The sequence below is a fragment of the Episyrphus balteatus genome, chromosome 2 (genome assembly GCF_945859705.1).
Source record: "Episyrphus balteatus chromosome 2, idEpiBalt1.1, whole genome shotgun sequence".
NCBI lineage: Eukaryota > Metazoa > Arthropoda > Insecta > Diptera > Syrphidae > Episyrphus > Episyrphus balteatus.
In genome coordinates, this window is record NC_079135.1 from 100,213,130 (window position 1) to 100,357,308 (window position 144,179).

Below are 144,179 nucleotides of genomic sequence, written 5' to 3' on the forward strand. Positions count from 1 at the left end.
GCTTCTTTAAAACGGTTCAAACAGGTCTTATGAAGGTCTTCTTTAACTTATATTTACAAGGCTTCTTCTAAACACTTCCAGATAGCCTTAAGGAGACCTCCTTTGTTTCCAAAATGGATGATTTGCGTAAGTAAAGGCTTAACTACATTCAACTTCAAAAAGTACAAAAGTGAAAAAATGTTTTGTCTTTCACCAACACACTGCAAAATTCTATCTTTCATCTTAGAAAAACAAAAGTGAAATTTAAAACATTTTTAACTTTTACTTTTTCACTTTTTGAAAACACCAACACATGCAAACCAACAACTTAAGAAAATGATTGCTAGATGGCGTTGCAAAGGATAATTTTCAATGAACATGCCTTTTTTTGACAGATGATTTGTTGTAGGTATACAAAAAAAAATTTCAACAAAAATTTATAAATTCGAAACAAATTCCAATCCAACATAATCTTTTAAAAGGTTTGTTGTATGTAATTTCAAAAGGTTTTCCTTTATGATTTGATGTAAAAATATATCATTTCTATAGCCTTGGAATCTGTAGCCCTCCTGCCACATATCTTGATACAATCGGTATAATAAAATAAATGAAACCCAAACACATGTTTTCAATTTAAAATTTTTCTTTGGCCCAAAAGATACATAATAATTGCTTATTTCACTTTAGTTTCTTTTTTGTTTCGTTGCTTTCCCACCGACTGAGGAGACGGTATTAGTTCGATGGTAACCTCCAAAAAGAAATTTCTATCGGCCACCGCAACACCACCACCAATCACAATCTCCTACTCCAATAATAAATCTATCCTTAAAGCTTATCATACTGGACCACACCATCACCCAGCAAGTGGTGTTTATTTTCAATATTTATATTTGCATGAATAGCGCAATAACAAAATCCAATTAAATTGGAAAACACCATGTCGTGATGCTTCTCGGAAAAGCGGGGACTCTTTGGTTTGGTTGTTGTTTTCTTTTCCAGCGGTGGCGATGAGCTAGATGAACAACGGAAATGAATGTATACAGTTCAATGATGAAGTTTCTTTATGCCCACATATTTAAAAGAAATTATAAAATAAAAATAATAAAATCTTAAGAAATAAAACAAAAATGTTAGTACTCACATCTTGACCGCAAGACAAAAACTAATAAGTCAGCTATTACATGAAGCCTCAAGAGGCGCGCCTCTTTTCAAAACCAATGAGTGCAAAAGAGAAAGAAGATAAAACAAAATATTATCCGACCGGAGAGTCGTGGGCCAAAATTCTGAGACTTTTTTGACGTTTCTTTTTCCACTCTTTCTTTTTTCAACATTCCCTTTCATTTCGTTTTGCTTCTTGAAGGAATACAACAACAACAATAATTAAATCAAAAGAGAAATGTCAAATTTGAGTCTTTCACTCAAGAGGCATCGTGTAATAGTACGCGCCTCACAGAATGATTATCAAAAGAAAATTCGAAAAAAGAGTCGCGCCTCTTGAGGCTTCATGTAATAGCTGACTAACTGCACAATTTTTTTTCACAAATGACAGATAATCTTAAAGTTTTAAACACAATTTTGATACTCATTTTCGTATGAAGATGTCGCTAGTAGTATGTGTGTATTTTTCACTTTTTCACTTTTTGAAATCAAAAAGTGAATGTAGTTAAGCCTTAAGCCTTAAACTAAACTTATACAAACTATAGCTTGCCGAATCGAAGAAAATGGACCTTATGCAAGTAAAATTGTTACTTGGGATGTTTTCTCACTTTATAATTTTGATATTTGTTATTGGTTGTCTTCCTTTGGGCTCAGAAAAGTACTTTTTAGTACTTCTGAATCCATTCAAAGACATTTTTTCTATAGAAGAAATGGAGTTGAACACAACTAGAAGTACTTAGCAGTAGATACTTAGGGCTTAACTACATACACCACTTTTTGAAAAAGTACAAAAGTGAAAATATTTTTTTTCAGGCTAGCGCAATTTTTTTGTGAAAAAGAGTATACAAATTGTCTTTTAGACCAAAAAATAAGCTTCCTGCATCATTTGTTTTAATTTTCCAGCCCGAAAAACTATACAAAAATGCGTTTGAAAATTTTCACTTTTGTACTTTTTCACTTTTTGAGCCAATGTAGTTAAGCCTTTAAGGCCAAAGGAATACAGCTATTAAAAAAAATCATGTTTTAAATAAAATTCGGCAATATTGGCAAATTAAAGTAGAACCAAAATTTGCATTAATTTAGTGTGTTCAACCCTTTATACTCTTATTCCCTGAACTCGATTTAAAAAAAAAAACTCTCATTTGTAAACCCATCTAATTTTGACGTAATTCCTGTACTGTTGGTAGAAAAAAGCCTAGATGATAGTTTTGTTCGACCGACTTGTGTGTGTTTTTTTCTTGAAGTCCAAAAAACTAAAATCGATTTGGATTTTAGTTTAAATTCCTCTGGAATAAATCTACCATCATCAGTCTATAAAAATTAATATTCAAATATACATTAAAGAAAGTTATTTGAATAATATAAAATTATTAAATACCAATTGAGTGCCAATTGAAATAAAAAACCAACGAAAAAAAAAAGGAACTAGGAAGGACTTTTTAATTTTTCTTCCGTGTTTCAACCACTTTTCATACCAGAGAAAAAATCAAAATATCGATTTTTGTGTAGATTTTGACTGCGTAAAAAAAAGTAAAGAAAAAATACTATAATCATGTCTTATGTGAGTATTATTGTCACATTTCGATAGATTTGTTATAAACAAATTTTTGGAAAACATTTTTTAGCGACTGAAAGCAACCAAATGTCCCACAGATGAATTATCGCTTACCAATAAAGCCATAGTAAATGTAAATGATTTTCCTGATGAAATCAAGTAAGTTAATGGTTTAACAGAAAAGTAAGTAACTAACCCATTTTTTTGAATAAAGATATGCCGATATATCAACCGGACCAGGACAACATTTCATTTTTGCATTGGAGAAGACCTCCGAAGTTCCTCGAGGACATGTTGGCTTCTCTTTGGTCCAGCGAAAATGGGCCACTCTGTCAATTAACCAAGATATCGACGTACGCCCATATCGATTTGATGTTAATGCAGATATTATCTGTACTGTTGTTTTAGAGACGGACTTTTTGCAAAAGAAAACGTAAGTTTTTCTATTTTTAATGCAATTCTTATCTAAATGTGTATTGATTTTTTCTTCTATTTTTATATAATCTTAATCCATTAAAAAATGTCAAGGGTATCTCAAGATCCGTATGATTCTGATTTAATGGCAAAAGAATTCTTATTGCAATTCGCTGGAATGGCCTTGACTGTGGGACAAACATTGGTTTTTAGTTTTCAAGATAAGAAATTGTTGGGGTTGGCTGTTAAGACGCTAGAAGGTTTGTATATAATCGCCGTGTTTTAACTCGGAAACAACAACAAATGATTATTAAGGATAAGCAAATGTTTTTTAATTGTTGGTTTAAAGAGAAATTTTTTTTCTAAACTTTACATTTTTGATGCTTTAAGCCTAATACGCAGCTGGAGCGAAACGAAATTTTCCATACAAATGCTATTTTTGTATGGAAATTTAACGAAATCTTGAAAGAAAATTAATTTTTGTTTTAAACCTTATTTTCTGATGTTTTTTTCTTGAATTTTTTTGTATTTATATTTTTATTATTTTGACTGTTGACTTTGGAAACTTATGGCGAAATTCATAGTCATCACTCAAGTTAAGATTTTTCTCAACTTAAGCATTCACTTGAGAAGGATAAAATCTTTACTTGACAAAATATTTTTCTCAATCAAACTCACAATGAAATTTGACTGATTTAATGAAACTCATCTAAAAATACTTTCTACTTGCTCTATAGGGCAAGTATTGGTTTAGTGTCGAAAAAAAAATTGAGGTTTTAATCAAAACCAATATTAAGATGATGGAGAACTCCGAAAAAGTGAGTCTCTCAATTCCGTCCGTGCGTCTGTGCGGTTGTGCGTCCATCTGTACACATTTCCACAGCCATATCTCACTTAGAAAGTTTTTCAATTTATTCCAAATAACTCGAAAACGGCTCTAACGATTTTGATAAAAAAAACTTGTGTATAATTTTACAAACAAGACCCAACTTTTGATTTAAAAAAAATATTTTTTGGAATTTTACTAACGATACCTGCCATAGAACCGTTTTTTTGATTTCAAAATATCTGTTACAAGACTACCCCGAGTTCAACGAAAATTTTTTTACAAAAGCGTTTAGTTAACCGTAATATTAAAATGTTAGAAAATTTACAAAAAACACATTTTTGGGTTTTTAAAAAACATTTCAAAATTTTTTTTTGAAAAATCAATTTTTTGAAAATGGATTTTTGAAATGTTTCGAAATTTTGTTTTTTAGTGTAAATTAATTATTTCTTCAAAATGGCATACCAACATTCCTCTTTTTTGATGTTAGAAATTTGTATGTATAAAAAATTAATTTAAAAAAAAAAAATGCTCTAACGATTTTCAAATTTTTTTTCTCAAAATAACTTTTCATACAAGAAATCAGATGGCATACTTTGTTTTGTAATCAAAACCTTTAAAAAAGGAGTTTTATTAATGATAAAAACAGATTTTAGGTACTTTTTTACATAATGGGAAATAGTTTAATTAAATCTAATTATAATTTTGCCTCATTTTTTTATAAAAAGCTTTAAGAAAAGATATACTTTTACCATAAGAGCAAGTATGTGCGACCACAGTCGTGCATTTTATTTTTAATAATACGCTATCGGTTTTTTTCTTTAATGTTAAATATCGTCTATCGCAACAAAAAGAAAATCAAATCAATGAATATATTTTTAGTTTACAGTTTACGTAAATTGGACAAATTTCATTTTCAGCTTGATTGAGAAAGAAATTTTCTAAAGTCTAGATTTTACTTTAATCAAGTTGATCGCTCTATTATTGCTACAAATAAAGACATCACTTGAGAAAATGCTTTAGTTGAGAAAAATATCAACTTCAGCTACGACGGCGGAATTCAGAGTCGTCATTCAAGTAAAAAATTTTTTCAAGCAAAGTCTGAGATGAAGTTTCTGAGTGTTTGCTAAAGCATTTACTTCAAAATTTCCTCAGTTGGTATTCTTAAGCTAAAATTAAGGAATCTCTTAGGTTTTCCTAACGTAAGGAGTTGAAGTGGGCCAAACGCAAGTGCAAAAAATGTTCACTTGAGTAAAATGTTTACTTGATTGACGACTCTGAATTCCGCTCTGAATTCCACCCTTAAATTTTTTTCGTTTCTCTTCAGCTAGGCTTTAAAATTAAAGGATTATAAATAACAAATAACAGTAATCGTTTGTTCTTGTTTAAAGGATAAAAAGTTTACTCAGTAAAATACTGAGTACCAATAAAACACGACTTTGATTTTTATTTTAACTCATTTTCACTTGATTCTATATCTTTCTTTTTTTTTTAAAGCTGTGGACTCGAGTGCATTAAAAGAAAATAAAGAAATGGCTACGAAGAATGTTCGTTTTGGACGTTTAACCGGCAATACTGTAGTACAGTTTGAGAAGGCAGAAAATTCTTCATTGAATTTAGTTGGAAAAGCTAAAGGGTAAATTAATTTCTCAGTATTTCTTTTTCTATACATAGAATTTTTTTTGCATGCAGACACAAAAAACAACTAAGACACTATTACCTATATTCTTTTTAGATTTTTCAATTGGCTATTAGGTGTATTTCTTTAGCCAACTTTATGACATGAGCACAATAAAAAAAATTAAAAATTGCCAAAATTTTATGATTCAAATGATTGATGATTCATAAATTCTTTTACAAAATATATTAAGATAACATAATTTAACAATAAGATCGTTATGAAGTTTAAAATTATAATTTCATCATTTTTTTACATCTACGTTTCGAAGCAAACTATTTAGGTTTATTGAGTCATCTTTCATTTATGCTTAAAAATGTTAGTGAGAAAATAGCTAAGCTGAATCGAAAAGTATATTTACACAAAGTTGAAAAGTATGAAAATAGTATAGCTGATGTATAGATGTACCTAGCCTATTCATAAATACTGATACAACGAAATACTTAAATCAACTGATTTGTTTCGTCTTTTGGTTTGAAACCCTTTGCCTTCGATGTCGTTGCTTCTGTTGTTTTTATAATTTTCAAAAAAAAAAAAAATATATTTTTAAAAATTTAATATTTAAGCATTTGAGACTTTCAATCAAATCAAAGAGGGTTGAAAATGGTCAGTTTTACTACTCATCGGGATTAGAAAAGCAGACGAGATTGATTGGCAGTTCTGAATTTTTAACTTCATAAATTTTCCATAAAAATGTATATAGAGTGAAGAATTGTGGCCGATGGAACAAATGTTAAAACAATATCTGCACTGAAAAATTCGCTTCATGATAGATAGTGGACAAATTTGTTGACATCTTCGATTTTCTTTATTTCAGATTCATTTAATGGTATTCAATTTGTAAAATAGTAAAACAAAAGGTTTGCTGATTTATGAGTTCTAACAAAAATAGTAATAACAGCGATTTCAAATTATTATTATAAAAGCTGAAAGTGCATGCTTCTATTAACATATTTAATTGCAATGCAAATAATTCAATAAATTTTATTTTTGCTTTGTTTATTTTTTTATTTTGTTTTATTTTATTAACATATTTGTAAAATAGGTGGGCATTTGTTTTCTATATGCAAATTAATTATATTTGTTGAGTAGTATGTACTTAAACTAAACAAGTGCGTGACTAATCACGGTATATTAAACAAGACAAAATGAACTAACATATGAACACGTGTATGTATACAACATATCGTCTTCCCCCATATTAAAATGATGCACACGCAATGTTATCACTTTCGATCGGCTTATCAAATCTGTTTTATCAAAATAAATTAATAGATATGAGTTTTCCAAGAAATGGAATGACTCAAAAAATCCCCTTTTAATTAGTTAATTTTGTACCCCATACATGACAACAAATTCCAACAAGATAAAAGGAAGGGACGTTTTTAATTTTTTGACAATAAGAGCAAAGAAAAAAATGTTATGATGTTTTACCCGTACTCGCGTCACTTTGCATATTTTTTATCAACTGGATTAGTCCATTTTCATTTTTCGGACCTATGTATGTAAAGATCTTCATAAGGATTTAAGCTGACCCATCATTCATTCTATGTACGAGGAAATTTAAGATAATTTTATTTTTCCTTTCCTCTCTTAAGGCTTATTTACGACCTCAACATTTCATCGTCGGGAAATGTTTTTCTTCATTCTTCTTTTTTAGTTTTGGGAATGAAATAAAATCAGAAGGGCCAAATAAGAAGTGGGTGATTTAATATATCAAATCCACATTCCTGTAAGAAAGTCGTCTCAAAATGGCTCTTGAAACTTAAGCCTTGTCTTGTAAAATCGAATCCCCTTTAGTTCACTTTCCTCTTCGTTTTTATTTGATGGCATATTTTCTTCTTATGCAGCAATGTTTGTATATAGTATACATCGGTTATATTGACACCCTATTCTTTACTGAAAACTTGTAGCCATGATTTTTCAAGAGAGAATCATCTTCAATTGACTCTGCTTTGTTTGAACCGACAATACCACTTATACACTATTGTTTTTTCCAAGTCAAGTGTCCTGGTAAGCACTTGATATGCCTTGTCTCTCAAGACCTTAATCACAGCTAGAAAATAAATTTTATCCATAAATTAGTTTTGTCTTTCCGATTCACTTGTTAACTCAACAAAAATACAATAACCAACGACCCGTTTTTTGAAAGAAATTTCTTTTAATAAAGAGAGTTTAAACAATCCCAATCAATTCACTCATTATCTATAAAAGTAAAACAGGAGTTGCCAGAGTTTTTGTGCATATTATATATATTAAATTAAGAACAATATTTTTTAAACAAATTTTATAGATCTAAATCTTCACAAAAGTAGATGTCATATAATGCTATTGCAAATATTCCAAATTGCTCCAAGACAATGACCTTAAACGCCATATGAAATCTAAAGAGCCACCGAAAGAATTGCAACATAATAAAGACAACAGAAGCTTAGAATAGGCTAATGCTCGCAATGCAAAAACAAAGGCCATATTTTTATAAGCTCAAAAGGTAGTCGACCCCAAGTTTTCGGCGAAGATCTAGGGTGCTTTCATAATTGCATGGTTGCTTTGTTTACATGCGGGCATTTGCGATCAGACTAATGTCAGAAAAACTATTTGCGCATGTATTTATGAACACTTTTTCTGATTTGGGTCTTTTGTCAAAAGTTTGAAGTTTCAATTCAGCCTCTTCTTCAAAATAAACCAATTCCATCCTTTAAGAAAAAAATCTTTTTTTTTAAACATTTCTCCAAATGTTTAAAAATGTAGGTATTATATGCAAGAAATTCGCGGCTATTTTTGTTATTTTGACTTGAATTTTGAATTTCCATTCAAAATTTTGATAGAATTGAGAAATAAAGGAAATCTGTATCATTTTTTACGTCATGTTCTTTCTTTCTTCAAGTTTGAATTCATTGCGCATGGGAATTTTTTAATTTGCACATTTGCGCTGCAAATATTTGCGTTTTACATTTATGAACACCTGACATTTGTTATTTGCATTAATGAAAGCTTTGCATTCGTCAGACTTGCGCAACCATGCATTTTTGAAAGCACCCCTATATGCACTTTCTAAATGCTTTATCGTCGAAAAGTCGAAAAAAAACCATTACCTTCACCGAAAGGCTATTTTTGGTTTTTTGATGGAACAAAAGGATTGCATCTCACAATGAAACAAAACTGTGCAGTGTTGAGACAGATAAATGAGTCGTTTCCGATGATGAGCTATATTGCCAAAAAATTTCACAAAATAAAGCATTCAAATAAAATAAATTTACTGGTACAAAATTTTTTTAATATCGTCTTTAATTGCACTGTAGCTCTAGGTCTGGTTCTTGGTTCAAATAAGAAGTTAGTTATCTGGTCTGTAAACAAGATTGCTCATGCAGCACATTTTCACAATTTTAATTCGTCCAGCGATTGTCAAACGATCCATATTCCATAAAATCAAACCTTTAACTAAACAAAGTACACAATTTTGGATGACAAATTGGTTCAATTTATTAAAAACACTTACGATATAAATCTAATGGTTCAACAGTGATTCATTTACATGATTCATGCCGTCAAATTATAACAAATAAACTACAAGATTTGGGTAATTGTTTAAATCTATTTTTGGTTTTATTGAAAGTATGGTTATTAACCATTAACCATGATAAATAAATATTATCTTAGTTTTATTTTTTTTTTTATTGCTTGCCAAATTTTAAGTTATCAGACAAATAGGCAGCACTAATATTTTTTATTAATTAAGTTAGGTATACTAAATAAATTGAAATAAAATGCACGACTGCGTCGTGAGTATTTGTTCATATTGTTATGAATCTTTAATTTTATAAGAACAAAATTTAAAAAAAAAATAACGTACAATTCGTATGTCATAGAGATATGACAAACAACTTCATAAATAGTTTTGCACTCCAAACGAAATAGGGCCTTAGATTTATTCTAATAAAATGATTATACCAACCTATTTAAAAAAAACATCAATTTTTAGTAAATAATATCACGGAACTGCAAAAAGACAACACTGAAGAGCTGGGGGGTCATTCCGTATCTCGATTATCGTCAGACGTTAACGTTTAGACGATAGGCTTGCTTCACGTAAAATTGAAAACGTCAATCGTTTGGACGATCACGTTTTCGCTATAATTTTTTTGCTTCACGGAAGACGAAAATCGTCTAAACGTACACGCAAAAACGTTGACGTTTGGACGATAGCTAAATAGCTCACGTTTTCCATACGTTTATATCCATTTAATGTTTTTTATATTTTTTCAAGACTCAACAACGTTTGGACGATAGCTAAATAGCTCACGTTTTCCATACGTTTATATCCATTTAATGTTTTTTATATTTTTTCAAGACTCAACAAATGTAATATGAGATTCGTGTTTGTTTATTATTAAATACAAAAACCATCAAATCATATGGTTAATTTTTGGGGTTACTCAAAAAAAAATTAAAATGATAAGTTTGTCCTAACAAACGTAAGTATTTGTTAATTTGCATGTGCATACACATATAAAAATTGTTTTTGCTAGAAAAATGCAAAGAAAAAAAAATTAACACAACATTTATTTTGCATTTTTCTTCAATTCATACCACCAACAAAAAAAAAATGACAGGACACAAACACAAAAAAAAACACATAAAATGCAACCACGCTTCTTCTTCTTCTTTTGCTTAGTGACAGACAGAGTCAGTATGACATTTAAAGCAGTTTGAGAATTTCTGAAACCTTTCAAACTGTGTCAAGAAATAAACGTAGACGAAACGAATTTCGCTGAGTTACGTGAAGCAAATTGTGGACGATCACGTCCTCGATTAACGTTTTGACGATTATCGTTTTGAAAATTACGGAATGACCCCCCTGATTTGATCTCTAAAGAACAACAACAACAATTATCATGCAATAAGCAACAAAATATATAAGATACATTAAATTATTTTTCAATGAGGCTCTTTTTGGTATATTTTAGCTTGTACGAAGCAATTGAAAGGTCTCGCTAAAGCGCTCAACAGAAGTCCGGCATCACTGATATGCTCGATTTGATATCTTGATATCTCTTTTCCATCTTATATCGCGCATTATGTTCCTCGCTTAAAACCCCCTAAAAAAATATTTGATTCTGACACCATAACTTATGTTGGCCTCTGCCATTTATAAATTTAACATTAAGAAAGATTGTTGAGTCTCATTCCTTTGAACAGAATAGTGTATTGTAAACAAAAAATATCAAACAATTCATTAAATTTAATGTACCTACAAAAATTTTAAATAATATTTAAGTTTTTATATCTTTTGTTTATTTTTTACAGAAAAGTTGTTCGCCAGTCCATTATCAATCCCGACTGGGACTTCGGCAAGATGGGAATTGGTGGTCTTGACAAAGAATTCAATGCCATCTTTCGTCGTGCATTTGCATCTCGAGTTTTCCCCCCAGAGCTTGTTGAGCAATTGGGTTGCAAGCACGTCAAAGGTATCTTGCTGTATGGTCCTCCCGGTACTGGCAAAACTCTGATGGCTCGACAAATTGGTAACATGCTTAATGCTCGTGAGCCTAAGATCGTCAATGGTCCACAGATTTTGGATAAGTATGTTGGTGAATCTGAAGCAAATATTCGTCGACTATTTGCTGATGCCGAAGAGGAAGAAAAACGAGTTAGTTTACATAAATTCTATTGTTTTCAAAAATATTCAACTTTCATTTGTATTCCAGCTCGGTCCAAACAGTGGTCTCCATATAATTATCTTTGATGAAATCGATGCCATATGCAAGGCTCGTGGTTCAGTTGCTGGCAACAGTGGAGTTCACGATACCGTAGTCAATCAATTGCTGGCCAAGATTGATGGTGTCGAACAATTAAATAATATTCTAGTCATTGGCATGACAAATCGTCGTGATATGATTGATGAGGCTCTAATGCGACCCGGTCGTTTGGAGGTTCAAATGGAAATTAGTTTGCCAAATGAAGAGGGTCGTGTACAAATTCTTAATATTCACACAAAGCGAATGAGGGAATTTAAGAAAATCGCCCCTGATGTAGATTCAAAGGTTTGTTGTATCTTTGAGGTCTTTATGCCATAACGTAAAAAAACGTTTTTCTTTAATAGGAAATAGCTGCTCTAACTAAAAATTTCAGTGGTGCTGAAATTGAAGGTTTAGTTCGTGCTGCACAGTCAACAGCAATGAATCGTCTAATTAAAGCAGCTTCCAAGGTTGAAGTTGATCCAGAAGCTATGGAAAAATTGATGGTTAATCGTGGTGATTTCCTCCATGCATTGGAGAATGATATTAAACCTGTAAGTTTGACAAATTTCAAACCAACCAAAGAAATGATTTAATCACATTGTTTATTTAAGGCATTTGGTACAGCTCAAGAGATTCTTGATAACATGCTTTCTCGTGGTATTATCAACTGGGGCACACCTGTGTCTAATCTTCTCGAAGATGGTATGTTGTATGTGCAACAAGCAAAGGCAACTGAAAGCTCAGGTCTAGTCTCAGTGCTGATTGAAGGGTCACCCAATTCGGGAAAAACTGCTCTTGCTGCCAAATTGGCAAAAATGTCCGATTTTCCATTTGTCAAAGTTTGTTCTCCTGAAGATATGGTTGGTTTTACCGAATCAGCTAAATGTCTTCATATTCGTAAGGTAATTTGGTTTTAAATTTTGTATTTTGTTGGGTTTCTGTATGAATAATAAAAATTTCTAGATTTTTGATGATGCTTACCGTTCAACACTGAGTTGTATTGTCGTTGATAATGTTGAACGACTCTTGGATTATGGTCCCATTGGACCAAGATATTCCAATTTGACACTGCAAGCTTTGTTAGTTTTATTGAAGAAACAACCACCTAAAGGTCGTAAATTACTTATTTTGTGCACCAGCAGTAGGCGGTAAGTAGTTTTATTAAATTTTGTCGATGGTTACATATTTTTCGCTTCAAAGGAATGGTTTTTCAAACTCATTAAAATACTTTAATAACAATAAGTGCAATGATAATGTATATAAGATTAGATTGATTCCACTTCTTGGTGGCTTATTCAGCTATTGATATGAAAGCCATATTGCCGATCCTTGAAAATCTTTCGTTCCCCGAGATATTCTTTTCGCTGAATACTTTTTCAGTGTTTGCGTAACTTTGGCAGGAAGAAAATTAAGTACAAGTTGAAGGATGTATATGTCAAATGTTTCGAAATGACAATCCATTTCGAAAAAGACCAACTGAATGAATAGGTCAAATGGAAAAACTTTCGCAATGTTTTTAACTGCAGTACTCAGCGGTAGAATGAAAATCGCCCTGGTATAGGTACCAGGGCATAGTGAAATTCAAGGCAACAAAGCGCCGCGCCGATGTACTAGCCAGGCAAAGCTCAGCTCTTCATGTCTCGAAATCCCCCTGGGAAGAAAATATGGCCCACCCACGACAAAAAAAGATAAATATAGGCCTTATATATACAGGATAATATCTATAATCACCGGGCCGATAGGTGAGCACGTGGGTAAAATCCGTATACCGTACAATGACCATTGCCGAAGTTTTAAGGCTACACAGAAGAAAGAGAAACTAGAACATTTCTCTGCAACTGCCCAGCCCTGTTCCAATCAAAACCTCAAGCTTTCGGTGCTTCGTTCCTAAAGAAGTAATCAATCATTTTCCTAAACCAAATTCAATTTGGTCCCAAGGGAGATTATGTGAGGAAGAAACTGGTTAATATAAACAAAATAACAAAGCAAAAAGTTGTAATGTTCACTCTAAGTTCCTATTTACCTTAGATCCTTATCTAAAGGACATGATTCACCAGAAACATAAGAAATACAAATTAGGGGCCTTTTCACGTACTGCTAACCACAAAATAGTTGAGTTCCGTAACTTAATTTTCAAATTCAATTCAAGACTGTGCAGGTGGTCTTTTGAGAACTTTTCTAAACAGGGGCTCCAAAACCAAAAATTATCAATTCATAGGTCACAAATTTATTATCTCCAACAGGCTTTTTTACCGTTCCTAACTTTGGCGTGCACATTGTGGCGGAATCAAAATAAAACTTACGAATAATTTTTATATTCAAACTTTAAATTTAAAAAGTGCACTGGAAATTTTCTCAAGCCAATAGAGACATTTTCAAAAACATACTTTTTTATGAATTTTTTTTGTCAGTAGTTGTAGCTTTTTAAAACATACTTTTAGCGCAAACCCAATTTTTTTAGCAACAACGTTTTAAATATTCAAGGTTTTGCTTAAAAAAAGTCAGCCCAAAGCTGCAATCGCTGTAAAAAAAAGTTTCGTCCTTAAAATTTAAACTTTTCTCCATCGGCACAACGAACAGGAAGTGCACTTTTCAAACCTCATATTAAAAAGAATTACTGACCTATAAGAGCTACAAAATTAACAAAAAAAATATAAAGAGAAAAAGGTTTGACGAGTTTAAAAAAGATGACCAGTTTTAGTATACGACCCCCATACAATATTGCGTTACTCCGCAAGAGCGCAATTAATTTTTAAAATAATGATTTATCCTTGCTTTTTGTTAAATTTAATAAAACAGTCAGAAATGAAAATTAATTTGCATATCATTTTGGGACAAACGACTAACCATCCTCTGAAAAACGTAATTCCATTGAAGCGAAGAAAAAAGTGTTTGACTAAAAACCAATACAATTTATATCTGAATTTATACTAACTTAAAATTGTATGTTTACAAATAATAGTCAAGTCCTAGAAGACATGGAAATGCTTTCTGCATTCACTTCAATTCTACATGTACCCAATTTGTCACATCCCGATCATGTATCAGCTGTTCTTGAAGATGTTGAGCTATTTAACAAGGGAGAACTTCAAGCCATTGGCAAAAAAATGAACGGAAAGAAGTCAGTTTATACAAAATATTTTTGTTTTCTCACTCATAAGCATTTTTGTATTACACAGAGTATTTATTGGCATCAAGAAGCTACTTGGTCTTGTCGATATGGCTCGCCAAACCGAACATCAATATCGTGCAATAAAATTCCTCTCGAAGATGGAAGAAGAAGGTGGTCTCGATATGAAGTAACTACTCAAGAAGGATCTCAATATGTCTGTTGTTGTGCTAAACGATGTTTTCTAAATAAAAAAAAACCACATACGAAAAAACAACAACAACAAGAATAACAAAAAAAAAAGTAACTCAAGTCAATATATATTTAAAATTTATTTAAAAAAAAAAAATCTATCATACTAATATTGTATACATAAAGTAATTAATTCAATTCTTAAACAATACAAAGTATTTATATAATATATTAATTAATCAATCACACTTATACATTACATACAATTTTTTTTGTATGGGTTTCGTTTTAGCTAAGCAACAATTTTCTTTGTTTTTTTTTTTTTTTAAGTGCAAATATTTTATAAGTTTTTTTTCTCTTGTCATTTTTCTTTAGTCTTGGTTACACGAACAATATCTTTAAATGGAGGAAAAAGAAAACAATTTTAAAAATGTTAAGGCTATAAAGATAGTAAAAGTTGTGACTTATGATTTATTAGCATTGAAAAGTTTTAAAATATTAGGTATCTCGAAACATCATCTTAAATAAATGATTAAATGACTGTAGAATATTTATTATGAATATTTAAAACTAATATTAGCCATGTTTTTTTGGTAACTCAGACTTAGCTCAGTTATAAAATTTTGCATGGAAAACAACAACAAATGATTGCTAGGGATAAACAAAAGTTTTTTTTTGTTGGTTTAGAGAAAAATTTTTTTTCTCAACCTATAAATTTTTGACCTTTCAACAATAACAAAATAATAATAAAAAATAAAAGCAATCATAAATGTTGGTTTTTAAAGCATAAAATGTTTACTCAGTGAATTACTCAGTACCAATGAAACACGGCTATTGTATTTTTCAAGTCATAGTTAGTTGGAAAAGTGAATTGGAGGCCAGTTTGGTTGACTGACTTTAATACTTGAATTCCATGGTTTACTACATTTAAGCATAAAAACTTTCATCTTTTGTTTCTCAGCGATTATGTCAAATAAAAATGGTGAACTTGTTCATATGCAAATAAACATTTATTTCTTTCACTCAAGTGAAGTCACCCTATAGAGTTTGAATTTTAAGTAAATCGTTAATCTCCAGGGATAATTTGTTTCCCTCGGAATATTTTTTTACCCCGAAATTTATTTTGCGAGCGTGAATCTCCCTCGAAATTTATTTCCAGACAAAAAAATTAAATAACAGCTAAATTCTCTGGAAAATCGATTACCAATACCAAAAGATTCGGAGAAAAATTTTTCACGGTCATTTTCGTTCACAAATAAGGGAAATTTTTCACTGGGAAATTTGTATTCTCGTTAGCCCTAATAACAATTATCGACCGTTGTTTCAAGAAAATATTTTCTTAACAAAAACAGGATTTGTATTATTTATGTCCAATTTATTCAGTCGCCATTAAAAAAGGGAAATTTTAAAATTTGTATGCGATTTGACGGATTTCTTCATTTTTAATGGAGATTTTAAATATAATGGAGAGTGAATAAATTGGGCCTTAATGGGATTGATCGGTTAAGAGCCATATAATAAATATCCCTTAACGTGTAATGGAACTAATCGGGAATCAACAAGGGTTTTTTTTTTGATTTTTGAGAAAAATCACAATTCAACACTCTATTTCTTGACTATACTCTACAAGTACCTACAATATTGATAAAGTCACCATTTGAGCTCCGATCCAAAACAAACAAAATTTACATATAGAAACAACTAACTATGAATTTGGTTTAAATTTTATGAGAATTGTTGATGTTGAGTTCTTTCTTATTGGCAGAGCAACTAAGTAAAAATCTAAAATAAACCGTCCCTTAAAATTAAAGCTTGAAGCTCTTCACAAAAAAAAAAAACACATTCCATATTTTGAATTACTAAATAGTTGAAAAGTTTGAACAACGACACATCCCAAAACGTTTAGCTAGTTTCCTTTTTTAAAAATCTCAGAGTTTTCGGGAATGTCGAAAACTTCTGTGCAGAATAAAAATTGGAATTGCTTCCTAAACTATTGTCATTATAAAATTATGTGAGATTTCAAAAAAAAAAAAAACTGAACTAGCAAATTTATCACGGAACTTTTATAGTAATAGATTCGCTGTTATGATAATATTATTTTGTGACATTAATTAAAATGTATTTAATAGAATATATTGTTTATATTAATTTTTGTATTTAAGTTGTTATTAAAATCAATTCTTCCAATAAACAGGCGATCGTTTTACTTATTTTTTTTTTTATTTTAAAACTTACAACAAATTATTATTTTTTTTAAATAGTTTTTATGAAAAAATGTATTAATAAAAAAAGAAAATGTGTTAAACTGCGTCAAGTAAGATTTAATTGTATGGTGTCAAAATATTGAACAAAAAAAAAAAGAAACAACCATATCACAAAATCCTTCTTAGTTGAATACGAGTACAATGTTTAGCACCCTAAACAAATACGTATTATTAAAACAATATAAAAGAGTACTATAATATTAATGAATCGAACGAAGAACATTTCAGTACTTTGACGAAAAAATATTCCATTTCATATACCCGACGAAAAATATTCCAATTGGATAATTTCCTACAAAGAATGTTCCATTTGGATAATTCCTGACGAAGAAAATTTCATATAGCTATTTTTCAACGAAAGAGAAAGGAACATTCTTCGTCCAAAACTTATCTTTCATTCTTAAATTTAATGAAAGGAACATTCTTCGTCCAAAATTTAAAGAAAAGAATATTCTTCGTTCGAATTTTAGCTAAAGGGATAAATTATACAGCCATATTCTGCTATTCGATTCACATAAATCGAAAGATTTCATTCCTTAATCACGTCAAACAGGCTTTGAAAAATCTCAACTTTTCGAAAGCAAAGCGATTTGCTCCGTTATTATAGAAATTCTAAGGAAAAAAAATGTTCTTAAATTAAATTTTAACCCCCTTTTAAGGGCTTGTTATTTTAGACTTTCACATGAATCGAATAGCAGAATAGGGCCGATATTCTTCGTCAGACATAAAATTGTAGAGGATGTCCTTCGGCTGGGGCGTTGGTATTTAGGAGTAACAGCTTTTGGTATCATGGCTAAAATATTGAAGAAGTTGAGATTTTAACTATGTAAAAACAATAAAAATTAATGAAAGTAAAGCCAGAGGAGGCCGATAGAGCGCCAATAAATAAGTTAGATTTCTAGACTGCTCCCAGAAACTGAATCCTAGTGACATAATATCACCATTAATTGCTCTCCTGTTTTTTTAATTTCAAGAAATATCTTGTACTCAAGTTTCGACTAAATTGGATTTTGTGATAGAAGTGTTTAATAAACTTAATTCAATTACTAATTTTTAAGGATTTTTTTTTTGTTTGCTTGATAAAAATATATAAAATTGATTGAAAAAATTGGGGATGAAATCTCCTCTTGCCATTTTTTTTGGTATACATAAGTACATTATATTAACTAGTAGCAAAATAGAAATTATCTTGGTTTCTTAATTTTAAAATTAGATGTGCATTGTGAAAGATATTTTAAATTTAATTAAATACAAAAAAAAAACAAAAAACAAACATTTTACCTGTTTAAAATAAAAAAATGAGAAAACGAAAAAAGATCACTATTGAAAATTGTTTGTGCATAAAATATAAGCTAGTGTAAAGCAAAATGTTGTTATTTATTCTAAAGCAAATTAAAGATTATATATTATATATTAATAAAAATACTAAACTACAAATTAAATAAATTACTGTTATCGTAATTAAACAAAAAAAAAATAAGATAAAAAAAAAATATTTGGTTTGTTGTTTTATCGATTACATTTTAACGTAGATTGAAGTTCTGTTTGCAGTTTAGACCATTATTCGTTTGAGCGCTCCTCCTAAATTTGTTAATTTTAAAATTCAATCGCGTTTAATCGTATCTTCATCTTGCATTAAAAACTTCTTTTGTTTTGTCGAATTACTTCAAATGTGAAATTGTTAGTCTATAGATTACAAATTGCCGATGTTGCCGTATTGTTTTTTAAAATTAATTTTTTTTTAAACAAAATCATTTTATTTTTGCTTAAATTTCATAAAACAAATGATAGCAAAAGATTTTTTGAATACAACGGCAACACCTACAATATAAACAGACACGTTTTTAAAAAGCCAGAATCCCGTTTCTATCTGTAAAATTTAAATCCACTAAATTTTATCAAGAGTTTTTGAAAGAATAGTCATCAACTCAAAATTTTGAAAAAAAACGTTATTAAAAAATTTTAAATGGGTTTTCTCAAACTTTTTCGTAGCAAAATATGAATTTATTTTAAAATGTTTGCCCATAAATATTACCAGTTGAATTCCGAAGAGGAAAAGCTAATATATATCACAGTTTTGAAAAAAAAAAAATATAAAAATTACTTCAATTTCATCGGATTTTCTTGATAAAAACTGAATTTTTGCATTGAAATAATTGGTAAATAAGAATTTGGTAAATAAGACTTTGGTAAATAAGAATTTTAAACTTTTGCTTTTTAACTTTCAACAATAAGGGCTATTGAATGAATACAAAATAACTTTATAATTAAATGTTGAACTTAAAAAAAAAATAAGTACTACTTCTATTAAAGAAAGTTCTTGGAAAATGAAATACTTTTTAATTTTTTTCGTTAACCGTAATACATATTGACATTTCCTTTTATAAATTCAAATCATAATAAATGTGGTCAAAAAAATTTGAAAATAAATGCATTTTATAGTACGAAACAGTTTTAAAAACGACATGTTAATTTTTTTTTTTCAAAAATCAGAGTTCAATTCCCATTCTTTCAAAAACCTTTATTCAATTAACTTAATTTTAATTTTACAAATGTGACTAAGCTTCTAGCTTTTCAAAAAATGTTTATTTAAATATTGTAGGTGTTGCCGTTGTGTTCAAATATTTTTTTTTGTGTTTGAAGTCAATTAATAAGAAAATTGCATCCTTGTATGTCCCTCACTCCCATATATGTCCTTGAATTTCCTACACAATCATTTGGCATTAATTATTTTATGAAATTTAAGAAAAAATTTTGAAAAAAAATTTTTTTGTTCACAAAAATCTTCAATTAAATTTAAAAATTCAAAACGGCAACACCGGCAATTTTTACTTTAAAGTATTTTTAATTACCGACGTTTGAAAAAAAAAAAATCATCAAAATCTAAGCTGTTCGACCGGGTTCCCTAATATTGCCAAATTTTTAGCTTTATTTAATCCACTAAAGGGTTTGCAACAAGACAGGCTCTTTTAAAGTTTTTGTATCTTTATTTCCTTTTGGAAGACTAATCTGTTTGTTTCTCGAATTCGTTTTTTTTTTTACGAATCATAACTTGCCCTAAATTACTATCTGTGCTGCAATTAAAAATGTAAGAAAACATCTTTTGGGTTATTTTTTAGGAAGTATTTTTTAAAAATTTTTCTTTCGATTTTTTATTCAATAAAATATTACAAAACTTAAAAAACAAAAATACATTATATTATGCAATTTTATGTATTCTCATAGTTCCCTTTTTTATTTTTGTGTTAAATTAAAATGCAACAAATAAAAACTAATTAGATGGTTTAAACCATTTGGGAACATCACTAGAATTTCGATTTGGGGATGCAGATTTTCGAACATTATCATTTCTTGGTCGCTTTGGTATAGCACCAGTTGATGGTCCAGGAGAGTTAGATACATTTTTTGTACTATTATTGCTCTCACTATCCTCTGCACCTCGAATTAATCTGGAATTAATTAAAAAAATACTTTTCAATGCAAAATATTTCAAAATGTAATTTCTTACCGTGACTTCGAAGCAATATAAAAAGCTCCTTCTGGTGAGGTTAATTGCATTAGGTAGTTTTTCTTTAAATAAGATAACAAAGATGGCAGAGCATCGCATTCATTTACACCAAAATGTAAAACAGCATTAGGAATACAATTCACTTCAAGAAGTGTCTTGTCATGAGGTAAAAGCTTCTTTGGTGGAACAGTAACTAAACGAGAAATAAAATATAATATAAAATAATTTTCAAATTGAATCGAACATTTAACTCACATAAATGAAAATCTAGATCTTCGTTGGTTAAAAATGGACGAACAAAACTTACAACATCTTCGACTTTATCAGTTGGCTTGAAGACACCTTGAAGAACATTTCTATCAGGAAACTGTACTCGAATAATGCATTGTTTGTATTGAGCAAGTTTCCGTAATAGTGAACTGTTTTCTTCGATTTCCCGCATTTTAGCTGTGAGCAGAGGAGCATCATCATTTCCTTCGGTAATTTTTTTCAAATCTCGCAAAACCAATTTTAAGTCATTAACTGTTAAGTCAAAGAATGAATCTGGTAGATCTTCCATTTGCTTCTGTGTGGAATCTAAAGAGTATATAACTGCATTTCGTTCTCCTATCTGAAATGAGATTTTAAAGCTTGACTGAACTGTTGAAATTTAAAAATTCACTTCACTATCATTAACCTTAGGTAGATGACCTAAAGAAGAAGAAAAAGCTGTAGAAGAAATGATAAATGCTGGAACAGAATGATCTGGAATATTTTTTTGGTGAGAATATTGATTCTTCTTCTGAATGTTAGGTCCTTGAATTCGATGAAAAGAATATCTAGCAGTTAAACAAAAGCTAAACTACCTTCGAGAGGTGTTAACGATTTTCAAGTCATAAAGCAGAAGCAGAAACAAACACTAATCCAACAAGTTTGTATGAGACTTTGGATGGCGATGAATAGCAGTAGGTACTAAATGGGTCTACAAATGAAAAACACCTAAAGGAGGGGAAAAATGCGTCTCCAAGGCTCGTTTTGTTGCGCAAGGTTTTGCTCTAAAATAATAATGAATTATAACCGATGCTTAAAAAATGGGGACATTGCGTCCCCCTTTTACATTTTCAGTTATGGGGGACAAATTAGTTCTTGAGATGTAATTGGATGATAGTCCCCCAATAGGGGGACAAATGGTGATCCTAAAATACATATTCAAGTCTGAAAATCGCTCTCTTGAATAATTTTGAAATTGTGGTTAAGGCTAGTTCTGAATTCATGCGACGAACTGTGTATGTAGCTCTTTCACCCACTAAGGTAGAAATCTGCAAAGACTAGCGGAGAAGCTGTTTGGTTAAAAAGATTACTCGAAGATATGAACGAAAGTATCGAGGAACCCTTCCTAATATTAATATTAAAAGACAATAAAAGCTGTTTGAAATTAATCTAAAGTGCAAATTCCCTGGTCGCAAACATATCGATACAAAGTATTATTTTATCAAGGACTTTTACTGTTTTACATAATGAACTGCCTGAAAAAAAATGTAAGCTGTAAAGGTAGACTACACAAAAATACCAACCACATTGACTTCTGGTTCAATTTCCATTTCATTTTGATTTGTATCATTATCTGCTTCAGAAGTTTCAGTAGACATCATACTTCTTCCAGCGCCAGTACCCCAATCATATACAACTTTTGGTGGTTCAGGTTTGCTTTCCGTAGACTCTGGCATATCGGTGGACTCTTCTTTTGGTTCTGGCACAACATCTTCCATTGTTTCTTGCTTCTTTAAAGATTGAACTAATTCTGACGTAATGGAGAAACCTCCTTTGCTCGGTTGCTTTCGTACGGGTTTGACCTCGTCGGTCTTAGGTTCTTCTTTCACTTCAGGTGGAACATACACTCCTGCTTGACTGTAAAATCAAATGAAAATGTGACAATTAAAAATTTTCATTTTTCTTTATAAATAGAAACAGACCGGAGTTCCAGAGCAAACATAGAACAAATTCGTTCAAGAGTTTTTATTTCTGAATATGATTTCTTGGCATTAAAGTATACTCCAGTCAAAAATGAGTGGTTACATAGATATTACAGTGTGAAGTTTTAATTAAGAATGCATTTTCCAGGAGAAGCATAAGACATTATGTATGTTTGATTAATTGGTATCAAATGAAAGGTTGGTATTTTCAAATAATGTACAAATCAAAGTTCAGCTTAAGAAAAATAACCAATTTATTAAGATGTAAACAACACTCGATTAATATAAGAAACAAAACTGTTATTTTTTAAATTATATTATTTCATTCTCCCAAGACTAATTCATAATTTGTGATCAGTGATCACTATACAAAAAGTAATGTGAAACCAAATGATTAAACATAAATTTAATGCTTCTTAAAAATGCATCCGTAATATGAACTTCACACTGTAATATCTCTATAACCACTCATACGATTTTCCAAAAAATTCATAATTTATATGCAGAAGCCTTCAGGTTTGATTTGACACCAGCCTCATAGCTGTACGCCTTTGGCTCAAGTCCCATATAATTTTGCTTAATCTACTTCGTGGGGAATAACTTTTATTTATTTATTTATTTCAAGAAGTTTTGGACCTACATAGCTGACTTACGCTCAGATTATACCAAGTTTTCTCATCTTTAACTGGTTGTTATAAACACTTTGCAAATATGTATGTATGCCCCATTCACATTTTGAAAGTTAAAAACAGAAAAAAGTCCGAAAATTTCGCGGTTTTAAACGCACCGAGGTATCAGCACTGGTCTTTTAAAGCTGTAAACTTGGTTTTAAACTACTGGTGACTATCCTAACAATATCTCAAAAAATCAGTACAGTACATTTATTACTCAAACTGACAAACAGTTTTGTTTAAAACTCATTTGGGGTTTTCAAGAGAAACTTTTCGTTGATTTGACAAGAACTTTATTATAAGTCATTGAAAATAGTTAATTAGGTCTTATTTGTTCTTCTTTGCAATAGAAAAAGTCTAATAGCTGTACCACTTGTTCGATCCGTATTTATTAAAATACACATACAGAAAATTGCACACAAGGCCATAAGGAAAAAAAATTGTTTGTCATAGGTACTAAGTTTATATTTAACCAATCCCTCGAGGTCTGTTTACTTTAATGGCCATATAATTCACTCTGGATTTAGCTTGGATTAAAGTCAATTTTAAATCCAATCACTTAAATCTGAATTTAATAAATCCAAGGATTTAATTTTTGTTCATATAATTCACTCAAAAAAAAAGTTATGTGATTGTTCAATACAGTTTGAATATATTGCATTTATCTTTATTTTTCCTTTTCAAAATGATTGAAAAAAAAAAAAACAATTGAACGCTGTGAAAATAAATTTTACATCTGGAATTATAAAGTTAAACAGACCTCCAGAGAGCAGTTTAAATTTATTTGGATTTAACGAGATTGGATTTAAAAAAATTGGATTTAAGATTGGATTTAAACAGTGAATATTATGGATTTGGATTTATTTGACATTCTTTGACATTTGACATTCTTTACATCCAGATGTGTTTTTTAACTAGTGAATAAAATGGCCATAAAAGTCTAACACCTAATTAATAGGTATTTATCGAATTTTAAAAACTTGCTTTTAACTAAAAAAGTCAAAAATAAAAAAAATGCTAATTTTTGAAAAGGTAAATTTCTGCTGTTGCTTTAACAGAACCCTACTTTTCTAAAGGATTTTTCATGTGGTGAGTCCAAATCCGAAGTCAAAATTTCACTGGAACGTCACGTTTTTGAAATACTTAAATATTAACAGGTCAAAAAAGCTTTTTTTTTGGGAATATTTGACGTTGAATTACATATACGTTAAAATTTTGTTGACAAAACTAATTAATTCGTCCTAAAGTATTTATTTTTTCTTAAGGATATTGGAAAAGGAAATTGATGATACATACATATCACAAAACCTTGATTGTTAAAAGTAATGAAAGTTTTTTTTAACTTAATTCTATTTTGCGTCTTCTGATTTGAACTTACAAAAAGGAATACATTACGGAAAAAAAAGTATCAAAAAGAACTTAGTTGAAAATAAGCTGAAAAACTAGACGTGATAGAATAAAGCCTTGGCCACACCGAAGTTTACATTCGGTAGCGGTACGGGTAATTCTATGAAAAAATTTACACAGCTGAATTTTGTTCTTCCAGTTTGGAATTTTTTTCATACAATTAACCGTATTGCTACCGCATTGTACCCTTCGGTGTGGCCAAGCCTTAAATCTGTAAACAGTTTTGAATTCAGCACACTAAAGTCAATTACAATCACCTAACAAAGTTCTTGCTCCTATCTTTTTTTGTTTTTGCTGACCAGTTTTATCAAAGGATTTTACCGCTACTTTATTTAATTGCTACAAAGTTTGGACGTACCCCTAAGTTAGTAAAAAACTAAAATCCTTAATTTTTAAATTTATTTTTCATTGATTCAGGGTTAGAATTTTAGTCAAAACTAATTTTTAAAATTTTTGAACTACCTTAACTTGATAGAAAATTCAATTTGCTATGAAAAGTGTCTGTGAACCATTTCAAAGTAAGGCTTGGTTCTCGAGTTAAATCAAATAAACTGGATTTAGTAGCATTTTTGGCTGGACTATACTTTTATGCCAAGGAATCATATTCAGCAATTAAAACTCTTGAGCGAGTCTGTTCGATTCAAAAGGGTCTATTAAATAGACTATTAGTTACGTTTTAATTTCATCTGGATTTTTATTAACCAAACGCATCATAGTCCTTCCACCGGTTACCCCCAAACTTTTAAGTGTAGTTTGTTTGAGTTCTTCACCAAATATTTCCTTTCTCATATAAATCACAACTGGACTCATATCCGAGCCAATATATTCTGGACATACTTTACTTAAAATATCCCACAAACATGTACTTGGACTAAATTGTCCCTGACACCGATTACCATTCTCCAATTGGACACAAATATCGGCGGTAGATTCAACTCTTTTTTTTGTACATTCAAACATTTCGAGGAGGCAATTATTTGGTAAGCCAGTGAAACGAAACATTTGCATGAGATCGAGTTCTTTGTTGTGGCTTTTTAAACCATATTCATCGCTAGGAAATCCATGTTTTTCACTTGCTTCTTCGAGAATCTTGAAAGAAGATGGGAAAGATGAGAAATTTTATTTATTGGACGAACAAGGAAATGGCAATTCTGATTTACCTGTAACAGTGTTGTACTTGGTGTAATTTTTATATTTTGTCTTCTTCCATTTGGAGTTAGAACAGTGACTTTTTTATTTAAATCCATTTTTATAAAATTTATGTGAGTTGAGAAGTTTTCATCCAAAATACGATAAAATTCAAGAATTTTTTATGAATTTTTGTTGTATTTCTTTTTGACAGTTTTGACTCGGCACAAAAACATGAACACGTTCAATTGGAAAAATTGAAAAAGTAGACGTCAAAATTATCCGAGAATTTTATCCCGTTTACATTGATCGATTTTGTTTCCAGGGGTGGCAAACTTAATACAAATTTTCAAGTTTTTCACTCGCGATATTACGGAACATGTTTGTTAGGTATAAATGCAAGGTAAATAAAGCGATAACGACATTTAAACCATGGTTCATTAATTTGTATCTTCTGAAATCGGTGTTTTAGCGACCAAGTTCCACCAAATGAGATTTATATAGGTGCTCTCACACACAAAAAAAGCGGTACAGGAACAATGGTACGTATTCTTTAAGCGGTAATGGAATGACCATACCGGAAGGGTATGCGCATGCTGTGCGGTACCGTTAATTCTATGAACAAAAATTCCACAAAAAAAAAGAAATGTTGAAGTGTCAATTAAAATATTTTTTTTCATACAAATATCCAACCGTACCTGTACCGGCACCACATACTTTTTCGTTCTCATATTTCCCTGAATGCAGGTACACACACAACACACTGGTTATAGTATACTGCAAGCGGTATTGCTATACGACTTTGTACCGTTACCCGTACCACTACCGTAAACATTTCGTGTGTGAATATGAAAAAAAATTATAAGCCATGAGGTAGCGGTACTGGAATCGTATTAAAAAAATTCCACACCTAAACGTTGATGTTTGAAATTTTTTCCCGTATCGCTTTGGCATATCTTTCCGCTGTGGCCATTCCTTAATAATAATCTATAGCAAAAATAAAAAAAAAAACACTCAGAAGTTTGTACAATATCCGCACCTTTACCGCTACATAATACCTTTCCGGTGTGGTCCTACCTTTACAAAATAAAAAAAATCGGCACTTAAAAAACCGTTGAATGTAAACCCCGACAGTTAAAATACTCTGAATGCATTCATTACTGAAAGTTTTGTATCCCACTGTAAACCCTTCAAGCAAGAAAACGGAGTCCAGAAAAGACAGTCCGACCTCCGACGGAGGAAAGCGGGGTTGCACTCACACACTTGCAACTTTTTGTGTATGAACACAAAGTGGAAGGAGAAATCGTGGTGAAAAGTGAGAAATGGAAAAAAAAGTGAAACAGACATAGCCAACAAGAGCAAAAGCGTCATTTTGTTATGTTTCGTTGAAGTGTATAGTCGCGTCGTGTCTCGTGTCGTTGTTATTATAATATTAGTATAATTATAAACAATTATATCAAATTATAAACAATATGGAAACAAAAAAAGGTATGTTGTATATATCGCTCAAAGTGTTTGGATTAAAGTGATGTGTTTCTGTTTGTGTTGTAGATGTAATCTCTAATGATGAAGAATAAGGCAGAAGGTGAAACATGCGATTGGACATCTAAAGAAACACCCACGCAACAACAAATAAAATAAAATGAAAAAAAATGTATTGTATTTTATATTGTATATATTGTGAAAATTTCGTTTGCCAAAATTAAATAAAAAAAAAATAGTTTCAGTGAAAAAAAAAATAAATCTTGTTCTTTTTTGGTCGCAAATGCGAAACGTCATCCCTTTTTTGTTCCTCTTTCTAGTAGGTTTTCGCTGCTCCGACTCAGGTCCGCCTTCGGCTCCATTTTCTCGGAATGGAGATTTTCACCACACCAATACATATGCAATCGACTTCGCGGTGATTATAATTTCCATACTAATTTGAGCCGCCTTCGGACCAGTTTCTGATCCGAAGTCGGACTCAGCTCCGCCTCAGGCGGAGCGGATTCGGACCGAGGTCGGACCTGTTTGCTTGAAGGGAAATTACTGACAACTGTCAACTTTTACTACACTCGCAGCTGTTTTTTCTTTGTTTTGTAACTCAAATTCCAGAGAAATAAAATTAAATAGTTTTTTCTTTTATTTTTTCAACAAAAACAATAATCATAATCACATTCAAACTGAAGCTTTTCACAACACTTATCCTATTAAATCTAACATCAATACGAAGGACAATGGCTTGGAGATCAAGTGGTGTCAGTAATGAAGATTTAATACGTCAACTTAAAGGTATTCTGTACTTTCCTTTGCAACAATAATCTATTGATCGATCTTTTTTTTTATAGAATTTGGAATCATTGCATCGGACCCGGTTGCCGCTGCTATGGCTGCAACTGATCGAAAACATTATTGCCCATCAAATCCTTATCAAGACAGACCTCAAAGTATTGGAGGTGGAGTTACAATAAGTGCTCCTCATATGGTAAGTACACTCCCGGTCAATAAAATAGGTTCACTCTATGAACGATTGAATTTTGCATCTAAAAAACCGAAGGTAAACCCTTTTTAATGACATCCCTTTTTCTGACTTTTTTATTAAAAAAAGTTGACTCAAAACTATTTAAACAATAAACTAATACATACAATTTACATACATACAATTGCAATCAATGCTTCCAAAAAGACATTTTTTAATGGGTCAATAGAATAGGTTCACTTGTCTTATTTGGGAAAATGAGACGAAAACGACTAAATTGTTAGTGTAAAATAGTTTCTATGGATAAGATTGATTTTATTTTACTCAATTTATATTGAAAAAAAAAACCTTTTAATTAACAACTCTCTCAAAACTCCATTAGGTTTCGAGTAAAGCTCGTTTCAAATCAAAAGTCCTGACTCTGATGTCGTTTTTGATTGGCTTCACTCAAGGATTCACTCATTCTGAAATCGAATGGAACAAGTCAAATCGCTTGCACTCAATTCTGTTTTTTTCTGTTTGTATGTTTTTCTGAGAAATTTCAAATGTCAAATATCTTTCAAACGAAATCTTTTAAATTGTTCAAAAATGGTAATGTTCAAGAAATTAATGGGGAAGTTGGTTTCCAAAATATTTTAAATAAGTTTAAAAATTAATTACAAAAATTATTTCGGAAAACAATAATTTATCTCAAATAATAAAAAAAAACATTGATTGAGTGAATAATTTGACTTTTAAATATTCATGTATTAAGGACTTTGCACATGAGAGCGACCAACGAATGAACGAATGGACGAACAAACGAGATTTAACACATTTCTACGACTCAATTTCAAACAAAAAATGATTCAAATTATAAGAAACCAATTGATACTAATGTTAGAATACTAAAATTTGCATTTTGTTTGCTAAAATAAGAAAAAATTGTAAAAACAATTTGGTAGTTACGAATTGCAGTTTGGTTGCTACGAGTTGTCAAACTCTATTCGCGTTCCACATACCATCCACACTACAACGAATAAATTGTTCGCGCGCGACTTAACCTCAAAATTACTCTTGTTTTTGTTTTCTATTCTGGTCATGGCTGACAATTCGTCGCTGTCTGCGAATTGTCATGTGAAAGATATGTCAAAATATGCGACCATCCACAGTTCGCAGTTCGTAGTTCGTAGCTCATGTGCAAAGTCCTTTAGTGCTTCTTGAGTGAATTCCGGTTTCAAATCGAGAAGAGGATTTCTCTTCTGAGAAGCGTTTTGGCTGTCATTTTCATGCCAATAAAACAGTTTCAGAAGACTTCTAAATGCTTCCGAACGCTTCTGGACGTCCAATCGAAAACAACATGAGTTCCTCCTTCCAATAATATTGAGAACAAATAAACATAAAACTCAATTTTATTGGGTCATTAAGACAAATCAACTCAAAAATAACAAATCATGCTTGTTTGAATTAAAGAAAAAAATAAACAAACGAAAAATCTGATTTCTATTGTGATGTCTCCAAAATAATTGGAAAATAAAAAAAAAGATATTTACTGCCCAATTATACAAATAAAATGATGTGAATAGAATTTTAAGTTAGGAATTGCTATCATATAAACTGGACATTTCTGATGCATCTTCAGCTAGTCATATAACAATATCTTTGGTAAAGTTATCCCAACTGCCTTCAATTGTAAAATAATAGGTAATTAAATAATTGTATGCTTTTTTGTATTACCCGCAGCTATGGAACGATGCAAGCTCGGGAGACTTGCCTCCGCTTTCTGAGGCTAACCCAGCGAATCTTACAGACGAATAAATTAATTAAAAAAGCGGTTCCAAGAAGTAGTGTTCTTTATTAATTTATCGTAGTTTTAGAAAAAGTTCAGCTGTCTCGTAAATGCTTCCCTCCAGTGAACGAATGAGTTTTTTTTTATTTTTGCTCAATTTTCCATGGGACTTTTGAAACGACCTATAGTAAAACTTTTTCATTTAATTTAAGTTTACCATCTTCAGGCTTCTTTTTACCGACATCCAAAAAGGAGGAGGTATTCAATTCGTCTGTATTTTTTTTTTTATGTTTGTTACCCCATAACTTTGGACAGAGTGAATCAATTTTGATTATTCTTTTTGTATTGGAAAGCTAGTGGCTGCAATGTGGTCCCATTTCAATTTCGTTCAGTTTAAGCCATAGGAACTATTAGAAAAACCATAAAACCCCGTTTTGAATCATGGAAGTCGGTTTTGTTTTTTTTTTTGATAAAAATGATTATTTTTGTTTTTTTTTTATTCGAAAATTATTTTCTACTCATAGAAATCACAAACACGTCATTTTGGACCTTTTCCAACAACTTAAAGGTCCTAACCTAAAGAGTAGAAAGACTATTACAAAAGTGCGAGATTTTAATTGTTCATTTTTGAATTTTTTCACTGCGATGATTCTCTGCGAAATTCTTTGCAACTGAATTGCGAGGCGGCAATTTGGTAATTTAAACCATCAATTATACACAAACTTTATTTGATTCTTCGGAAAGAACAAACACGCTGCAAATCTCTCTTTTAACTCATGTGAGACTTTTTGAAATTCAACCTGTTTTCGATTGTTTTAGGTTTTAACGGAGTTTTCTATTAGATTTACAAGCGATCTAGGTTTGCGCAGATGCAACTATGTTTATAATATGGGTTTTGTGATTGATCAAACTGAATGTGAAGTCCGTTTTACTCGATCACGTCATGTTTTCTAGATAAACTCAAAAAAAGGTCACAGACAACCTGACTCCAACATTTTCTTTGAGGTTATCTCGAAAACCTGACGTGATAGGGCACAAAAAAGACTTTGAATCTGGTTTCAGCGACCCAAAAAACATATAATTAACATAGTCGCACCCTCAGATCAAACAAAAAAATTTTGTGTTCGGATTCGGTTTAAGCGACTCAAAAAACTTTTGATTAAAATTGTCGCACCCCAGGTCACAACTTTTTATTTTATTTTGTGTGGCTGTGTAATTTAGAATTGCTAAATACTTTGAAAATAAATTGCCATACTATGTTATTTTTCTTTTAGTTAAGGGAAAAGAGTATGTTGCAAAATATAAAAAAATCTGGCAGAGTCACTCCAGCTTACGATACCTGTACAAAAACATTATTATTGACAACAAATAAATTAAAACGTTCTTAAATGAATTTTGTGAATTTTTTTTAGAGGATTTTTTGAATTGAAATGTAATTTTCGTACGAGAATATTGCATTTCTACTTTGAATCGTCTACTACGTTCATCGTCTTTGGTCCTGTATTTTTGTTTTACTCTGAATTTGTATTCCTCAATCCGTAATGTTAATTAATTTTTCTGTGAGGAATTTACTTCTTGGAATATGATTTCTTTTATTGTGGGGGCCCAGGACTGTAGCCCCGGCTGCCCTCCCCTGAATCCGGCCATGACTTCTTCTATTTACCGATCAAAATAAGCCTTTTTTTAGAAACATTCGAAAACAGATATACGTTTCCGTTACAATAGTTTTTCAACTACCTCTTTCTGATTTATAGTTAGAAAAAAAGACTTCCTTTGAAATTGCATTCTCGAAAGGGTTTTTGTAAAACTTTTTTTTTTTTTAAGAAAAAAGCTCTCCCTAAGCACGATTGTCAACTATCAATAAGTTGATAAATACTGAAATTTGGTGTTTTAAAATCTAAATTAGAGGAAAACTGATCATTTTTTTAATGGAGTTTTTCAATTACATTTCAATTAATAACGTTTAGCATCATTCTTTGATTTAAATTTTTTTGCAAATTAGATAATAAGAGATCGAAATTTGTTTTGTATCAACTATCAATTGATAGTTGACAATCGTAATAGGAGTGAGGGTGGACCTATTTAATTAACCGGCAGTGTATAAGCATTATCAATAAACAGAACCACTCAAGTAAATGACTTCTCCTTGAAGCACGCTTTTGCTTTGGAATATCTAAGGGATCAGTTAAAACCAGGTGCCCATGTATTAGATGTGGGATCTGGCTCTGGCTATCTAACAGCATGTTTTCTGCGATATATTAATGCGAAAGGAGAACATGCTGACACCAAAGTAGTGGGAATAGAACATCAATCACAACTAGTCAACCAGAGTAAAGCTAATCTACGAGCAGACGATTCCAAGCTTTTGGATTCTGGAAAACTTATTATTGTTGGTAGGTCAAATGGAGTTGTTATTCCACTTAAATCATTAAAGTTTTTCCATAATTTCTGTAGAAGGAGATGGTCGCAAAGGTTGTCCCGAATATGCTCCGTATGATGCGATACATGTAGGAGCTGCTGCTCCAGAAACCCCAACAGCACTGATTGAACAATTGAAAAATGGTGGACGATTAATTGTACCTGTGGGACCAGAAGGTGGAACTCAATATATGGAACAAGTTGGTTCATTACTTAATTACATGAAAAATCATTCCTAATTTATTTTTTTTTGTTTCAGTATGACAAAGATGAAAGGGGAAAAGTCCATAATACCCGATTGATGGGCGTTATGTATGTTCCTTTGACCGATTTAAATAGGTCCTGATTGCTGATTGCATTGAAATTTACTGTTGTTGGCGGACTATCGTTGGTGCTAGCATGGCGTGTGGCACACTTAATAAATTGGCTTTAAGTTGAATTTTTATTTCTTTCAACTAAAAGCGTTTGTGTGAGAAAAATAAGAGTATTATAATTAACTTTCTTCTTCCTAATTTTTAATTCTTAATATTTTCTTCTATTTTTTAAGTTATTTGACGTCACAGATTGATTCTTTAAAAAAAAAACTAAGAGAAATAGAATTTTTGATTCATCTCAAATTGAATTCACAAAATCCTTTAACCTAATTTATAAAATTTTTGTTTTATGATTAATTTTAAATTTGTATGTGGATTTGAAATAAAATATTAAATAACGCTAACGCAATCTCAACAGTTTTATCAGTATAGAGTTAGTTTCATTTCGCAGATCACAGTTTTTTCATCGCAAATTCAGGAAAAGTGAAGGCAAATGCCCGCAAATGAAATACAAATTTTGGAAGTTATTTCTACGGTCTGTATAGTACAGGTAAAATTTAATAGAAAAAAAATTGTTACACTCATGAAACTTGGCAAAAAGTTTGCTTTTGGGATAAGTACCAAGTACAAAAAAAGTCTATCAAAAAAAGTTGGGTGGAAGGGTGTTTTTTCGCGGACAAGAGGGAGGGGGTGAAGGTCAAAAATATACTGAACAAAATTGTTTGTCGAATATCATCATATGACACATGTTTTCAAGGTATTTTTTGATGCTGAATCTAATGACATAAAAATAAAGTCAATACGATTGCTCTAAGAGAAGTTATAGCCGATTGAAAACAAGGGTGCTTGTTTTTTGACTTCAACAGGTAAAATATAACCGAAACCCATGGGAAAAACATGCTACACTGATGAAATTCGGGATGAAGGTTTTAGATAAAGCAGGGACAAAGGATTCACAAAGTTCTTAAAATTATTTTTGGTGAAAGGGTGTTTTTTTGATGGGTTAAGTTGTGTGTGAGGAAGTAGTGATGGGAACTATCGAATGATTTGAACTATCGATAGTTAGTAACTGAATGATTTGAACTATCGAATAGTTCATTCATTCATTCATTCATTCGAATAAAAACTATCGAATAAAACTATCGAATAAACTATCGAATAAAAACTATCGAATAAACTATCGAATAAAAACTATCAAATAAACTATCGAATAAAAACTATCAAATATTCAGTTGCTATTTAAAAATAATATTTTATCAAGTTTTTCACTTTTCATCCGATTTCATTTTAAAGAAGCATCCATCATACATTGAAGTACATAATATAAAAATCGTAAAAAAAAATAGTCGAGAAATGACCACTGGAAAAGATTTGTTTCCTTTTCTTACACTTTTTATTTTTGCTCGTCCACATGCAAAATTGCAAATATCAAAAGTATATACATACCTACCTACAATAATCCAAACCAACCACACAGTTGCATCATATTTTTGTCTAACCCATTCACAACCCTTTACAAAATCCACTTGTTGACACATATACCTGCTGTTTGTGCGTGCGCAAATGCAGATAAAATCATTTACAATTAAATTGTGAAATCAAGAGAAAAAGCAAATAGTAGAGAAATAAAATTATGACTGAATTAAAAAAAAAAAAAAACAATCTAATAGACTGAAAGAAAACAGTAACTGAATATGAAAAAATTCAAATGAAAAAGCTATCGTTTGAAAAAACTATTCAAATGAAAAAACTATCGTTTGAAAAAACTATTCGAATGAAAAAACTATCGAATAAAAAACTATCGAACGAAAAAACTATCGAATAAAAAACTATCGAACGAAAAAACTATTCGAATGAATGATTTTAAACTATCGAATGAATAGGTGCGTTTTTTATTACCACCGGTCTTAACTGGACAAAAAAAACGCCTCGGGGCTTAACCTGAAATCTTGGCAGCACTGTATATTGAATGTTCCGAAAACAGCAGACACAACAAAAATTTAGAGTTGTCATATTTTTCGCTTTCGTCATTTTCTTGTATTTTTCATGCATGTTTTACAAAGAGATACAAAAATATATGCTAGCAAAACTATTTTAATACATTTTGTCCTTCCAAACGTGAGTTTTCACGTTTTTAAACAAATTCTAAACAATTTATGAAATAGTTAATTTGGTAGCACAGATTTAAAACTGTTCAAAAAGTTAAGCCCAGAGAAATCTCCGGGCTAAACAGCTAAGCCCACGGGGCTAAGGTGTTGTTGTATTTAACATGTAAATTGCTTAGCCCAGACTGCGTTTTTTTTGTCCAGTTAAGACCGGTGGTAATAAAAAACACACCTAATGAATATTTTACAACTATCGATAGTTTGATAGTTTTTATTCGATAGTTCCCATCGCTATGAGGAAGGTATAATAACAGCTGACTTAAATTTTATTAATTTTTAAAACTTGGTGTAAATGTGTTGGTTGGTATAAGAATTAAGAATCTATAAAGTGTACAAAATTAATTTTTTAAGAAATGATGAAATTCGGAATTAATACCACAAAAACTAGGAAAAAATTGTTACACCAATGAAATTTGGTAAAAATGTTTCATTTATAACAGAAACCAAGAACCCGAACAGTCTATACAAATATTTTAGATTAAAGGGTGTTTTTTTGGGAAATAGGGAAAAATCAGCGATAAGTCCGATAAAATCAATGGTATAAATGTTACCCTTACGAAATTCATTAAATATGTTCTCTTTCCAATGGGAATTACGAATAATGTAAGTCTATTAATTTATTTTATGTGAAAGGGTGTTTGTTTTTAGAAGTAAAGAAAGTATGGGTATATTTAAAAAAGTGTGTAACTAGAGTAATATTAGTGGTACCCTATTGAAATTTAGCAATTATGTTACTTTTAAGATAAAAAAACAAGAATCTTAAGTGTCTATAAAAATATCATGGTTAACAGGGTGTTTTTTTGAGTGAAAACAAAAATGATGGGTCACCCTATAATGAAATTTGGTAAAAACATTGATTTTGGGATAGAAAGCAAGAATAAAGAGTTTTTATAAAAGAAATTTTGGTGAAAGGGTGTTTTTTTCGAAGAGACAGTAAAATCTGCAATTGGTCCCATTGTATACATACATTGCTACTTAAAAGTTTCTGTATCAACTTTTTCGTTCAAATCGCCACCAAAAAAGTGTGGTCTTTTGCAAAAAGCGTTTTGAACGCGTTTCGGAAGCGTTTTGAACGCGTTTTGGACGCGTTTCAGATGCGTTTCAGATGCGTTTTGAACGCGTTTTTGAAAACAGACTATTACAATATGAAAAGAAAAATAATTTGTGTACTATTCTCTGAGCTCTTTTTGTTTATTTTGTGTTTGTCGTGTGTGAGTCTTTCACTTTTGCTATTGTTTTGCAATATTTTTGCTTGCGGTACGCTTATCTATACAAATCGTCGCCTCAATAAAATATTGTCGTATGTGCAAAATTGAGGTTTTGAGATTTGAATGCAGTTTTGCTAATTGATTTTTTCTCTTTCATTCTGTGAAATCCGTTTTTCGATATCTGTCTTCGTTTCCGAGATAATCAGTATGCATTTTGTCGTATGTGTAGGTTTACAAACATTTTCAGTATCTATTTGTCGTAAGTGCACTGAAAACATGCACATACGACAAAAATTATCACATACTACAATTTTTTCATACAAAATATGTGTTTTCTTCGTTCGGTAAATAATTGTAGTATGTGCTATTTTTGCTACACATACGACAATATTTTACTGGAATTTCGGTAAACGTTTGTCTTTTTGTTTCCATAAGGAAATACACAGACGAGTGTAATTTCAGTCGAAATCAAGATGTCGAACAGGGCTGACGAGTCACCTGCGCCAAGTTTATCGGAGGTGCTTTATGCGTAATATGATAATGCATACTAAATGCTTAAAAAGTGGTTTTATGATTTTATTTTATTTAGCATGAGCAACGAAATATTGGATGATGCATTCCTCGATGTCGATCCATTAGGTTCGGCCAATGAGTGCTCTGAATCCAGTGACAAGGACTTTTCAGCAGACGATGAAGATAACGGCGATCCCACGTACCAGTTAGAAAATCAAAATGAAAACTCGGCCCTCCGAAATTTTTATGAAGCTGCACATGATATTCTTATGTCCATACTCCATCCACATCTAAAAATAATCAACCCAACGATCGGAATCTACCATTCTAATTCTAAAAATTGTTCAAAAATAACATAAAAATGTTTTATTTTTTCTATGAATTAAATGTGATTTAAGTTTTTTTCTGTTTGGACAAAAAAAGTATAGGTATTTTAAGAACGGCCATTCCACACGGAGAAGATACAAACATTGACTTTGTTTTCAGTCTATCTCGTTGAAGAAGCAACCTTTTTTCTTGAAACTTGGTAGGTGTTAAAGGCTCATGATAAAGTTGATGTTCTAGAAGTTTCACGAAAAACTAATTTAAAGTAGCCAAATTATTCACAGATAAAGCGGTAACGGAGAAGACGCGTACAAATCTTCTCCGTTACCGTCTTTGTCTGTTAATAATTTAGCTATTTTGAATTCGTTTTTCTTGAAACTTCTAGAACTTCAACTTTATAATGTGCCCTTAAGACCTACCAAGTTTCAAGAAAAAAGATTGCTTCTTCAACGAGATAGACTGGATAATAAGCGTGAAAATGTCCTAAAAATGCGAATGGAATGGCATAAAAATAATACTTTTTCTGTGAATTAAATTTTATTTTAAGTTTTTTTCTTTTGTTTAAACAAAAAAAATATATTTTAAGAATTAAGAGTTAAGTTGCTCTACTTTAAAATAATAATTTAACGTAAACCGTTTAAAAAGAAAAAACCTTGTTCTATGTGCTTTTTTTTCGCATCGAAAATGTCGTATGTCGTAAACAAGTGTAGGATTAAACTTTGTTTATTTTTTGTCGTATGTGTCATGAATTTGTCGTATGTGTTTGACTATCAAATTTTTTCTGTGAAAACGTTACATACGACAACGGCATATTGGACAAAATTGACTATTTCTTGTTTCTGGATTGGAATATTGAAATAATTCTAACGCAACTCAATAGGCAAATGTTTTCTGTATATACCATGATATTTTTAAAAAAATTCACCGTACAGTTTTCGAGAAAAAAAATTCTGAACTTTGATTGCGATTTCCCAAAAGTAGCCGAATGTAACATACGACATTATTTTATTGAGGCGACGAAATACCGCAATAAGAAAGTGTCCCGCTCCAATCCTCCTTTACATCATCAATTTGAACAAACCTACTTAAAATTTCAATACAAAAAAGTACCCAAACAAACCTATTTTTATTTATTTTCTTTTTGAGCATGTTCTTCTCATCCAAAAGAGTGAAACAAATATATATACACACACAAAAATTTCATGTCACACAACATTTTGCATTTCGTTTTCTTTTGAGTGCTGAGAGTCTGACATCGCATACAATTTATTAAAAAAAAAATAGAAAAAAAATACCTACTTAATAGGTTTTTTTTTTTATAATAAATTTTAATTTTGTAACCAGAGTTGTTGTTTAATAAAGCCTAACCATTGAGCATTTAACTACCAAAATGACTACCGTTAATATAAATTCAAGAAAAAGTCCAAACATCTTAAAAAAACAAGGCACCGATCAGTGGGTCAAACTGAATGTCGGTGGGACATATTTCCTAACAACAAAAACCACATTATCCCGTGATCCAAATTCGTTCCTGTCTCGATTAATACAAGAAGATTGTGATTTAATATCTGATAAGGTATGTTTTTAATCGAAAAAAGTGTTTATCTTTTTTATTAAATTTAATTCAACCAATTTGTCCCCTTTTCTATGATTTTTTTCTCTCGTGTCTCTGTTTTCTGATTCCCTGGGAGTTTTTTTTTTTGATTGCCTATTCGGTGTCATCGTTGGTTCTTTCTTGTGTGGGTGTGATTTGATTTGATGATTTTTTCATTCTTTTGCTTTTTTTCGTTTTTGTTTTATTTTGGCTAACATTCATTTTTTTGATAGTTTATTTATCAACAATATCTTCTACTTTTAAATAAACAATAATAATGTTATTGTATTTTAAGGTGGTTGGTGTTTTTATTGTTTTTAATGTCGATCATTGATCGAGACTGGATGCACCCAACAGCACCCAGTCAGTGTTTTTTCTTTTTTTTCTTCTTTTAATAAACTTGAACTATTTTATTATTATTTTCTTCAAATAGAATTGAAAAAAACCTTGCAGAGTATTGTATTGTTGTTGTTGTTATGTGTGTAGATTGTAGATATACTACCTACTTTTATTGATGCAAGGTGCCTTGTTCTCTGGTTCAAGTGCTCCAGTTTGCATGTAGGTTATATCTACCTACACCAAAAACAAATCAATTTTTTTTTTATTTTGACTGTGATTGTGTATCAATTTGTAAACAAAATTAGGATTTAAGTAAATCACATCAAATACATTAGTATATCGATTATATTTAGTTACCTAAATAAATTTGGTAGGTTATTACCATTATCTTATTAATTGGGTTATTTTTTTTTTTTGATAAGATTCAATTATGTCAATTGATTGTGGGCAAAAGTTCTTTTAAGAGCTGAGGGAAGTTTGATATTAAAGGTTAGTAACTACCTATTAGTCTAAGAACTCACAGCAAATTTTGGGAGTGGATGGCTTATAACGAATTAAAAAGTCTGGCAGTTTTTTTCCTGGCAATGAGTTTTCCAATTGATATGAGTAGGTCAAAATCGCAATCTTTCATACTCTAAAATCAGGAAGACATTAATCTTAACGATACAATCAATAGAACTTATGATATAAGCTGTTTAAACGGCTCTGTTTTGGAGAATTTTCTGTAAATTTTTGTATTTTATTTAAATTCAAAACTCTCCAAAAACAGAGCAGATGTGGTTAGTTGAGTTCAATTTTTGGCATCGCCAGGAAATGACAGAGTTTCAGTCATTTTACTCAGAATGTAAATTGGTGTTAGTTTAGCCTACCTACATTAGTTGGAAAACTCACATCATTCAATCTCATATAAACCATATAAAGCCGCGATTTAAAGCTATCAAACTTTTGAATTCGTTATTAGAACGCATAAGGCTATAAAGCTACATACTCATATTGTGATTATACCTCAAAATTTGCTGTGGGTCTAAATACTTAACACCTATGCTCAGGTTTTAATTAAAAAATTAAGTGCTCAACTCCATTAATGATAAAATATTGACAAACTCGCTTAAAATAACGAACATTTTTCTAAGACTTTGCCACTTCACTTCGTTTCAAAATTTACTTGTTGTCTATTTTTTCGAGGAAAATCTGCTTCTCAGAATAAAAAAGATTAAACACGTCGGGGTAACTGCCTTGCCAGGAGTAGGAGGAAGTTTCACAACAACAAGCCTAGAATACGGATTTACTGATGACGAACGCTGCAAACGAAAAAAGGACAATGAATTCCGGATTTCGAAGTGAAATTTTAGGTCACTTAATAGACCTCATGCAGGCCGGAGGCTATAGTGAAATTTTATTTTTTTCGTAGGAGAGACAAAAACCCTTAAAATTTCCATGAGGTGGCCAAATTTTCAACGCTTTGAACATTTTAATACCACGATTGACATTCCAGGATTTAATATTGATTATTATAATATACAAATCCTTAGCTAATTAAAATTATAGCGGTTTTGTTCTCACGTGAGAAAAAAATAAAAAAATCACTTATGTTGTTTTAAAAATCATCGATTCAACTGCCATCTAACAAATAAGATGGGAAGGACCAAGCAAGATTTAAATTGAAGCAAGAGTTCCGAAAGACATTGACGCAAACAACTTCTATGGCCCGGATAGTATGCCTTTTTATTAGTTTCACTCGATAAGATAATAAAATGGACAGATGGAAAACAGTATATGTCCAGCCCGTCCCCAAAAAAGTAAAACCTTCTTCAAACTCCAAATAGCGACCGCGAACTCTGATTAATTTTCAGTTAAAGAAATAACTTGAAGAATGGTAGCTTCTTAATGACCGGCAGTAATGCTTTCGTAGCAATAGGTCCTTTCGAAAATTCTTGATTATCTTCGTTAGATTAAAAATTACTTTTCTAACCGTTCAATAAAGGTCGTATTGGATATATAAAATCCATCGACAATATGAAATCTGGATGTCTCGGAGTTCCGTCTTGTCTCCCAATCTCTTCCTCATTTTTATTAGATTTAGATAAGGGTGAGGGTTGGGAATAATTTGCCTTATCACTGCGGCCTCTGATGGGCCTATTGTGATTTCCCCTTTTTTAAATTTCACGTAGAAGTCCTGAGTTTATAAAACTTAGTATGTTTTTGGGTGAACTAATCAATTTTCAGAAAAATGTTACTTTTAATGCACTGTTTTTTTTTTGCAAAGGCGCCAATATTATATGTATACTGGCAAATAATCCTTTTCGTCATCACCATGACTGGGACTGATAGAACTTTAATATAAATTGAGGAAAATCTGTATAGTGAAAAGTCTAGTTTTGGCATAACTCATAGATTCCACTGATGTCAAAAAAGATTTTAAACAAACGACGCGTTATCATCTGGATTCATTAACATCATTATTGAAAAAATAATTCAGACCTCTGACATCAGAACCAGAGGCACCTAGCCCTATTCTGATATTTGATTCACGTGAATCGATAGATTTCCTTCCTTTTCGCTTCAAACTGACTATGAAAAACCTCATACTTTCGAAAGCAAAGCGTTATTTCCGTCTATTTTAGAAATTCTAAAGAAATAAAAAAATTTACTGAAGCTCAATTTTTACCCCCCATTTAAAAGCTTCTTATTTTAGACTTGTTTGTACCCACTTTTTTAAATTGTTATGTTATTTTTTTATTTTTGTCGTGCCAAATTCGCTCGAATTAATTTGATTTTGTGATTGATTTTATTGCTTATATTTTCTTTTTTTACCTAATTCCTACCTAAGTATAATTATAATTTATTTAAAAATATCTCTTTATCCCTTTAAATCTAAATAAAAGGATGAAACAGGAGCATACTTGATTGATAGAGATCCAAAATACTTTGCACCAGTGCTGAATTACTTACGCCATGGCAAACTGGTACTTGACGGTGTCTCAGAAGAGGGTGTCCTCGAAGAGGCTGAATTCTATAACGTAACCCAACTGATAGCTTTATTAAAGGAATGCATTAATCACAGAGATCAGGTATGTACAATGTGTTTATACGACAAACCATTTCTTTCTATTTTTTTGTTTATAAATTCAAGTTAAATTATTTTGAAGTGGCATTCAATAAAATATTTTATTTTTGCAGAGACCGCATATGGACAAGAAACGTGTGTATAGAGTTTTGCAATGCCGTGAGCACGAACTGACACAGGTATATAATAATATTTTTTTCCATTTATTATTATTTGCTTTAAAATATTTGTGTGCAATGTGTGTATAAATTCCAATTTGCATGGATGAATGGTTCGTTTTACTCGCACATTGTTCCATTTGTTTTATTATTTTTTTTTTTGTTGTTTTTGATAAAATAAATAACAAAAGAATTATAAATTTATTGAAACAAAGAAAATTTAATTCATCTTTGTATGTGATGAATGATTGACTACAAACAATTCTTGTTCATCTTTTTTGTGATATGTATTATAATTAAGAAGAAATTTTGCAAAGTAATTAAAAATTTGATGAGACATAATGGGAAAGCAAAATTGTTTAATTGTATAGTGTAGGTACATACATATCTGCGTTAAGAACCCATTATTTCCTTAATAGACGATAAAATACTAAATTAAATATAAATAAATTACGCGTTTCAAGTTAAGGGATTTTGCCAAGAATATTGCAAACTAAATTCTATTAACTGCGTTTTCACTTAATTTAAAGTAATGAGGTTTTAATGATTCTTGTCTTCTCATTTGCTATTTAAACCTAAAAAATTGTAGTTGATAATGGGTAATGGAAGAGTATGTTAGATACTTAAATGGATAGTGATGCTGCACTTACTAGATTGTGATCTTTAAAATAGTACTCAGGTCGATTCTCCTTATTGAAGAACCTTTTGGTATACGATATTTTTCGTTATGCGGTAAGGTTGCCGACACGCGAATCTGAATATGCCACTACCAATTGAATCATCAGTTTTAAGAAAATAAAAATTCATTAAGGGAACAAACAAAATCGAGATTTTTTTAGTGATAGGTTGTATGTATATCAGTTAAAAAATGATTGTATCATGACAGAACAAAAAGCATGTAAAAGCTACATTCTTCTTGTTTTAGGATTTTATGACTTAATATTTTATTTCTAATGGTAAAATAGCTATATCGTTGGAATTGTTAAAATCAAATTTTTCCAAATTTTTTTCTTTTTACTTTTCTCTTAAAAAAGTGGAAAATTTGTTTGTAATAAAATGATTATTATTTTTAAAAAGGGTATTTATTTGGCTTTAAGATTTTTTTTGTTTCAAACTTCTACGATTTTTTTTAGACTGCAATATCAGTCAGTATCAAACCAAAAACCATACTTTTGACTATCAATATCTCAATAACGGATCACTTTACAGAAAATTTTAGGACACATTAAAAAACTTCATTAAATTCTCTACAAAGAAATTACCTAAGCTTATTTTGTTTAAAAAAATGTATTCTTATAGAATCGGTGATTGTTAAAACAACATAAGTGACAAATTTTTTGAAACCACTTTTATAACTGTTTTGTATTGCTTATGGGTAGAACTAGCGTTGAGAGCAAAACCAACATGATTTGATGTTTGGATCATATAAAATTTCGAGGTTAAAATACGCATTGAGTGCTAAAACAACATATCTCTTCTGCCAATTTTGAAATTGAGTTTTAAAACACCTTAAGTACTTGATATTAATTTGTTTATACATCCAACGCTGGAAAAACGAAGTAAGTAAACTGTTATTTCTTACAGTTTTTTCGATGATTTACTGTCAGTCAGTTGTTCGTGGTCATTTGAGTGGAATTGCACCTTTCAAAAAGTTTTCTTAAAAGGCTTCTAATTTGGGTTCTATTGGTTTGATATTCAAGATCAAGGTCTTCAAACTCAGGGATATTTCATCATATTTTACACTTCAAATAAAAAATAAACATTAATGAGACAGTCAATAAAAAGTGTTAAATGCAAAAATGCATTTTGTACTATTTTGAAGTAGGTACCTACGTCACAAGGATAAAACTTTTGCACAATATTAGTAAGACTTAGCTACGTCAAAAAATAACAAATTCTTTGCTGGCCGTGGAACGTCCACTTTCGCCTTTTGTTTAATTCTCTTGTTTTTTAATATGTATTAATAAAATTGTTGGATTATAATGGTCTTTTATTCATTTCCATTAAATTTGCTAATACTTTCGATGTAAAATGAGTGTCAGAACAACATTATTTTCATATAATTAAGTGGTTTTGACTCCCAACAAAACGTTGGGTGTTAAAACAACATATAAAAAATATTTATTTTTTGTTAAATCTTCTTTGATAAAGATATTTTTTTTTAACTTTTAGTTAGTTTCAACTCTCAACAAGGCCTCTAAACCGAATTTAAAGCTAAAATTGTCAATGCGGCCGCGTCTTCAAAAATACAGAGTTTTTTGTCTCTCCTGAAAAAAAATAAAAATGTTACTTATGTTGTTTTAACAATCACCGATTCATTGAGATCAATTTAGAAAAGATATCAAAATGGACTTTTTTACGGTTTTTTAGAAAATGTACCGCTATTTTATAACTATGGTTGTTAAGATTAAACTGAGACTTAATTACACAGCCACACAAAAAAAAAAAATAAAAGTTCTGACCTGGGGTTGCGACTAGATTTTTCATATAGTTTTTGGGTCGCCACTTTGTGTGGCTGTGTTATTTAAGCTTAATATACCTTAAATTAATCTGCAAAGTTTCAGATTTATTCATCAAACAGTTTTTTTGTTGTGAGAGTATGAATTTTTGACATGAAATAAAACACCACATTTTTGCAGCTGTGAATGACTTACCACTAATCACTTTTTTATGAGTAATTCAAATTCTTTTGAGTTTATTTGAACATTTTATTATTAAATACCGTTTAAATTTTAGATAAACCAACAAAATTTAAGTTTTCAAAAAAAGTTAAATTTTGAAAAAAAAAACATTTTCATACCATTTTTGGAAATTTTCTTAATGGTTTCATAATTTTGTTCACAACGTTTCCAATCCAAGACAAAAAAAACAAGATTGGCACGACTCATTCCTGTATTTCGACCATTTTTGAGTATTCGAAGGTTCGTAACTTGATCACTCTGCATTCTTTTTTATTAAAAAAAAAAACATTTGGTAAAGTGAGCTTTTTGGAATTATTTTTAAAATGGAGCGTTCATTGCGCTTTCGAGTTCAAAAAATTGTAACTCCGCCATTACCTTTTGTTAAGCAAGGTTGGGCATTTTCCTTGTATGAGAGACAAGAACACTGTTCAAACTTATGCTCTTCATGAGCTCAAAGATAGTAAAGGGAGTGACAAAACAAAGAGATTTAAATTTATTACTTTTTAATCAGGCCCAATTACACTGGGCGGCAACGAAAATGGAGCTTGAACCAAACCATACTTTTCTAGAGGACATTTGTGTGCTGATTCCGAATCTGAAGTCAAAATTTCACTGGCACGTCAAGTTTTCGAAATATTTAAATATTAATAGGTCAAAAACGCGTTTTTGTGGTACTTTTGACGTTGAATTTCATCACCGTTAATTTTTTTTTTCGCAAAACTACATATCGTCGGTGAAACCAGAAAAGTGTGTAACTCCAAATTTTTTGAAAATTAGATTTAAATGCCATCTGTCAGACAAACCTAATATCTACCGTTCCTTAAACTCAGAATCCACTTAAAGTTCATAGTTTTTATTTTATTAGCAAATTAGAAAATGAAAACTCATACAAATGCCTTCAAAACGATTTTGTTTTTTTGCTCTCCTATAAAATTTGCTAAAATGGAGTTCTACAGTTTTCTGGTTTCACCGACGATATGCAATATTCAAAAGCCATATTTTATCGTCTTAAATACGTTTATTTTTATTTTCAATATAATTTTTTTCTAAAAGATATTTGCTATAGAAAGGTATGATATCTCAAAATCTTGGTGGTTAAGGTAACTTATGGTTCTTGAAGCAGATTTGAAGTAAATTTTAGTTTTCGACTCCTGATTCGGTTGAAAAAATAGAAAAATATTACGGAAAAATAATATTTTTAGATCAAATGTCAAAAAACATTTCTTTTAAAATTAGTTTTTGGGACTTTATAGCTAAAATTGTGATGAGCAGAGCTCAAAAACTAGACGTGATGGAAAAAATCTGTAAACTGTTTTGAATTCAACACACTCAAGTTTATTAAAATCACCTTACAGAGTTCTTGCTCCCGACTTTTTTTGTTTTTTTGCCGACCAGTGTTATTAAATTCGAGCCAAATCGTATTTATGTAGTTTTGAAGTCTTCAGTGTACCAGTTTGCTTTAAATCTAGGAAAAATTTTGCATGTTTTTTGATACATGAAGTTACTCAACTTGAAATATCAAAATTAACTTTTGTAAAGCAAAAGTTATACAAATAAGAGAAAGAAATGATTCAAATTTCATAATGGGGTGATTATTTGTTAATATTACTAGAATCTATAATACATTTTTTAAAAAGTATGATGAGTCTGTTAAATGAATCAGTTAATAATATACGAAAATCTTCACAAATGTACACGTTTTATTTACAGATGATATCAACTCTATCTGATGGATGGCGATTTGAGCAATTGATTAATGTTGGCATGCAATATCCCAACTATAGTCCGTTCGAAAACAATGAGTATCTATGTGTTGTTTCAAAGGATTGTCTAACACCAGCCGGACGTGAATTGGAATTAAATGACAGAGCTAAAGTTCTTCAACAGAAAGGCTCTAGAATGTAAGAATACATTAAAAAACAAATCCTTAACTGAATTATCATTTTCTATTTTTAATTTAATCTTAAGGTTAATTTAACGATAAAATTAACATTTAAACAAACAAAAAAAAAAAACTGAAACAATAATAATGAAAGTATTTTCTAAATTTACTTTTCTATAAAAAAAGTTAAAAAAAAATAAAATAAATAAATATAACACTTTCGAAAAAAACGTGATTTAAAAGAAGAAAAAAACATAGAATTTCTTTACCCGACTTAAACCGGCATGTATTTATATTTTTATCGTAGATTTTTATTTATTATCGCGATTTATAAGAACAAACAAAAAATATAGAAGTGGAATTGAATATCACCTCCCACTACCCACCGACCAAAATAAATATGGTTTGGCTATTAAGGTGGGCTATTAAAAATAATTAATAAATAAAAAAAAAATATTTATATCGGAATAATAATAATAAGAAATAAGTAAAGAAGTATTTATATATTAAATAGGGAAATTATATATATAAAAAACACAACCGTTACAAAAAATTAGAAATGTGAAGAAACTGCGCACAAATCGACGTTTTTATTGTTATTTCACAAAAATCATATTCTCATGTATTCTCTTGTGAAACGTCTTTTTATCGACACTCATTAAAATTTATTCAATTCATTATATTGTTCTTTGTCATTTTGTTATTTCATAGGTTTACATCCTTTTTCGAAAATTTTGGTCGAAAATGTAAGGTTTTTTTTTCTTAAAAAATTTAATTTGAAAAAATTGCTCTCTTCGTTAAGAAATGTTTCATGATAAACACCAGTGCAAGTGGCAAACAAACATTACGCATTTAATGACTTGTGTGATTTAAATAAAAATGCATTTATTAATGGATTCGTAATGATTTAGGATCCAAAACTAGAGGCAATCGATTCGAACACAGGGATTAGGGTTTCTCTATCAAATTTGCAGTCCCAAACATGGATGTAGTATGATAAAATATTGTGGTAAAAGAACATCAAATTTGCTTATTAAAAGGATTTTTCTTCGGAGTTTATAGGATGTCCTGAAATTTTTCTTGTAATTTTGAGAGTGTAAAACCATTTTTTTTACTCTCAAATCTCCAAAGTCAAGTCAGTTCTCCCTTAAAAAAATTTATTTCAAAATAAGCAAATGCAATAAGTCCAAAGATTTAATAAGGCTTTTGAGAAGTTATTAAGTCTCAAACCACTTTTTGAACTAAAAATTGAATAAAGTACAAAAATTGATTTTGAACTTTGTTGCATTTGACTACATAATATTAATCATGATACCATTTGATTTCCAACTTTACACAGTGCTTTATCAAAGGATATTATTTCTTTCTGATCAGTACACATTTTTGATGTTCACGAACGCACTATGTATTTCTAGGTCTGCGCTTGTCAGATTCTACTAAATCATCTAATATGTCTTTTGTTTTAAAATTATATTTAGGATTGTTATTTTTAAATACAACTTGAGGAATGTTTAAGGAGTAGCTCTTTACAATAAAGAGGCGTTTCAAATTTGGTATGAAGTAACAAAGTCGTTTTAGTTGCACTTTACACCATTTAAAGCTCAAGAACGGCTAGACCGATTTTTATAAATTATGTATTTTGACTGGCTATTACAACAATGAAAAAAAAAAAACGGACGACAAAAAAATAATGAAGAAAATACTGTTCTGATACATTTTGTGTGAAATAGCTTGTTGAAAATATTGGATTCTGTTTTTGTACCTTTCGGCCTCGAAAAAATTCCTTGCGCATTGGAAAACTCAAACTGAAACGTTAGTTCTTATAATGAATAAGATGGTAATTGGCATTGTATCCTTTCTAAGATAGCGGCTACGTTGCAAGACTGATGACAGCTCATTCAGCGTTAAAAACGACTGGAAAGCTTTAATAAAACATAATCGAAAATGGAAAGCCCTCAAAAGAACTATGAAAGATCTGCTCAATGACTAAGGCCAAATTTATTCACTCTCCATTATATTTAAAGTCCCCATTAAAAATTAGAAAACAATCAAACCGCAAATTAATTAAAATTTAAAGTGTGAACAAATTGGGGCTTAGAATTACTTAGAGGTGTAATAATTGCTTGCTGAAGAAACTTTCAACGACCATAATCATGCAAATGGCAACGTTGAACGATTCAACGAGGTTGAACGATTCAACGAGGTTTTCATGTCGATGCTAGAGCGTGAAGGGTGGGGTCTATTCACCCAGTCCCGTTTAGCCAGGAGGAATTTTCTAAAAAACAGACTCAATTTAAAAAAAAATAATTAAAAATCAACGTTTACACCTAAAATAACGCGCTATAACTTTTTATATAGCAAAGAGTCCCGCATTTTATCTGTATTATGAAATAGATTTTGACAAATTATTTTCAAAAATTTATGCAATTAGTTAGGTACTAATTTAGTTTTCAAATTTCAATGCTCTTATTAGTTTTTAAACAAAAAACAGAAAACCGGATCCAAAAATGTTTTGTCGTATTTGAGGAAAAAACAAATAACATTGCATACATTAGTTTTCTTTACTTCGGCAATTTAGTGTAGTTATATTAAATAAAAGAGTCCTTGCGAAAATTGCTGAACGAAAAAAAGAAATATTTAAAGCCAATTGCAATTTATTTACTTACTATTATGCTTTTTTTGAAAAAAAAATTGTCCCAAAAAATATTCATCTCATTTGTTATAAAAAAAAGTCTCATTTACAAACTGCCATCATCTTCAATCATTTGTTTCATCTGATCAAAAAATAATCATCAAATTGTTTATTGTTTTTTAACTGTTTTCTTTGTTTTTTTTTGCAGTCTTGGAATTTGAACATTTACAAAATGTTATTCACAATATTTTTTTCGCAACTACACACAAAAAAAAACACATATTAATATTATATAAGAGAGTACTATTGTCATTAAAAATAATCTGTTTCGTATATATTCTTTTTCTCACAAAAAAAAAAATTAAAAAAAAACACAAAAAAAAATGTTTAAAAAAAACCTATAAAATTAAAATAAAATGCTTATACATTATAGACAAAATTTGATGTTTAAGTACAACTTGTATGGTATTTGCATGAAAAGCAAAACAAAAAATTAAAAAAAAAAACGTGTTAGCGATAAAAAAAATTTGAATTTGTTGGGCGATAATATCAAATAATGTTATAAAAATCATATAAAACAAAAAAGTTTAAAAAATACAAAAAAATACACATGTTTAAAAAATGACAAAAACACAATCAAATAGAAGCTACATCAATTCATGAAAGGAATTATATATCGTAAAAATTTCGTTTGAATTTATGTTGGCTTTATTGCCATTGTCAACTATCAATTGATAAATAATTGACAAAAGTTAAATTTCGATATTTTATTACTTAATTAACATAATTTTTGAAGACTAAAAATTATGTCTTTATTGATAAATACTTGAAAAGTTAAACATTTCTAAGTTTTAAAAATTTCAAATTTCAATATTTATCAACCATCAATTGATAGTTGACAATCGCAATACGAATGATAAATTTGAATTGACAAATTAAACTCTGCCTATTAATTTGTATTAACATTATGTTAATTATATTTCTACTCTGGTAATGAAGCATTTTGTTTTTATTTTTTTTTCTATTTTCTAATAAATATTATAAACAGGTATAGTTATACATAATATATTATACATATAATTAAACATAAAACACTTGACACAAAAGTATATAAAACATAAGGAATAGAACACACAAAATTGTTCAATGCAACTTACAATTTCTAAGAAAAGGTTCATTATTATGTTAAGTTAAAAATAATATTATATTTATACAATAACCAAATAATTATATTATTCTTTCACTTCATTTACTACATGAACAAGTACATACTCATTCACTAAAAATACACACTCCAATCACCCAATCACTCTATCATTCACAAGCTCACAAAAAAAAAAACAACACATTTTAAACTCGTAGGAGAAACAAATTCAAATTTTTAGTATTTAAGATTACTAAACAAAATAAATAAATAATAAACAATTCTTGTACACATACGATTTGTTAAATGTGAATGAAAAAAACAAAAAAAAATAAATAACAAAGTACCGAAAATATATAACATAATCTTATATTAAAAAAAAAGAACAATTTTTAGTATATAAAAAAATATTAACTCACAAACAATAACAATTTTAAAAACTATTAAAAAAAAAAACAATCGAACCTGGTGCTCCAAGCTTTTTTCGATCATTCGCCGCTGATTGAAATAATGTTGTGGTGCACGCGTTGTACTTCTTTTTAACCATCGCGATCTTAACCACTGATTATAAGTGTTAAATAAATAAAAATATAAAAAAAAACTATACAACAAAAACAAAAAAAATATATACACATAAACTTTTTCCTACGGACCTAAATTAAAACTTCAGAAGATTAAAAAAAATAAATATTTAGAGAAAATCACAAAAAAAAAATTTAAAACTAGTTTACCAGAGCTTGTAAAACAAGATTAAAAAAAAAAATCATTAAAAAATACACAATCATGTGAAATTAGTAAAATGAAAAATGAAGTTTTCTAAATAAACAAAATATATATATGATTGTTGGTGTTTTATTTTTGTTAACTACTGTTGAGAGGGATAAAAAGGAAATTTTTATGGAGAGGGAATTTTTTCGATTGGTGTTGACGTAGAATTTCACCATTTGTAGCAAATTAATGTCTGAATCGAATGAGATTAAAAACATCACAATGCGACAACCCTAAACAAATTATAACTTTTTTTTATGAAGAGATGAATATTTTTTCTGTACAGCAAGTAAAATATAAGCGAAAAACATAAAAATAATGGTACGCTAGTAAAATAGGAAACGGGATGGTTTGAAACTTGTACCGAAACACCCTGTGGTTTGCTTATAGATAAAAGAGAGAAAATAACAAACATGATATAACGATGATAGAGAAAGAAAGTGAGTGCATACTGTCTGTATACAAAGCTACAGCCTAAACGGATTAATGTCAAACTTGTTTTTTTTAGTAATGTTGAAATTTCATAAATACGGCTAACGATTTTGTTAAAAAAAAAGTTTCAAGACAAGGTCTATCTTTTAATGAAATCAATAAAAAAAGGTACCTGCCATAGAACCGTTTTTTTTTTTTTTTTAATCCGATTTTCTCCGAAACTTCTAATTCGATTTCAACGAAATTTTTTTGTTAAAAAACATTTAGGTATGTAAATTTTACTGATGAGCGTTTATAGCAATCAGTAAATTTACGTCATTAAATTAAATGTTTATTTGACATTCGCGCCTCAAGAAATTTTTTTACTGTTGATTTCATCAGTAATTTTTTTAATGATGGCACCGGAACAGTAAAAAAATGAAACGCCATCAGTAAAACGAAATGGAATTTTTTTTGGCATTTGGCAGTCAACTGTTCAGTAAAATGAAATTTCATCAGTATAATTTATAAAATGAATTTGTGTATGAAATTTAACACAAAATGCATTGATTCTTTTTATAAAAATTAGTAGAAATATGTTTTCAATTTATTTCATCAAAATTTTCCACAAAATATAAGATTAAAGTATTCAAAATAGCAAAACTAAATTTTTACTGATGGATTTTACTGATAGCTATAACTGAGCCCTAAACCGGACATTAAAAATTTTTAAAATTTTCATTTTAGATGTAGATTGCTAATGGGTAATGATTTTTTTTTTCTAAAAATACTTCTTAATAAAAGAAATGAATTTTCATACTTCTTTTGGAGCTAAATTTGATTTCAGATGTTGTTTTTTTTCCTTTGAAAAATGAATTTTTTTTCAAATAAATTTTCTACGTTTTTAGACCCAAATAACAAGTTTGTGCGACCCAGAACCCAGTCGTGCATTTTATTTACTAAACATTTACATTTTTGACTCTTCAACAACAAAGGATACCAATATGAAAAAAACACCAATCGTTTTTTGTTGTTTACAGTTTAAGGGTTTTAACTGATTTACGTACACAAGACTATAATACATTTTTACTTATGAAGTGCATTACAATTGGCTCATCGTTATTTTGAATCGGAAAAAATGATGAATCAAATAAAGTGCGTTCAACAGGTGTTTATTTTTTTTTCCCAAAAACGCTGTTGCAACGAAAATTGGGAAAATGCATCACAAAGACAAATATGCAACAACAGTGTTCTTTTCAAAAGTCATTTTTCGAAGACCAAATTAACTGGAGTTTCAGAGTTTTTTTTTGGTCCAAAGAAGATTCTGGTATGCAAAACGTTTTTGTCTTTGCCTATTTCGAATTGTTAACAATGGACACTTTCTCGGCTTCTTATTGTTGAGGTGTTTAATTTCAATCCCAAGTTCTTTTTAATTGGAGCTAAAGTTACAAACGAGTTGGTTTTAACATCCCTCGGTTTCTGTAGATCACAAGTTTGAGCACTTTATTGGTTTTACTCGGTTTTCATAGTGGTTCCACTATTGCGAACAACAAACCCTTCTCAAACACATTATTTAATAAAAACACACGAATAAGAATGACTTCAATGTTCGAATGGGTTCAGGCCTATTGTCGTATCCGTTCGGTAAATTATCCGATCGTAGAAAAGTTTCGATCGGAAGCTTTTTTAGTTCATGGTATCCAAGTAGGAACAAAAAATTAATCGCATATAGACTCATGTATAATTGACGAATACATTTTTTTATTAAAGACACAAGATGTAAATAATTTTATCTGCACAAATCGTATAGAAGTTACATTTTATGCTATTGGGCTTTTGTTTCTATTTTATTGTACGAAAAGATTCCACTACTATTTGCTTACGGTCAGAATCCAAAAAAGAACATCGCATCGCACAAAATTAAATTTTCAACTAGAATTGCATATTTTCCACAAATTTTAAAACTATGCACTACATTTCTTTAAAAAATTCCATTTTTATAAACTGTAAAACATAGAACACCTTCAGCTTCTAAATTCAAGTAACAATAAATCTTCAAATAATATTTAAAATATGTAAATTTACTTTTTTTTAGCGAAAGTTTTTGAAAGGCACATCTATAATTTTTTTTCAAAATTCTGAACTTGATTATAACTTAAAAAAGAAACTCCGGTTCTTTCAAAACGTATATCTTATCCTGTTTTGCATTGTATACGTTGTGTTCGGATATATTTTTTTTATGCTTGAAGTAAATTTGTGAGAAAATTGCTCCTACCGTTTTGATAAAGGAAAATTGCCACTACTCCCATAATTTTTTCTTTAAAAAACCTAGGCAATTGTTTAATAAAATTAAAATTTTTTAATCTTGTTGTTTGCTATTTATGTATTTTACTTATCCTGGTTATGCGTTGTTCCGTTCCGCTCCTTAATGGAAATCATTGCAAAACTTCTCTTGCATTGGTCACGACTTCTAGATGATTTAATCTCTACTTATTCATCTTCAATATTAAACTACTAAACAAATAATGAAACATTTATACGCTACCGAACGGAACAAAAAAAAAAAAAAAACAAATACATACAAATAAAATTAAGTTTTGTTTGATATATTACAAATATTTTATTGAACCAATAAAGACAATGGAAAACTATTTATTTTATGTGTTAATTTTTGTAATGAATTATATCCTTTTATGAATATGTACAAATCAATCAAGAGCACACAAAATAAAATTAATGATCTCTTTTTTCAACATCTCTAGAATGTTTCTTGGTATTTATTTTAAAAACTAAAAACGACACATGAAAAAAAAAATTTTCAAAATTTTTACCTTTTGATAGTTTCATTAGAAAACAATTTATATAACTTCTTAATTAAAACTAAAACCTAAAAAATATCTTTGTTGTTAATTGGCCGAAACACTGCATCAAAAAAGGCTAACAAAACTAAATCCAAATAAAAATAAGAACTATATATTAAATGGTAGAGCCCCAATAGGGATATCAACAATTAAAAAATTAATCATTCGTAGTACTTTAATTTTTTTTTTAACTTGTTGTTTTTTTTTCTTTTTTAATAGTAAAACTTGGTTTAATTTTTATTTTAATATAAATAGCCCTACGAAACATATCAACAACACGAAGATTTTTCAGGCTCCGCCACAACCAAATTAAAGTCCAAACTACTAGGTCGGGCGAAACCAGTCTTAATGCCATCCCAGCCGTCTTCTACTTTGTATTCCCCTGAACGAATACGCGAGTAGACTTCTTGTGTCACCATGCGAAATGCTTCTTCGACATTGACACCGCTGCGTGCTGAGGTTTCGACGAAATGCAATCCGTGTTGTTTTGCAAAGGCTTGTGCCTCTTCTGTACTGACTTCGCGATGGCTGCCTGCATTGACCAAATCAAGTTTGCAACCGACCAAAGCAAAAACTGGCCGATGAGGTTCAATATGTCGTTGGGCTTCCATCATCCAGAGGGGGATGTGTTCGAAACTGGCATGGTTTGTTATGTCGTACACAAGAAGTACGCCAACCGAATTGCGATAATAGGATTTGGTAATTGACCGGAAGCGCTCTTGACCGGCAGTGTCCCAGAGCTGCAGTTTAATCTGTGTGCCATCTTTCATTTCGATTAGTCTGGCAAAGAAATCAACACCAACTGTTGGATCTGAGAGCTGAAATGAAAAATGTTTTATATTTTAATTGGAGTTTCATAAAATTGCAAAGAAATAAAAAAATCACTGAAGTTCTGAATAACTTGAAAAGGATGCAACGAAAAAAAAAACTAAGCAATTACTAGTTGAATACCTTAACCTGATGAACTTGGTAGTGATGAATTGCACATGGTTTGCCTAGCATATTAATTAATTTAATTTAATTTTTAAGATAAACTACCCTGATTTAATGCTTACAAAAATTGGACATTTTGCTGAGAGAATATCTTTTTAATATACCGTTAGTTGTTATTTAATCGTTTTTTTTTTTTTTTTTTTTTTTTTTAATGGGAGGTCATTAAGCTCAACATAATGGTTGTCTTAGCAAAAGTTTGACACATCTATGTATATTCTATATCCTAATTAGCTATAGAGGCTCTTTCGCTATTTTAACATAATGCTTTCTCTTCTCTAACATATTATTAGGTAAGTTTTCATGTTTAAAGTATACTAAAATTTAAAAAAAAGTAGGTATACGCCATAGTTGTTATCGTGACCATTTTTTAAATAACGAAAAAGAGAACATGTATTTTTTAACTGTGAATAATTTCTTATGGCTGTTGATTTTTTTAAATTGTTCCCTGTGATGAATTTTGTTTCATTAGTCGTTCATGATGACTTGTTATACACTGCCCAAAAATCAGAACGATCTGATTTCCTCTGCAGAAGGGACAAGTTTACTGGAACAACAAGAGTATTGTAGGTAGCCACATTTGTGACAGTCAAATACGATCAAATAAAATTTTCCGTTTGTGTCAGGCAATGCCCAAAAATGTTTGGAAATGATTCATGATCATGACCACAAATGTTTACCTAACACTGATGTTATGTTATAATTTTATTTATAAATAATTGTTTTTATTGTGGTTTCGTTTTGTTTTTATTTTGGTTTGTGTATTATTAAACAGAATAATTTAAAAAAAAATAATTATTTTTAAGGAATCTTTGCGTGTACATTATGTACTTAATTGAGTGCCATCTTTTACTATAATGGTGGCACTTTTTATACCCGTCGTTTTATAGATGAACAATCACAATAATAAATGAGGATATTGTATGAAGTTTATTATTATTTCCTAATCGGGCTCAACTAAAATACCAAATACTTGACCGTACGTCCAAAGTTGGTTTTAAGGTAAAATTGAGGAACATTCGTAGCGATGTGAGTGTCGTTAAAATGTTTTAAATGTGGAATTTAAAAAAAAGGAAAACATTCAATATCAATGCTATATTTTGTGCTTTATATGTAGTAAGAATTAGAGGCATGAATTAATCGGCCCTAGCGAGGTAATCCGTCGGAGCAGAAATTCTCCGATTTCATACGAAATATGCTTCGAGGTGTGTTTCCTACAGGTAAAAACTGTCCGATTCGGATGAAATCGGACAAAATCCGCTCCGATGGATTACCCCCCTAGAGCCGAATATCTAACACTATCTCCAAGTTTATAGTCCGGTCAATGTAGACATCCGAGGTTACATTAATTCCCAGCAAGCTGAAAATTTGTAGGATTGTTGGAAATACCATCATAAATTAAATCTAAAAAGTCCTCATCGATCCGATACCTGGAAAAAAATTTACTTGGGGTCAAAGGTCACAAAAACTGGTTTTTCACGATTTTCAGCAAAACGTCTTATCAAAAAATTTCAATGCAAGACTTGTAGATCAGATTATTATATATAAAAAGTGTCATGATACTTATTATATATAATAATCTGGTCTACAAGTCTTGCATTGAAAAATGTTTGATAAGACTTACCGTTTTGCTGAAAATCGTGAAAAAAAACAGTTTTTGTGACCTTTGACCCCAAGTATTATTTTTCCAGGTCTCGGATCGATGAGGACTTTATAGATTTAATTTATGATGGTATTTCCAACAATCCTACAAATTTTCAGGTTGCTGGTTAATGTAACCTCAATCCCTTATTTTACTGATATTTTACCGGACTATTATATTTCTGAGATATTTGGTTATTTGGAGTATCAGTAACCCAGTGAATTTTGGTGTTTTATCGTTGCAGAATGCATAATCTGCAAGTAGCACTGTCAGCCAGGCCAATGTTGTTGACGTGTTTCAAGTTTAGAGTGGCCCGTGTGAAGCTCTGTTATTAATATTAGACTGTTCCTCCTCAGATTGATGCAGGTTTTATTTCTTTTTGAGAAGTGTTATCGAATGTCCCTCATCCATGGGGGTAAACCTTGTCGTGGCGGATGGGCTTACGGTGACTACTTATGAACTTTAGAGCTATGCGATCGCGAAAGTTGTTTTCGCAGAAGGGCCTCCCATGGTCGACAGGTCGAAGCGGATTAGGCTGTTGCTAATAACACTGTGATAGTTCGATTTTGCAACAGAAGCAAGACACATCGATTCTAGTTAATTCGAGTATGCTGAATTCAGTGGTGGCAACCGTTTTGAAAGTTTGGCTCAAGTTTTAGAGATATTTCGAAAATAAAATCTTAGGTCGGGGATATTAAAATACTGATAATTTCGAATAATTAAGTTTTTTAAGCAGTTTTTAGTTTAGAGAAAAGCTATTCCTGTATATAGCTTTATGTTTAACACTATTCCAACCTAGATTGTTATGTTTCGGTCGCTTACAAACATTTTATAAACAAAAACTTCAATTTTTCATGTTTTTTTTTATTTTGTTGACTTTCAAAGCCTTTAATATGAAGGCAATTTGAGTTTAACATTGATTCGGGATATTTTATATTATTTAAATAGCATATCATTCCAAAAATGAATAAAATACTGCAAACCTGAAAAAGTTCACTAGTGAAAATCAGCCTACTAAGCTACGGAAATGTATCAAAACCTGAACTTAAGATTAAATTAAGATAGTTTTTGGATTTTCAACTTAAGCTTAAGATATATCAGAAAATAAATTAATGAATTAAACAGTTTTTGGAAAAACTTTTATAACTGTAATATTTAAAAAAAAAAAGGAAGCCAAATATATATGTATGGCTTCGGATTCGAGTTCAGCACCCCTTTCACCTTCAGAAAAGTATATTTTGGTTCTTGTGGCAAAAAAAAAGTTTAATTTTGCTTACCAGTGTTATTTAATACATTTTCGTAGCTTAATAGACTAATTTTCACTAGTGAACTTTTTCAGGTTTGCAGTATTTTATTCATTTTTGGAATGATATGCTATTTAAATAATATAATATATCCCGAATCAATGTTAAACTCAAATTGCCTCCATATTAAAGGCTTTGAAAGTCAACAAAATAAAAAAAAACATGAAAAAGTGAAGTTTTTGTTTATAAAATGTTTGTAAGCGACCGAAACATAACAATCTAGGTTGGAATAGTGTTAAACATATAGCTATATACAGGAATAGCTTTTCTCTAAACTAAAAACTGTTTAAAAAAACTTAATTATTCGAAATTATCAGTATTTTAATAGTCCCGACCTAAGATTTTATTTTCGAAATTTCTCGAAAACTTGAGCCAAACTTTCAAAACGGTTGCCACTACTGAATTCAGCATACTCGAATTAACTAGAATCGATGTGTCTCCGCTCTGTTGCGAAAAAAAAGTTCTAAAAACTATCACAGTGTAATTAGCCCCTTGGTCACCCTAAATAAGTAAGTAAGTATCGCATATCCGCTCTATGTAGGAAGGCGTAAAGTAAAGCTTCTTAACTTATTTAAGCCCGCTGTCCTTGTTTGAGGACGGTTTTTGAAATGCCTTCATTGTCTTTAAAGTTTTTCTTTTTTCATTTTTCCAAACGTGGTTTTGAATTGTTAAGAAGTGTGCTTTTTTGAAACAATATTTTGTTCTACTGGTTTTGGTCTATATAAAGAATTTAATTGTTTAATTATTCAATACAAAATACATATACATAATTTGCTTATTTCCTCCTATATCATATTCCCGGAGACGACAAAACTCAAATATGACAATTAACACTTATATAACAGCTGGGTTTAAGGTACTTTAAGTTCAGTTTGTAATTTATTCGATTTGTTTTGAAAAAAATGTTTATTTTATTTATTTCGTTACGAAATCAGATTTTATTGATCAAAGGCGAATTACAGTATAAGTAATTGGGTTCATATGGGTTAAGCATCTAATGCTTTTTGTACGGTGTTTTTGTTAGTTCGTATTGATCGGTTTTAGTTGACTTTCTTGCCCTGTATATATGTTGGAAAAGGAAGTACTTCTGAACTTATGAAGTTGTCAATGTCTTCTGTAAAAAAGATGTTACAATTATTGACCTAAATGATTTTAGATGAGTTGAATACCTACTTCTTTTTGGGAATAAAAACTAATTTTAGCTCTTCACCAAAGCCTTGGTATATTTCCCCAGTGTCAAGCTAATTCGAAGGATTCTAATAAGCTGTGGCATTAATTCTTCAAATTTTTGTAGTAATACAGGAAAGTTGACATCCACTCCTTGTGATTTGGAGGGTTGAAAGATAAAAGATTTACTGAACAGATACATAGCTAAAGATATTTCTCAGTCCTCTCGTTTAGACTTAGGAGCAATTCTCTCTATTAAATAGCCTAATGAGAAGAGCTTCTAGGAAAATGAGTATAAAACAGTAGACTTTGGTTCATGACGTTTAAATCAGCCCTATCGGCAATCTCACGTGAGAAATTTCCCCGGGAGTAGGTTTTCTCTCCCTGGAATTTTTCTCCTTATCGGCAATCTCCATCGGAATTTCGTTTTCAAGAAAGAAGTACAGCCAACTTAACAAAACAAAAAAACCTTCGAACACATGTCTTCGAAAAATTTGACAACTCTAATTTGATTGTATTTAGTGCACACAAACAATTAAAATGTTTAATAGTCAATATTTATATAATTTTTTTCTTTGGTGTTGATTTGTGGATTTTTATTCAATATTTTTTTTTTTTTTTGCCCAACTTATTCAGCCCTATCGGCAATCTCACGTGAGAGATTTCCCCGGGAGTAGGTTTTCTCTCCCGGGAATTTTTCTCCTTATCGGCAATCTCCATCGGAATTTCGTTTTCGGGAAAGAAGTAGGTACAGCCAACTTAACAAAACAAAAAAACCTTCCAACACATGTCTTCGAAAATTTTGACAACTCTAATTTGATTGTATTTGGTGCACAAAAACAATTAAAATGTTTAATAGTAAATATTTATATAATTTTTTTCTTTGGTGTCGATTTGTGGATTTTTATTCAATAATTTTTTATATTTTTTGCCCAACTTATTACTTTGTTTGTTTCTTCAGATGGACATACATATGTAATTAGTTTTGTGTTTTTAATTTTAATTAAAGAATCAATCAATAAAGTTTCTTAAGCGTAGTTTTTTTTTGACATGATAAACAAATAACTGAAATAAATCGAGGCATTCCACATAATTTGATCATTTTTTCGACCAAAGCAGCAAACTAATGCTCTCGGAATGGTCTCCTTTAGTTCCATGCTTTTTTTTAAGGTTTTCTTATATTTTATTTTTGTCTACTATTTTGCGTTATCCAGTTGCAATATCATTTGCTTTTTGTTGGATTAAGGAAGTAATAATTTAATATTTTTAACAGAATATTTTGAAAGAAAAATACGTACATTTTGGCTTCAAAATATCTGTTCCCCATAAAAAATATGATAGAAATACTTCGGGGGAGAAACTTCATTCCCGATAGGTATTTTTGTGTGGGAATTTTTTCCTAGGAAATTTTTCCATTCAAAAAGTATTGCCGATACCGATTTTTCGGAATAGAGAAATTTTTCCAGGGAAATTGTATTGCCGATAGGGCTGAATAACATCAGCAGTCCATCGATTGTTACTTGATTTTCATGAAATCATAGTAGTTTTTCACCGGAACTTCTTTTGAGTCATGCAAATGTGAATCAACATACATAATAATTAAGTTTTATTCTAAATTGAATGAGAAATTCTTGACAATGCTAAAGCATATCTACTATGCACTTTGCAATAATAATTAATATATTGCAAACAACTCTCATTGTAATCAAATCAACAACTATTATGACTCTCATAGTCTAACTTTAAAAGCGTTTGCTTACACATTTTAATCAATCAACAATGTAAGTATGCATAGTTTCATATTTCATTGTTATTATTGTTTACAAATTGAATTGAGAACATGTCATCATTTCTAAGATCGAGAACAAGGGAAGAAAAATTAGTGCAAACTAAAAAAAATACAACAAAAACAATTAATATTTTCTTATCAATAAGCAAATAAATGATGATTGTCATGAAAACGTTGTGTGAATCTTACATAAATCTTTTTCTTTTAATTTTAATAATTATGTTCAGTATGTAAATAAATTATATGTATGTAAATAAATAATGAAAAATTACCTCAGCAAATTTTCCATCTGTGAAAAATTTTAACAAGGAACTCTTGCCGACTGTGCTATCGCCAATCAGAATCAGGCGAAATTGATAATCGAAAATAGGTTCAACCATGTTGTCCAATTTGCTTGTATTTGATTATAAAAGCAAGCAAGTAAAAAAAAAGGGAATTCCTTTTTTTATTTTTGTTATTTATAGAAATTGCCCTTTGGAATTTCAGGAATTTCTGTTTTCTTTACTAAATTTATTTCTTTTTGTTAATTTGTTGCTGTGAATTATAATATTTCTTGTTTTTTTCTATTGTAATCTCAATCAACGACGCAAAATGTTGTAATGAAAAATTGTGAATTGATTTACATTTTTTTTCTCTTCTTTGGAGATGTAATTTTTGTTTTTTTTTCTCTTATTTTATTACAAATGATTGAAAGAACACTTTATGGTTTATTTCAAGTAATTTAATTCGATTCTGTATTTGTTTTATATAAAGAAGATTTTATTTATTTTTATCAAAATTTTATTTTTTAGGTTTTTCGTTTTTGCATATCAAAACACTTTTATTTTTCTTTGCAAATTACTTTTGTTTTTCGGAGATGCATCAAAAATATGAGATATACCCGGATTAGGAAAAAAAGTGGTTGGCCTCCTGATAAACGTCAAGAGCAAAAAAAATGTCAAATTGAAAGAAAATAGAATCCACATTCTATGTTTTTTTTTGTAGGTTTGGTTTTTGGTGTTAAGTGTGTATAGTTCACAATAGTAAATTGAATATTATTTTTAATAATTTTTGTAAATTTTTGTTAAAGTGCCGGGCTACACGGTGATTTTTCAATCGCCTAACCAGTCAGTTTGTAGGCAAGAGGGGTGAGGATTTTCCACTTTTTGACGTTTGTTCCTAGAAAATGTGAATTGGAACGCACAACACTGTGTAGCCAGGCCCAAAAATAAATTCGATTGGGTGATTGAAAAATCAGCTTGTGGGCAGGCAATAATTGCTTGACTACACGGTGATTTTTCAATCGCCTTACCAGTCAGTTTGTAGGCAAGAGGGATGAGGATTGAAGGTAGACAATGCTCAGGAAGTTAGTGCCGACTTTTCACGGTTTTTGGCTTGCGGCGTAGCATAAGGCCGACTTTTCACGCGTCGATTTTAGCCGCACGATATGTCGGTCGACTAGGATTTTTCTATGGAGATTGTCACTTACGACTTACGTTCACACGGGTCGAAAAGCTTCACCGCACAGCAAAAATCGACTCGTGAAACTCCATTTTTTAAACTAACTTAAATTTTTCCACCCGACATCATTTCGTTCGTCCGTTATTTTTAAAAGGTATTACGAGTTTCACTTGTAGGTTAAAATTAATTAATTAGTTCCTTGTTCGCCAAAATAAAACTGAACTGTCAATTACTTAGCAAATTAACTGAAAAAGTTAAAAATACAGTAAGTTTTCAGGACGTGAACAACTGTTCGCCCGGAACTCACAGTAGAAGTGAAATTCAATTTTCCGGTTGGAATTTTGTTCACGTAAAACTCACTACAGGGCTGAATTCGAATTTTTCAGTGAATACATTCAGAGTGAATGAACGTGGCTGAGTATTTAAAATTTTGAAATGGACAAAAAACAAACTTTGGATAGGTACTACTAAATTTTTAAAAAGGGAGTAGATTCGTTTTGCTGCGCAGTAGATTTTCATTTGGGCCAAAACGCAGCCAGATCTACTGCTAAAGGAGTTAAGTGGCAGCCCTGGTGTTCATAGAAAAAAAGCTTCATTTTTCATTGAACTCTCATTCCATAACATTTTTGTTCCCTGGAAATAAAATCCGAGGTAGATTCAGGATCGCACCAAAAATTCCGAGGAAAAAAAATGTTTCGTATCAAAATGTGCTTTATTATGACCGTGTAGTCTGTATTGTGTACCGCAGCATACATTCCACTACCATATCTATTTTGTGGAATGCATTCCTTAACTCAAGAAAAAAGAGACATCCCTGTGCTTGTCAAAATCAAAATAATCATCAAAAGAAAATTCGTAAAAAAGGGTCATCCCCGAACACCAAAAGAACTCCTACTTCACTACAAAACTTATCAAGCGCACAATTATTTAAAATCCCAGTGTAATTGCCAGTTAAATAATTGTTTCCTTATCAAAAAGTACAAATTTTATCAACAAAATCCTTTGCTCAATAAAGTTCAAAGATCACAATAACCTGACAGCAACAGGCAACAGAGCATCCATTATGCCTATCAACAATCGTGAATTAATGAAGGCAATTTCCATTGTCTCCGATAATGCAAATGTTCGAGTTTGTGTTAAACAATCTGGCAAAGGTGCAATGGTTTGTGGAGCAATTTGTTTAGCTGGTGGACTATTGTTAGGACCTCCAGGGTTAGCAATTGGTGGAACAGTTGGAGGACTAACAGCATACAAAATGTCATCAGGTATTTTTTTTTAGGATTAAGCAAGACTGACGTGTTTTTGCGTCATTTGTTTTTGCTTGACCAAAAATATGTTTAAAAATAGAAAAATGACATATAAATATGTTTTGATGATTTCTAGGCACCTTCCGGCCAATTGGTGAAATTCTTATGAACGATCTAACCGAACGACAACAAGAACAATTGGTTCAACATGTTCAAGCTGCTGTTGCTGATGTTGGTGTCTCTGATTTGGCACTTTTAATACCTCTTTTGGCCAGAAATGCTGATATCCAAACGGCAGTTCTGAGAACAGTCACCTCGTTCGTTACAAACGAACTTCGTTTGCAAATTATTGATTGACCCTAAGAATTGCCAATGTTTGTTATCTATTTAAGAGAGATGTCAGGAACATAAATAAATTATATTAAATAAGTATCTGTTAAAAAACAAGTGCACTTGTAGTAGTGTAAGGTTTTTTGTATATTTTGATTAAATAAATATATATAATTTTTAAGTTTAGATATAAAATTAAACGATTGCGAGTTTTATTTATTTCAAGGACATACACAGAGGGGTAGGTAGGGGCAGTTGCCCTCCCAGAAATTTTCCATCGATTGAAAAAAAATTACTTCAATAATGATTTAGTTATATATGATTTTTAGCCTTTTTACTTGCGATATTGGTACTATAATGCAAGTTTAGGATACATAAAAAAATCAAGCTCAAAATAACAATCACACATGACATAATGTCTAGGGCCCTATTTCATATTACGAAACGAAAGGCACAACAACGATACTCAGGACAACGATAGTCACGACAAAGAGCGACTATGTAAAACGAGACGGTCGTAAGGCAAAAATTAACCGAAAAGAATGTTTTTTGGGGCCAACATGCATTTTAACGGCAGACGCAACAATATTATTTCAGCTAAACGAAAAAGAAAGTCAAAAGATAGGGAAAGGACAGTCGTAAAGATTAACGAGTATCGTTGAAATATAACGATTATCGTTATACGCAATAGCGTTTGAACGATAACGAAGTAGTTTCAACGATAATCGTTTTACAAAATAAAGACCCTGTTGTCTGTCACTATCTTTGTATTCAATGAATATATGTATTCCTTCAAAAAATTTTTAGTAACCAATTAAAAAATGAAGAAACTTTTTTTGGATTTTTAAAATTTGGATTTTTTTTTTAAATTATTTCATATAGGTAATATTTTTTTTTTTTGAAAAATCAATTTTATCAAAATCAATGTTCTTGAAATTTTGGTTTACTTTGTACAAAAAACTATATCTTGAAAACTACATGCATATGTATGTTCTAAATTTTGAAAAGGGGTTTTGGTTTGGTAAATTTTTTGATCTATAAATTGATTTTTTTCGTTAAGGCTCAGTTATAGCTCTCAGTAAAATCCATCAGTAAAAATTTTGTTTAGCTGTTTTGAATACTTTATTTTGAGCAAAATATTGAAGAAATAAGTTGAAAGCTTATTTTGCCAATTTTTTTCAAAAAGAAGCAATGCATTTGGTTTTAAATTCTATTCACAAATTAATTTTATAAATTTTACTGATGAAGTTTCATTTTACTGAATAGTTGATTGCCAAATGCCAAAAAAAAGCCGGTTCGTTTTTTCAATTTTTTACTGTTCCGGCGCCATCAATAAAAAAATTACTGATGCAATGATCAGTAAAAAAATTGTTTGGGGAGCGAAGGCATTTAATTTAATGATGTAAATTTACTGGTTGCTCTAAAAGCTCATCAGTAAAACATTTCAGATTCCTGATGTTTCAATTTTTACTGATGGATTTTACTCATAGCAATAACTGAGGCCTTACCTAAAGATTTGTATAAAAAAATTTCGATACAACAAATTGACTCTGGACATTATATCATTCGTTTTACTGGGCCACCACTGTATTTATTTTATAAACAAAAAAAAAAAATTGGGTAAAAAAAATTGTTTTCCCGTTATTCAGTCAAAAATCATTTTGTTGCATACATGCGCATGGCCAGTACCTACCTATGAATATGTCCTATAACTTTGAGATTTTTTGAAAGCAAGAAAAATTGCTAAAAATAAAAAATACCCTTAAAAAAGTAGGTGTTTTTCAAAAATTCATATTTAAAACGCAGAGACTAAGAAAAAATCCGTATTAGAGCCTTAATTCTTTTTATTATCTTACGAATGGCATTTTTTAAATTATCAAAAAGAATTTACCCTACAGTCATCGCTTTGTCAAAGGTCTACAACATGTTTTAGTTTTAAAAAACCGTTCATAACTTGATTTTTTTAATACCTATGTCAGCCTTATAATAAATTTATCTTTCTATTAAAAAAATTCAACTTTCTACATTGTCGAGTTTAGAAAATAGTCACATTTTTGTAATTTCGTTTTACCCCTATTTACCTTATTTAATGATTGAATTTTTAAAAATCCTTTTTGGTATTCACTTGTAAGTTGTTACCTTTCAAATAAGTTATAAAAGATTTTTGTATCCTTAATAGTTTATTTTTAAAATTTAATTGAAGTTTATGCCACACTGCTAAAAATTTCAGGTGGAACGGGAGAAAATGGCGTCACTTTTTTGTGGATGCTGCCATGGTTCATCGATTTATAAGACGTTATCACGTCAAAAAAAAAAATACAAGTGCACTTGTAGCAGTGTAAGGTTTTTTTTGTATATTTTGGTTAAATAAATATATAATATTTTTAAGCTTAGATTATAAAATTAAACGATAGCGAGTTTGTGTTTTTATTTATTCCCAATCGACATTAACTTGTTCCCAATCTTCAACAAATGGTTGGTCAATTGTATTGATCATAACTCCGCAATACAAACAGTCTGAAGCTAGAATATTTTCAATTTCAGTTTTGATCTTTTCCCTTGATAAACGTTGTTGATTAGTCCGCTCAGCTATAGCAATCGAAGTTGTTAAAATATTTTCCAATTGTTGCTTCAACGAAGACAAACGCCGACTTTGTTCCGATGTAAGCATTGGAATGATTTGTTTCTCCAAACAATCCCCATGGAATTTATGTCCACATGGAAATACAAAAAACGGTTTGAGTAGGAGGTATGTTTCACAAATAGCACAAGGCTCTTGAGCACCAATACGAACTGAACGATTACGTAGGCCTTGGAGATCACTGCGAACACGTTCGGCTGATTTGGAGGATTCTAACATATCATCTTGGAGTGCTTGAATTTGTTCATTGTAGTTCTATTGAAAAAGAACAAGATGTGATTTTTTAAAGTTTTCTGATTATAAAGAGTTAATTACCTTTAAAGCAGTACAAATGGCTTCTTTAAAGTCATCGATTTTTTCGAAATCCGAAAAGAATGGCAAGAGATCTTCAATTCGCAGTAGTTCACATTCTTTAAGGAGTTCAAGGGCTTTCTTAACATCGTTTGTTCCACGTATATCATGTTGAGCTGTTGAAAATGATGCAATAAAATTAAGTTTTCAATTTATAAAAAAAAAATCTACAGCGAGAAATATTGTACGAAATCAATGCACTGAAGTAATAAAACACTATTTATCTATAAGTTCAATAAACCTGCAAAAAATCTTAAACCTAAAAAAATTTAACATCTTAAAGAAGAAAACAAAAACAGCTCGAGGACAATATAGAAATTGTTGGTGTAAAGTCTTTCCAATTCCAATACAACCGACGGCGAACTTTCAATTTTCGTAAATGCTCATAAATGTAACTGTGACTGCGGATGAAATCCGAAAGTGTTTTGTCAGATGCGTCAAGATTAAGAAAATACAATCAAATGCGTAAGCTCACGAGGAAGGTGCTTTTGATATTGTTCTTTTTAAATTTCTTCGTATGAAAACAAGAAGAAAATAGTTATGGAAGGACAAAATACCAAGAAGAAGCTGAATTCATCTTTATTTGGAGAAGGTAGTAATAAAAGTATTTAACATTTTTTTTATAATATAACTAGCCGACCCGGCAGACTTCGTCCTGCCCTTTCTGATGCATAGCAAAATTATATTATTTTTTAGCCTTTAAGCCTAGTACGCAGCTGAAGCGGAACGAAATTTTTTTAAGTCTCCAAAGTCTACAGCAACCATGTTAAAGCTTTTCTGAAGTGCCTGCACTCCTTATTTATTTAAAACATTGAAGAATTTCAATGGTATCTACTGACTTTGTTTCTTTTTTTCAAAAGCCTTAAATACTATGCCTGACTTTCTATCATGTTCCTTTTGATTGAGTTAAAACAAATAATTTGGTAGTATTAACAGTTCAGGAATACAAAAAAAAAAGAAAGTTATAAATGCGTTTTGTTGAAATAACGATATCTTCTAATTGATCAGTCAAAGGAAAAATGTATTAAAGCAAGCAGAGACCTCTAGAAGTTTTGCATTAAATACTTTTAAATATTGACACCATTTAGATGTTATATACAAGAAATCGATATTTTCGAAATTTGATCTTGAATAGATTCACGGCCAAGAAAATAAGTCAACTTTAGATAGTAGTCTATAGAGGCAACAAACACAAGATGGTAACATGCCAAATGACCAAGCAGATCTGGCCTAGGTTAGATCCAAAACGTTCAAAAAATGTATTGTCTCTAAGCAGATTGCATATCAATTCTGTAATAGGTGTCCTAACAGGACACTGCCTCATAGGTAGACACGCCATAAGACTTGGCGTAGTTTCAAATGACTTCTGTAGAAGTTGCTTTGATGAGGAAGAAGAAGAAACAATCCAATATCTTCTCTGTTCATGTCCTGCCCTTTCCAGTAGAAGTAAATTATACTTGGAAAAATATCTTTTAGAAGATACTAGTGAACTCATTAATACTGACATCTTTAACCTCCGCCGCTTCATTAAAAGCTGCAACAGGTTTTATTAGTGAGGAATTCCCTTCCATAATCATGGTATCACAACGGACCAATAAGTCTGTCAGTCGTTTTCCTGACAGCTATTTCTACCTAACCTAACCTAACCTAACCTAGATAGTAGTCCATACAAAAAAAATTAATTCATGATCCGATTAGGAAAGTTATAATAAAATTTAGGAAATCCCTCATGGGTTATAACGTAGACATTTGTAGTGTAGATCAGCTACATCAATGACTTTAAACATTAATTGCGGTGGCATGTTGAACAAATATTTCCCGTGGTTCAATTGGACTCAAATATTGGCTTTTGAGATTGCTGATGTAGTAAATGTAGCTGTTGTAGTTGATGTAGCAAGCTCTGAAACAGGGCCAATGATTTTATTGTTTTGTGTAAGGTTAAATTAGTCATAATGAATATAACAATTATGCATCCTTTGTGGATGTGTTAAATACAAATTTTAAACTTTTCAATTAATAGCCAAAAACAAAGTTGAAGTCAACTTTTTCCCAAAAAAAAAGAATGAGAATTTACCTACTATTACTAATACTACCTATTATTGTAAATTCATATTTAATCTCATTCAATTAAATGATATTTTCAAAGATAGGGTATTTTTAAAGGGCAATTTTCAAGTTATGCAATTTTTCGCCCAACCTTTACAATCGTTTTAATTTCAAAAACGATCAACCTTCGAAAATGCCTTAACTTTAAACATTCCCTACCTTAAATAATATCATTTAGATATCTTCTTTTGACGGTAGGGCTTTTAATAAATTAATAACGGTTTTATTGCCCAAAAGTCCTAACAAATTTATGTTTGAATGTCAATAAAAATGTTAAATGTTCATACAAATTTAAGAATAGGAACAAAAATGTAAACAATAAAATGGAAAATAAAACCTTAATACTTTAATAATAATTGTTTTCCATTATCTTACCAATCCTTAACCAAAGTTTCCTCCTCGTCTCCTCATCTCCAGGTTTCGAAGCTGTCAACTTAGCTTGTTGAATATTAAATGTCAATGCCAATTCAACAGCCGCCTCCCACATTTCCAACAAACATTGCAAAAATACACATGCAGTTTTTGCTTCATGTTCAAGACAAACTCGCAAAGCATACTTCACTTCATAATGCACCAATGTAATGTCAGTTCCTTCATTTTCCAAATACTTATCCAACTTTTCCGGTTTATACTGAGCATACAAACGTAATAAATAATTATGTAAAGCCTGCTTTTGTTCACCCAATGAATAAACAGCATATTCAAGATATTTAATAATTTCTTCAATATGCAATTGACTATCCAAACATATCAAAGTCGGTATCAATCTTTCCACATTGAGTTTTTTTCCTTGGGTCATTAATGCCGCTACAGTTTCCTGGGGAATTTCCTCCATTAAAATTGGTGCGTATTTATAAAACATCTCAGGACTTCGTTGGGTTTTGAGAACTCCAAGTGCTTGAGTAAATTTCTGCTGATTTATATGCTGATTAATAACTGATTCATAATCATGATTAACGGCAGCCAACATTGACAAATTATGACTATCGCCGTGTGACGCCATCAAATCATAAATCACCGATCTATTATTTCGAATGCATTTGTCAACTCGTGGTGATTGCAAAAAACTATCAAACTCTGATTGCCAGTCTTGTCTTTTTTGCTCATCCAAACCAGGCCAAGAGATTTCAGTTAGATACAATTCAACCAACCAAACAACTAACATGGTTATTTGAGTTAGATCCTCATTGCGTAATTTATCTAAACGATTCTTTACATAAGTCATCAAAGGACGCTTATCTTCCAGCGATAGGAATTTCAGACAAATCTGTTCGAAATTGATTTTGGTGTTTGAATATATCTCCGCACTGCGAAGGTATTCTTTTTGGTCAAATGAGACTTCAGCTTTTCGTGCCAACACAATATCCATTTGGGCAGGATTCTCAGCATTCTGTTCGGCTAAATCATACATTCCTTTTTTCAGATACAATTGCCAGAGATTTCGATTTTCGTGAGTTACACGGTAGTGGAAAATCTGCTTGGGAGTGTAAACATAGATGGATCCATTAAATGGATCCATAACAATGTCAAGTAGTTTGCCAAATTGTTCCGAGAAATATTCTTCATATACAGATTCTTGATTGAGGAGGCAAATTCCAGTTATATGATCGGAATAGAGAAGCAACGCATGGAATTGAGTGAGCATTATGGTTTTTGGAACCAATTGCTTACGTTCTTCTACCGAAAGTGGCTTTAAATCTTGAGAGAAGGGAATATTTTCTTTGCCAAGAATGAAATTCTCTTGTGCCGGGTCCTTTGAAAGCTCCCCAGTTCGAATGCCATTGCCATTTAACCAAGCATACCGAGTTGGCCATTGAGATTCTACATGGAATCCTAGAGCCGAGTATTTTAGATCGGTTTTTATCTCTTCGGCAAGTTGAACTCGCATTCCATTGACGTAGGCATTGAAAATAGTTTGAAGGGTAAACTTCTCATCGATTCGGACAGTTTCATAGAAGCCATACAAACAGTCGGGAGTAGCAGCTAGAACGATATATTTGTTGGAGTCTGGAACTCGAAAGAAATCCAAACCATTGATTGGATATTTAATGCGACCTAGGCCGAGGTCGTAAATCTGTGGAAGGTAAAAGGAGGAGTGAATTAACCTGAAAGCAAGTGGTTTTTGTGGTTCTTTAAAAAAGCAGTGTGAATGAGCAAACTATAAGAAGAATTTTTGTGTGTTTTATAGAAGAAAAAAAGAAAGGGATTAAGTTAGCCATTTACCAGTCCATCCAGTTCCCTCAGGCCATACAGGGGAATGTATGAGGGCAGCTAATATTGATTTGGGGTTTTTTATATCAAATTGATTTGGTTTTTATGAAAAAAATGATGATCATGAATGAATGATAGTGGAGTAACTAATGTTGAAAAAATGGCATTTTCAAGCGTCAGTAATTAAAAATACTTTAACTTCTATGGGTTAAAAATTTCCGCTGTTGCCGTATTGATTTTTTGAATTTAATATAGGAGTTTTGTGAAGAAAAAAAAAATTTGTTTTGAAAAATTTTGGTTAAATTTCAAAAATTAATTAATGCTAAAAGATTGTCTAGAAAATTTAAAGAAAACAAAATATGAGGGACAGTCTTACATCGCAATGCAATTTTCTTACAAATTGACTTTAAACACAAAAAATAATATTTGAACACAATAGCAACACCTACAATATTTACATATACATTTTAAAAATCTAGAAACTTATTCCTTTTTGTAAAGTTAAAATTCAGTAAAATGAGTGAAGTGTTTTTTTGAAAAACTGGTCCTAAAACTCAGAATTTTGAAAAAAAAAAATATTGAAAAAATTTAACATGTCGTTCTTAAAACTTTTTTGTGGCCAAAAAATTAAAAAAAAAATAAATTCATATTTTACTATGAAAAAGTTTGAAAAAAGTCATTTTAATTTTATTTAATAACATTTTTTTTTCAAAAACTCTTAATTAAATTTAGTGGATATAAATTTTAAAGATAGGAATGAGCTTCTGGCTTTTTAAAAATGTGTTTTTAAATATTGTAGCTGTTGGGGTCAAAATCCCCAACTTTTTTCGTTTATCTAACCGTTTAATAGATATTTGAGGTCCAAAAATCGAGAAATCTTTAAAAATTCGTTTTTTGTTCTTAATTTTGTAACAAATTGAAAAATTATTAATAATTATCAAACGCGCAAGACATATTCTTGTAGGAAATAGATTGTTCCACAAAAAAGATCTTTTTAACTTTTTTCATTATTCTAACCATTCTAAAGATATTCGAGGTCAAAGTAAAAAAAAATTATAAAAACATTTTGTACTTTTAAAAATTTTTTAATTCACCGAAAATTCATTATTTTCAAATTAGCAAGATAGGGGGATAGGGGCTTAAACGTTCTACAAATCATTCCATCATATTGATTGCTTTAACCGTTTAGAAGATATTCGTATCCAAACTAATGCCCACTGATTTCAATAGTTTTCTTATGCATTGTGATTTGCGATTTCTAAGGCCCAATTTGTTCACACTCGATTATCTTTTAATCAAGGATTATTCCATGGAAAATCCTTGATTAAAAGATAATCGAGTGTGAACAAACTAGGCCTTAGTGTTCTTTCAGCAGTGTTGAGATTGGAAAAAGTCATTCAACTAAACTCAATACAGTTGTGAGTTTTAACTATTTAAAATATAGTTGTATGTTCAAATTCTGTGGCCTCAATCAATAACCGCTTAAGTCGAAAAAAAAACAAAATTTAGTTTTACAATAATGCTCCGCATTTTTTAATTTGCCCCAAAAACAACTCAATCTTTTCTTAACTCGATCTAGATAGTTTTAATCTATCGTTTTTAATAGTTAAAAAATTAAAAAGATGTAGATTTAGCATTGGGTAGCATCATAAGACCTCTCAAAAAATTTTATCTTAACTCACTTAAGCGGTTATTGGTTGTGGCCACAGAATTGTTATTTAATTAACATTTTATTTTATGTTTCAATTAAAGTTTCAGTTAAATATAATTTTGAAGAGTTTTTTACTTTTATTTTATTTGTGGATTTTTTTTTTGAAGTCAGTTTGTGAGAAAATTGCATTTATCGCTTAAAAGATGGAAGATTGTCCACTACTCCCATATAATTTTTTCCACTTAAATTACTTACGGCCAATTTTTTCACATAAGTCCTAAGCCAGCCTAGTACCAGATCTACCTGTTAAAAACGAGGTATTTGGTGATTTTGTATTATGTATGTTTTTTTTGCATAATTTGACCCCATTGTGATCTCCAGGGGAATTTTGATTCGATAGAAACTTTGGAGTTAAAATCTCCGAATTTTATAGTACGGAAATTCCTTTAGATATTCCAAATTAGCCGAGCCCGAGGTGGTGTCTCTTCGTTGGTTGTACAGCCTCGTTGCCAGAAACGAGTGTCTTGCAAATAACCTTTACTGCAAGGCTTGTACATATTATAAGCACAATTTAAAGACGTTTTTAAAAATACACCCAAAATTGCTGTGGGCTTGGTATAAAAGTCCAATTCTCGTGTTTGTTAGTAAATTAAAAAAAAAACTTTCAAAATATGAAAATCAATAGAAACGCACTTATCAATCGACACAACACATCTGCAATATACTATGTTTTCAAATTTAAACAAAGAAAATTATTCTTTTTTTATGTTTTTTCTTCTTTATTAAACTTCAACATCGCTGAAAAATATGAAATCAATTGATTTGATTCAAGTACTAACCGCTAGACTACCGATTCTGAGGTCCTAACAAATACCGAGGCCTAAACTAATACTCGGTACCAATTTGACAGTACTAGGCCTTAGCTCTTGTGTGAATAAATCTCTTGGTACCAATTTGAGTACTAACGATTGTTATAATAACCAGAGGTCAAACTCCGGCATACGTTCGTTAACGCTTTTACTATTGCTCTCTCTATTTAATCAGAAGAAAACGATAGAGACATAAAGCGTCAATACGTTACCGTACGTATGCCATACTTCGACCCCAGGTCCTAGCTAATTTTGAGGAGCTAGTTAGTACCGAGTCCTAACTAGTACTCGGTCCTAAATTGATGGTCTAGGGCTTAGTACTTGAGTGAAGAAATGAGTTGATACCGATTTGAGTACTAACATTAGGACTAGGACCGGTATTAGCGTTAGGACTCTGTGAAGAAATCGGCCGTTAGAGAATCTTTTGGTATCATTTAATTTAGAAATTTAAGAAAAAAAAAATTGGTTTTGTTAAAAAAAATTAATTTAAAAAAAAACAATACAACTTTTAACCTATAGAGGTTAAAGTGTTTTTACCCTCTGTCGGCACAAGGGTGCGAATTTGGCAAGACAAAAATACAAAAATTACGATTTTTCAGTCTCTTTGTAAGGGTGAAAATATTTTTTTTTCGGAATTGTGAATACAATTTCATACTTGATTCTCTATAAAATATTTTTACCGAAAAAAGTTCTAGCGACATGAAAAAGTATAAACCAAATTCGCACCCGTGTGCCTATCACGTAACAAAAATAAGGTGTTTCTACAGAGGGTTAATAACGACGTTTGCAAAAAAGATTATCAAAATCAAAGCTGTTCGGCCGGGTTCCCTGATAATTTGCTTTAGCTACTCCACTATGATATAGAAAATGAATCAATAAAATTGGAATTTGTTCTTACCTGCTTCCTATACGATCTATCACCATCTTGATTAAGATCAATTTCAAAAATCAATCCTCGACTAGTTCCAATCAAAATGGGTCCAGTTGAGGACTCGTCTCCTTGGTAAATATTAAATCCGACCGCAGTGACTTCGTGATCTTTGAGTTTGTCAATTCTTTTGACTTTATTAGTTTTGCCATTTACATAAAGAAGTTCAGCAGATATCCCTGGAATCTTGGAGACCAGAGAAATGAGCAAATGTTGGCCGGTGTGATCAAGAAAAGTCTTAGCAATTGTATAGCCATTTGAGTATTTTTCCAATGGAATTTCTACAAAAAAAGGAAAGATTTTATATTCTTTTCATCCAAGCAAATGGATTTTTAACAAACCAATTGGTGGCGATGCCTTTGGCAATTGGAACTTGAGTAAAACTTGTTGTGATACAATACAATAAAGCCAATTATGCGAAACAGTTAAATGTGTTATATCGGAATAAGATTGTGGAATGTTTAGAAGCATTTTACGCTTCGTAAAAATTGGTTGTTCCTCTTGCATTCGATAAGTAATGTAGCCAGAACTACTGGGTGGATCATTCGAAGTACTGAGGAATTTTGCTTTCGATTCATGGTGATTCATTTTTGTTTTGTATTAAATGAATCAAAATTACTTTTGGTATTTAAATAAAAGATATATAATGGTTCTTTTTTTTATGTTTTTTGTTGAATTTTGTTTTATGAAAAATCACAAAAATTTATCAGTGTTTTGTTTTTTTTTTCGGTCTGTTTTTAATTTTTATCTTTTCTTTTTTACAAAACACCAACAACAACAACAACTGTCATTTGTGAAATGTCAAAAAAAAAATGAACACTGCCATCTTTCGGATATTTAATAACTAAAGAATAGAAAATGCATTTGGAAATGGAACGGAAATTGAATTTGAAAATGAAGTTAAACGGAACTGAAACAACCATATTTTCAGGTAATTTTAAACGACGAATTTGAAACGGATATTTAAAATAATGAATTTTATTATTTATGAAGCGGCTAGGTGCACTTTTTAAATTTTGTTTTAATTAATTTTAAAGAAAGGTGGTAGCAGAAAACTTCAGGTATTGAAGTGTGGTTAGAAACATGCTTATTATAAAATATTTCAAAATGGGATCTTTAAAGTGAACCTCTGTACAGGATCTTGTTAAAAAAGGGCACGCAGAAGATCTCCAGTACTTTTGAATATTTTTAGTTGAAATTGGGAACAAATCTTTATACCTAAAATTAATCCATAATTATTTTTTCCTTAGTTTTTGATTAAAAAATTCAACTCTTAGTTTTTGGGCTTTTTAGTTTTTTGGCTTTTTTGGTCCAGATTTTACTGTCTCTTCGAAAAAAACACCCTTTCACCAAAAATTTTTTTATGAAAACTCTTTATTCATGCTTTCTATCCCAAAATCAATGTTTTTACCAAATTTCATTAGGGTGACCCATCATTTTTGTTTTCACTCAAAAAAACACCCTGTTAACCATGATATTTTTATAGACACTTAAGATTCCTGTTTCTTATCTTAAAAGTAACATAATTGCTAAATTTCAATAGGGTACCACTAATATTACTCTAGTATTACACACTTTTTCAAATATACCCATACACTCAGTCACAAAAGTAAGTATACACCCCTAACTTTGTTTAACCAAGACCTCAAAAAAAGAATCTAACACATTTTCGAAAAAACTTTAAATGTGGTTTTATTTCATTAATCATTGCCTACATATGTATTTAAAAAAAAAAATGTCAAATAATCAATACTAAATGAAAAAGTGACCAAAAATTTAACACAGTACAAAATTTCGCATCACAAAAGTAAGTATACAGAGAAGAAAAAACTATGAAAATCGATGTTAAAAGTATAAATATCTAAATTTTTTTGGGAATTAATATATTTTAGGCTACCCCCTAGACTTGACGAGGTCAAACTCACTTGAAGGCATTGATTTTACTAGATTTTTTGCAACTTTTGGGCCGAATCTTTTCCACTCTTCCTAAAAGACTCGTTTCAGCTAATCCTTTGAATGCTTCCTTACTTTTCTCACCAAATGGTCTAACAGATACTTAATAGTATCCAAATCGAATGACTGGGGGACGTTTGGATCTGGTTTTGAAAGTTTTTGATCAAAAATTCACTCAAAAATACCGAGTTTTGCTTAGGGCCGTTACCTTTATTGAAGATAATCAATCCATCTTAGCCTAATTATTCGACACTCCGGTGCAGGTTTGTCTATAAAATATCTAAAAAACAATACCCATCCATTGTTTCCTCAAGGAGACCAAATAACCCACACCAAAAGCTATAAGCAAAAATCCCCATACCATAAACGAATCACTGCCGTTTTTACCAGTACCCATCAAAAAAACACCCTTTCACCAAAAGTAATTTTAAGAACTTTGTGAATCCTTTGTCCCTGCTTTATCTAAAACCTTCATCCCGAATTTCATCAGTGTAGCATGTTTTTCCCATGGGTTTCGGTTATATTTTACCTGTTGAAGTAAAAAAACAAGCACCCTTTGTTTTCAATCGGCTTTAACTTCTCTTAGAGCAGTCGTATTGACTTTATTTTCATGTAATTAGATGAACATGTGTCATATGATGATATTCGACAAACAATTTTTTTCTGTAGGTATATTTTTGACCTTCACCCCTTGTCCGCGAAAAGACACCCTTCTTTTTTTTTATAGACTTTTTTGTACTTGGTTCTTATCCCAAAAGCAAACTTTTTGCCAAGTTTCATGAGTGTAACAATTTTTTTTCTTTTGAATGCCTTTTTTACCTGTACTCATATCTCCCAAATTATTGGTTCAATTTTAACGATTTTTCTTATACAAAAGCATTTAATATAAATCAAAATTAAAAAAAAAATACACTTTTAAGATTAAAAAAAAATTTTTATTTTTGAAAAATCAATTTCAAAAAAACGGAACTTTGATTTTTTTGAAATTCTTCTTTTACAATGACTAACGAGTGCCAACTATACACTCCGCTTCAACTGAATAAGCACACAAATTTTCAAAGCTATTTTGTCCATTTTTTCCTAAGATTGATCTTTCATGTAACATTTGATGATGTTTACAGTTAGCTTACGATGTTGAGAAACCAAATCGGAAAGACTAATTCTCAAAGTACCGCTATTTTTTTTCGTGTTCGCTTACAAAGCGTCCCATATGGAAAAATGCAGGGGTGAGATTCTGTATGGCGAAAACGAACAAACGTTTTCGTGTGTGCGAAAGGTTTGATTCATACAACTTGAAAAACGAAAGAATTTGTTCTGTATTTGTCGCAAATTTTCTTTAGTTTTTCAAAAACGAACGATCGTTTTCGTTTCGTTTTTTATAGAATGTACCCCCAGTTTTTTTTTGCGTCAACTGAATAGACACACGGTCTTTCAAGGTCAATATCTTCGCTGTTTATGAGAGTTTTGTGGTGTTTGGCATACCAAATCAAAGGTTGAAATGTTCTCAGTGAGATTTTGTCATTTAATTAAAATTTAAAAAAAAGTAGTAGATTAAAAGCTTTGAATACTGTCGACAGAGCTAAAATTAATTTGTTAACGGAACAAGAACTGACCGGGTCTGCTATAGCTACCAAAATTGATCGGAGTTTTAGTGTGTTGCCTATTCGTACCTCAAAAATAAAACTTCGTACAGGAAAAATATGAATTAAGGTAAAAAACGGCAAAAATAGCAGTTAATCGACGAGAAATTTTGAGATTTGCCTCCAATTCATTTGACTCTGGGGCAAAAATCAAACAAAAAGCTGGTGTTTCTGCAAGTGTTTCAACACTCCGCAGAGTAATTAACAGCACGGATCATTTTAACCCATTAAAAGTCCAAAAGAAACCAACTTTAAACAAGCAACAAAAAGGTATTCGTTTAGAATTTTCTAGACTCCATATGAGCTGGAAAAATGAGTGACGCAAAGTGGTTTTTTTTCATTTGAAAAAGGTCAATTTTGATGGATTCATAATTGAAGTCATCGGGGCCATCAAAATTGACCTTTTTCAAATGAAAAAAAACCACTTTGCGTCACTCATTTTTCCAGCTCATATGGAGTCTAGAAAATTCTAAACGAATACCTTTTTGTTGCTTGTTTAAAGTTGGTTTCTTTTGGACTTTTAATGGGTTAAAATGATCCGTGCTGTTAATTACTCTGCGGAGTGTTGAAACACTTGCAGAAACACCAGCTTTTTGTTTGATTTTTGCCCCAGAGTCAAATGAATTGGAGGCAAATCTCAAAATTTCTCGTCGATTAACTGCTATTTTTGCCGTTTTTTACCTTAATTCATATTTTTCCTGTACGAAGTTTTATTTTTGAGGTACGAATAGGCAACACACTAAAACTCCGATCAATTTTGGTAGCTATAGCAGACCCGGTCAGTTCTTGTTCCGTTAACAAATTAATTTTAGCTCTGTCGACAGTATTCAAAGCTTTTAATCTACTACTTTTTTTTAAATTTTAATTAAATGACAAAATCTCACTGAGAACATTTCAACCTTTGATTTGGTATGCCAAACACCACAAAACTCTCATAAACAGCGAAGATATTGACTTTGAAAGACCGTGTGTCTATTCAGTTGACGCAAAAAAAAACTGCATTTTTCCATATGGGACGCTTTGTAAGCGAACACGAAAAAAAATAGCGGTACTTTGAGAATTAGTCTTTCCGATTTGGTTTCTCAACATCGTAAGCTAACTGTAAACATCATCAAATGTTACATGAAAGATCAATCTTAGGAAAAAATGGACAAAATAGCTTTGAAAATTTGTGTGCTTATTCAGTTGAAGCGGAGTGTATATGTATATTTTTGTTTCTTTTTTCCTGGCAAAAGTCAGTAACCTTGAAAAAAAATGTGTGGGTTGTGGAGACTGGATTTGAATCCAGAGCCTCTGAGTTTGTAGTCCATCGCTGTAAAATTTAAAATTTTAAATGCGCTTTCTACATATGATTAAGATTTCAAAACAAAAGAAGTCACATATGTACTTCGTATGCGGAACACTTCAATTTTGTAACCAGTCTAAGGCTATAAGCCTTTGGCCCAAATGCCATATAATTTTGCCATATGTACTTCTTAGAATTTTTGTTTTGTAGTGATTTATTTCAAGTAGTTTTTGGAATTACAGACTTTCAAATTTGAATTTTTTATAACTGGTTTAACTTGTATAAGCTAAAAACTGAAAAAAAAGTTTTTTTTTTGTTTTTGTATTTTTGCATTTGGTATTAAAACCATGGTAAGACGTCCGAAAAGAAGACTACAAACAGAGTGCCATAATAAAAACCTTATAATTTTAATCTTATTCTTCTTATATTGCTTTTATTCGAAAAATCAGAAATAAGTTTGCTGTATTCTTATGGAGTATTTCTTGCTTATATTCACTTTTAAAAAAATCCCTAATTTTACAATTACACTACTTAATTTTATTTGTGTAGTCTACCACAAGTCCAAAAATATTGGACATATCGAAAATGTCAAGGTTTTCGACATGCCATCCCTGAGCAAACAACGCATCGGATCTTTTTAACATTATTTTACATTTATCCCTGGAACGTACATGAATTTTAATATTTCATTAATGAACGAAAAACACATGTGTACATATTTCGTGTTAGGAACAGTTTTTTTTCCGAATTTTTCAAATTTATTTATTCGAAAAGAATTTATTTTTTCTGACAAGGAATAAGTGCAACACCACATAACAATCAATATCAATTTTCTTGACGGTTTTGTAATACAAATTTTGAAATCCAGTTGTTTGTTTGACACTCTAGCTCATAACAAAGCCCGATTGGTTTAATGTTTTCTTGCAAAGGTAGAAAATTTTGTAATACCTTTTTGCGATTTACAACTATCATATAACTTTTAAGGCTTTCGCGGTTTCTAACAGACATAATTTTAATATTCTCGCGTTTTTTTTAAACAAAGAAATGGTCCTAACCGTTGTAAAATGAAACCTAATAACAAAATTCCATTAAGAAGTTGACCAGTTTTCCTAGAAATTAGATTTAAAAATTCCAAATTTTAGTATATATCAACTATCGATTGACAGTTGTAAATCACAATAAGACTGAATATTTAAAATTTGAATTGAAACAGCCACTGTGGCGTATGCGTAACATTTTTTCAAGTTAATTTAAGTGGGTTTGAAAAGTTTTTGGTTTGCTTAAAAAAACCAGTTCACTTTTTGGAGAACTCTCTAATTAATTTATATGTTGATGATCCTTGTTTAGATTTCATGTCCACATTGATAGAAGGCCTAGATCGCTACCTAGATTGATTTAACAAGATAAACTAATTAGTTTTTTTTGCATTTTTTCTCGTCGAGCTATGCTTTTCTATAAAATAAACATAATTCTTTTATAAAATCGAGAAATTCAAAAACAAATACATTTAAAAAAGTCTATGAATCTTGATATCGAATTCACTTTTAATAACTTACTTATTGAATTCTAACACATACTAACATTAAAACACGCATCCATAGAAACCTTAAAACACTCCATTTTTACCTTCTTTTCTTAAAGTTTCCTGTAAGATATCTTCTTTTAATTTAAAATTTACTTTCTCCTGTCGCAAGTAGTCTGCAAAAACACTGGCTCCTTTTCTAATGCACTTCCTTATTTCTCAGCCTAGCAGACATAATCTACCATTTAAATCAAATCAAAACCAGTGTCTGGAAAACAAAGGAATAACACACACACAAAAAAAAGAATTTTGAAAAGAGAATAAGAAAAAAAAAAACTGACTACAAAAATTTATTTCATACTTTGTCCTCTCGCATTCATAGTTTCACAACCAGACAAAATCATGCTCTTTATAACCATCCCCAAACCTTCCTTCCACTAGCAAACCAAAGGCCAATTGGTAGTCTCTCTCTCTGCATTCACACACTACATCACTTCATCTCTGGTTGTTATTGATTTTTTGCCACTAGCCCAGCAGGACCAGAGCCAAATTTAATCTTGCCCGCGGTTCGTAATGGCTCAAAACCCATCTCATCTTTTGGTATTCCGAATTGTGTCAATTTAGCTTCGTACGTTGCCAATAAATCATCGTGTGCCTTACAAACACGTGCCAATTCGTACCTCAACTCCTGAATTGTGTTGTTCTTTGATTTTAACAAACTGTCAATCTTGTATTTCATATTCTCTGGGCTCAAACCAGAAGCAGCAATTGTTTCGTTGAGTAAAGCTTCACGTTTTTCAGCATCTTTTTCAAGCTGTGAAATCTTTCTTTCCAAAACCACATTTCGAAGACTGGTCTTCTGCTGTAGTTCGACTACGATTTCTTCGAACTTTCCTTTCAATTTTTCACGTTCTTCGACAAGAGTATCATTGCGCATGATTAAAGCCTCAGTCTCCCATTTAAGTTGAGTCAATTGTTTCTCAGCTGAGGCATTGCCCTTCTTAAGCCTTGACAATTGGTTACGATCTCTGTCATAGTGTTCGAGCTTGCGTCGCAATTCAACCAATTCCGAACGAGCTTGATTGAGTGGTTCTGTGAGTTTCTTGTTTTCTGATAACGTTTCGGAATAAAGCCTTTCACTACGTTCGGATTGTTTTCGAAGTTCTTCCATTTGTTCTTTAAGGCTGCTTATCAGCGAAAGATTGTTAAGTGTAATATCATTATAATAATTTTTCATATCATTGAAAGCAACATCATGAGCTTCGTTAAGTTTTTGAATTTGAGCATCTTTACGTTCTTCAACTTCAAACATTTCCATTTGATATTTAATGTCTAGGTCATGGCGAAGTTGTTGCATTTTTTCTTGATGCAAACGAACCATATCTTTTGCTTCGGCTTCAAAACGTGATGTTATTTCACTGAAACGAACCAAAATATATAATAATGAGAATATCAATTTCTGGTCATATAATTTAAAAAAGGGGGTAGTAATTTAAACTTTTAAAAGGAATAAAGGAAGAAGTGGAGAAGAAGCGGTATCATCAGGGACGATTGCAAGAAAAACAGTATGGTGCGCACTTTATTATCATTTCTTGTAAACTTTGCTGTGTAATTTTGTGCAGGGATTTTTTTTTGTTTTTGACTGTGATGATAGTTTAAAGTTTTTAATTGTTCAAAGGGATGTTTTCGTCTAGTTGTTGTAATATGAGCCATTAATAAATAGAGATGAGACGATTTTATAAAGTTGAATAATGTTCTGGAAGGGATTATGTTTGTTTAAGTTCGCCCTATTGTAGGATTAATTTGAGAATATAGTGAATTCAAATAATAAAAAATAGACAAATTAAAAAATTGAAGAAAAAAAAAAACTGGTATTATGTATATATTCAGGTACTCTATAATTATAATTATTAAAAATCGTTTTTCCGACAAAATGAAGCTTGTTTGATTTAAAAAAGCATAGGTAAGTGTTGCCAAGGATTTGGCCCTATTTTAGAGACAGCCGATATTGCGCCGACATAGATGCTAAGCTAAAATTTAATGCGTAATTAAGCCTTCAAAATGTGACACATTCTGGTTGAAAACCGTTTTTAATGTTTTTTTTTTTAGCATTTAGACAGATTGCCAAATACTTGCTTGTATTTTATGAGTTAGGAACCAATACTTCAACTGTACCAAAAGCAACAAGTGTTTTCAGAATTTTTTTAGCTAAGTTTTTATGGTTGCCCAGTAGCAAAAGGATCATAGTGCCGTTCATACCTCAAAATAAGTTTTTTTCAGTGCTACTTTTGTTTTCAAAGTGTGATGTTTGCCAAATTTAATTCATAGTCTAGATCTCACGAGTTTTTTTCGCTCTTCCATATAAATGGCACCATTGTGCTGTGCGATGCAAGTCAATATAGAAAGAAGTTCTGAAATTGTTCAAATCTCCATACAAAGTAGGTACATAATATAATTTGATTGATAAAAATTAATCAAAATCGTTACAGCAGTTTCAAAAACCACTTTTTTCTATTTCTTTTTTTTTGAAAATATTGCAAAAAAATTTGAAAAAAAAACTAAAATAGGTAATAGGTAGGTAAATGATAATACATTTTTTAGTGGAATAACAAATTATTAGGGTCAAACTTTTTCGTAATAAAATATTAATTTATCTTGAAAACTTTTTTGGTCATAATATAAATATTGTTAGTTAAATTCAGAAGAGGAAAAGGTAAATATATATTATGGTTTAAAAATTATTTGAATTTCATTGGATTTTTTTTATAAAAACTGAATTTTTTTATTGGAATAATTGATTTTCTCTAAGACTTTGACAAACAAGACCTTCAAACTTTCTCTATTTAACTTTCAAAAATAAAGGCTGTTGAATGTAGAAATAATAACTTTAATTAAAATGTTGGACTTTGAAAAAAAAAAAAAATAAGTTATAATTTTTTTTCAAAAACTTCTATTAAAAAAAGTTTTTTTGAAAATGAAATGCTTTTTATTTTTTTTTGACATTTGCCTTTTTTTAAACAATAAATATGGTCAAAAATTTGGTTAAAATAATTTCATATTTTATTACGAAATTAAAAAAAAGAAATGTTTAAGTTTTTTCAACAAATATTTTTTACAAAATTCTGAGTTTGAGCACCAATTTTTCAAAAACACTTAATTCAATTTACTTAATTTCAATTTTTTTAAAAATAGAAATAAGCTTCTAGCTTAAGAATGTGTATTTAAATATTGTAGGTGTTGACTTTGTGATCAAATATTCAATCATATATTAGAAACTTGAGCAAAATTTTCGAAAACAATATTTTTTGTTCACAAAAATTTTTAATCAAATTAAAAAAAAAAACAATACCACAACATCGGTAATTTTTAACCTATAAAAGTTTAAGTATTTTGAAATACTGATGTTAAAAAAAAAATAACATCAAAATCGGAGCTGTTCGGCCGGGTTCTCTAATATTTCCATTTTTTCAGCTTTAGTTACTCCACTATTTAGGCAATTATTAATAAGAATCTAAAAACAAAATTTGGAAAAAAATTCACTGACCCATCAAAATAATTGATTAAAAAATTAAATTTTACGAAAAGATTGGAAATTTATTCCAAATTTTGATTTTTGAATCATTTAAGGCTAAATTAAAATTCCTCAAATAAAAAAATTAATGAAGGTACGTCGGTTACGGTGTATCCCAAAAGCCACCTTTTAACAAGAATTTGATTCTTTTTACATTGAGTTATTAATAGAGGCAAATAATGAAAAAGAAGCTATGTAAAATAATTGTTGAACACTGTTTATTTTTTGAAAAAAAATATCTATTCAGCACTCTACAAACTTATTGTTGGTTTTAATGAAAAAAATTGAAGTTTCATCAGTTTGCCCCCAAGCAATCATAACCGGATTTAAAATGCTAGGGAATCCCAAAAAAGATCACCTTTTTTCGTTGTGGTATTAATTTGTAAAGTTAAAACTTAAACGGTCACTGTGGCGTATGTGGATTGTGGAACATTTTCTATTGAACAATTTTTTCTGATTTATTTTTCTCTAATCCTGAAACTTGCTATTTACTCAATATTTTATCTACAATTGATGCCTTGTCAAACCACTTGGCCATCAATTTAATCGATTCTGGGTATTGTCTTCATATATTTTTGAGAAGTTTTCATTCATTTAAGATAGGGTCGCTGAGAGCCGTTATGAAAAAATCTGTTTTGATCATTGCATTAAACGCTTGTCATATGAGGGTCTAATCAAATTTTTCGTTAACTATCAGTTAGTTGTAGTACATTGAGTACCATTATTTGCATATCCCCAATGATTACTATCTTACCATATTTCCTCATTATTCTTCATTTTCAATTGCTGCAACTGTAACTCCGTAGTTTCATCCTTTTCACGTAATAAATTCTTCAGCTCACGTTTATCCTCCAATAGCTCTTGTTCCTGTTTCACATGTTCCTCTTGAGCCAACTTCAATTGTGTCATCGCTTCAGCCCTAACTTCACCAATTTTCGTATGATTCTCATATTGCAAATGTTTCATTTGTTGTACAACATGTCTAATTTCATTTTCGGCTTTCTCTTGAGCATTTTGAACTTCTCGATCCATATTACGTATTTCAGCTTTAGCTTCCTCTAACCAAATCAATAAAAAAGAACAACAACAAAAGATACCAATTTAAAAATCTCGAAATCAAGAAAACGTTAATCAAATTGTTTCCTTCCATCATTTCGAGAAAGACTCAATATTTAATTAGCCTTTGTGTGTGTTGTAGCAAATAATAATATAGATACAAAATTCACTTAAGACTTATTTTGTGACAATTAAATTACCTAATTGCTCTCGGGTGATTTCCCAGAATGTTCGTATTTTATCCCGTTCCAATTGAAAGAAGTTCCTTTCCTCTCGTTCACGTTCCATTTCAGCTTTTAGCCTCAAGGCAAACGCCTCAAGTTGGTCTCGATTCATGGTGGATGTGTCCACTCCATCAATAAGGTCTATATAAATGTTGAGATGGGAAAAGGAAATAGAAGAGACATCATGTAAAATGGTATAAGTATTATAGTGGTTTTGAACTTAAAACACAAGAAGAGTAAGTATTTGCAAAGTGAGCACAATCTATATAAACTGCTATTGGTCTATAATACTGCTGCAAGGATAATCAATTGAATTTCGAATTTTAATTGAATGAAACTGAGATTCTATTGTAGAAATATTTTAGAACATCATCATAAGAGAGGAGAATCTCTCTTCTCAAAAGATTAGTTTATTGCATTTGGGTATGGTGCCTTAAGTAGGTTTACGTATATCCTTTTAATTGATTTATTGGATTATTCAATTTAATGCATTTAATTGAAGCTTTGATGTTTTCATCGAACGTTTTGGATAGATCTTTAAAAAGGACTAACTACATCCGTTGTATTTGAATTAACATGAAATCACTTTGTAAGGATTTTCGACGTCAAAAAAAAGATAAAAGTGGACGAATTTTTGTAAGCCATTCGCGTTACTGACTAAAAACTTTCTAAAACTGACTAAATTAATTTGAAACAAAATTTAATTTCCTTTTTGTTTTTCGTGCTTTACTCGCACACAACATACAACAAAAATACAAATCAAAAATTTCAAGCACACACAAAACACAATATCGTCCTTGGTTTATTGTTAAATTTAGCGTTAAATTTCGCTGGGAATTTCAAAATGTTACCGTAACGACACGACGCAAGGATACGACCGGAAGTACGAGGACAACCATTAAAATGTTCATTTCCCCCAGACTTTTATTCCAAAAAGAAGTAGTCCGGTGTTTTTACGCATACGAGTGCACACATTCAGAGTTCTTTTTTTTCCATCAAATTGAAAGTCCCCTCGGATTTTGTAGTAAAAAAGGAGTCAGTCCTTAGCTTTTTAGACGATCCGTGGCTGGGCAGTAAGATGCATCATTTAATTACCTTCTGTTTTGGTCCAATTGCAACTCGCCGGACTCTCACTTTGTCGTTATAATTTTGTTTCTATCTGTGCTTAGTGTCCCAGCAACTTGCAACGTGTCCCCCTTGACCGTTGCAGGTTGCTGTGTGTAATAGTTGAAATACGTGGTTGAGGTAGCCGCTAGCAAGTTGGTCATGATGCTAAAAACTATAATGGTCACTATATGCTATGCCCAGAAATATAATAGGTACCCTTCTTTTAGCTCTGACAATTATGATGGGACGTAAAAGTTTTGTTTCAATATCTCTTGGCGACGACCGACGAGGTTTCATTTAGTGTCTTTTTCTCCCACTACCACTGAATGGTATGTACCAATTCGAGCGTCAACAGGGTACGAAAGAAGGAGATTTAAAAAAAAGAAGATTTAATTGAGGTAATGAAGTTTTGTACGATGCGTGCTTATAAGTGAATTTAATGACCGTTTGTTATAAATGAGAATGCTTTTTTTATAGTATAAGGAAGATATCAAAATACATTTAGCAACAATGTTCTTCGAACTGGGAGAGAAATAAAAATAATGAATTAAATGGAAGGATATTTTGGAGTTAGAGATGCTCATTTTTGTTGACTAAAATAGTGTGATTCACTAAACTGCCATTAAACTTTTTTTCTTAAACTTGTTGAGGCTAAAAAGCTCATCATATTATATATTATTCTTCAAACGAAAACCTGCTAGTATCTATACCTACGTATATAATTAAAATGTTTAATTTTATACTTACTTGGACCCTTCTTTCCTTTTTTCCCTTTTTTCGGAGGCTAAAAATAAGCAAGAAAAAAACATGTTAACATTTGGTATAGTTTTAATTTTCCATTCTTTTTGAAAACAAATCGTCGCCCTAGTATTGAAGTGCCGTATACGCCATTTTTACATTTTTGGGAAATCGCATTTAAATGTTCGGAAGATAATTGCGAAAGAACTAACTGCTGGTATTTTTTGATATTTTAGTATATGATATATAACTAAAATGTGTCTTTTATATACATGTTATTGGACATCTGCAATTTGTTTAGTTTTTAAAATATTTAAATTTTTGTCTAAAATGAGTTTGCCGTATACGCCATGAAAATCAGAAGTTTCTTTTATTCATACGCACGTACGTCAAAAAAACATAACGTACGTCAAAACAGTTCTCAAAATTTTCATACATTGCATGAAAAATTTGACATCAATTCCAAAATTTCTTGTTTTTGTCAAAACAATAGTGAATATCTCGGCAACGAAAAAAGATAGAAAAAACCGGAATGCAGATTTGAGAAGAGCAACTTCGAAAACATAAGACTGCATACCTAGTTCAAAAAATGCAATTTGGCGTATACGGCACTGCAATTATACTAGGGCGACGAAATATAAAATCATAATTTTTATTATTAAAGAAAACAGGCTGACGGCATCCAATACTTAATTGTGAATAGTGGGTAAATAGTTCAATTCATTTCGATAAGAAAAAATCAAACATAAGACTATTTTTTCACGGGTTTAAAAAAATAATTTGTATTGAGTATTGAGTACCAACATTAAAAGTAAAACAAGTTTTTTTTTATTTCCAAAAAAAAATTCGTCTGATTTCTTCTATTACGGACTTAAAAAAAAAAAAAAACAAAAAGAAAACCGTGGCCAATCGACAAAAAAAATATTTTTTCCTTAAAATTTGTTTTTATACTGTTTTGAAGTTATTTTAGACAGGTAACCAGAAATTAATTTTTTTTTAACATTTTAGCCAATTTTTTTTCGTAAAATTGATATTTTTACTTGCGATTCGTTAAAAAAATCGAACTCGAGATAACAATTGGATGGAGAATGCCATAAAAGTGGGTCCGGCAATTCTGTCTGTCTGTCAGTATGTACATATGTACCTCGAGCTATGGCCTAAACTACTGGTGCGATTTGATTTAAACTCCGTAGTAAATAGTTTTGGGTGATTCCCTAGAGAGGACAAATTGATTTTATTTTTAGGACCAAAAATAACGGTACCTGTCATATAACAGAAATAGAAAAGTTAATTTATTTCAAAAACGGCTCTAACGATTTTGATTAAAATTTATCTGCTTAGTGTTATACATAAGAGCTTCCTATTGAAATAAGAAAAATATTTTTTGTACCGTTATTAACACTGTCCTGCCATAGAACAGTTTTTTTTTTATTTATGAATTCTCGTAAATGACAAAGCAGATATCAACCAAAATTTTTATACAGAAATTTTAAAATACACGTTATATAAGAGTTTTTAAAATAGGTACACATTTTCGGATTTTTTAAAAATATTTCAAAATTTTTTTTGATAATTTGATGAATTGATGAATTTTACTGAAACTTCGTTTTTATGTGTTCAATAATATTTTCTTAAAAATAGCATTCCAACTTTTTTTTTTTGAAAATGTTGGAAAATTTTTTACACATAAAAAATTATTTTTTTAAAAAACGGTTCTGACGATATTCGAATTTTTTTTTTAAAGCCTGAACTACATAGAAACACAAAGTGAAAAAAGTATAAAAAAGTTTCTAATTTTTCAAATAATTTTAATTTTTAAATGTCACATCAATAAAATTGTTTTTGTTATTTTGTACTTTTGTTTACTTTTTATACTTTCTTTGACTTTGTGTTTCGAGGTAGTTCTAGCTTAAAAATTCTCTTATACACAAGAAATCAAATGGCATACTTAGTTTTGTGTAAAAGATCATTTAAAACGGTGTTTATTATAAAAATTAATTTTGTTCAATAAAAAGCTTTAATATTAGAGAGATTGTTACATTGCTACAGTAATTAATTTGTTGGACTTAAATTATTTCTTTAAAAAAAATCAGAATCGTTAGACTTTTTTTTATAAATAAATAAAAAAAAACCATGTAGTTATTTATCAGCACTTTAAACAAAAAAAAAAAAATAAAGGCTCCGATTTCGAAAAATTAATTTTTGAAAAAAAAAAAACACATTTTTTGTAATTCGAGAAGATCATTTTTTTACAAAATTCAGTTTTTAATTAATATTAAAATTATATACCAAAATACTTTTGTTTTTCGACCATGACGATTTTAACTTTTCCAAAACTGGCATTTGGAAGGTCCGTGAACATACATTCATAAGATCTTGGAAAAAAACTTAATAATGAAGGAATTAAATCATTCCATTTTTTTTATAAAAAGGATTCAAATAAGGATTCAACCTCAGATTAATTTTTAATAGACTAAAAGTTTTAAAAATATTTGTGTTTGGACTCACTTTACCTTGGCTCAATAGTCTAGAAAAATCTATTGTCTACGTTTACGGTGTAGTTTTTATTACAATTTTCGTACATATTTGTTTAATGCAAAAATTTTTGCATCAATTTGAAATTTGCAAAAAATAAAATGTTTTGTGTACCTACAAATTATTTATAAAAATTATTTTTTTTTAAGTGTATTAGAAGTGTTTGGTTAAACACATAAAATATTTATTTTTGTACAATTTTTTAAAATATCTAATCATATAATTAAACGGCGAGCATAGTTTTTGTGGTACAAATTACCGGGCCCCCAAAAACCGAAGGGGCATAAATTATACACGGAACGAAAGAGAATGACGCGTAGATGTGCAGAATCACATTTTTTTTTACTTTTTATTAACCGAAATAACGAAATTAAACAAATTAAAATTCGATACAAAATAAAAAAAAAAACAAAAACAAAAACAACTGGAATTCTATTGGAAAATTTCCAATCGACTGGAATGAAATGTCATTCATGACATTTTAATTCAAAAGATAAATGTCAAATTTGAGTCCTTGACTCAAGAGGCATCGTGTAATAGTACGCGCCTCACAGAATGATTACACACCCGACAAACAATTTTGGTTCTATAAAGCTTTACAGATGCAATTGTTGCTTCTTTAAAGCATTATAGAAGCAAAATTGTTAGTAGGGCAGCCACACAAAAAAATATAAAAGTTCTGACCTGGGATTGCGACTAAATTTTTCATATAGTTTTTGGGTCGCTGAAACCGAATCCGAAGTCCGTTTTGCTCCATCACGTCAGGTTTTCGAGATAACCTCATAAAATGTCACGAAAACAAAACATTTGTTTCTCTGATCTGGATGTGCGAATATGTTAATCATATAGTTTTTGGATCACTGAATCCAGATTCAAAGTCAATTTTGCCCTATCACGTCAGGTTTCTGGGATATCCTCAAAAAAATGTCAAAACCAAAAAAACAAAAGTTTTTACCTGGGGTTGCGACTCAATTTTTCATATAGTTTTTGGGTCGCTGAAATCGAATCTGAAGTCTATTTTGGCGTATCACGTCAGGTTTTTGAAATATCCTCAAAAAATGTCTAAACTCAAAAAATCTGACATTTTTTGAGGATATCTCAAAAACCTGACGTGATACGGAAAAATAGAGTTCGAATTCGGTTTTAGCAACCCAAAAACTATATGAAAAACCTAGACACAACCCCAGATAAGAAATTTGGTTTTTTTGGTTTTGACATTTTTTTGAGGATATCTCAGAAACCTGAAGTGATAGGGCAAAATTGACTTCGAATCTAGATTCAACGGTCCAAAAACTATATGCTTAACATATTTGCACATCCAGATCAGAGAAAATTTTTTTTTTGTTTTCGTGACATTTTTTGAGGTTATCTCGAAAACCTGACGTGATGGGGGAAAAACGGACTCCGGATTCGGTTTCAGCCACCCAAAAACTGAAAAACTATATGAAAAACTTAGTCGCAACTCCAGGTCAGAACTTTTATTTTTTTTGTGTGGCTGTGTATCAAAAGAAAATTCGAAAAAAGAGTCAAGCCTCTTGAGGCTTAATGTAATAGCTGACTTTGACAGTTCCTTTACCATTTTACCAAGTTTTCACTTCTTGACGTTTACATTTTTGAATAAAAGTCACTAATATTTTATCGCCGCATGGCATAGCGTTTTTCTTATGAGGTTCAGGGAAAACTAACAAAAACGTCTTTTTTCTTCCTTATACCTTCCAGCAGAAAGCTTATTTTTTCGTTTGAAAAACAATTTTTGTAGTTTTTTTCAAAAACAAATTTTTTAACTTTTGTAAATTTTCCACTTTTTCACCTTTTAGGTCATTGTTAAGCCTTAAGGCTTTAAAAGTATAACTACAACGGCAACTTTTTGCGAAAAGTCAAAAAGTGATAGATTTCAAACTCATTTTATGACAGTTTTTACGACGACAAAATAAAAAATAATGATGCAAAAAGCTTATTTTTTGGTTTCCAAAAAAATTTTTGGTATTTTTTTCCAAAAATTTTTACAAAAACAAATATTGCTAGAATTTAATTTTGTAAATTTCCCACTTTTTCACTTTTTAGGTCATGGTAGTTATGGCTTTAACATGAAAAAAAACTTTGTTGCGCGAAGTTGTTGTGAACGCACCTTTAATAAATGTGAACCTATCTTTAATCATTAATAAGTATCTGAACGCATTCATTACAATTTTAATGGAAACCTTACCACAAATATCATTCCAAACTGGAAGTGCGATAAATAACGCCCTCTCCCTTCCGGAAATTTAAACTTCTACAAGCTAAGCTAAGACGAGAACCTACAAAGTATACAATGATGTGAATGACAAATTTGAGTGAAGTTGGTGGAAGTTGAATGATTGAATGATGGACTTTGAATGAATGGAACATGAAACAGGTTGAATTGAATCGCAAATGCAAGGTGCAAACACAATGCATTAAGGCGAATACACTTTGCATTTTCTTTTTCGATACTTTTTTTACGTAGTTGAGTGCAGTTAAAACGTAGTTCAACAATATCTAAATCAGGTTTAAAAAATATCAAAAAGTAGGTATATTATATATACCTGTGTATTTTGTCTTCAAAAAGTGTAGTTGATCGCAACAACAAATACTCAAAATAATGAAACTATTTTGGTATAATTGTGTTTAAAGTTGTTGCAAATAAAGAAATTGGCGCTCGAATTTCGAGGGCGGGGTCGGCTAGTAATTGTAAATACAAATCTTACAATCCATTCAAAATTAATTTATTTATTATTGCTCAAACTTAATTATATGTAAGTAATAAATGCATTTTCTGAAAAATTAAATGCATAGAATCGAACCAATTTTAGAAAACAATTAGTCCATTCTTCTGTATCTTTATTATTTAGGTACAATTTATGTGAATAAAATTTTCAAGGCGCACCAAAAACCATCATTGCCACAGCTTTAACTTGCTCTAAAAAAAAATCCCACACATCATCCAGTTTCGCTTATAACTGAATTGAACTTTTTTAAAAATTTTATTATTATTTTATTTTTTTAAATTAATTGCCCAATAAAAAAAGTATTCGCATTAAATATTGAACATTTTGTGTTTTCATAATAAATATTTATTCCATCCGTCACTTCCACTCCAACCGCCACCAATTGCGATTTATTACCCTCAAAAATTGTGTGCATGCAAAAGGCAAAGTGCCGAGCGGGTTGAAAACGCAACACAAAAAAACAAAAAAATATATGTGGGAGCATATTTTAAACACCGTTAATATGTCCTTGCACTCGCCACGATATTTCTGTCGTCGTCATTGTTGTTGTTATTTAACTACAGCAAGTAATGGAGTCTGGCTCAGGGACCCCCCATCCCATCGAGATCTCCCCATATTTATGATGTAAATGTTTATCGGTCAATAACCACTTCTTGGTGTTGTTGGCCGGGTGCTGTGATGGAAGGTTGCCGCAGTTAACCAGGCTTATACCTATAGTTACCCCAAATTTAAGTGGTTTTACTGAAAATCGGCACAACTACACTATATCGATTGCATTAATTGTTTTTGATAAATAAACGGAGTCATGTTTTAAAAAAAAAGCCTGCTGCCCTGTTGGATACCTCACATTGACCCCAAGTGACAAAAGTTAGCGAAAAAATGGCTTAAATAAAAATGAAAATAAAAAAATTCAACACCAAATTGCGCTGGCCGGCGAAAAATTGACTTGTCTGTTGTGTGTTGATGAAACACATTAAATTTTGCGGAAAATATTGCACCACGCTTGAATGCGATTTTCAGCGCAGTTTTCATCACTTTAAAAAAGGGCTTTTTCCTTGTGAACTAGTGTGGCTTTCTGGCTCTGTTGAAAGAGGTACCTATTACTCTTTTTTTTTAACCTTTCAACAACAACAACAAAAATACTGCCGCCGCCTGACCGGAGGCGGGTGCCATTTTGGCTGCTATACCCATTGCCAATGGCACAGAAAAACACAAACAACAAACGGGTTTAAATAATGTGATGGCGGCTTTCAAAACAATTTCGCAACATCTGTTGGCTTATTGCATATTTTATGACTGCAAATTATTCACAACACAAAATCTCCCCCCGAACTGTGGATCCGTCGGGGATATGGGCTTCAGAGTCCCATAGTGCGAGAGAAGCTAAATCCAGAATTTGCTTGCTTGCTTTTGGTATCGTCCTGCACATTTTGAGAAGAAATGATATTTTTTGAAAAATTGCCACCAGATTTGTGCATAGTTTCGTTTGCTAAATATACACAAAACGCGAATGCAAAAGATTGTGTGTTCCTCAAGGAATAAGGAGGCAGACAGTTGGGAGGGATATTATAGAGGTAAGAGTGTTAAAGATGCACCAGGAATATAGGGAAGAGGCTTGGAATATTTCTTCCAAGAGTTTTATTTGATATTTTTTGTGATTTTGTAACACTTACCATTATTCAGAATTTCAGAAGAAAGTTGAAGAATTTAAAAACTGTTTTTTAAATGCAAATAAAAATAAAATGGTTCAATGACAACTGAACAACTTTGATTTGATATTTGATTTGAAAAAGTGTCAACAAAAATTTTGTTTATTATTTATTTTATTATGATTTATCGATCAAACAAAGTTGGCTGGAGGGTTGGTTGGTTACCACAATTGACAAGTTGGTAGCTAGGAGGAATAAGGGTGATACTCTTGTGTTCTGTGTGTCATAACAAATCGAAATGCTGGTAATCAAGTAGACTCGATGTATTTATTGTTGCAAGCGAAGCAGAACAAATTTAATGCTATTCACAGAAATAATAAAAATGACATGGTAAAATGTTTCTGTTGAGAAAATATAATACAAAAAATTTGTGCACGTGTTTAATAAATAAATAGTGAAGGAGTTATGAATACCAGAGTTATGCGCGACATAGTTATGAAAAACCGAAGTTATGAAAAACCAGAACTATAAATTAAAAAAAAAGTAATAAATATTAAAATGAAATGAAAAGTTATTAAAAGAAAATCGTTGAATTTTTTCGATAACTTTGAGTCAAGAATGAAAAATTAAGACATGAATTCCGAATGGTTTTTAAAAGTGAAATAAGTACAAATTTTCAGTTGGTTTTATTTCACTTTAAAAAACGAAATAAAAAAACTAAAGAATTTTTTCTTAAATGAGGTTATTTTCCTATTGACATTAATAACATGCTTTCTGATAACTTTTCATTAAAATCTGGTGTTCCCCAAGGAAGTTACTTAGGACCCCTTCTTTTTTTAATCTTTTATCATTGAATTCCTGCTCCTATAACATTTTATGAGTGCTTAAACTTTCACATCAAGCGTATGTGCACATGAATTTGTTTAAGACCGTAGAAGCTAATTTAAAAAACAAATAAATTAACTTCATTTCCAAAATTAGCTCTCAGCACCTAGACAATTCGGTTTTCTTAAATTTTCTCAAGTAAAAAGCTTCATGTTCGGAATTTCAGAGTATTTGTGACATCGAATTTGCTTGGTAACAAAGATAACGTAATTTATTTATTCTTATTTGAATTTGTTTTCCTTTGGTAAACAACAATCGGAATAATAAACAACAATTGGAACGAAAAATAACTAAAAAATGTAATTCTGTTAAAAAACTTTGTTTGCAGAGATTTATTGTCCTAAACTGCGCGTGGATGAAAACAGTTGTTGTGTGAATAGCATACAAAACAAATGAATTGTAATTCCTAGAAAAATTGGTTTGTTAGTGTTGACTGTTAGTAATTGTTTTAAAACTTCTGTTTTTGTTATTGAATACCTTCTACGCCTTAGGTCTTACCTTTTTTCTATTCAATAATTTCAGTTGTTTTGATTGTAGAGTTATTTTGTTTTCTCTTCAAAAATTTGCTTTAAAATTTGAATCAGCAGAAAAATGTAAAAATGTTACATTGAACATACGGGTAATACAGAACATCATTGTTTAAGGATTTCAACTAGAAGGTTTAAGAGTAAACGATTTTGAGTTCGGGGCTCTCAGGGTTAGATATCAACCCGAATTAAATTATAAAGATAAGTTAACACTGCCTCTCTGGCATAGCTTTAACAAAGCTTTGATCAAACGATCTGCGAGAAAGAAGCCTTATAGATAGATATAAAGCCTAAAAGGATAAAGAGGAAACATTAAGGCATAAAATCACCAAAAAATGTTGAGCTTAAAAAATAAAAAACATTTTCCCAAAAACATCATAATACCAGACGAACTTTCTCCGAAATGTTGGAGATGTTTTCAAAACGACTACTGTAGAGATCTAGAAATATAGTATCATTTAATAAATCAAATATGACTTCATATAAACATTCAAGAACCAAATTCTTTAAATAAAATCTTTTTTATGCATTCATTAAAATTTTATTTTTCAGCCATACTTTGTTAGGGTAGCGTTCCTGGAAATGTGGCATTTCCCATAATAGAAAAAAATAGTTTTTTTTTTAAGTGGTTTCGGTTTTTGATCATACAATCACAAAAAAAATGTAACTATATTCCAAAACAAGCGTTCCCGGAATGATGGTTATATTCATTTGCAAATTAATGAAAAATATTGTATTTAAGTGGTGTTAGGAAAATAAATAAAAATAACTGTTTTTAATGTTATTTTAAGTCATTTCAGTTTTGGAATGATGAAAGTGTTCCAGGAACGCCTTTATCCACACTCCATTAAATTTCTAGTCGCCATTTAAAAAATAAAATTTTAAAATTTGTATGCGATTTGACAGTTTTTTTTTAATTTTTAATGGAGACACTAGGCGAAAAAATTAAGGGAACAAAAAACTTTTAATTTTTCCTTGGTTCATCTTAAATTTAAACGATATTTATCAATAAAATGTTCAAATAAACTCCAAAGAATTTGATTTTGCTCATAAAAAAGTTCAAAGAAGTAAGTCATTTAGACCTGCAGAAATATGGTGTTTTATTTCATCTCAAAAGTTCAAACGCTCACAACAGAAAAACTGTTCGATGAATAAATCTGTAACTTTGCAAATTAATTTCAAATATTTTAAACTTCAATAATTAAGCCTCAGTTTATTCTTATCACCCATAGAAATAAAATAGCGGTACATTTTCTAAAAAACCGTAAAAATCCCTATTTTGATAGCTTTTCTAAATAAATCTCAAAATTAAGAAAACATTTTGTTTAACAAAGCAAACTTAATTCCTTTGTAGAGAATTGAATGAAGTTTTTAAATATGTACTTGAATATTCTGTACAGTGATCCGTTGTTGAGATATTGATAGTCAAAGTCAAAAGTATGGTTTTTGGTTTGATGACTGATATTGCAGTCTAAAAAAAATCGTAAAAGCTTAAAACAAAATGAATCTTAAAGCCAAATAAATAGCCTTTCTAAAAATAATAATCATTTTACCAGAAAAAATTTTCACACTTTCTTAAAAAAAAAGTAAAAATAAAAAAAAAATGGAAAATTTTGGTTTTTGAAGAGTTCGAACGATTTAGCTATTTTACCGTTAAAAAAGAAAATATTTTAATATTTAATCCTAAAACCAGAAGAATAGAGCTTTCACATGATTTTTATTTTGTCATGATGCGATCATTTTTTACTGAGATACAGCCCATTGAAAATCACAAAAAAAAATCCCGATTTTTTTTGTTCCCCTAATTTTTTGGGCTAGTGTATAATACCTACATTATTCTTTTTTACTATTGTTTTTTTTATTTTTTATTTTTTATCATTTGAATTAGGTTGCCATATTTGTAGACATAAATTCCTTAAATTATTATCATTATTCTGTGTTAAGGCTTTTGTTTGCCATTTTAAAAAATGTCGTTCTTGGATTAAACTACAAGGATATGACAAATTTTTTCTGGCGACAATTTTAATTTTTAAATAGGGTTACCATATAGCAGTGCAGTGTGATATCGATTGCAATTTCATCTTAAAGGCTTAGTCGAACTTAACACAGCTCATATTTTATAAAATCAGCAATTTAGGGTAGTAAACTATTGAACGGTTTTGTCTTTTGCACCAGATGTCCAGGATTCAGACTCCAATACTATTTTAATAGGATTGCCACATTCAAGACAATATTTTAAAGGTGCTATTTATATTTTCTAAATTTGAGTATTATCTTATCTTTCATTTGATATCATTTTTAAACTCTAATCTAATAAGCTAATACGCAAATCGAAAGTCCTTGCTTTGTCTATTATTTTGATTCCAAAACTTTGCCAAACGAGTCTTTTGACTGAAAACGTCCTTGAAAAAATTTCTTTTCGTTTTTGTTTGAAATGAATAGAAAGAAATATAAACAAACCACTTTAAAACCCAAATTTTAAAAGCTTTTGCTGTATTCATAGAAGAAGAGCTTCCATGGGTAAAACACAAGATTTTGAAACATACCTACCAACTTAAACGAATTCCGCTGTATAAATTCTTTTAAAAAGTAAATACATTTTTCGAATAAATATTTGCGATCAATATTAAAAGAAAAAACACAAACCAAAAATTAGCTAAGTCAACACAAACCAAATTTGTTTCTAAACACGTGAGAAGCTGTTAAGAACAATTACAGAGTTTCTATTATTTTCAATCTTAAAAAAAAAAAAAAAACACAATTGGTTTTAATTTGTTTTTTTTCAATTTTTTATTTGTTTTAAAATTAAGGAAAAAAAAATAAATAAACTTCATTATTAAATACTAATTCAAGGTACCATTTTCTACGTTCGAGTAACATTTCCTGCCAAAAGTTTTGCAACACTTGGTGTTACACTTTCAACCATTAAATTCTTTGCACACGGACAAATCGTTTCCGTTTCCTTCATACAACTATCAATTAAAGTTGTCACTTTGCCAATTGTCAATAAAACATTACGTTCAATTCCAAATGCACATTGAATAGCATCACGAGCAAGATCAGTCGAAGTACACAAACTAGCATCTAGATTTTTGTCAATATTTCTCATATTTGTTTGAATAGAATTAGCATAAGAATCAATCTAAGAAAAAAGAGAACTTTTGTTAATAGAAGAACTTTTATCTAAAGGTTATTTCTATGTTAAACTTACATTATTTATAACACATTCTTCGTGTTTCTGTGGATTACTAAAGTAAGTTGTATTGCAACTAACAATAGCTCTTGGTAAATTGGTATTAGCTGATGCTTTTGCGGCTGCCACAGTATTTTTAGCTGTTGTTGTTAATGTATTTACCCTTGATTGTGCTGTTGCTATGCATGTTGCAAATTGTGCTTGAGCTGTTTCGTATGTTACCAGCATTGTTTTGTATTTCTGAACACAATGTTTTCGAATTAAACTCAAAGCCTCAACTGGAACAAGACTATCTTGATAGCGTTTGATTTCTTTCAAAATTTCTTCTTGTTGATCTTTCATCACTCGAATACTGTCGGCACCACGTCCATCGACGCATTCGATTTTCATGTCAGCAACGTAGATATCATTCTGGAACTTCCTGTTCCAAAGGGCAGTATATTCTTCGTTTGAACTTGCAACTGTTAAGTTTGCCTTAAAAATAAATTTATAATATTTCATTGTACCTACAATTTCTTTTTAACAATTTCAATATTTTTAATTACCGCTGAACTTGTGCTAACAAAAATTGCTAAAACAACTAAAAAGACTATCGAATTCATGATATTGATGGTAAATCCCGAAAAACACTGAATGAAAATAATTCTTTTCTGACTTACTTATTTATATGAATTTGAAAAATTAATAAAAGCTTTTTTACCAATATTTTCAAGATATAAAAGAATCAAAAGATTAATGTCTTTATCATAAAATTCTGTGAAATAGTAATTATAAAAAAAGCTTTTGTTCCAAAAAACATACCACTTCAAATAAAGAAGGTGACTTTGTTTGCTAACTTTAGCGAGAAAAAAAAAATCCCCCACTTAAAGATAATTTAGTGTTTCCGGACGTTATCTTCCGCTTAAAGTGTTTCGATCGAATTAATTGTGACTAACCTTGAGATGGGAAAGTAATGCAATGAAGTGGGGATAAAATATCGAAGGAAAAAAATCTATCACACTTAGTATTTAAAAGATCTTTTTCTTTAAGAGTTTTAGCCACAGCAATGTGCCCACCAAGGAACAAAGTTGAATCGTTACTCGTGACGCTGCTCTGCGGGAAAAAAAATGTTTTGGTACAAACTTGTAATTGTAATAAATTCCAAATCAGAAGTATTTTGGCAAAGATAAAGCTAGTTAAGGGAAAAAAGAGGAAAATTCATAAAAACCGTGATAACTCGAAAACGGGACGAAACGAAAAAATTACCTATTAAGTTTTTCGACTTAAAATGACCTCAGGAATCCATGGTTTTCATTTGGGGCGGTGACTGTGAGTCACCCTGTATACAAAGAGTTGGATTGAAGTACAATTCCGTTTATGTGTGGCAGGACATTAAGTTCCCGATCATATAAAAGTCCTAGATCACGAGGTGACTCCACGATTGTAATGGGAGATTTGGTTATTTTCCAAGCATTTCGAATCGATTTATAGTAAAGATGAAAAGAAGTGGATAGAAAAGGAATTGAAAGTGCGAATACCAAATAAGGAAGAAGTTGCAATGGGGGATGAGTTAATTTTTATTACTGATAGCTTTGAAAACCCCTTCGACAAGGATACAGTTCTCTGGAGATGAATAATAACTGTGGCCATCAGAACGATAAACATTATGGAAACAATTCCTGATTTTTGCCTTCTCGATAAATCTTTCGATGTCTTGATTGGTTCTGCCTTCGATAGAAATATTGGAAACACTTTGCTTTCTCTAACGGCCAGCAGTAAAAAATATTTATTTGAGATGATGGATGTGTTCCAAGGGTGATAATCTTTGTTTTTTTTTTCCAAAACGTGGTATTTTAACCCGTCATATGTTGGTTTTATAATATGTAGGAATGAGCATATCCGGAATACCCTTCCTCCCAGGTAAGCAAGCAAAATAAAATCCCCGTTGAAGCTGTCAAAAGCCTCCTCGAAGTCGATGAGCACGAGGTGAATTATCAAATGTGGCTCAAAACATTCTTTTATGCGTTACTTCATCATGTCACTATTTTTCGGAAGCTTGTCGATCATTCTCCTTTTCCACTCCCCCCAAAATTTCTATTCTATATGTGTGGTTGCAAAACATTAACCCTTCTATAAAGCTTTACAGGAGCTACATTTACAACTGTAAAGCTTTATAGGAGCAAATTTGTTAGTCGGGCGGCCGGCGTGGCTTATAACATTTACTTTGGGTCTAGGGTTTTAGCTAGCCGGTATATCCAAAAATCAAAAATTCGATTCCACCCCAGGATATTAATAAATAAAATCCACGACTGAGTTCGCACGTACTTGCTCTTATGGTAAAAGTTACTCTAATGTTAAACCTTTTTGTTGAACAAAATTATGGAAAATTTGATATTTTTAAGGAATTTCAAAGTAGTGAAAAAAATCTGTTTTTTTAACTGACTTTTTTAAATGATCGTTTACACAAAACCAAGTATTATATTTGATTTCTTGTATAGAAAAGAATTTTTAAAAAAAAATTTCTTTTTTAAAAAAATAATTGTTTATACATACACTTAGGAGCAAAAAAACGGAATCAAATAAATTATTTTTATTAAAAACCAAAAATGCAATGGATAAAATAATGTTTCTTCAACTTTCATGGTTTCATCTAAAAGCTTGAATTTTTTACTTTTGAATTGTTGGTAAAACATAAAAATGCGTACGATAGTATCATCGCTATCTGTCAATCAATTGCACTTAATTTTTTTCTAAATGTTGAATTTTCTTGATACTCTCTACTTCAATTTCAGTTTTTTTTTCATTACGTTACTATTGACGTTATCTGTCAATAAATTGCACTTCATTTTTTTTAAATGGTAAATTTTTCAGATACTCTCTGTTTCAATTTCAGTTTATTTTTCCTTACATGCTTCATTTATGTTGATTGGATCTTTATAAAGTGAACGGTTTTTTTAATTCCTAGCATTGATTTAAAGCTTTTGTTTTAAGCTTTTTAATGGTGCAATTAACATTCATGTGTGTCAATTGCATCCTCACCAATTATCGTTTTTACAGAACTCATTTTTTGATTCCATTTTTTTGCTCCTAAGTGTATATACAAATTTTCTACAATTTTTTTCCAAAAAAGTTGTTGCCATTTTGAAAAAATAATCAATTTACACATAATAACGAAATTTAAAAAATTTTTCACCCACCCGTCTTCAAAAAATTGATTTTTCAACAAAAAAATTGAAATATTTAAAAAAATCCAAAATGTGTTTTTTGAAAATTATCTAAAATTTTAATAATACCTTTACCTGAGCGCTTTTGTATGAACATTTTCGTTGAAATCGCGTAATATTGTACGTGATATTCACAAACCAAAAAACCGTTATATGGAAGGTATTGTTAATAACAGTACAAAAAACATTTTTTTTATTTTAAAACTACACACAAAATCCGTTTGTGAAAAAAATTTACTTTTCTATTTCCTTTAGTTTTGGTCATAAAAAAAATTTCAACTTGTCCTCTAGGAAATCTCTCAAGACCAAAATATTACTTGAATCATCTGAACGACCAACAAATGATACATCAGGAGTCACAAAAATAAAATGTATGGCGTATACGTACTTTTTTATTTGTTCTTGTTTCCTACATCAAACGGGCCTCCAAATAACAAAGCGACCTAAAATTTTAGTCTTTTCCCGGGGCATCACCAGCAACTCAACGTACGCTTCGCTGGTCATTAAGCTAGATTCACTGTTAAATAATAATAAACAAATGCTCCTATTTTAATCTGATACAGCTAACGCATGTACATTGTACATGTATGTAAATGTATAGGTACATTATGTAGATATGCAAAAAGTTCACTTTGCTTAAATGTATTATCGCATAATTAAATTATTTAATGGAAGAGCTATTTAAGGTATAATTTTGTTCCGACCAAAGACATACTACTTCCAAAACTCTTATCTCGGTACAATGTTCATACAAAAATATTGGCATTATTATGAAATTCATTATGAGATAAATTTTATATCTGCAGCGATATCTATATTGATTTTTTTTTCGCATTTAGTAGCACAGGGGTACTTATCGTTATCTTTATCTTTAAGAAAAAGACTTTATAACTAATATCCGCAAAAAAAAAAACAAAAGTTTTGAAAGTAGGTATGTATATTTCACAAAAAACAAAAATATATTTCATCACGACATCCAAGTAGTTCTAAAAATATCTTGCATTTGAATGCAAAGTTTTGGGTTTTTTTTCGATAACGACGCACGTTTGAGGGAGGTACTTCATAAAATTAATTCATACCATAAATCTTAAGAAAAAAGCAAAGAAAATTAATAATTAAATATTTAAAGAAAAAAAATATCAATTGAAAAAAAATGTATTTGAAATTAAAAAGTATATTAATTGCAAATAAAAAAAATTTGCATAAAAAATTAAATATTTATTGCTACTGAAAAATATTTGCATTAAAAAAAATATTTATTGCAAATATAAAACAATTGCATTAAAAAAAGCTGTCATTGCAACTGAAAAATATTTGCATTGTAAATAAAATTTTTATTGTAAATAAATTATTTGCATTGAAAAAAAATTTATACATTGAAAAAAAAAAAAAAAAGCAAAATGTGTGCATACAATAATTTTTTTTAAATATTCGTCGAATTTCTTACAATTTTGGCCAATTGACCATACATAAGGTTTGAAAATTGGAGTTGAAGGAGCATATATGTATTTTCAAATCTCCAAAATTGTAAGAAATTAGCCGAATACATATTAAAAAAAATATATTTAATGCACAAATTTTGCATTAATTTTTTTTTTGCGATAAATTTTTTTTAATACAAAATAAGTATTTTTATTTACAGTAAAAATTTTATTTTCAATACAAATATTTTTTGGTTGCAATAAATTGTTTTTTCAATTGCAATAAATATTTTTTTTAATGCAAAATTTTTTTATTTACAATAAATATTTTTTTTTATATTTTGTAATGGAAATCAAATGCATACAAAAAAAATTATTCTTTCCAATCCTAGGAGGAAGTCATATATGAAGTAGGTGATAATCGTGAAACAATGCGACACAAAGCGAGTCCTAACATTGCAAGTCCGTTTTTACTTGCGATATAGACAGTGGCGTAGCTAGCATGTGTGGCACCCGGGGCGGTAATGATGGTGTCACCCACAGAATGAAAAACAGTAAAATAAATGTAATTCCATTATTCTATGTAACTATGATTTCTTACTTGCTCTTTACCACAGGCAAATTTTGGAATCCCAAAAATTCGAACTGCCATACAAACGATTTTAAAAAATTTTTTAAATTAAGAAATTTTTTCAAAAAAATAATTTTTGGACTTAAAAAATATAATATTTTTTTTTTTGAAAATTTGTATTTATAATAAAAAAAATCCAAAAACCAACAATTTTGAACTTTTTTATCGAATAATTTTTTTTTCATACTTGGTTTGGAGTTTAAAACCGGTCTAAAAGATGTTTTTGTACTTTTAAAAACAAATTTTATGTTTTAAATGAAAGGAGAGTGGGCATTTTGGCCCATTGGTGTAACACATTGAGACATACATCAAATGAAAGGTCTCGATGAGTGTACTATTTTTTTGTATGGGCACAAGTCTGTATCTCGTGCAGGGAAAGTGCAGTGATACATTTTATGTCTAAAAATGTATGTAATAAAATTCAGAAAAGTATACATTTTGACTAGACACTCGATTAACTTGGTTCAAAAAAATTACATAACTGTGTTGGGAAATCAATTGGGCTATTCCATCACCAGTTTTCACCCATGACGCAATGCATTTTTCGGTTTTTAAAACACTTTTGTATGGACGTGGCTCATTTGTGTAACACATTGATACATACTTCAAATGAAAGGTCTCAATTAGTTTGTTATTTTTTTATATGGCCAAAAGTCTGTGTCTCGTGCACGAGATACAGACTTGTGCCCATACTAAAAAACAATACACTCATCGAGACCTTTCATTTGATGTATGTCACAATGTGTTACACCGATGGGCCACGTCCCATACAAAAGTGCCCAGTCTCCTTTATAAAATTAAATTGAAAATAAAACATAAAGCCTAGTACGCAAATCGAGCTAATTGTTTTCGTGCAGTTCGAAACGAAAATGTGATTTTTTAACTGGAGCTGCGCACAACTGAAGTGCGTTCTTTTATTCGCTGATGTTAACTATTGTTAACAATAATTAAGTTAACTTTCATCGTTCCTAAAGAGAAAAAAGTTACGAAATGTAACATTATGACGTCACAAAATCGTTCCTAAATGCAATGTTAAAGTGTCAAATAGTTACATTTGGTAACTTTTTCCAACTTAGATTCTGGACTTAAGGTTCAATGTTAATCAAACACAACTAAATGGAGAAGAGAGGGGAAGATTGGTCACACCCGGGGCGGTAAGCCCCTCTCGCCCCACGTTAAGCGAACCACCCAAGTGGGTGGCGTTAGGTTTTGGTTACGTGATTTCTTCATTCGGTCCCAATGCCAAGGCTCGCGATAAAATCTATGCCATAGCATAAACAACAACTCCTGTGAATCCTTTTTATTTGCTTATTTTATGTTAGTTCTTTTTTTGTAGATACTTGTGCTTCCCCCTTAAACGGGTAAAAAATATACCAATCTTCCTCGTTCGATCTCAATACTTCATTAAAAAAATGTATGCTTAAACTCCTTTTAATACAAAAACATTATTTTTGATCTGAAGTCACTTTTTAAAAGTCCAAAATGTATTGAATTCAATGAGTTCAAATGTTTATTCCAAAGAACTCTCCTATGGTATTGTATAGTCTTAAAACTGATAACCCACAATGTACCATTATATTTATTCAGCTCGAACTATGGGTGTCCAAAACAAACCAAAGTGTACTTACTTAACTATTGTACCTTCCTCTGTAGCTATGTGGGTATATAGACGGATTTTCAGACGATTTTACATTAGCATTCCTAGTGCATAAGTTCAATGTATTTTTCTCTCCTAGTTTAGGTACTCCTATAGTGCTTTTGTTATTCTATAAGATTCTGCCTCTTTATTGGCATTTTTGCAAAATCCAAAAGAATGCACCCGAATCTTTGTTTGGCCTGTCAATAATGTGCACTATCTTTAGCTGTCCATGTGTTTGCCTTTAGTCTGTCGATTTCTAGGGTGCGGATTTTCACTTCCAACAAAAAAAAGAAAAATGAAAAAATGTTAAGACTCTTTTGCTTAAAAACAACACAACTTATTTCTTTTTATTTCAGAAATGAACAAGTAGAGTGTTACAGGAACAGATCTTAGATTTTCCCAGAGAAATGGAAATTAAAATAAATTTAAAATTTTTACTTCAACTATAACTCGCCTCAGGCAAGGATATCGTTTCGTATAGCGGCAGCGACAGAAAACGGAACGGCGGAAATAAAACCATGTTTTTCATGGCGGATGGCGATGAAGGCAAATTCTTGCCTTGAGGATAGTTTTCTTGGGTTTATTTTCTGGCTTATATATAAAAGAGAAGACGAATTGAAATTGAAATAATTTTTAAGGACAGCGCGAGAGCTACTGTGTTGTCTTATGATAAAAAATTCAAGTCAAAATATTTTCCCATGAAATGTATATTTAATGTTTTTTTTTGGAAAAGGATTTCAAAATGGATATCATGATAATAACTTGTTATTATTGATTGTATGTATTTTTTAAGGAATTGAAAAAAAAAGTTTGGAAGAAATTTTTGTTATCATTAAGTCTGTTAAGAGTGTACGATAAAAGTATATAAGGATTTCCTTGTTGGCTAAATTTACTTTTAATAAATTTAAAGTTAAATCAGAACAATTTGGTCACTAATACAAAATTTATCAAATCAAAGAACCTCTGAAAATGAAACTGAAAAAAGTTCAAGTTTAAACAAATAAATTTTACAAATACATAAGTCACTTGAAAATAAATACGTTTTAACATTAAAAGTAGCAGGTGAAACACTTTAAGGTCATTTTTGGTATTTAAAAATAAAACGCACGTATTTGCTTAATCTATAAAGCTACTTATATATGAAAAAAATTAATGAAAATTATAATTTAATTTAATAAAGAAATTTCACCAGTATTGTAAAAAAATATGAAAAAATCTGTTTTTAAATAAATGAAACAGGAAACACCATTTTAAATGATTTTAATCACAAAACAAAGTAAAGATTTCTTGGATGAAAAGGAATTTTTAGAAAAAAATATTTGTTTATTGTTAGAGCTGTTTTTTTTTTTTTTTTTTTTTTAATTTGAAGAAAAAGGCATAGGTAACACTTTAAAACGAAATTTCGACATATTTCACAGAACCGAAATAGGTTTTTTTTTTCAAACAAAAAAAAATGTGTTTTTGAAAATTTTGTAAAATTTTAATTTAATTTTATTACGGTTACTCATTAATATATCGCTTTTGTATGCAAATTTTCATTGAAATCGGATTGGTCGTGTACGAGATATTCAGAAACGAAAAAAGTCGTTAATAACGGTTTAAAAAATATATTTTATTATTTAAAAAGTTTCGTCTTATTTGTAACATTACACACAAAAAATCTTTAGAGTAAAAAAAAAAAAACTTTTCTATATGCGTATTTTTTGTCCTAAAAAAATTCGGTACCTACTAGCCCGGGAGCCAGCGTCACTCATTTTTGAAAGATTTGATAATGGATGAATTTATTTTTTTCGGGCAGTTTTTACATTAGAAAAACATAAAATCGATGCCTGCAGGCGAACCCGTGGTGCATTAATTTACAGTTAATTTTCAAAGTTGTAAAAAAACCGAGGTCACATGTCTAACATGATAAGACTTGAAACCGGTCTAGAACGTTAGTTGGCACTGCCTTGAGAAAAAAAAACCATGCCTGCCACCTGGACAGTGGGGCGAAGTTATCCTGCCGCTGACCTAAAGTTGTAAAAAAAACCGTCAAATTGTTATATGTGATAAGGGCTGAAGTATGTTTAGATAGTTAGTTTGACATTTAAAATAGAGGAAAAACCATGCCTGCCGCTTGCGTCCCGGGGAGAAGTCGCCGGCAGGATCGAAAATAGTCGCACTGTCGCATACTGTATACAATCCAAAAATATTTTGTTTTTGGGTAGAAATCTGGGAGAGAAACAATGTTTTGATGAATTTTGTAGACCGTTTAATAAATAACACCGAAAAAATAATATCAGCTCTAAAAGTCTTTTATAACTCCAAAGCAAAGGGGTAAAAGGGGGGAAAATACCCATTTTAATCTATTTTATCAAAACGTCTAAAAAAGTAAAAGTATATTAAAATATACCTATATATTAATATATACCTCATAACAATTATACCAGAAAAAGGGTAAGGAGGGGGGGGGGGGAATCACCTTTTGCTGTTACCTGGCATAAGATCTTTACAAAACAAATAAGGTTTAAAAAAACATTTTTGTGTGTGCTTTTAGTTTTGGTTTTAATTTGTTTTCAAAACGTTATAAGATTATAATTTAGTCAAAAATGCTGGACAGCACATCTTCGCCACTTCTGAATGACTCCATTAAACATGAAATATCTTCTTCATCAGAATCTTCGCTAGTGCTGACTTGGTTGTGGGTAGGTTCTTCATCATCTTCTTCGTTGTCAATTTGGATATTTGCGTCTGTTTAAAGGAACATAGATTAAAAACTGTATGAATTGTCAAAGGAAGATGGAAAGTTGATGTATTTACCTGAATCATTAATGTTTGAATGATCCTTAATCAAAACTTCGCTGGCCGAAGTTGGTAATTGGTCACCTTCAAACCACCTAAACTCCAGTTTGTCCCTTATTTCTTGCCATCCACAGTTAGAAGGAGAGAGGACGGTGGGATTTTGGCGGTATGCATTACTCCATATACTTCAGATGTAAGCACATCTCAAAATTTGCTGGCGCAGCTCCGACTTGCAGGGTGGCAAAATTGAGCCATCAAAGTTTTTTGTTTTAATTTTGAACGTCTCTTCAATGTCGTTGCATTTAAAGGATTTGGCGAAAATTGAAAGCCGGGCTTCGTTGACGTCATTAAACTGTTTAAGTCCGTATATGTAGCAAACAAATCTTTCTAGTGTGTCAAATATCTGTGCTTGGATGTCTGGATAGTTTTTCAGTTTTGAGAAGGCTTCGATGAAATCAGTTGAGTTTTGAAGAATTGTAAGTGGCCGCTTCTTGCCTTTTTTGAAAAATGCAGGGTTGAAGTCACATCCTGTGAAAGCATGGAATCCTGGAAGAGCTTGACATAAATCTGGTCTCAATGATTCGTAGAGCTTCGACACGTTGATGAACTTTTCTGCATTACCAACGCCAACTTTCAGCCAAAGTCTTACATTTTCTTTCAAGTGCTGCATGTTTCCAAGTGCAATGACGAGAATGTCCGTATCGGAACCGGAACAGCGAATAAGAACATTCGAATCTGGCTCCACTTGACAGGCGTGGAAAATGACTTTAGTGTCGGCTTCTTCGTGCGCAGGACATACTTTATTTTCGTCTTCTGTTCTAACAACAGCTCCATTAACTTCCAAAAATTTGTAACAATTTTTATAGTTAACATAAACTGTTTTATTTTTGAAGAATGTCACCATCTCTTGATTTTTCTAGTCTTCGATCAAAAAAGACACCAAGCTCTCCTTAAAATTAATATTTCTCAGCTCGGATAGAGAGTCTGCAGGCCGGACTTGATCGGGACCCTTTATTTGATATACATTTGACTTCGGTTTGTACCTCGCAACGTGTGTTCATTGTCCTTGATTGAGGGTGAGAAGTACTCGTCAAAGGTTACTATCACCGTTCCGGCTGTACAAGTGTACATCTCGTAAACATCTGCAGTATCTTTTTTGAAATATTTCCAAAAGAAGCTGGGATCTCTCTCATCAGATGAAGAATGAAAAATCCATCGAAAATTCGGACATCTACATGCGATGGTGGTTCTTTGTTTTCCTTTGTTTCCAAAATGTTCAATAGGGTAGATTTATTAAATTATTTTTCTTAATTACTTTTTCTTGAAAAAAGAGCATTTAACCCTTTTTAGGTAAAATATGCAAAATAATTTTTCTTCATTACTTTTTCTTGGCACCAATTAGGAAATCAGGTATAAAAAAATTTACTATGAAAATGAGCCAAAAAATGGTTATTCAATTATATTTTTTTTGCACAAGTATGAACTCAGGTATAAAAATAGGAAAAGGAAAGTATTCATTTGAAAATAAATTGATAATTAAAAAAAAAGTAACATTTTTATCCATGAATTAAATAAAAACAACTTCATCATTGACAAACAAAATGTTTTTGAAAAAAAAAAGACATTTATATTGAAAAAATTTACATTTTTGATTGCAAAAAATGTTTCATTTAAAAATAAATATATTACCAGTGGCAATTCTGGTAAGGATCTCACAAATAAAAAATGTGAAATTAAGATTGCAATAATCTTATCAATTTGTGCCAGTTACGACTTTTGCAAAAAAAAATACACATTACGTTTCGTTATGAAACAAAAAAAAAAAAATTTTTATGGTTTGATTTATATTAGTGCCAAAAATAAAACTAATTATTCTAAAAGAATTTCGTTTTGAATATATGGGTATCAAGAAACCATATAAAAATGTGTTTGTATCCCATTTGCCCTTCTTTGTGCCCCTTTTTCTTATATTATTGTTATAAGATATAAAATTATGCAAAAAATATGCATATTTCTTGTATACATTTAGTTTCATAGCTGTTTAGATAAAATTAAATAATTAATAGATTAAAAAGGATGTTTTTCCCCTCTTTGCCCCCTTTTTTGGAGTGATATTAGACTTTTAGAGCTGATATTATTTTTTCAGTGTTCTTTATTAAACGGTCTACAAAATTCATCAAAACATTGTTTCTCTCCCAGATTTCTACCCAAAAACAAAATATTTTTGGATTGTATACAGTATGCGACAGTGCGACTATTTTCGATCCTGCCGGCGACTTCTCCCCGGGACGCAAGCGGCAGGCATGGTTTTTCCTCTATTTTAAATGTCAAACTAACTATCTAAACATACTTCAGCCCTTATCACATATAACAATTTGACGGTTTTTTTTACAACTTTAGGTCAGCGGCAGGATAACTTCGCCCCACTGTCCAGGTGGCAGGCATGGTTTTTTTTTCTCAAGGCAGTGCCAACTAACGTTCTAGACCGGTTTCAAGTCTTATCATGTTAGACATGTGACCTCGTTTTTTTTACAACTTTGAAAATTTTTTGCCACTTATTGCCCCACTGTTGAGGTGGCAGGCATCGATTTTGTTGATTACATTTGCCTAAACTACAGATAAAAAAATAATTTAAGCGTTATCATCATTAACATTGAATAATGACGCTGGCTCCCGGGCTATACAGACTATTTGTACGTGATTTCCAAGAAACGTTTTTTATTTAATAAATATCTCTTTTTTAACGGAAATCTCCAATATAAAAATTTCGCAAGACTGCAATTTTCTCACAAACGGCTCTAACGATTTTGCTTAGAAAAAAAAGATTGTTGCAATGTTGATTGCAAATAAGGCCGCACTTTTGAAATAAGAAAAATATTTTTTGGACTGTTATTAACAGTACCTACTTGCCATAGAACCGATTTCTTAATGGCAGATTTTCTCTTAAACGACACAACCGATTTTATGAAAATTTTTTACAAATAAAAGTCTTATACCAAATTTTAAAATAAAAAAAAACTTATTTTTCAATTTAAAAAAAAATTCAATTGTGTTTTTCTTTTTGAAAAATCAATTTTTTTTTAAATGACTAAATGAATTTCTTATAAGCTTTGATTTTAGGCCTCAATTAATATTGCCTTTTTATTGGCATATCAAATTTTTTTTTAATTTTTATAAAGAGAAAACAATATTTTAAAAACAAACGGATCTAACGATTCATAAGATTATTTGGAGAGCAAAATTTAATGGCAGTTTTTTGATTTGAGCATTGATATCATTGTGCAATCTTTTATGCAAGTTTTTCATTGTTTGCAGAAAACACTTTGTTGTTATTGCTGATAATGAAAATAATAGAAAATTGTGTTCTAGTAAGTTCTATGACAGTTTTCATATGTATAAAAATTGGAAATCATTCAACTATGTATCTATGCCTTCTAGGTTTTGAGAAAATTGAAAAATAAAAAAAAAATTAAAGAAAAATTTAAAAAAAGAAAAAATCTGATAAAAGTATTTTTCTCAAAACCTAGAAGGCATAGAAACATATTGTTTTCACTGTTCGATAAGGAATAAATTGAGGTAGTTTTCTACATGAGTCATTTTTTTTATTAAAATTCACAATCTGGACAAAAATAGTAGTTACTAGTTAATTAATAATAATTAATGACTCAAAAAAATTTTTTTTTGTCTATTTTTAACTTTGAAATCGATTATTTCAACTCCTCTAAAAAAAAACAAATCCTGGCACCCAAGTTATCGTACTACGTGCCAAAATATCATTTTTGTTCGGTGCCCAAACGTTCAAATTTCTGTGCCCGTGCCAATTTTGAACTGATTTTCATAAAAAATACCTCGTTTCATTTGGAAATGAATATTATTTAAGAATATATTTTTAATTGATGTCGAAGTTGGGAAGATGACAAAAAAATGGAGTTTTTGAAATTTGACAGCTTATAAATTCTAGGTGATTTAACTGAATCACATGTTTTATATACCTACATTTAAAAAAAAAATATTATTATTTTCTATCAGAAATTATAAAAAAAATTTACGAAGCTTGAAATTTTTCAATGGGTGAAGGTCCAAGAAACCGTTTTTTGCCCCTAACTCCACATTTTGGGAATGTTAGAGACTTTTTAAACACCGTTTCGTAATCAGTGCGACTAGCTCTACAAAACGTGATAGGTCTTCGCCCGCGTATATTTTGAAACCTGATTTTTGTAACACAGTGTTATAGCTTATATAACATTGCCTTAAATTAAACATGGAGCCCTCTAGAGGCAAAAGTCATTTTTATATAAAGGCCTGATGAAGAGTATGTAAAAATCTTTTATTGACCTGGAGCTGCATTAATTAATACATATACTATTTGAAGAGGTCACTACAAAATTCCTATAAATGTCATTTTTACTATTTTTGAAATATGTAGTTAAATATAAAACTTCAAAATATAATATTCTTTATAAAGCTTTAAATCTAAAACTTTTATAAATTTCTAACATTTTGCTGTAAAGTGTAAAGATAACTTGGATGCACCAAACGCACAGTGAGAAATGCATTAATCATCACTAAAATAAACAAACAAAGAGTAAAAACTTCCTTTTAAAATAGAGTTGTCAGGACAAAAGTTCACCATTGTCATCCCATTCCCATCATTGCAAACAATCTTCGTCGATGTTGTCTGCCTTTTTCAACAACACAGCACAGATGTAAAAACATGCACAACAACCAGACATTCATATAATACGAGTATTATAAACCTTATCTAGGCTATTGCCAAGTTAAAAACAAATTCGGGAATTTGATTAACAAATGCCTTGTTACCACATTTTGGGGCAGAGTATTATAATAGTATTCTGTTTGAAATTACTACCACCGAAACAAGAGAGTGTGTCACCAGAAAACAAAAAAAACTCGTCATAGAGTCTTTATTTCACTTTAAAGTGGATTCTCCACCAACCAAGAGGTTATTCCCTTTTTTGTGTGGGGTTGATTCTATCCTTCTTAAACTGTTTGATTTATATCTTCTTAATTGGAGGAGGATGGCTCTCGTCATTGAAATTCGAATAGTTGTCTGTTTTATTTACTCAACTTCCAAGTCCACTCTCGGAAGAACCCTTGAATGTGTGGATTGAACTCTAGCTAAAATAGATGAAAACCATATCTACACGATATTCCTTATAAGAAGGATCTTGTGACTTTGAAGCAGGGAATGAGTTAAGAGGTATTTCAATTTAATGACAAAGTGTGTAGTAATTTATGTCCTAGAGCTAGATAAGGAATTTAAGTTTTTTTTTGTTGGCAATGATCCGGGTAATGAATATAAAGTAACTAAGTAGTGGAATCATGTTGTGTGGTTTGTTTTTTGGAGACATATTATGTAGACCCGAAAAAGGGACAAAAACAATTGCATACTTTGAATGGTTGTATATAGAGAGAAAATGCCACTCAGTGTGTGGTCAAGTTTTTTTTCTTTGTACATTTGGCATTGGGACAAATCTGTATGTCTTTTTACTGAGTTTTTTTGTTTGCTGTTAGTTTTTTTTATATTTTAAAATTTAATATTTACTTTTATGAGATAAATGTATTTAAATTCTTGAACTTCATTTAATCCGAGACAAAAAACAGAATTTCAAGTTGAATGATTTATGGGTATTTCCATTGTAACGGGTGTGACACAGTTACGCAATTTTTTTGTTCCTGATTTGTGTACTATTATTCTATTAATTAATTAATTATTAATTATTAATTATTATTTAATAGCTTCAAAACCTAATTAATAATTAAGTTTTTAATATCTGCCTTTCAACATCACAAACTCTTAAGATTTATAGATGTAATGGGTGTGACGTTAGAATCTGCTTCGGTGACTTTCAAAAGCCATATTGTAGATATTTGAATGAAAAATAATATGAAAGAAGATTTTATTACGTTTCCCTTATTTAAGAATATATTTGAAAGAAATTTACAAAATACCGTGTTTTGATAACAATTCGAAAATGTAACGGGTGTGACATATTTTTGTAACGGATGTGATATTGTTTGAAATACAGACACCAAGGTATTTTTCTTTTCTATAGGTTTTTTTCAGTGCTGAGCTCGAATCTGAAGTCAGAAAAATTCTATCACATCACGTTTTTGAGATATTCCCGTTAGAAAATTGAAAATGCCGCTTTTTACCAGTTTTCGATATTATTTCTTAGCGTTTGGCTATTTGTTTTAATTAAATTTGTAACTATTTCTAATAGAACTAAGTTTTGTCTTTCTAAATCCGTTTAAATCTAATTAGTATCTCTTTTCTTCTTCGAGAAATCTTAAGTTGAAATCAACGTGTTTGGCATATTTCATGTTCATTTTTGCTTTTAATAGCAAATCTCGAAAAGTTCTTTACCAATCGCTTTCAAATTTTGACACAACATCCCATTTACAATCCCCTAAGTTTTTATATAGGCGAAATTGGTGAATCACGGTGAGATACAGCAAAGCTTGGCCGTGTTAGGTAGTTGTACCAAAAATGTACTAGTCAAAAAATTATAACTTTTTTCTTGTTAAAAACAAGGTTAAAACTAATTACTTCTAATTACTAATTACTCGTATAGTAAAGATTTTTTTTTAATTGAAAGAGCCGTTTTTAAACAGAAAATATTAATCGACACACAAAAACAAAGTTTCAAAAAAAAAACTCATTGATTCGTTTTCAAAAAAAAAAAAAAAAAAAACAATAATATTGTTCAAAAAAAATTTGTATCTTATCAAACAAAATTAAAAAACTTTCTCCATGTTTGAAATTTAGTACTTGACTTAAGATCCTGAAGATTGAGTTTCTTCAATATATTAATTAGCTTATACCTGTACCAAGTTTTTTTTATCTTGTTTGTTATGTAACTTTTAAATTTATTAATTTTGATGAATTCCTTGGCAACCCTTGCGTACTCACTTTTGCTTTTGAACTTTTTTTTACCATTTTTACCACTTGTAAGAGCTATAATAACACTTATTTAAACTTCAGGATGTACAACAGATTTGATTTTTTTTAATGACTCTGGCAATCCTATGGTTTTACTTACGTTTCGTAAAATGTATGACCTTCAGTATGTAAAGAAGTGTTACCATTTTACCAAATTTCAATTAAAATTTTTAAAAAATTTTTTTTTTCTTCTTCAACTATTTTAATAAGAATGTTGGCAACCCACTTGCATCGACCTTCGCTTTTACTAATAAGTCAAGGTTTTTATGCTTAAAAATACTCATTGTTTTTTATATTTAATACCTGGCAACCCTTTGCCTACATTTTCACTTTTGTTAAGTTTGAAGCTTATAACAGGACTATCGATTTTTTTTTTTTATAGAAGTCAGTGATGAATATTGCTTTTAAAGAGGTGATTTCTACTCCCTTTGTTACCTTGTCACCCTTTCGACTTGTCACCTTGTTTAACCTGTAGATTAAATGCCTCAGGTATTAATTAGGACCCATATTGTTAGCTCTTACACAAATGCACTCATCATTTTTTTGGTCTATCTTGTATTTGCTTAAATAACTGAACGAGAAAGTAGCTATCATATAATAAAACGGCGAACACGAATTTTGTGGTACAAACTACGCGGCCCACAAAAACCGAAGGGGCATAAATTATATACCGACCGATAGCAAATGTTCCCTAGATGTGCAGAATGCATAATTTTTAAAGTTTTTATTAACCGAAATAGGTAAATTGATTAAAATAAAATTCGATATTTTAGTAAAAAAAAAAAAACAAAGCAAAACAAAAACAACTGGAAATATCTGTTGGCAAACTTCCAATGGACTGGAATGAAATGTCATTCATGACTAAATGAATGAATGAAAGCATTCAGCGAAAATCAAAAAACATTAAGGTGGGTTCACATTGGTGCGTTGTTTTAAGATCGCATGTAAACTATGGTTAACTTTCATTGTTTTAGTTATCTAAGTTTAGAAGTAAGATGTTTGTTTTATTACCATGAATTTTTTTTGTTAAAATCGAATTCTATTAAAATCGAGTCTATTACTAAGGTCCAATCTTTTGTAAACACTTTTGATACCAATAAAATCTATTTTCATCCTTTTCTCTCTTGAAAGAACATAAGAATTTGTCAGCAATTACATGAAGCCTCAAGAGGCGCGACTTTTTTTAAACATAATGAATGCAAAAGAGAAAAAAGATAAAAGAAAAAATTATCCGACCGGAGAGTCGTGGGTCGTGAGTCCGAGACTCTTTTTTGAAGTTTCTTTTTCCACTTTTTCTTTTTTCAACACATTTCTTTTTGCTTCTTGGTGCAATACAACAACAACAAATTTTAATTCAAAAGATAAATGTCAAATTTGAGTCCTTGACTCAAGAGGCATCGTGTAATAGTACGCGCCTCACAGAATGATTACACACCCGACTAACATTTTTGGTTTTATAAAGCTTTACAGATGCAATTGTTGCTTCTTTAAAGCATTATAGAAGCAAAATTGTTAGTAGGGCAGCCACACAAAAAAATATAAAAGTTCTGACCTGGGATTGCGACTAAATTTTTCATATAGTTTTTGGGTCGCTGAAACCGAATTCGAAGTCCGTTTTGCTCCATCGCGTCAGGTTTTCGAGATAACCTCATAAAATATCACGAAAACATAAAAATTTTTTCTCTGATCTGGATGTGCGAATATGTTAATCATATAGTTTTTGGATCACTGAATCCAGATTCGAAGTCAATTTCTACCTATCACGTCAGGTTTCTGGGATATCCTCAAAAAAATGTCAAAACCAAAAAAAACAAAAGTTTTTATCTGGGGTTGCGACTAAATTTTTCATATAGTTTTTGGGTCGCTAAAACCGAATCCGAAGTCTATTTTGGCGTATCACGTCAGGTTTTTGAAATATCCTCAAAAAATGTCTAAACTAAAAAAAAAGTTCTTATCTGACATTTTTTGAGGATATCTAAAAAACCGTACGTGATACGGAAAAATAGAATTCGAATTCGGTTTTAGCAACCCAAAAACTATATGAAAAACCTAGACGCAACCCCAGATAAGAAATTTAGTTTTTTTGGTTTTGACATTTTTTTGAGGATATCTCAGAAACCTGACGTGATAAGGCAAAATTGACTTCGAATCTGGAATCAGCGATCCAAAAAATATATGATTAACATATTCGCACATCCAGATCAGAGAAAAATTTTTTTTGTTTTCGTGACATTTTTTGAGGTTATCTCGAAAACCTGACGTGATGGGGCAGCGACCCAAAAACTGAAAAACTATATGGAAAACTTAGTCGCAACCCCAGGTCAGAACTTTTATTTTTTTTTTGTGTGGCTGTGTATCAAAAGAAAATTCGAAAAAAGAGTCAAGCCTCTTGAGGCTTCATGTAATAGCTGACTTTGACAGTTCCTTTACTATTTTACCAAGTTTTCACTTTTAGACGTTTCCTTTTTTGAATAAAAGTCACTAATATTTTATCGCCGCATGGCAAAGCGTTTTTCTTATGAGGTTCAGGGAAAACTAACAAAAACGTTTTTTTTCTTCCTTATACTTTCCAGCAGAAAGCTTACTTTTTGGTTTAAAAAACAATTTTTGTAGTTTTTCCAAAAAAAAAAATAATAAAATTTTTTACTTTTGTAAATTTTCCACTTTTTCACCATTGTGGTTATACCTTTAACAAATTGTTTTTATACAAAAAAAAAATAGTTTCCGCATTTTTTTGTTTTAATTTTCTAGCCCGAAAAAACATTAAAAAATGAGTTTGAAAATTTTCACTTTTGTACTTTTTCACTTTTTGAGCCAATGTAGTTAAAAGCCACTTTATGCAAAAAGTCAATAAGTCAACATTTTCAAACTCATTTTGTGATAGTTTTTTCAACCAAAAAATTAAAAATAATGATGCAGAAAGCTTATTTTTTGGTTTGAAAAACAATTGTTGTAGTTTTTTTGAAAAACAAATGGAGCTTGAAAGAAATTAATTTTTTTAACTTTTGTAAATTTCCCACTTTTTCACATTTTAGGTAATTGTAGTTAAGTCTTTAAAAGTATAAATACAACGGCAACTTTTTGCGAAAAGTCAAAAAGTGATAGATTTCAAACTCATTTTATGACAGTTTTTACGACGACAAAATAAAAAATAATGATGCAAAAAGCTTATTTTTTGGTTTCCAAAAAAATTTTTGGTAGTTTTTTCCAAAAATTTTTACAAAAACAAATATTGCTAGAAAGAAATAAAAAAAATTTAATTTTGTAAATTTCCCACTTTTTCACTTTTTAGGTCATTGTAGTTATGGCTTTAAAATGAAAAAAAACGTTGTTGTGCGACGTTGTTGTGAACGCACCTTTAATAAATGTGAACCTATCTTTAATCATTAATAAGTATCTGAACGCATTCATTAAAATTTTAATGGAAACCTTACCACAAATATCATTTCAAACTGGAAGTGCGATAAATAACGCCCTCTCCCTTCCGGAAATTAAAACTTCTACAAGCTAAGCTAAGACGAGAACCTACAAAGTATACAATGATGTGACCAGGGATGAGAATGCTAAGCCCGAAAAGTGAAACATATTGCCCAAAAAAACGAAGTAGATTTGGAAAATATGTAGCAGATAATGAAAAAAAAAAATATACATATAAAACAAAGGAGAATGCCCAAAAATAAATATATTTTAAAAAAAGCCCAGCACCGATTTAAATGAGGCCTACATGGCTTGAAAGAGTATCACTCGTACACAACAAATATGAACTTTTTTCTCAAAAAGCCATCCCCTTAATTGCTATAATGATTCTTAATTTCAAATTATAAAGTGTTTTTTATTGCAAAACTATTTTCATTCAGGGAAGTCAGATTTACTTGGTTTTAGTTCCATGAGCAAAGATGTGCCATCTGCCATAAAATAACCTAAGATTGTTTTTTAAATGCCGCTGTCTGCTTTATTTTATGCAAAATGCATGACCGGACCCACAGCCGTTATGTGGATCTGGGCGGTTACATAAAATATTTGATATCTTGGATGGGTCTTTGATTTGGATGTCTAAGATGTGAAATTCTTGCAGAGCCTAGTGAGCTAATTCACAAATAAAGTGCACTAACAATGCATTTTTTTAAATGACTTTTTCGATTATCAAAAAATGAAACAAGACGACACATCTTAAATGAAATTTTGTTCCTTAGAAAAAAATTTGTCAAACGAAGTAGAAATAGGTTGCTACGTAGCAGAAACATCAAAATAAATTAATGAAGTAGATCTGCTACATATGAAGTAAATACTCATCTCTGGATGTGACATGTGCTTTGTATATAAAATATTTTATATCATGAAGTCGAATTTAGTATTAGTTGATGTCGCCACTTTTTTGAGGTGGCGCTCAGTGTGTTTTTTTCATACAAATTCTGCTTTTTCAAGTCACCACTAGAGTTCCTAAGATCGTTTTACTTCATGATAGTACTATGGAAATATATATACAATGATGTGAATGACAAATTTGAGTGAAGTTGGTGGAAGTTGAATGATTGAATGTTGGAATTTGAATGAATGGAACATGAAACAGGTTGAATTGAATCGCAAAATGCAAGGTGCAAACACAATGCATTAAGGCGATTACACTTTGCATTTTCTTCTTCGATACTTTTTTTACGTAGTTGAGTGCAGTTACAACGTAGTTCAACAATATCTAAATCAGGTTTAAAAAAAATCAAAAAGTAGGTATATTATATATACCTGTGTTTTGTCTTCAAAAAGTGTAGTTAATCGCAACAACAAATACTATACAAAATAATGAAACTATTTTGGTATAATTGTGTTTAAAGTTGTTGCAAATAAAAACAAATAAAGAAATTGGCGCTCGAATTTCGAGGGCGGGGTCGGCTAGTTTAAATTATTCTACTTTCACGTTATTATACAGTGTTTTTTTTTTTATGGCATTTGAGTCAAAAATTTGTTAAAACTGTGAGTTTCACTTTCAATCATTAAATTTTTTGCACATGGACAAACGGTTTCCACGTCCACTATACAACGATCTATCAAATTATTCACCTTGCCAATTGTCACTAAAACACTCTTTTCTACCACAAACGAACATTGAATTGCATCACGAGAGAGATCAGTCGAGTTGCACAAACTGGCATCTAGATTTTTGTCGACTGCTTGCAGACTTCTTTCAATATATCCTGCTTCTGAATTGACCTGAAAAAAAAAAAAAAAAAAATAGAAATATTAAAATTTTTACTATCAAATTAAAACCATTCAAGTTGTCGTCAGGAAATTTTTTAATGTATTTGTTAAGATTAAAAAAAACATGTTTTGAAAAAAAAAAAAAAAACAATGCATTAAAAATAAAATATTTATTGCAACTAAAAAATATTTCCATAAAAAAATATTTATTGCAAATAAAAAAAAAATGCATTACAAAAAAATGTTATTGCAACTGAAAAATATTTGCATTGAAAATCAAATTTTTATTGCAAGTAAAAATATTTTGCATTAAAAAAATTTTATTGCAAATAAAAAATTTTCGGCATTGACAAAAAAAAAAAAAATAAATGTGAAATGTGTGCATTAAATAATTTTTTTTTTAATATTCGTCGAATTTCTTAAAATTCGGCAAGGCCAAATATTAAAAAAAAATATTTAAAAAAATTTAATGCACACATTTTGCATTGATTTTTTTTTTCAATAAGATTTTTTTAATGCAAAATATTTGTATTTGCAGTTAAAAATTTTTTTTGCAATAAATATTTTTTTTAAATGCAAATATTTTTCGATTGCAATATAAAAATTTTTTTAATGCAAATTTTTTTCAGTTGCAATAAATATTTTTTTTTAATGCAAATTTTTTTCAGTTGCAAAAAATATTTTTTTTTTAATTTCAAATGCATTGTTTTTCAATTGATATATTTTTACAACTTACTTTTGAAATAACACATTCTTCATATTTAGTTGCATTACCATAGTAAGTTGAATTGCATGAAGCAATACCATTTGGCACGTCCTGATTAGCATATTTTTTTGCGTTATTCAAAGAGGTTTTTGCTGGAGCAGTAAGTGTATTTAATCGCGTTTCTGCTTTCGTTATACAAGTTGCAAATCTTGACTCTGCCGATGTATATGTTACCAATAGCTTTTTATATTTCTGAACGCAATGTTTTTGTGTCAAACTCAAAGCCTCAATAGGAACAAGACTCTCATCGTTGCGTTTAATTTCTTTGAGAACTTCTTGCTGTTGATCTTTAATCACTCGCATACTATCAGCACCGCGTTCATCAACGCATTCGATTTTCATTTCAGCAATATTGATGTCATTTTGAAATTTTCGATTCCAAAGAATAACATATTCGTCTGTTGAACTTGCAACTGTTAAGTTGTCCTTTAAAAAATATATAGGTTTTATGAGTAATTTGGTGGTTTGTTAAAATTTAAGTTTTTTTTTTTAGATACCGCTAAACTTGTTCCAGCAACGATTGTCAAAACAGCCAACAAGAGTAAGAAATTCATGATCGAAAAGACGCAAAAATACGAATTGAGAACTAAGTTAGACTTCATTGCTTTTATACCCTAACACTTAACCCTTGAAAACTTTTGAAAAGTAGATGAAAATAATTAAATTGTCAATATCTTTAGAAGATAACGAATGTTTTTAATTCAAGAGTGTCTAGGAAAAAGCAATTAAAGTTTTATTGATAAAAATCATAAATACTTAAACATATCCGTTTTTTAATGAATCTTTAATTAAATGTAATTGCAAAATAACTTCCATTGAGTGGTAAATGAAACAAATTTATCAGAATAGAGCTTATGCATCTCATATCGACTTTCACATCTCTATTTTGGGCCTTCTTCCACCGTTAACTGTCATCAGATCATATTTTGAGGTCCTAAGGTCATACTTTTTGCTTCGTGAAGTCCTAATTCTTCATGATGACATTTTTCTTTCATAAATTCGCATTTTTAAAGAGGTCTTAAGGTCATACTTTAAGCTTCGTGAGGTCCTATTTCATCATGAAGACTTTTTTCTTTCATAAATTCGCATCCTTAAAGAGGTCTTAAGGTCATACTTTTTGCTTCGGGAAGTCCTATTTCATCATAAAGACTTTTTTCTTTCATAAATTCGCATTTTTAAAGAGGTCTTAAGGTCATACTTTTTGCTTCATGAAGTTCTAATTCTTCATGATGACATTTTTCTTTCATAAATTCGCATCCTTAAAGAGGTCTTAAGGTCATACTTTTTGCTTCGTGAAGTCCTATTTCATCATGAAGACTTTTTTCTTTCATAAATTTGCATCATTAAAGAGGTCTTAAGGTCATACATTTGCTTCGTGAAGTCCTATTTCATCATGAAGACTTTTTTCTTTCATCCTTATAGAGGTCTTAAGGTCATACTTTTTGCTTCGTGAAGTCCTATTTCATCATAAAGACTTTTTTCTTTCATAAATTTACATCCTTAAAGAGGTCTTAAGGTCATACTTTTTGCTTCGTGAAGTCCTATTTCATCATGAAGACTTTTTTCTTTCATAAATTCGCATCCTTAAAGAGGTCTTAAGGTCATGCTTTCTGCTTCTTGAAGTCCTAATTCGTCATGAAAACTTTTTTCTTTCATAAATTCGCATCCTTAAAGAGGTCTTAAGGTCATACTTTTAGCTTCTTGAAGTCCTATTTCATCATGAAGACTTTTTCTTTCATAAATTCGAATTTTTAAAGAGGTCTTAAGGTCATACTTTTTGCTTCGTGAAGTCTTTATTCGTCATGAAGACATTTTTCTTTCATAAATTCGCATTCTTAAAGAGGTCTTAAGGTCATACTTTTTGCGAGGAAAGTAAACATTTAAGCTGTAGGTACTAACTGTAAAAACTGCTAAAAATTTAAACTTTAAAATTACAAAATTTCTTTGACCTTCATCATTAAATTCTCATCATCCCAAAAATAATTCTTGACCTTTTGAAAACTTTTTGACAAAACACAAAAAAAAACTAATTTATTGGTGTGTGCTTGAAAATCTTAACCGAGAACTTCCATCCCAACGTCTTCGTCCTTGTCGGTTATAAATTTATTCAATTAAAGTAATTTGGCGGTCGGAAATATGCCCAATGACGAGTTGAATATACTTAAAACTACCACCATTTTCAGCTTTCTATTAAATCCTTTCCTTATAATATTGAAGTTGAATGGACTGAAGGTATCCTTTTTGTTTTTTTTTCGTTTTGTTTTTTGTTACGCGCTTAATTTTGAAAATCTACTTCTACCATTTTCAGTTTGATTTAATTTCTTTCGTCGTCGTCGGTCGTTGTCTTGTCGATTTGAAATAACATTTGGGTAAAAGATGTATCTCATAGTTCTTCTTAGCAAAGAATATTTTAGGTAAAGTATTCCAGAGAGTTATTAATTCAGTCATTTATAGTCAGCGTTGTTATAAGTTTGGATTTTAATTTTGAAAGCATATTGAGATATATTTTCCAAAAATTCAGTTATTTAATAGGGTAGAAAGGGGTAAAACGACATTGCAAAAAAGTGGCTTTTTTCTAAAAGCGACTTTTTAAAAGTTGAAAATTTTTGAACTTTTTAAAAAGCCGTAGTCTCAGTTTGAAATTTCAACATGGTTGATTTTAAAAAATTCTTGATTTTTATGTAGGCATCGTACAGATATGATTGAAGCATCATATTAAAGCTGAAATAATAAGCTTTCAGATGATATAAAAAATATTATAGGTTGTCATAGAAAAATATCGACTTTAAGATGATGAAAAAAAAAGTTTGATTTTCTTGCATTTTTTATGAAAATTGATTGGGTTAAAAAAATTCTATGTGTGATTTAGATGTCATAAAGACGTGGTTGATGTAAATTTTTTGAGCTGAAGCAATAGGTTTGCAGATGGTACAAAATTTATTATAGGCTTTGATATAAAAAATAATATTAAATGGTGTTAGAAGAAAAAAAAAGTTTGATTTTTTCCTTAAAAAATTATTTTATTTTATTCAAATAATGGAAAACTCTATTACAACCCTGTTTTTTGGTTTTTCGAACTTGCCTCATAGAATATTCAAAATATACCCGTCAATCTCTGGCCAAAACGATTTTCTTGAGTATATGGTGAAGATACAAATTTCCAGTTAAAATATATCCGTCGTCGTTGTTGAATGAGAATATTTTTAACCACAAAAACATGATTCGTGGCCACAATAAGTCAGTTCAGGCTGCTGGCTGGCTTGACTGTGAAAACCAGTATGATGAACGCTTCATTGAGCACCCGCGCGGATGCCTAATTGCCCATTATGGTGTTATACTTTCTAGTTGAGTAGTAGAATATTGCTCCAAGCCTAAAAATGGGGATGGCATACAAATCAGAAATAACTTACACACAAAACAAAATTGCTGTGCAAACGTGGTTTGGTTATAGACATCATGGACACCACCAAATGCTTTTTAATTGAAGGCAATTTAATTTTGTTATTAATTTTGCGAGGAAAAGTTTTGTTTTGTTGTCTGATTCTTTTACAAGGGTGGTGAAGGAGGGTGTTTTTTTGTGGAAGCAGACTGGGTTTCCGATGTGATGGTGGGGATTAAAAGGTTGGTTTGTTAAAAAGTCAGTAAGGCCTAATGTTTTGGCATTTTATAGTTATATGCCATGAAAATTTTATTAAATGGAAATATTGATTTTTTTTTTGTTGTGTTGGAAATGATGGGTAGATATATGCGTGTGAATAGGAGTTTTTAAGTGATTGGCTGGCATCAAAAGGATGACAAGGGTTTTATTTGTGTTACTAGTATCTATTTTGGTGATTTTTATTTACTTTCCATTTACAATTTACAAGAAAAAGCTAAAAAATACCTTTTTTTCTCATTATATCAATTTTTTATTTGAATAGCTTACAAAAAAATTATAGTATTAAGAAGCTAAATATTTCTTCTAAAGAATAAAACCATTTTTAAATTTTTACAATGCCCAAAAAGTATTATAACAATTTATTTAAAAGAATCATTTCTTATTAAAAAAGTGAAAGAATCACTTCCATCACCAAAAATTCCATTTTTTTATATCACAACCTATAATAAAATTTATACCATCTGAAAGCCTATTATTTTAGTTCAAAATATTTATATCACCCATGTCTGTGCGACGTGTACAAAAAGAGTTAGAATTTTTTGAACCCAATCAGTTTGTATAAAAAAAAAAACAAAAATATCAATCTTTTTTATCTTTTCATGCCATTAAATCTACTTTTTGCTCTGACAACTTATAATAAATTTTATATCACAAGAAAGCTTAATATTTCACCTTTAATATGACGCTTCAATCATATTTTTTCGATGCCTACAAAAAAAGTTAGAATTTTTTAAAGCCAACCATGTCGAAATTTCAAACTGAGAATACGGTACTTCCTACAGTGGTGGCTGGTCATAAGCAAAAGATCTCTACAGGTGTTTTGATGTATTTCTGAAGTTTTTTAATTTAACATTGTGTAGCTTGTAGTAAATATACCGTTATGTATAAATTTGTATCTGTTCTAGATCAAAAGAAAGAACGTGTTGAAAAATAAGACTTTATTTTACCGTTATCTCAAAATTGTGACTACAAAATTAATTGAAATTTTGCACAAATATAGACCTGCCTATTATATATTTACGGTATAAACTTTATTTATTTATCTGTTGAAGAAAAAAAGATAAAAATAAAAAAAAAAAAAAAAACTGTTAAAAACGGTCAAAAAACTTGTGACAAAAAAACTAGTTTTTCCCATTATTCGGTCAAAAATCATTTTAAAATACCAATTTTTCTATAAGATTTTATTGAGATTTTTTAAACGCTACGAAAAATTAAAAAAAAAATAAAAACTCACCCAAAAGTACACCGAAAAAAAGTAGGTGTTTTTCAAAAATTCATATTTCCAAACGCAAAGACTTAAAAAAAGTCTGGATTAGACGCTTAAATTTTTTTTTAATTATCTTTCAAATGATGTTTTTCAAATTGTCAAAAAAAATTTCCCCTATCTATAATCACTACTTTGTCAAAATTCTACCTCATATTTTAGTTTTAAGAAACCATTTATAACCTAGTTTTGAAATTTTTTAGAATTTTTTCAATACTTTTGTCAGCCTTACAGTAAATTTATCTTTCAATTAAAAAAAATTCAACTTTCTACAAAGTCGCGTTTAGAAAAAAAACCACTTTTTTGCAATTTTGCTTTACCCCTGTTTACAATATTAAATGACGGAATTTTTAAAATTCCTTCATTTACATTCAACTTTAGGTTGATATCTTTCAAATAAGCTATAGAAAATTTTTGTATCTCTAATAGATTATTTTTAATTTTATATATTTTTTAACTTTTCTATTTGTAATGACCTGTAATTCTTCAGAAATAATTAATAACAAACACAACTATTCAGTTGACAAGTTCATGACTACACAGTATATATTTATTAATTACTTTGCAACCTTAATCAATATGATACAGTGTATCTTCTACTGACTAGGTCGTCACACTATTCAATCCCCTTCGCGTTAGGTGCAATTCGGATCTTAAATTATTCACATTACAAAACTATGCCATATTTTCTGAAAAAATGACGAGTACTATATACGTCTTTTTGGGATTAAACTGTGCAAAATTTCAAACCCCGTAAAATCAAAACAACGCATCAGAAAAAGATACATTTTTTAACTCTGCCTTTTAATCCCTTTTGCATTAGATACAATCTTGACCTTAACAAAATTCAACTTAAAAAATATGCTATGTTATCTGAAAAACGTCTTTTTGCGTTATAATAATGTTTGTTTATAATGCAAAAGATCGAATTTTTTTAAACGCGCGACTATGCCTTAACTCATTCTGAACAAAATTACATTTATTATTGTCAAATTAAATATCAATTAAATAATAAATAAATCAAAGGTATCGCAACATAATTAATCTTTTAAGTGTTTTGATATCTTATCTTTATTTTAAATTGTTAAGTTGTTACAAATATAAGACAAATTAAAAAATAAGAGATAGGTACTTTTCCAATTGAATCCAAGTACCAAAATTCAATTTACAATTTGATTTGATAGTTTTGATTTTTATCAGCTACATGTGTACTTCAATAATTAAGCGATTAGCTTTAATAAATCAGGGTATGAGAATAGGTAGGTATAGATACTCCACTTAGAAATTAAAGATAAAAATGAACATGGAGTTTTATAATGAATTTTGACTTTCAAAATTTATTGGATGTAAGTAGTAAACAATGATTTTTAATGTGATTTTAGATTTGTTATTTAAGTGGAAGCAAGTTAGCTAGTCTTATCAGTATTTAATGTCAAATATTTATTTCCGTTTGTTTTTAATTTATTTTAAATGTAAAAAGTTTTTGTTTTTTAATTTATTTTAAATGTACCTACGATTCTATTTCAAATTCCAATCAAAACAATGAAAATGCAATAGCCCAAATTTAAAAAAGTGAGTCAAAGAAAAAATAATTTTAACACAGTATAGTGAATTATTTATTATTGTTTTAAAGAAACTAATAAAGAAAATCTCCTCATTAAGCCCGAAAAAAAAACGGAGAAACGTTGGGAAAATAATGAATTAGTTTTCATTAGTTGCATTAATTCTCTGAAAGATCATTAAGCCCGAAAACTTAATTTTCATGAGTTAGCTAGTCATTTAAGTTTTTTTACTAGTATTAATTAGTAATAATTAGCAAGGAATGATTTTTAGATTAAAGCTTAGTACGCTGCTGATGCGAAACGAAAAATCCCATACAAAAATGACACAACGAAATTTTTGTTTGTACGAAAAATTTCGTTCAACTTTTCGTTCGCGAAAATTGAAAAGTCTACACTTCTTTTTAGCATACAAACAACTGCCAGGGACATTAATTGTGTGCGAACAAATGAGATATGAACAATTGTTTATAACTCTCTTTCTCTGTTTATCTTTTATTTTTAACAATCTCGGGAAGTAATCAACAGATTCGAAAAATTTTAAAAGAAGACATCAGTCATAATATTTTATGTTTAACATAACACTAACCGAATTCAAGATTTTACCTTTTGTTCGTAACATTTTAGGAATTCGGAAAAACTAACATCGCAGCTAGATTGCTCACCCTCAAAAACATATAAAAACACCCCCATATTGCGTTAACCTTAAACTCTATACTTGAAGATGGTATGGTAAACAAAAAATGGCCGAGTTATTCAATAAAACAAGTTTTTCCTGAAGTCCAAGATGGCGGCTTTGGTTCTAGCCCGATTTTCCCGAAAACTGGTTTTAAGTTCTCAATGACCCCCTCCACCGTTCTAAGAAAAAAAATTTCACGATTTAATTTTTTCCATTTCAGCTTTGTTTTTGTACATCTCGACTGGGCTACCTATAGCTCATTAATAAGCATACCTTGTTTTCTGTTAATCATGCGTGTTTTTCAAAATCTGCGAAGTCCCATTGGCTCTTGCCTCATGGTATAAGGAGACAAGGTAATGGGCCATAATTTTCAAAAACATGAACTCGAACTCTTTTCTCACATGTCAGAACATTTGCTTGAGATCGATCTCATCTCACTTCTCAGAATATTTGCTTGATATCGATCTCAAAAAAATGTTCTGAAAAGTTAGAAAAGAGTTTGAGTTCTTTTTTTGCATACGACCCAATATCGTGCGCAGATTTTCAGTAACAAAAACTGTCAGATGAAAGAATTCAAGATGGTTTCCTAATTTGTTGACAGCTGCGTTAGTGTCCAAAAGAATATCAATAGGCGCGTCCAGCAAAGAAAAAATCTGTAAGGGCTCAATGTAATTTTGAAAGAGAACAAAATTATTTTGTGGGACAAATTTCCAAAATGAATCCAAAAAATTTTCGACTCAGAAATCTCCGAAAAAAGTGAGCGCTCAGCTGAAATTTTTTGTCTCACTTAAAAAATCTCTGAGCCCTCAAAGATCTCTCTTGGCGGGACGGAGCTAATATTTTCATTTCTATTGAGCTGTTGCCAGTTTATTTCTGTGGTCAGCTCGTTTCGGTCATGGAGACATGGAAGGATTCGACTAAGAATTTCTCTTACACTGAGTTAGAATCAAACTTTGTAAAAAATTTATTTTTAAAATGCAAATTTAATGATTTATTTTCGAATTAATACAAAATTCATCATTAAACAAAATTAATTTAAGTTTAAGGCGTTTGCGTTGCTAAGAACATTAAGTTTTCCCTTGCCGTTCAAACAATCATTGATTTTCTTCGAAGTAAGACTAATTGAGTCCAAGACAGCCCTTTCGGTATTAAAGGTACATTGAACAGCTGACAGTGAAATCGTATTCATATCATAAATACTCTGGTCTCGACTGGCTTGAGCCTTGTCCAAACTAGTTTGAACATGTTTTGAAGCCATTTCAACCTAAAAAAGTTCAAAATTTTAAATAAAAAAAAAAAAAAAAATGTACGATCTTACTTACATAATCAATAAAACAATTCTCGAGAACAGTTTGATTATAGTTATATGATCGACATCCATAAACATTTTGGGGAAGTGTTCTAAGGACATAATTCCTAGCATTCTCTGTAAGTAGTTTTGCATTATATGTCAATTGTGCACCAGCTTGTTGAGCCTTCACATTGCATGCCTTGAATCGATCCTTAGCTTTTTGATGAGTAAAAAACTGCGAATCATATGATTGAATGCAATATTTCCATGTTAAGCTCAATGCTGGCAATGGTATAATAGTCTGATTTACTTGTTGAGTTAAGTTCAAAACTTGTTGTTGTTGCAACTCGATTACAGCCAATCGATCCAGAAAACGAACATCAACAGCATTGTTTTCCATATTGGCAATATTGATTTTATAAAGGAGTTCAGCTTGGGCGATTTTGAAGTAATCTTGAGTTCCATTTGATACTTGGTTATAATTGTAATTTTGCTAAAGGAAAATGTTTAACAAATAAAATTGTTGAACTTTTTAATAAGAAAAGTGTTTAACTTACACCCAAGACAGTTGTCAAAACTGCTGCAGCAATGAAGAATTGAATAAAAGAAGCCATTTTTGACTGAATAGCGTTGGTACTGTTTGAACGAAAACAACTATTTGATTGTAGACTTCTTTGACCACCGCATAAATAGGTACCCAGTTATCTAAAAAACTAAGTAGGTTTTCGAGATAGTAAAGCTTTTGATCAATTTTAAAAGTGTTTTCTCAGAAGCGTTAGGGTCTTATCAACGATTTCATAAATCAGTTTTTGAGTTGATAAATCGATATTCTGAATAATTAAATTTATTAAGTACCTTGATAAAGAAAACAAGAGTTAAGTTTATTTTTAGAAAGTTTAAGCCTATAAAATGACAACATTTTTTTAAGTGGTTCCCCTGACAATTTCGTCACAAACTGTTTTCGAAATATAGTTTTGAGCTCATACCTAAAAATATGTAAGGTCTTTGTCACCATTATTTAATTAATGAGAAATAAAAAAAAATTGATTAATTTTATCTATATTATTTAATTAATGAGAAATAAAAAAAATTGATTAATTTTATCTATATATTATCTTATTGAAGTTGGTGTAAATAAAATTGTAGTCTTGGCGTCTAGGTTGTAATTTAATTAATATATTCTTATCAGTTATTTGTTATCAAAGATTTTTTTGATTTTTATTAATTTATAACAGTTTTAAAGATACCTTTAAGAATGATATTTTTTGAAAAAGAATAATATTTTGATTAGTTATATTTCTTATCTTTTAGGCGTTTGCCTTGTCAAAATGTTTTTGTTTTCCTTATTTAGCCTGAACCATTAAATGAATTTATTTTGCATTAAATCGTTGGTGAAAGTTTGAGTCATAAACAAAAAATACCAAGACTGGAAACTTTCGTACGTCTTTCCCCCCAAAAACCCTTTTGTGTACAGTGTTGTCTGTGAATGTGAAAGCCACCACGTTGGTAAATGACGTTAACACGCACACATTTATAGATTCACGACACAACGATAGGTTCACGACATTCACCACACCTCGCAGCTTGTAGGCAAACGTCAGTTGACCGCCGAGTTTCCAGTCTTGGTATTTTTTGTTTATGGTTTGAGTAATATTCAAAAAATATAAATTAAATAAAATATATCCTAAAAGTATGCAATTTTGATAATAATATTCTTTATACGACAGAACTACATGCTCTATTTAAATGGACTTAATTTAAATCTATCTATATCGACGCACTAGGGGTATTTGACCCAAAAAGGTGATCTAAATTATTTGTTCGTATTTTCAAATGAAAAACGTTCTTCAAAAGTGTAATTAATAAATACAATAATTACTTACCATTTTAAAATCTTTTTTTTAAGTTACACATACGCCACAGTGACCTGCAGTTTAGACGCAAACAAAATAGTTAATGGTCAAAATTAATAGTCAAACATTTCGAATCCATTAAATATCGCAAGGTAAAATGGGTATATTATTCTTTACCCACTAACCCGTACAGAAAACAAATCATAAAACAAAATGGCGGAACTTTATATTTTCTTATCTGATAGGAGAGAATACTGCGAAAATTATGTATAGTACTAAGTTTTAAGGTACCAAGGGGTACTATATTTCTTTTTTTATTAATTTTTCTTTTTCAGCTTTCATGAAAAAACACTTTGAATTCTCACCTTAAATGATCAAAATTAAAAAACTTGAAAAAAAAAATGCTTTAATAAAGTTAATATACATCTATATATAAAACCCAAAAAAAAAAAATCTTCAAAATAAAAACAAAAACACTGGAAAACCACCTTGTAAAAAAACACCCTTAAACAAAGTCGCACAAAAAAAAGACGATCCGGCAAGCAAAGTGCCTATTTATGTATGACATAATGGTTGAACCTTCATTCTTTATTTTAGACTTTTGATCAGCTTTTTGGAATAAATACTCCCATGTGCGACGCCCCTGGGCAAGATTTTACGCTATGCTTCTCCAAAAATTATCTTAAAAAATTTTTAAAATCACAAATATAGGTTAGTTTTTGGCCATTAGAAAATAACGGAGAACACATATCCATGTTATCCAGTTTATTTCGTTGAAGAAGCAATTTTTTTTCCTTGAAACTTTGGTGACTTTTAAGTAGTTTTTTACACACTTACGCTTATAGTCTATTGAATAGACCCTTTTGAGTGGAACAAATTCGTTCAAGAGGTTTTATTGCTGAATCTGATACCTTGCCATAAAAGTATGTCTGAGCCAAAAGTGCTACTAAATCCGTTGGTGCATTTCTGAGAAAACGGCAACACTGGTCGGTTTTTAGTTTTTTTGATATAACTCGAGAACCAAGCCTAATGTTAAGATGGTACAAAGGCACTTTTCATAGAAAATTAAATTATCTACAAAAATAAATTGGTAAAAAAATGTTTAAAATAAGTTTTGACTAAAATTCTAACCTAAAATCAATGAAAAAAAAGTTAAAAAAACGAGTTTTTTTTTTTTTTTACTAAAACACTTGGCATTTGGTTCCTGAACCAGACACGTCCAAACTATATTCTAATAAAATAAAGTAGAGGTTAAGACCTTTGATAATATGTATCGTTTTATTTTTTTTGTGCAAAAATGGCACAAATATACTCTTTCAAAAATTTGTATTTTTTCTTAATTTTCGACTTTTTTGTTTCAAAGTAAGATTTTAAAATGCAGCAAAAGGGTATTAAACGGTCAGTTTAGAAATTTTAAATTAAACTAACCTCAAGGCATTGATTAAATACAATCTATCAAAGGCAAGAAAATTTTTTAAATTGGATCCTTATGCCTTTGTTTGCAATTGTGTGCATGTGCATTTTAGTCAATATGCAGTGAATGGATGGTCTGATTCACATAAAATTTTTTTTGTTGCATAGGACATACATTTGCGACCAATTCTAAAACTTTTTTCAATGACCTTAAACAACGATTTTTGTCGAAAAAATGATTTTAAAATATATATATCAAATGCATGACTTTGTTGAAAAAAACACTGTGATAATTTCTTTAAAAAATTGGTGGGCATTGTGTTTTGAAGAATCTTCCATGCAAAAAAAAAATATAAATTAATTCGATTGTGCAAAATTTTCATAAGAAATTTAAGGTTTTTACTTCACCCGAAGCGTGGTAAGTAAATATTATTTTAACTTTCTTTACACGTGCATCGTGCATATGTAATATTCTAATCGCTAATATATGAACTTTATAGCCTGTTATAAATCACAATGGAAACATGTCTTTTTTGCAAAATTGATTTAAAAAGTAAACCAAGTAGGGTTTTAAAGGAAAGATGCATCCAAACAATTATAAATGCAAGTCTGATGAGAGATGATGGGATTAATCAAATTTTGGAGAGAAATGATGCTTTAAATGTGCATGCAGATTGTTATAAATCATATGTGAGGGAATCCAATATAAGTGCAGCTAAGAAAAGAAAAGCTAGCCAAGTTGTTGGAACGGAACCGTGTAGGAAACATACAGATTTTCAATATGATGATCTTTGTTTGATTTGTGGCGAAGACGCAAGTGAGTCATATATTTCACAAAGGCGAAAAAAACAACAACTTTATCTGGGTAACATTTTTCACTTTTGAATAGAATAGATAGCCAGTGTTAAATAATTATTTTAGGCGATGTTCACATTATTAAAAGTACTTCAAAACAAGAAAGTATAATTGAACTTGCAAAAAAGAATTTGCCCCAAAATCAAGAAATACTTGACCGACTTTCGACCATAAGGAACATTAATTCACTATCCGTGAAGTACCATAAAAATTGCATTAGAAGATTAGAACTTCTTGGTGGAAAAATAGGAAAACCTGAATGTGAGGAAACTTCTGCTATTATGAAACACATAGATATATTCCTAAGTGAACACAAAGCAGAGTGTCAATTTTCATTCAATGAACTGTTAGCTAATTTTGACGGCGACATACCCTCTGAAAAATGGATATTGCATAAACTCAAAGCAAAATATCAGAATGAAATAATAGTTTCTTGTTTAAAAGGTAAACTTCTAAAAATTTCTTTCCCTAAAATCATAGAAATAAATAATTCTTTTGTAAAAGGTGAAGCTCCAATTATATCTTTCAAAGACGCAGGTGAAGACATTTTTCTTAAATCTTGGTATGAAAAAAAAGAAGAAAACATAGAAAATGAACGTCTTAGAATAGTGAAAAAGGCGGGAGAGATTATTGTAGAAGATATTCGCTCTGCAGTTTATAAATTAGACAAGTATCCATCTCCAATGAAATTTCTTAGCGATGCTGAAAAGGATATTCCAAAAAGTTTGGAACTTTTGCTTGAAACCATCATTTTGAAAAATAAAGAAGGATTGTTGGACAAATGGCGAGTGAAAATTACATCAATTTCACATGCCATTATAGCTGCAGTCAGACCTCGGTCATATATCTCTTCTATTCTCACCGGCCTCAGCAGTTTTTTGTTAAAAAAGTTTGGTTCCAGTAGTCTTCTGGATATTTTATCATCATTGGGATTTTCCGCGTCTTATCATGAAGCAAGATTGTTCGAAGCATCAAGTGTTATGCATCCTTGTTCCGATGGTACTAGTGAAGGTTTTACTCAATTTGTTTTTGACAACGTTGACCACCAGACTTCTACATTGGATGGAAGTGGTACACTACATGCAATGGCTGGAATTCAGTGCATAACACCTTATTGTGAAAATTTATTTATATCTCCAATCCCAAGACTCACAAAAATTCCACCAAGCCTAGAAGTTGGAAAATTCGGTCGTGTCGATTTGATACCATTTTGTAAAACCAAATCTGGACTACATGCAATTAAAGTGGAAAACTTACAAGTTATTAACCCTATTTCAAACAGCATAGAAGTAGATTGTGTTGAGTCCATGTGGTTTTTCAAAAAGTGGAAACACGAAGAAAAAATACCAGGTTCGATCAATTCTCTTATCGTATTAAATATTATAGTTTAATACAAATATATGCATCAATTACAGGTTGGAATGGTTTTTTCGAGTCGCTTACAAGAAACAAACATTTTGATAGGTCGCAAATCTTGTATTTGCCTATTATTGATTCACCTCCAAGTCAGTATGATACAATTTATACATCTTTACTACTCGCAGTTGAAAAATCAAAAATGGCAGGCCAAGAATTTTGTATTACGACGTTTGATTTGCCACTGTATATTAAAGCAAGGGATATTGTTGCATCATGTAAAGACAATTCACCAGTAAAAAATATTATAGTAAGACTTGGCGGGTTTCACCTTGCTATGTCATACCTAGGTTGTATTGGATACATTATGTCTGGAAGTGGTCTTGAAGATATATGTAGCCTAATATATGCTCCAGGATCTGTTGAAAAAATGCTATCTGGCAAGGCTTATGCGAGGGCAGTACGCTGCCACTCTTTAATTAGACTCGCTTTAGCGTTAATAATTTGTGAGGACTTACAACTATCGGATGTTGAAAAGCATATACTAAATGATTTTGTAAATAACGATCATTTAAACGAAGAAGATTTGAGTGATAGAACTTTAATTTTCCTTCAACAAAAATTTAATGATAAATTGCTTAACTTAAACAACAATGGTCCAACGGCAAAGCTATACATTCAGTATTTTCAAATGGTAACCCTATTACTACAATTTATTCATGCGGAAAGATCTGGGAATTGGAAGCTTCACCTTGATACAATTCAAAAAATGATTCCGTTTTTTGTAACAAGTGGTCATTTTAGCTATGCAAAACACGCATACTTATACCTTCAAGATATGCACAATATACATACTAAAATGACTCTTGAAAATTATAATAAATTCACGGGCAAAAGCTATTTTACAATCCGAAGAACAGAAAAATACTATTCTGGAACTTGGTCGGATATGACCATTGAGCAGACGTATATGAAAAATGTCCATTCGAGAGAAGGCTTAACTCATGGACGCGGTGTAACGCCTGCAACGACTGCTCGGTGGATTACAAGCATCCCATTGCAAATAGCTATTTCCGAACAAATTGAACATTTTTGCAAGCTTAATTTAGATGGAACATCTCATCAACACAAAGATGCTGCAACATCAAGAAAACTCAGGGATGGTAAAGACGTTAAAACTTTGCAGGATTGGTTTGCAGACCATCCTCCATTCATTACAAGAACCGATTTGGTTTGTATTAGCAATGGTTTGATAGCAAGTGAGGATGTGGATTGTTTTAATGCACACACCAAAGGGATTGCCTTAATTCCCCAAGTTTTCAAGGAGGATTTTGACAGCATCAAATTCAAAAAAAACATGAAAGTCTTGACAATAAAAAGTGCATTTTCGAAAATTAAAGTAGATGATGGAAATGTAGTCACCGTCGACTCAGACACTCTTTTCCGAAGAATGCTTCTATTGAACCCCAAAGAAGCAGACTTACAATTATTTTTTAATTATGAGTTAGCTCCATACCCAACTGCTCTTTTCGATGGTTATACAATGCGAAAAAATAAAAAATCGGCAATGTATGATTTTTTTACGCCAATAAATCATAGTCTGGAAAATGTAACCTACGTTGTTGATGGGGGTTACCTCGTGCATAAGATAATTTGGTCTGTGGACGAAACGTTTTTAGAAATAAGTGCAAAATTCGTTAAATACTTAATGTGTTCCTTTGGCAGTAGTTGTAGCGTAGTTTTTGATGGATATCCTAGTGAAAACTTAAGCGTTGGAACAAAAAGTGCTGAAAGATTACGTCGCACAAATCAGGTATGTCCAGGAATGCACATTAATGATGATTTAAAACCCATAGCAAAGCCAGACAAATTTCTCGCAAATGAAGGAAATAAAAAAAAATTTATTTCATATTTGATCCAAAAATTCAAAGAAGCTAATATTGATTCGGTACAAGCTGAAGAGGATGCTGATTACCTCATCATTGAGACTGCAAAGGGAAAAGCATTACAAAATTCAAATGTTGTTATAGTTACTCAAGATATTGACATTTTAATTATCATGTCTCTTTTGAATGATCAGTATAAAAACATACTTCTATTAAAACCAAGTATTGGGAAGGTTGACCAAAAATTGTATAGCCATAGAAGTTTCAATTATGAAATTCACAAAAAATATCTGGGATTTATACACGCCTTTAGTGGTTGCGATACTACTTCCTCATTCTTTAAAATTGGAAAAAAAAAGTTCTTAAAATTTTTCTTAAAAAATTTCGAAAAATTAAAAGAACATTTTAATGTGTTTTTGAATAAAAACTCAAAAAAAGAAGAAATCGAAAATGCAACCACCTCAATTGTTGCAGTCCAATATGGTGCAAATTGTCTGACAAATTGCCGTTTAAATTTTTTCAAAAATTTGACAAAGAACGGTAAACGTTTTCAACTATGTCAACTTCCTCCAACTGCTGATGCTGCGAAATTGCATGGCCTTCGAAGTTTTCACCAAATTCAACAAAGTCATGCATTTGATATATATATTTTAAAATCATTTTTTCGACAAAAATCGTTGTTTAAGGTCATTGAAAAAAGTTTTAGAATTGGTCGCAAATGTATGTCCTATGCAACAAAAAAAATTTTATGTGAATCAGACCATCCATTCACTGCATATTGACTAAAATGCACATGCACACAATTGCAAACAAAGGCATAAGGATCCAATTTAAAAAATTTTCTTGCCTTTGATAGATTGTATTTAATCAATGCCTTGAGGTTAGTTTAATTTAAAATTTCTAAACTGACCGTTTAATACCCTTTTGCTGCATTTTAAAATCTTACTTTGAAACAAAAAAGTCGAAAATTAAGAAAAAATACAAATTTTTGAAAGAGTATATTTGTGCCATTTTTGCACAAAAAAAATAAAACGATACATATTATCAAAGGTCTTAACCTCTACTTTATTTTATTAGAATATAGTTTGGACGTGTCTGGTTCAGGAACCAAATGCCAAGTGTTTTAGTAAAAAAAAAAAAAAAACTCGTTTTTTTAACTTTTTTTTCATTGATTTTAGGTTAGAATTTTAGTCAAAACTTATTTTAAACATTTTTTTACCAATTTATTTTTGTAGATAATTTAATTTTCTATGAAAAGTGCCTTTGTACCATCTTAACATTAGGCTTGGTTCTCGAGTTATATCAAAAAAACTAAAAACCGACCAGTGTTGCCGTTTTCTCAGAAATGCACCAACGGATTTAGTAGCACTTTTGGCTCAGACATACTTTTATGGCAAGGTATCAGATTCAGCAATAAAACCTCTTGAACGAATTTGTTCTAGTTTTGCTCCGGAGCTCAGGTCTATTAAATAGACTATTAGGAGCAAAAAACGGAATCAAATAATTTATTCATATTAAAAACAAAAATTGCAATGGATAAAATAATTTTTTTTTCAAGTTTCATGGTTTCATTTAAAAGCTTGATTTTTTACTTTGAGTTGTTGGTAAAAACATAAAAATGCATACGATAGTATCATCGCTATCTCTCAATAAATTGCACTTCATTTTTTTTAAATGTTAAATTTTCTTTATACTCTCTGTTTCAATTTCAGTCTTTTGTGCCTTACATACTTCATTTATGTTGATTGGATCTTTATAAAGTTCCTAGCATTGATTTGAAATTTTTCTTTCAAGCTTTTTAATGGTGCAATTAACATTCATTTATGTCAATAACATCCTGACCAATAATAGTTTTTACAGAACGCATTTTTTTGCTCCTAAGTGTAGAAAAATTTTTCTAAATTTTCAAATTATTTATATTTTTGATGTCACATCATTAAATTTTGTTTTTATTATTTCGTTATTTTGTACTTTTGTTTACATTTTATACTTTGTTTGCCTCTGTGTTTTGATGTAGCTCTAGCTTTAGATAGGACGCACATAGGAGTATTTGCAGTAAAAACCTGGTCATAAGTCGATTTTCTGAAAATCTAAATTGACACTTAAAAGTTTGGCAAAGTGGGTTCAAAATAAAAATGTGTCAATATGCTGCACTTATTTTTTTGTTTTTCTATCGTGTCTTGTTAAAAAATGAGTTCAAATTTAATTTTTATTTCAATGCGAAGTACTTTGGTAAGTGTTATTCAATATGCGATATCGAAGTGTTGTGATAGAAATATATAAAAAAAAAACTAAATGGAGAATTCTTCTTCAGTTATTTATTAAAGGTATTAATAAAGTTTTGGAAATGTTTGATGGTGTTTTCTATTTCAATTCGGGCTTAGAACAAGTACATATATAAAAACTTGTTATTTTTGTTAAGCTATTATTTGAACTCTTATGATTTTGTTTAAGTATTCCCCGTTATTCTGCGATGAATTGAAACTTCTGAGTTAGTCAATATATTCCTTAAACCAATGCAACAAAAATTGGGTAAATTGAGGGTCAATTAGTTTTTCACTTTCTGATAGAAAATACTCCTTACTTTATGCAACGTTTTTTATTTTTAAATTAAATTTACTGATGTTATTAGTGTATTTTATTTTGGGTGATCTTAATTAAGTTTGGGGAAGAGCGAACAGAAATTGAGAATTGCGTATTAGGGATGAAGAAAAAAAATTGAGAAAAATAATGTCGACAGGCGGAGTATAGGCCATTAATCAAATTTTTGAGTTTTTGATGGAAAAATAAAAATAACAAAAACTAGGTTTGTATTGTATTTTCTTGTAGGAATATTCATTTTAAACAGAAAGTACCTGGGTGACCGAGCTTTGCTCGGTATCTTTGAATGTTATAACTTTCAGTGAAAAAAGTCAAATGTAAACAGCAATTTTTTGGAGTGGGTATGAGTTTGCAATGACCAGTTTTTTTCGCGGGTTACAAAACACCACATTCCCACTTTATAATCTAGTTTATTTACGTTTGAATACACATACGACGATCAGCAATGGATAGAAGGGTTACAGGAATCTGCATTATCGAAAATGCCTACAGCAATGAGATCCCTTTTTGTTCAAATTTTAATTTACGGGTCAGAATGTTTTGGATGGTGTACATAAAGTTAATCTTTTTTCAAGTTTAGCCTTATCGGCAAAGCTTAGTATGTAAAAATACTATTTTTTATCCCTGTCTCTGTTTTATTTTGTATCAGTGGATGGTTTACTTCTTTCTTTTTTTTTACTTAGTTATATATGTATTATAAGATTGACATTAGGTCAATGGTGTTGCTTGTTGTGAGTTATTTTATTTTTATACGTTAACAATAGTCGCATTAAAACAAAAGAAAAACGTAAATAAAAGATAATGTGTGATACCAAATTAACAAATTACTTAAAAGTTTCAATACATGATTAAAAAAGTCATGATCTAAAAAATTTTCTTTAGTTATTGTAACAAAAAGAAAAAGAACAATGCGTTAAAAATGGAAACATCCCTCAAAAAACTTATGTAAGAGAAAATATTTCCAAAATGTTGTATTTGCCTAGAGGAAAAAACACTCAAAAATTTCATCGAAGTCTTTAAAGCAATTACCAAAAAACTTATATGTAAGAAAAATAAGCGTACCTGTGGGCGGATATTTCTAAAAGTACTTCCAAAACATTTTATTCGGTTAGGAGACCAAACCCTCAAAATTTCATCGAAATCTTTAAAGTTGTTACAAAAAAAAAATTCTATGTTAAAAAAGTGCGCGTGGCAGTGGGCGGATTTTTCCAAAAATACTTCCAAGACTTTTTACTCGCCTAGATAAAGAAACCCTAAAAATTTCATCGAAATCGTTAGAGCCCTTCACGAAAAAACGTATATGTTAAAAAAATGGGCGTGGCAGTGGGCGGATTTTTCCAAAAATTCTTCAAAAACTTTTTACTCGCTTAGATGAACAAACCCTGAAAATTTCATCGAAATCGTTAGAGCCGTTTCCGAGATCCCAATTTTATATATATTTATATACATATGTATATATAAACAATTTTAGCTCGAGCTTTGTATCGGTATCTTTAAATGTCATAACTTTCAGTGAAAAAAAGTCAAATGTAAACAGCAATTTTTTGGAGTAAGTTTGAGTTTGCAATGACCAGTTTTTTCGCGGGTTACAAAACACCACATTCTCACTTTATAATCCAGTTTATTTACGTTTGAATACACATACGACGATCAGCAATGGATAGAAGGGTTACAGGAATCTGCATTATCGAAGAGATCCCTTTTTGTTCAAATTTTAATTTACGGGTCAGAAAGTTTTGGATGGTGTACATAAAGTTAATCTTTTTTTCAAGTTTAGCCTTGTCGGCTTGTTGTGAGTTATTTTATTTTTATACGTTAACAATAGTTGCATTTAAACAAAAGAAAAACGTAAGACAAAGGTAATGTGTGATACCTAATTAACAAATTACTTAAAAATTTCAATACATGATGATCAAAAAAGTCATGATCTAAACATTTTTGTTTAGTTATTGTAACAAAAAGAAAAAGAACAATGCGTAAAAAATGGAACCATCCTTCAAAATTTTATTGAAATCGTTGAATCTGTCTCCGCGAAAAAAAACTTATGTAAGAGAAAATACTTGCCTAGAGGAAAAACTTTCAAAATTTCATCGAAATCTTTAAAGCAATTACCAAAAAACTAATATGTGAGAAAAATAAGCGTAGCTGTGGGCGGATATTTCTAAAAGTACTTCCAAAACATTTTATTCGGCTAGGGGACCAAACCCTTAAAATTTCATCGAAATCCTTAAAGTGGTTACCAAAAAAAATTCCATGTTAAAAAAGTGGGCGTGGCAGTGGGCGGATTTTTTCAAAAAAAATTCCAAAACTTTTGACTCGCTAAGATAAACAAACCCTGAAAATTTCATCGAAATCGTTAGAGCCGTTCCCGAAAGAACTTATATGTTAAAAAAGTGGGCGTGGCAGTGGGCGGACTTTTCCAAAAATACTTCCAAAATTTTTGACTCGCTAAGATAAACAAACCCCGAAAATTTCATCGAAATCGTTAGAGCCGTTCCCGAAAAAACTTATATGTTAAAAAAGTGGGCGTGGCAGTGGGCGGATTTTTCCAAAAATACTTCCAAAATTTTTTACTCGCTTAGATGAACAAACCCTGAAAATTTCATCGAAATCGTTAGAGCCGTTTCTGAGATCCCAATTTTATATACAGGGTGTCCCACAGTCACCGCCCCAAACGAAAACCATGGATTCCTGAGGTCATTTTAAGTCGAAAAACTTAAGAGGTAATTTTCTCGTTTTCGTCCCGTTTTCGAGTTACCACGGTTTTTATGATTTTTGTTCTCTTTTCCCTTATCTAGGTTTATCTTTGCCAAACTACGTTTGATATGAAAGATTTTTACTTGCTCTATAGGGCAAGTATTGGTTTCGTGTCGAAAAAAAAAATTGAGGTTTTAATCAAAACCAACATTACGATGATGGAGAATTCCGAAAAAGTGGGTCCCGCAATTCCGTCCGTGCGTCTGTACGTCTGTGCGTCTGTGCGTCTGTGCGTCTGTGCGTCTGTGCGGTTGTGCGTCCATCTGTACACATTTCCACAGCCTAAACGGGTGGATGGATTTTCTTCAAATTTGGTACAGATGATTTTTATGGAATTCTGAAAGTTGGTTTTTTTTTGTTTTTTTATATCTCGTTTAGAACGTATACCTCCCATACAAAAAAATACGATATTACGAATTTCTCGAAAACGGCTCTAACGATTTTGATTAAACTTTGTATACGTAATATTTAAAGCAGTGGCAATAAAACTGCATTTTTATTTTTTTCTCAAAAAGTCAAATAACAAAAAAAAAATTTTTTCATTTAACAAAATGTTGCCCTAAATGTCGGCTCTTCCCCAATTTCAGTTTTTTTTTTTAATTTAGATCCAGCTTTTAAAATCTACAAGTAGACTAACATAAAAATGCTTTGAGCTGCAAGAGCAAGTACGTGCGACCCCAGTCGTGCATTTTATTTTTACAACCAATCAAGAATTTATTACAGTTTTAGTTTGTCTCAAAACTTTTTTTTCTGCGGACAACCGTTTCTCCACAATTTTGCATCAAACACAATTTTCTTCGTTTAAGTTGTTTTTTACACTTTCATAT

General features: G+C 30.4%; 10 protein-coding genes across 11 annotated transcripts; 4 read left to right on the forward strand and 6 right to left on the reverse strand.

Annotated features, from left to right (window-relative positions):
* Positions 1-2,331: 2,331 nt before the first annotated feature.
* On the forward strand, positions 2,332-16,490 carry LOC129910352 (vesicle-fusing ATPase 1). The gene is made up of 12 exons (XM_055987696.1): positions 2,332-2,698; positions 2,763-2,851; positions 2,907-3,125; positions 3,221-3,366; positions 5,430-5,568; positions 10,918-11,260; positions 11,319-11,654; positions 11,714-11,902; positions 11,963-12,253; positions 12,315-12,499; positions 14,314-14,472; positions 14,531-16,490. The coding sequence occupies exons 1-12, from the start codon at positions 2,690-2,692 to the stop codon at positions 14,652-14,654; spliced, it is 2,229 nt and encodes a 742-aa protein (XP_055843671.1). The 5' UTR covers positions 2,332-2,689; the 3' UTR covers positions 14,655-16,490.
* A 3,673-nt stretch (positions 16,491-20,163) lies between these two features.
* Positions 20,164-25,740, reverse strand: LOC129909779 (tether containing UBX domain for GLUT4). Its single transcript, XM_055986851.1, has 6 exons — positions 25,615-25,740; positions 25,128-25,543; positions 21,978-22,311; positions 20,680-21,034; positions 20,425-20,617; positions 20,164-20,365 (listed from the first exon to the last, which is right to left on the reverse strand). The coding sequence occupies exons 1-6, from the start codon at positions 25,699-25,701 to the stop codon at positions 20,188-20,190; spliced, it is 1,563 nt and encodes a 520-aa protein (XP_055842826.1). The 5' UTR covers positions 25,702-25,740; the 3' UTR covers positions 20,164-20,187.
* A 1,905-nt stretch (positions 25,741-27,645) lies between these two features.
* Positions 27,646-32,946, forward strand: LOC129911814 (protein-L-isoaspartate(D-aspartate) O-methyltransferase). The gene is made up of 5 exons (XM_055989756.1): positions 27,646-27,850; positions 27,907-28,043; positions 31,958-32,198; positions 32,260-32,423; positions 32,483-32,946. The coding sequence occupies exons 1-5, from the start codon at positions 27,796-27,798 to the stop codon at positions 32,567-32,569; spliced, it is 684 nt and encodes a 227-aa protein (XP_055845731.1). The 5' UTR covers positions 27,646-27,795; the 3' UTR covers positions 32,570-32,946.
* A 5,068-nt stretch (positions 32,947-38,014) lies between these two features.
* Positions 38,015-49,451, forward strand: LOC129911954 (BTB/POZ domain-containing protein KCTD5). The gene is made up of 5 exons (XM_055989990.1): positions 38,015-38,323; positions 41,566-41,751; positions 41,861-41,926; positions 46,297-46,487; positions 49,309-49,451. Exons 1-5 carry the CDS (start codon positions 38,138-38,140, stop codon positions 49,319-49,321), a joined length of 642 nt encoding a protein of 213 aa, XP_055845965.1. The 5' UTR covers positions 38,015-38,137; the 3' UTR covers positions 49,322-49,451.
* Positions 49,452-54,020: 4,569 nt separating this feature from the next.
* LOC129911655 (ras-related protein Rab-39B) lies at positions 54,021-61,831 on the reverse strand. The gene is made up of 2 exons (XM_055989519.1): positions 61,449-61,831; positions 54,021-55,102 (listed from the first exon to the last, which is right to left on the reverse strand). The coding sequence occupies exons 1-2, from the start codon at positions 61,554-61,556 to the stop codon at positions 54,554-54,556; spliced, it is 657 nt and encodes a 218-aa protein (XP_055845494.1). The 5' UTR covers positions 61,557-61,831; the 3' UTR covers positions 54,021-54,553.
* Positions 61,832-63,480: 1,649 nt separating this feature from the next.
* Positions 63,481-64,255, forward strand: LOC129910664 (protein C19orf12 homolog). Its single transcript, XM_055988124.1, has 2 exons — positions 63,481-63,881; positions 64,000-64,255. The coding sequence occupies exons 1-2, from the start codon at positions 63,680-63,682 to the stop codon at positions 64,218-64,220; spliced, it is 423 nt and encodes a 140-aa protein (XP_055844099.1). The 5' UTR covers positions 63,481-63,679; the 3' UTR covers positions 64,221-64,255.
* A 2,261-nt stretch (positions 64,256-66,516) lies between these two features.
* LOC129911040 (vacuolar protein sorting-associated protein 18 homolog) lies at positions 66,517-75,661 on the reverse strand. 2 transcript variants are annotated; one of them, XM_055988672.1, is made up of 6 exons: positions 75,292-75,661; positions 74,921-75,231; positions 71,515-71,562; positions 69,667-71,365; positions 67,150-67,301; positions 66,517-67,089 (listed from the first exon to the last, which is right to left on the reverse strand). In XM_055988672.1, the coding sequence occupies exons 1-6, from the start codon at positions 75,536-75,538 to the stop codon at positions 66,625-66,627; spliced, it is 2,922 nt and encodes a 973-aa protein (XP_055844647.1). In that variant the 5' UTR covers positions 75,539-75,661; the 3' UTR covers positions 66,517-66,624. The 2 variants fall into 2 exon arrangements, with proteins under 2 accessions (XP_055844647.1, XP_055844648.1); XM_055988673.1 differs by lacking the exon at positions 71,515-71,562.
* A 6,146-nt stretch (positions 75,662-81,807) lies between these two features.
* LOC129910680 (dynein regulatory complex subunit 4) lies at positions 81,808-88,087 on the reverse strand. The gene is made up of 4 exons (XM_055988146.1): positions 88,056-88,087; positions 86,178-86,342; positions 85,676-85,979; positions 81,808-82,768 (listed from the first exon to the last, which is right to left on the reverse strand). The coding sequence occupies exons 2-4, from the start codon at positions 86,311-86,313 to the stop codon at positions 81,859-81,861; spliced, it is 1,350 nt and encodes a 449-aa protein (XP_055844121.1). The 5' UTR covers positions 86,314-86,342; positions 88,056-88,087; the 3' UTR covers positions 81,808-81,858.
* An 11,165-nt stretch (positions 88,088-99,252) lies between these two features.
* On the reverse strand, positions 99,253-100,184 carry LOC129909606 (uncharacterized). The gene is made up of 3 exons (XM_055986680.1): positions 100,128-100,184; positions 99,601-100,056; positions 99,253-99,531 (listed from the first exon to the last, which is right to left on the reverse strand). The coding sequence occupies exons 1-3, from the start codon at positions 100,182-100,184 to the stop codon at positions 99,253-99,255; spliced, it is 792 nt and encodes a 263-aa protein (XP_055842655.1).
* Positions 100,185-116,794: 16,610 nt separating this feature from the next.
* Positions 116,795-122,755, reverse strand: LOC129910199 (uncharacterized). The gene is made up of 4 exons (XM_055987473.1): positions 122,678-122,755; positions 122,151-122,606; positions 121,113-121,426; positions 116,795-116,811 (listed from the first exon to the last, which is right to left on the reverse strand). The coding sequence occupies exons 1-3, from the start codon at positions 122,732-122,734 to the stop codon at positions 121,157-121,159; spliced, it is 783 nt and encodes a 260-aa protein (XP_055843448.1). The 5' UTR covers positions 122,735-122,755; the 3' UTR covers positions 116,795-116,811; positions 121,113-121,156.
* Between the last annotated feature and the right edge of the window lie 21,424 nt (positions 122,756-144,179).

Excerpts from the sequence above, each read along its gene's own strand:
- LOC129910199 (XM_055987473.1), bottom strand. The coding sequence starts at position 122,734 with ATGAATTTCTTACTCTTGTTGGCTGTTTTGACAATCGTTGCTGGAACA. Across the intron at positions 122,607-122,677 it reads TTGCTGGAACAAGTTTAGCG|GACAACTTAACAGTTGCAAG; the intron begins GTATCTAAAAAA and ends TATTTTTTAAAG. Across the intron at positions 121,427-122,150 it reads AAGAATGTGTTATTTCAAAA|GTCAATTCAGAAGCAGGATA; the intron begins GTAAGTTGTAAA and ends TTTTTTTTTCAG.
- LOC129909779 (XM_055986851.1), bottom strand. The coding sequence starts at position 25,701 with ATGGATTTAAATAAAAAAGTCACTGTTCTAACTCCAAATGGAAGAAGA. Across the intron at positions 22,312-25,127 it reads AATCCAGATGAAATTAAAAC|TCAAGCAGGAGTGTATGTTC; the intron begins GTAACTAATAGT and ends TTGATTTTACAG. Across the intron at positions 20,366-20,424 it reads TATATTGCTTCGAAGTCACG|ATTAATTCGAGGTGCAGAGG; the intron begins GTAAGAAATTAC and ends AATTAATTCCAG.
- LOC129909606 (XM_055986680.1), bottom strand. The coding sequence starts at position 100,184 with ATGAATTCGATAGTCTTTTTAGTTGTTTTAGCAATTTTTGTTAGCACA. Across the intron at positions 100,057-100,127 it reads TTGTTAGCACAAGTTCAGCG|GCAAACTTAACAGTTGCAAG; the intron begins GTAATTAAAAAT and ends TTTATTTTTAAG. Across the intron at positions 99,532-99,600 it reads AAGAATGTGTTATAAATAAT|ATTGATTCTTATGCTAATTC; the intron begins GTAAGTTTAACA and ends CTTTTTTCTTAG.
- LOC129911040 (XM_055988672.1), bottom strand. The coding sequence starts at position 75,538 with ATGAATCACCATGAATCGAAAGCAAAATTCCTCAGTACTTCGAATGAT. Across the intron at positions 75,232-75,291 it reads AAAGGCATCGCCACCAATTG|AAATTCCATTGGAAAAATAC; the intron begins GTTTGTTAAAAA and ends CTTTTTTTGTAG. Across the intron at positions 71,366-71,514 it reads TGAGGGAACTGGATGGACTG|ATTTACGACCTCGGCCTAGG; the intron begins GTAAATGGCTAA and ends TACCTTCCACAG.
- LOC129911954 (XM_055989990.1), top strand. The coding sequence starts at position 38,138 with ATGACTACCGTTAATATAAATTCAAGAAAAAGTCCAAACATCTTAAAA. Across the intron at positions 38,324-41,565 it reads GTGATTTAATATCTGATAAG|GATGAAACAGGAGCATACTT; the intron begins GTATGTTTTTAA and ends TCTAAATAAAAG. Across the intron at positions 41,752-41,860 it reads GCATTAATCACAGAGATCAG|AGACCGCATATGGACAAGAA; the intron begins GTATGTACAATG and ends TTATTTTTGCAG.
- LOC129911655 (XM_055989519.1), bottom strand. The coding sequence starts at position 61,556 with ATGGTTGAACCTATTTTCGATTATCAATTTCGCCTGATTCTGATTGGC. Across the intron at positions 55,103-61,448 it reads CAGATGGAAAATTTGCTGAG|CTCTCAGATCCAACAGTTGG; the intron begins GTAATTTTTCAT and ends TTTTCATTTCAG.
- LOC129910664 (XM_055988124.1), top strand. The coding sequence starts at position 63,680 with ATGCCTATCAACAATCGTGAATTAATGAAGGCAATTTCCATTGTCTCC. Across the intron at positions 63,882-63,999 it reads AGCATACAAAATGTCATCAG|GCACCTTCCGGCCAATTGGT; the intron begins GTATTTTTTTTT and ends GATGATTTCTAG.
- LOC129911814 (XM_055989756.1), top strand. The coding sequence starts at position 27,796 with ATGGCTTGGAGATCAAGTGGTGTCAGTAATGAAGATTTAATACGTCAA. Across the intron at positions 32,199-32,259 it reads TGGAAAACTTATTATTGTTG|AAGGAGATGGTCGCAAAGGT; the intron begins GTAGGTCAAATG and ends TAATTTCTGTAG. Across the intron at positions 32,424-32,482 it reads GAACTCAATATATGGAACAA|TATGACAAAGATGAAAGGGG; the intron begins GTTGGTTCATTA and ends TTTTTGTTTCAG.
- LOC129910680 (XM_055988146.1), bottom strand. The coding sequence starts at position 86,313 with ATGAATCGAGACCAACTTGAGGCGTTTGCCTTGAGGCTAAAAGCTGAA. Across the intron at positions 85,980-86,177 it reads AATCACCCGAGAGCAATTAG|AGGAAGCTAAAGCTGAAATA; the intron begins GTAATTTAATTG and ends TGATTTGGTTAG. Across the intron at positions 82,769-85,675 it reads AAGAATAATGAGGAAATATG|TGAAATAACATCACGTTTTG; the intron begins GTAAGATAGTAA and ends GGTTCGTTTCAG.
- LOC129910352 (XM_055987696.1), top strand. Across the intron at positions 5,569-10,917 it reads TTAGTTGGAAAAGCTAAAGG|AAAAGTTGTTCGCCAGTCCA; the intron begins GTAAATTAATTT and ends TATTTTTTACAG. Across the intron at positions 11,903-11,962 it reads TGGAGAATGATATTAAACCT|GCATTTGGTACAGCTCAAGA; the intron begins GTAAGTTTGACA and ends TGTTTATTTAAG.